The 136,993-nt window shown below is 31.9% G+C and overlaps 4 protein-coding genes across 15 annotated transcripts in view; 1 reads left to right on the top strand and 3 right to left on the bottom strand.

The window, feature by feature from the left end:
- Positions 1 to 15,700: 15,700 nt before the first annotated feature.
- Positions 15,701 to 38,799, bottom strand: LOC127709358 (DNA polymerase beta-like). 2 transcript variants are annotated; one of them, XM_052214847.1, is made up of 13 exons: positions 38,736 to 38,799; positions 36,040 to 36,164; positions 34,582 to 34,656; positions 32,186 to 32,244; positions 25,391 to 25,440; positions 24,871 to 24,922; positions 24,174 to 24,228; positions 20,974 to 21,046; positions 20,434 to 20,504; positions 19,856 to 19,942; positions 19,292 to 19,356; positions 18,848 to 18,987; positions 15,701 to 18,085 (listed from the first exon to the last, which is right to left on the bottom strand). In XM_052214847.1, the coding sequence occupies exons 2-13, from the start codon at positions 36,127 to 36,129 to the stop codon at positions 17,994 to 17,996; spliced, it is 909 nt and encodes a 302-aa protein (XP_052070807.1). In that variant the 5' UTR covers positions 36,130 to 36,164; positions 38,736 to 38,799; the 3' UTR covers positions 15,701 to 17,993. The 2 variants fall into 2 exon arrangements, with proteins under 2 accessions (XP_052070807.1, XP_052070806.1); XM_052214846.1 differs by having other exon boundaries at positions 38,642 to 38,793.
- Positions 38,800 to 39,008: 209 nt separating this feature from the next.
- On the top strand, positions 39,009 to 96,367 carry LOC127709348 (glutamine--fructose-6-phosphate aminotransferase [isomerizing] 2-like). Of its 9 annotated transcripts, none has more exons than XM_052214824.1 (22): positions 48,333 to 48,457; positions 48,993 to 49,100; positions 50,992 to 51,090; positions 53,455 to 53,580; positions 53,913 to 53,971; positions 55,260 to 55,394; positions 59,912 to 59,973; positions 62,262 to 62,341; positions 62,719 to 62,742; positions 64,927 to 64,956; positions 71,101 to 71,203; positions 72,018 to 72,181; positions 72,900 to 73,093; positions 73,712 to 73,832; positions 73,989 to 74,146; positions 75,054 to 75,168; positions 75,562 to 75,689; positions 76,608 to 76,736; positions 77,661 to 77,699; positions 79,851 to 80,012; positions 87,093 to 87,158; positions 92,515 to 96,367. In XM_052214824.1, exons 1-21 carry the CDS (start codon positions 48,427 to 48,429, stop codon positions 87,135 to 87,137), a joined length of 2,112 nt encoding a protein of 703 aa, XP_052070784.1. In that variant the 5' UTR covers positions 48,333 to 48,426; the 3' UTR covers positions 87,138 to 87,158; positions 92,515 to 96,367. The 9 variants fall into 9 exon arrangements, with proteins under 9 accessions (XP_052070786.1, XP_052070781.1, XP_052070782.1 ...); XM_052214823.1 differs by lacking the exons at positions 79,851 to 80,012; positions 87,093 to 87,158 and adding exons at positions 75,865 to 75,899; positions 79,279 to 79,440 and having other exon boundaries at positions 48,334 to 48,457; positions 75,562 to 75,654; positions 92,511 to 96,367; XM_052214825.1 differs by lacking the exon at positions 79,851 to 80,012 and adding an exon at positions 79,279 to 79,440 and having other exon boundaries at positions 48,341 to 48,457.
- A 13,790-nt stretch (positions 96,368 to 110,157) lies between these two features.
- On the bottom strand, positions 110,158 to 113,909 carry LOC127709371 (calcyphosin-like protein). The gene is made up of 2 exons (XM_052214868.1): positions 113,374 to 113,909; positions 110,158 to 111,668 (listed from the first exon to the last, which is right to left on the bottom strand). The coding sequence occupies exons 1-2, from the start codon at positions 113,756 to 113,758 to the stop codon at positions 111,445 to 111,447; spliced, it is 609 nt and encodes a 202-aa protein (XP_052070828.1). The 5' UTR covers positions 113,759 to 113,909; the 3' UTR covers positions 110,158 to 111,444.
- Positions 113,910 to 119,927: 6,018 nt separating this feature from the next.
- Positions 119,928 to 136,993, bottom strand: part of LOC127709366 (calcyphosin-like protein) — a 22,675-nt gene continuing 5,609 nt past the window's right edge. The window contains exons 1-2 of one of the 3 annotated variants that reach the window (XM_052214862.1): positions 135,320 to 135,986; positions 119,928 to 120,469 (exon numbers count right to left, since the gene is read on the bottom strand). In XM_052214862.1, coding sequence (XP_052070822.1) covers positions 120,240 to 120,469; positions 135,320 to 135,680 — 591 coding nt within the window. In that variant the 5' untranslated portion in view covers positions 135,681 to 135,986 and the 3' untranslated portion in view covers positions 119,928 to 120,239. Of the gene's footprint in view, positions 120,470 to 126,394; positions 126,862 to 135,319; positions 135,987 to 136,993 lie in introns of those variants that run through there. The other 2 variants (XM_052214861.1, XM_052214860.1) reach the window with 2 other exon arrangements.

The following is a 136,993-nucleotide window of genomic DNA, read 5'->3' as shown; positions in this document are numbered from 1 at the left end:
AATACTGAACACTTATCAAAGGTGGTACCGGTATATATTAAAAATAGTGAGACGAGATATAACACTAAGTAAGTACACATTGAATAACAAAAATACATTACAAATTGTATCAACAGGTCAAATTAACACGAAAGTACGATTTGAGAGTACTTGCAGTTACTGAAAGCTAGTTAAAAGACAGCCAGTACGATAGGTAAGTTAGGAGTTAACCTGTTAATAAATATGTATAATGTATAAAAAATGTTTGTGAGCGCTAACCCCCACCCACCCCCTAACCTGGAACAGTGGTGTGACAGCACAACACAATATAAAAGCCTATTTCTTTTGTATATGTTTCACTCCAGGTGTAAAATCAGAAATTTGTTGAAAAATATGTTACAGAGTCCGATTTATAATACTCTCAAAACAATTGGCTGTACTTCTTTATTTTTTCTATTGTTGAAGACTAGATGTTGCCTTCTAGATGTCGTTTGGTTTTCTTTGTCGTTGGGTTGTTTTCTAATTGACGTATACTCACATGTCATTTATTAATATGAATATGAATGACATAAGATACTGTAGATCGATTGGATTAACCTCTATTAAGATAAATATTAATATACATGTATATGTAATAAGATGTCGGTGGTAGTCTTGTTGCCTTTTATCAATGTTAGTCCTTTTACTTTGTTTGAGTTGATTCTTTGGGAAAAGATATAACTGACTTTGTTGTTCCTTCTCATACGTCTACTATTACAATTCGTAATGTATAAAGACAATTATAGTTTCTTTTAAAAAACATAAATTCAAAACGATACAGAAGATATAAATAAAGATCAATCTAATAACAATAATGCTGCGTCGGATAGAAATCGACCTTATGCAAAGGAATATCAATACATCTGTTATCTATTTTGGGTTGAACAAAGCTTTTTGGAAAGTCTGTAACTGTTTGAAAATTTAGTTGTTATAAGAACCCTACAAAAAGACAAAATTTCATCTTTTATGTCGTATTTGAAAGTTCTAAAATCAATCAAAGTCTTATTCATGTACATGTATAGTGCAGTAATTTATTATTTATGGATTGACTGTAATATTTTTTTCTGTCTATGAAGAAATAACATCAAAAATGTGGTGCACACTGAATAACCGGCGTAGCGAGTTATTTAAAAGTAGCAACACATTTTTGAGGTTATTTCAAATAGACAGAAAAAATATTACAGTCATTCCTTATAATTTAATTCTAAATTCCATTTTTAAGAAGTAAATCATGAAAAAAAAGTTGATGACGTCAAGGGCAATTGACAAAATTATGTCTATGAGGTGATAGACAAAAAAATTCAGCTAATCAGAAGACGTGTTACATTCAAAATTTTAAATTATTTATTGATATTGGACATCGATTAGCATGTAGAGAAGAAGGCTATAATCGATCGAATGTCGTTTTCGAACTATGTCTGTAAGAGTAATTGTGTGAATGTTGTCTTGTTCTTATGTCGGATTGGGTTAGTAAACCTATCGGGTTATATATATGGCTAAAATATGGTGTATGATTTTGTAAAAGAAGATGATGCGTGTTCTTATTCGCCTTTTCTCAAGAGTCGTCCAATTTAGTGCTTGCAGCATTTTAGTGACTGCGCTGGTGTTATATGGTATCTGTTGCGTGTGTACCTAGCTGCTCTGCGCTGGTCCATCTCAAGTTTGTGTGTTTGTGATTTGGTTATGTGGGTCCTAGACGCAGTTGCTGTATTCTAACGTTGTTCTTATAAGTGAAGTATATGCTTTTTTTACTGTATTTTAATTGACCTTTAGGTTTCTCTGTATGAAGTTTAGCTTTTGTGTGACTGTAGCTGTGATATTATTTACATGTTTGTTCCATTTTAGGTCTGTTTGTACTGTATAATTATAGAAATTATCAATATCGATATTATGAATTATAATATGCCGCAACCGTTTGGAAGATATTTTAATAAATGTTAATGAAGAAAGCAACTGCATGTTTTACTAACGAACGAACACATCGACAGATTAAATAGACAATATTCGTACATTGTAGGAAAATATATTGTATAATTTATTTGTACCTGGGACTATTACACTAACTATACTAGTCCTGGTTTGTACGAGCATTAGAAACAGAGAGATACGCGAGGCTCAATGTAGGAATATTGTTTTTATCCTGCAGTTTAACATTAAAAGTATATATATTTTTTGTTCCAAACAGTTGCACCTTTTAAAATGAAATCCACAAGACTTTCTTTATGGAAAGGAACCAAGGTTAAATCTGATTTCGCATGTTGTAATTCAATGCAATACAACCTCGCCGTAAATGTAACGAAAACCTCAAGCAGTTACTGTTAAAAAACGTAAATGTCAACGCGGACCGCAATAGGGACACCCAAATTGAACTGTGAGGTAACCAGTAATCTGAATGTGACCGTTCTCCCCGCAGCAGAAGTATGATACCAGGAGACTATAAAAACATATACTATGTTCCGGACCATATGCGTTTTTGTACCATACGCGTATGGTCATGACCATATTGGTATATATACATATATATATATGGTCCTACCATACGCATTAGCAAATGTACGATGAACGGTGAAAAGTTACTTTTATTGTAAATTGAACAACATGCACAAGTATGACTCTTTAAGGTTCAACAAATTAAGAGTTTTTTAAATGAAATTTAGACTAATTCTTATGTTAATTTATTGTCACGTATACTTGCTTAATGAAATAAAGTGAATTTTGCTCACAAGATAAATTTATAGTAAAAGCATTTTTACATGATCATAATTTTTTTTTACGAAACATAATATGTCGACTTTGAAATATATAACTTAAACGATATCTAAATGAGCCGTTAAGCAATAACCACCCTCAAACACGGGTTCATCACTTGAAGAACTAAATATATCACTAAATCGCACAAATGGGAATTCAAAAGCTACTATATTGTAGGGGAGATTTCAACCTTGGTCATATAAACTGGCAAATACATTCAGTAATTCCTGGACCGCCAGATAATAAATAAACAACATCAAATTCTTATTGACATAATAAATTACCACTCTCTGGATCAAACAGTAGACAATAGATATAAGAAGATGTGGTATGACTGCCAATGAGACAACTAACCAACAAGAGGTGAAAGAATACTAGATCTTATCTTAACAAATGCACCAAACATTAAAAATAAACTGGAGTTAATGCCACCTATTGGGAACGCAGATCTTGACATCGTATTCACCCAATGTACAATATCACTGAAGAGAAACAAAAAAAAAAAAAAAACAAGAAACAACAAGAAAAATCCATCAATTCAATAAAGCAAACTGGGAAAACATAAAAGAAGACATCCAGCTACTAGAAGAAAAGATCAAAAAAATATATGACAAAAGTAACACCAATGAGCTATGGTTGACATTCAACTGAAAAAGACCTTACAGGGGCGGATCCAGGATTTTGGAAAGGGGGGCGTACTATTAAAGTTCGCCGAACGTAGCGAGGCGAAAAATTTTTTGGACCTTTTTTTTGGCTAAAAAACATAAAATAAGTGTAAAATGCATTTTATAGTTAAAGTGTAGGGGTTGGACATTTTTGGTGCCGTATTCTCTCCATTAACTGTCTGTTATAAAATGATTGGACGGATCCAAAGCTATGTACTAATTAATATATTTGATGTGGGATTTGTCAGTAAAAAATGGACATGGAAAATTCTCGTTTGTTGTATGGTTAGTTAGCATAACCTCACAGATTTCTTGTTGTAAACAAGATATACGGCTATTCAATGAAATTTACAATACGACCGACACGAAGAAAGACAAACAAGCAATTTTTATCCAAATGTTTGGTTGAAATGTTTCAACCAACAAGGGAAGTGAGGGGTTCCAAATCAACCAAAGGTTACGAATGAGTTGGAAATGACAATGAAGTGGTGAATGGCGGTCGACACATGGAGACATATAGGCCACACCCAGCAGGCAGGTTGCAATCGGGCCTTGAAAAAGTATTCAGTATATAAGTTCGGCGAGACAGACATTCCGGTCAGATATGGGATTCACATGTAACCCCCCCAAAAAAAATTACGCCCGTTTTTTATTCATCATGTTCATTTAATGCTAAATAATTTTGTTGAAAATATTTTTTTCTAATAGCAAAAAAGTGGACAAGATTATTGTTTTCAATCCAGATACGGCCAGAATTTTTGTTTAAGGCAAAAATCAGGGTCAGAATTTTTTCTCTGAAATATCTCAGACTGCCCCCTCAAATCAAATGGTCCGTACCTTAGACTTTAAATCTATATCTAGAGCTTACTGACTGGGGATCACTATTCAGCAATGTTATTAATGGGCTGGGGCGTGTGGGGTTAAACATGTTTTCGTAGGTAAATAATATTGCTGTGGAACTTTTTTTTTCATGAGAGTGTAATAGAGTATTACTTTTTGTTGGATGGAATTGTGAAATAGAATCAATACGTTCTTGCTCAATACTTTGTCGCTTTGAAGGCGTCATGCTTGTCATCCTCAGCCTAAGCAATGTGTTACTGTAGTTTGAATTTCAAAATGACTGAGTGACGTTTTTTTCGACGTACTGGTTAACTCCACCGTAGCGAATCACATGACTTTGACATAATCAATAATATATTACAGTAAATACGAGCGAAAAATATCTTTCTAAGCAAAGAATTGTCGCATAAAAATTAAATACACGGGAAATGGCAAAGTTCGCGAAGTCTAGTCTGATTAATAATTTTACAAAAAAAAAAAAAAAAAAAGTGCAAGCAAAAGGGGGGGGGGGGCGTACGCCCTCTACGCCCCCCTCTGGATCCGCCACTGCCTTATAAAAACCATCAGTGCTAATAAACAACAAAAACAAATAACACACAAAATGAAATTGCCTTGGATCACAGACCAACTAAGAAAAAAAATCAACAAAACAAAACGTCTGCATAAAAAATCAAAGAAAATTCACAACTGCAATTTTGATAAAAACATATGAAAAAAACATTGCAGACAGACATGTGCTCGGCTTATTGGCATTACATCGAAAACATGATCCCAGACCTTCCAATTGAAGAAGTTGGTAGAATCACCAAAAAGCACACACCTAAAAACCTATTCCTATATATCAAAAGCATCAGAAATGATATTTCTGGTGTAGCTGCACTTTAAAAGATGGATTGCTCATAACGAACACCAAAGATAAGGCAAACATCCTCTACGAGCAATTCCAAAAAAGCATTCACCACTGAATCATATGCAAACCCAATACAAGTAAAAATTACATCATCATATGCACAAATGAATAAAATTAAAATATCAGAAAAGGGAGGCAACAAATTACTGCATAACATCATCAATAATAAAGCCACAGGCCCTGATGAACTATGTGGAAAGGTATTAAAGGAGATGAAAGATCATCTAAGTCCTATCATCACACTCATCTTCCAAAAGTCGATCAACACACATAAAATACCTACAGACTGTAAACATGCAAACGTCTGTCTTACATTAAAAAAAGGAGACAAACACAATGCCATAAATTACAGGCCCATTTCACTTACATGTATACTTTGCAAAATAATGGAGCATATCATAGCTAGTCAAATAATGGAACACCTTGAAAAAAACCCATTATATTATATGATCTACAACATGGCGTTCGATCTAAACGCTCATGTGAGTCGCAATTAATATCTTTCATGCAGGACTTTGCAAAAGACATCAAAAACAACATACAAACTGATGCCATTGTGGTGGACTTTACCAAAGCTTTTGACAAAGTCCCTCACAAAAGGTTGATGTTTAATTACAATACTGTGGCATAGACAATAATACCTTGGAATGGATTGATGATTTTTTACAACAACGTACACAGACAGTCATACTAGATGGAGAGAATCAGGGTAACATCAGGAGTGTCACAGGGTACTGTCCCTGGCCAAATTTTATTCCTTATTCAAATTAACGATTTCCCAGAATACTTACAACATAGCACTTTAAGGTTATTTGCCGATGACAGCAAACACAAAGATCATCCAAATTAATTACAACAGAACTTAGAATCAGCACAATGGTTAATGTCGTGTCATCCAGACAAATGCTCCATGCTCCGAATTACACACAAAAGAAACCAGTCAACAATGACTACATCCTTCATGGTCACATTCTTCAAACAGAAACAGCTACAAAGTATTTAGACATAACCATCCAATCAGATCTTAAATGGAATAAACATGCTGATAATATAACAGCAAATGCAAATCGACAGCTAAATTTTCTAAAACATAACCTAAAAGTATCTTCCAAACAAATAAAAGAATTATGTCATTAGTTGTGTCCCAAGCTTGAGTACAGGTCTTGTGTCTGGGACTCTCACAACAAAAATCAAATTAATCAAATTGAGATGTTCCAACGAAGAGCTGCCCGCTACACTTGCAACAGATACCACAATATACCAACTCTGTCTCAAATATGCTAAAAAGCCTACAGTGGCCTACACTACAAATGAGACGAAGACATACAAGACTAGTGGTTTTCTATAAAATTATACACCAACATTTAGCAATCTACCATAAAAATCTTCTTATCACATCAGACAGCAAAACAAGACTTAAACATACCAACCACTTTAAATAAATTTTCATTTTATGCCTCGTCCACACGTACACTTAAATCGAATTGAATTCGAATCGAATGCGAATCAAATTCGCTAATCTCGTTCACACACTCTTCTTTTTAGTTCACCTAGCCCAAAAAGGGCCAAGTGAGCTTTTCTCGTCACTTTTCGTCCGTCGTCGTCGTCGTCCGTCGTCGTCTGTTAAGTTTTACAAAAATCTTCTCCTCTGAAACTAATGGGCCAAATTTAACCAAACTTGACCACCATCATAATTAGGGTATCTAGTTTAAATAATGTGTCCGATGACCCGGCCTGCCAATCAAGATGGCCGACATGGCTAAAAATAGAACATAGGGTTAAAATGCAGTTTTCGGCTTATATCTCTGAAACTAAAGCAAATCTGACGGGGTTAAAATGTTCATCAGGTTTAGATCTATCTGCCCTGAAATTTTCAGACGATTCAGGCAACCCGTTGTTGGGTTGCTACCCCTGAATTAGTAATTTTAAGGACATTTTGCAGTTTTTGGTTATTATCTTGAAGACTTTTATAGATAGAGATAAACTGTAAACAGCAATAATGTTCAGCAAAGTTAGATTTACAAATAAGTCAAACATGACAAAAATGGTCGATTGTCCCCTTAATGAGTTATTTCCCTTCATAGTCAATTTTAATAACTTTTTGTATCTTCTCTGATGAAACTACTGAGATAAATTTTACCAAACTTGGCAACAATCATCATTAGGGTATCTAGTTTAAAAAAAGTGTCCAATGACCCCGCCTTCCAACCGACATGGCCGACATGGCTTAAAAAAGAACATAGGTGTAAAATACAGTTTTTGGCTTATATCTCTGAAACTAAAGCATTAAGAGCAAATCTGACAAAGGGTAAAAATGTTCATCAGGTTTAGATCTATCTGCCCATTAAAATTTATGACAAATCAGACAACCCTTTCTTGGGTTGCTGCCCTGAATTGGTAATTTTAAGGAAATTTTGCAGTTTTTGGTTATTTTGAATATTATAGATAGGCCCTAGAGATAAACTGTAAACAGCAATAATGTTCAGCAAAGTAAGATCTACAAATAAGTCAACATGACCGAAATGGTCAATTGACATCTTATTGGAGTTATTGTCCTTAATAGTCATTTTCTGCAACTTTTTGGTAATTTTTGTAAACTTTTTTCAAAAATCTTCTGCTTTTGATTTGACTACTGGGCCAAATTAAACCAAACTTGGCCTCAATCATTATTAGGGTATCTAATACTATTTACTATGATTTTAACCTTCTTAAACATGATTACCAAAACCACAGTAGATACAGGTGAGCGACACAGGCTCTTGAGAGCCTCTAGTTTTAATTCGAATCGAATTAGAAATGCGTTTTCGTTAATGCGAATTATTTACGTCGCTTTAATTCGAATTAAACGGTGGTGTGGACACTTTCTAAATTGTAATTGATAATGCGAATTAAAAGTTAACGTCGTTCGGACAGTAAAGCGAATTTGACGCTCATTGCAATTCGTATTAAAATTTATGTTAGGACGTAAAACGTTTTGAATGCAAATTAAACTAATTCGAATTAGTTAATGCGAATCGAATTCGAATTACGCGTGAACGCAGCATTATTCGCACACAATAGTACAATGGAACCTACTACCAACATCAGCAATCCTTTGTACAACAGTTGACGGCTTCAATGAGCAGATTTCTATATCTGGTCTTTCACAAATATTTTAAACACTGAATGAAATGTACATAGTTTAACCAAGAAATATCCATAAAAAAAAATCACTGTAATATATTTGATTTTTCTCTGTACACTAGTGTAGCGTAATATTTATTTATTTTTAATTGTACATAAGCCACGCAAGCAACGACACGTAATATGTTATTTAGTCAAAGTTTTGACTGAGTGCGGAAATACGAAGACAGATAGAAAGAATAAGTGAACTGTTTTACTCACAGGATGTGGGGCATTGAACCTTTTTTTTCAATTATTATTTTGGTGTTTAAATTTTTTTTTAGTAAATTCAAATTTCATAAATATTTCAAATGATCTTAAGGGCATACGATACAGTAGAGATCCCTAGTTGATTCTGTCTTGAAATTTTGATAGAGGGTCAATTTGAATGTATACTTTTGAAATATGTAAAGAAAAATATACCTTCATGACTTACTTTTTGAGATATTTTGGTTCGAAATTTGTATATTTGAAGGAAAATCCTGATATTTTATAATTAAGGACTTTTAAGGAAAGTAACAATACTTTTAAACCTAATAATTATTTCCTGAATTTATATTACTATTAGTGAAATAAAGAAGTTGACAATATTTTTGAGTCAGAAGCGCAGAAAAAATTCTATTGTTGATTTTTCTTAAAATTTTGGCGGAGCGTTCTTGATAAAATACAAAATCACGTCAACGGTAGCGTTCTTGTTTTGGTCTATCATATCGGGTTTGTTATAACCGACAGTTCTTCTTCATACACATATATATTCCACGGGGTTTAAATTCTAAAAACGCCGTTAAACTCCGCAACTTTTTAATGTACCTATTCAAAGTCAGGAACAGTACAAGCCAATGTTCTCATTTATTATGTTATTATGTTATTTTGTTATTTTGTTAATAGTCTCTGTTAAATTTATCCATACAATGACATTTCTCCATACAATTTATAGCTTGCCAAATGGTGTAGATACTATATATTGATCAAAACAATACGTTGATATTTAATTTACTTTTTGGACTTTGTGTGTAGTTGGATTTCTGTCTCAATGACGTATTATTATCTACTTATCGCACCGCAGGTAAATTATTACGTTGTGATTGGTTTAACGCCGTCACGTGGTGACCCCCTATGGATCCGTAGGGGGTTAGTAAATTTCATAGTGGGTTCATGACGTCACGTCTTCTGTTAATGGTGACGTCATCTATTGATGTTGTTGTATTTCATTGTTTATTTTTCGACAAAACGCTGCAGAAAAAGTCTCGCGTGCGATAAATTCGTTATTCGGTTCACTACTGACCCCCTACGGACCATAGAGGGTGAATAAAATCCACAGGGGATTCGACTTTCGGCCTCACCCCCTATGGATTTTACTAACCCTCTATGGATCCGTAGGGGGTCAGTAGCGAACCATATAACTTATAATACCTTTTTATTCATTTTCTATATGAAATTAAAAAAAAACACATACAAAATTATAAATGTGGATTTTGTTTTTATTTTACACATTTCTAGATAATACTGTTGACTTCATTATTAATGAATAAATATAACAATTCATGTGATATGGCCGCTTTTTTTAGCAGGTACTTTTTTCAAATTAGCGCAACCGGATTTATGACGTCAATGTGACTAGATCTAAAGTGACGTCGCGAAATGATCGTTCTTATTAGAAACATCGCGAAATTACAACGTTCTGATTAACAACGTCGCAAAAACAACACGAAAAGTTTTGAAAACGTTATTATCTGTCCCAGCTACTGTATCGTATGCCCTTTTCAATGTGTTTTTGTTTCTATTCATCTTACAATAACAGTAGATAAAACGTGATGTCTCCCTATTCTTATTTAAACAATAAAATTAAAGGGGCAGCACGTATTTCTTACTGTAATTGTAAGATTGTGTGGATTATGACAAAAAGGATTTCAGTTAGTAATTTGTGCCGATTCTGGTTCGGAGCATGAGCTGTGTGTTCCTGCAAAGGAAGTTAAAATCTATTTGAAAAAAATACCTTTATGGTATAAATACTCATATGGTCCGACCTACGCGTATGGTCGGACCATATGAGTATACTCATCACAGGCGCGTAGGTACAGGAATAAAACTAAAGACTAAGCAAAACGAACCCCACAAAACCAGGGGGTGATCTCAGATGCTTCCGAAGGGTAAGCAGACCCTGTCTCACATGTGGCAACCGTCGTGTTGTTCAGGTAAATACAAGCCCAGTAATTAGGTAAATACAAACCCGGTGATTAGTCTAATTCGTTAGGTCGCATTCGGGGAAAAGGAGGACGGGATTGTGGTTACGACAATTGGAGCACATCCATCGTCATCTGTGAATCAGATATTCTATAACGGTCAACCAACTCGTGATGGCGTCCGTAAATTGTTCGAAGGGATGATTTCAGCTTCACCTCTTGGAACTCTTGGTTTAATAGCTTCCTTGTGAAGAGAAACCCTCTATCAAGGAAATCATGATAGGAAACGCAGGCCTTGGAATGTCGTATCAACTGGCTGGAAGAAATATACTCCGTATGCAGGCCTTGCTGGAATGTTGCTACATAGAAGTGGAAAGCTTACAATTGGGAAGCTGAAATCATTACTTTTGTCGTAAAGTTTTGCTTTCAATCGACATTCATTGTCAATTTCTATATATAAGTCAAGATATGCGGCAGCATTAACTGTATCTATTGAATCCTTTATTTCAAGTTCGATGGGATAGATGCTTTCAACATAAGTCACCAAACTTTGAATTATTTAGTAAGAGGACATCATCTATATAGCGGAAAGTAAAATAAAGGATAATGCTAATTTCTTTTCATTCTTCCTAAGAAGCTCCTGTATGTCATCCTCATATGAATAAAGGAACAAGTTGGCAAGAAGAGGAACACAGTTGGTTCCCATGGAAATGCCGATCGTATGTTACAAAATACGATTTATCTCTCCCTGACAAGATTGTTGGTCATTGTTTTTTTTATGAAACAAAGCCGGACCAACTCTTCCAATTTGTTTTTTTTTTAGTTTGGAATGGGGAATATTTGTAAAATGAAGAAAAGTCAAATGTTATAATACTATTGCAAGATTAAAGAGTCTTAGATTATATGTACTCTTAACAGATCTTTGGAATTTTTTAGTTACCACGTCTGATTCATGCCGCATCTAGATAAGGTAGTTTCACAATAAGTTAGAAGCCCAGCTTTGATAGTTGATAAAATTGATGTTAATAATTAAGAAAGAGATTTTGTGGAGCACTTGGCAGATCCAGCAGTATAACGCTGTTTGTAAGGACACTTATGTAATTTAGGTATCCAATACTGTGAAGGAAGATCCAGTTCTTCATCTTTGGTTGAAATTCCAAGGGAATATAGAACAGACCTATGGTTATCCAGGATTTCCTCCTGGGTAAGTATCGTAGGGGTATATGTTGAGTTTCCAAGTGAATTTTCAATTTACCTACCGGTAACTCGTTTATCAATTTGTTTATATAATGTGATTTACACATAAAAACTATGTTGTTTGGGGCTTTAACCTCGGAGACAACAACATACTTGTCATGGGGGTAGGACAGGTGCTTTGCAACATTTGGGTCTTTATTCATAGACCCTTTCAGTTTTTTAATTCGGATTTGTATTCAACGACCTCACAGCCTTAATCCATTCGGAAAGAGTATCTACGTCTTCGAATTTCTGGCGTTTAACCCATTGCCTGGTATAATCCTCGGTTGAATCCATCAGCATTTCGAAGTTGTGTTTCCAATTGATGGATTAAGGCTCATGATATTTCGGGCCTTTGGATAACACATTTCGCAGAGAAGTGTAATTGACAATGTTTAGGGCACCAATAATAACGTGGCCAGTCGGGTTATTTATGAATGGGGAACAAGCACAGGTGCATTCAGGAGGTTTAGGAATTGCAATATTGAGATTCTGCAACACGTGTTTGTATTCAAAATTTTAGTTGCAACCTCGCCGTAAATATAACAATGCCTTTAAAAATCAATCCAATATCTATGTTGTTAACATACACACTCTTTTGGTGTACAGTACCAGAGACGCATATGTCTCTGACAGTACTCTGCATAAAATTTTAAGCATCTGTATGTTTGTGTAATTCTACTTCAATACTATATCAGACATGAGCAAGTTTAACTTAAAAAATAAAATGCTCTGCTGGGCGCAGCTTGATACGACCACAGAGGTCGAACCCTGAACAGTTGGTGCAAGTATGGACACAACATTCAAGCTTGATACAGCACTGAATTTGGAATGTGATTAAATATTTGACACAGCATAGGTTTCTGACACAGAATGAATGTGGTCTAAGAACTTAAAATTTTTTAATTTACCTATTCAAACCATATCATTATTATTTGCTTTTATATATAAATCAGAAATAACCAATTTAAAATGGAAAATTTGAAAGAAAAAAAAAGGAATAAAAGGAAAAAAAAATCCCTCCCCCAAATTTTTTGAACCCCCTTATGATTCATCACCCCCAAACTCAATCCCAGCCTTCCCTTTGTGGTATGGTACCTTGTAGTACAATTTCATAAAGATCCATACACTTACACACAAGTTATTGTCCTGAAACTAGAAAAATGCTTGTTTTTTTTGCCCCTTTATGGCCCCTAATTCCTAAAATTTTGAGGGAATTACCCCCAAAAACAATCCCAGCCTTCCCTTTGTGGTATGGTACCTTGCTGTACAATTTCAGAGAGATCCATACACTTGAACACAAGTTATTGTCTGGAAACTAGAAAAATGCTTATTTTTGGCCCCTATTTGGCCCCAAATTCCTAAATGTTTTGGGCAATTACCCCCAAACTCAATTCCAGCTTTCCCTTTGTGATATGGAACCTTGTAGTACAATTTCAGATGGAAAATTTGAAAGAAAAAAAAAGGAAAAAAAGGAAAAAAAAATCCCTCCCCCAAATTTTTTGAACCCCCTTATGATTCATCACCCCCAAACTCAATCCCAGCCTTCCCTTTGTGGTATGGTACCTTGTAGTACAATTTCATAAAGATCCATACACTTACACACAAGTTATTGTCCTGAAACTAGAAAAATGCTTGTTTTTTTTGCCCCTTTATGGCCCCTAATTCCTAAAATTTTGAGGGAATTACCCCCAAAAACAATCCCAGCCTTCCCTTTGTGGTATGGTACCTTGCTGTACAATTTCAGAGAGATCCATACACTTGAACACAAGTTATTGTCTGGAAACTAGAAAAATGCTTATTTTTGGCCCCTATTTGGCCCCAAATTCCTAAATGTTTTGGGCAATTACCCCCAAACTCAATTCCAGCTTTCCCTTTGTGATATGGAACCTTGTAGTACAATTTCAGAGAGATCCATACACTTGCACACAAGTTATTGTCCTGAAACTAGAAAAATGCTTGTTTTGCCCCTTTTTTGGCCCCTAATTCCTAAAATTTTGAGGCAATTACCCCCAAAATCAATCCCAGCATTCCCTTTGTGATATGGAACTTTGTGGTACAATGTCAGAGAGATCCATACACTAACACACAAGTTATGTCTGGAAGTTACAAAAATGCTTATTATTGGCCCCTAATTCCTTAACTGTTGGTACCATAACCCCCAAAATCAATCCCAACCTTCCTTTTGTGGTATTGAACATTATGGTAAAATTTCATAGAGATCCATTCACTTAAACTAAAGTTAGAGTGCGAAAACCAATGTGTCTTCGGACGACGACGGCAACGTAATACCAATATACGACCGCAAAATTTTTTTACGGTCGTATAAAAATGTGTCACTAAATTTCTACATTATTTGCATATTTATTAAAAAACTATTTTTATACAAAATCCAATTAGACCATGCTGTGTGATTATTCCTATTTATTGACAATAATTTTTTCGGCCAATTCTAAACACTAGTTGTATAGATATCTATTGTCTATATCAATCAATGCAATACAATGTTTACCTGAGGGGAGCATCTCAGAGATTTTAATAAATCATCATTACACTAAATCTGTTGGATGTGTACTGATAAATACTTTAATGTGAAAGAACATAATTTCTTTTTTAGTTATAATTGACTTTGAACTAGATTTCAGTAAATGTGAGTGCTCTTGGATCAGTGCTTATTTTTTTCTTCATACCAGTTTGTTGAGATAGCCCTTTCAAATTGATTTTTACAGTATGTTCTGCTGTGCTGTTACACTGCTGTGGCTCACAAACATGTTTAACCCGCCACATTATTTATTTGCGTGTCCAAAGTGACCTTTAGTTGCTTCCATCTACATCATTTGGAATCTGGATCTGGTGGATAGCTGTCTCATTGGTAATCATACCACATCTTATTTTTAAATTGGTTTATTTTTACAACTTCTGAAGCAATGAAAAACATGCCTATTAAATACAGGAAGTGTTTAAATTTCTTAAACAGAAATTACATTTAACTTTCATATATCTATGTCCAGACTGGCTTCAGTTGCATGGGTTTAGGTTGTACTCAGAATAAATTTTGACATTTGACAAATGGTTAAACCTTAACTTGGGGGGTCAAATTTTACCATTTAAAAAAACAAGACTGATACCAGGTCTGGACCTGCATCTCTGCATGCAATTTATTTAGGTTGCATGTATACTGAAGCATAACTATTAATTCCTCTTCATTGATGAAAAGAAATACTTAGTACAATGAGGGTTGTAAAATTTCAAACTATGGACAAACAGGAAGCGACTGCATGACAGATGAAATTTCTTACAAGCTATAACTCAACATTATCAAGCTGCAGACTAAATATCAAATCATTCTTTTCCAGTGAGGCCAAGAAAAGTTTGACGAAAATTTTCCTTATACAAATAAGTGTTGTAAAATTTCAAAGTGTCTGCAAACAGGATGTGGCTGCAAGCCAGTTGTAAAAATTGATTTCTCGCTACAACTGATTATTATGATGCAGCAGAACAAATATAAAGTCACTCGTTCCATGGGATCCAAGAAAACTTTGAAGAAAGATTTCTACCCAGTGTCTTTTGGACAGATGGACACGGTTGAGAAATCATTGGAAAAAATTCAGCAATTACTCAATTTACATATTGAGGAATTTTTGTTGTTGCTATATTGCATTTTGAAAAACTTTACACTAGTTCATCTGGAGTAATATAAATGCAAGTTTTAGAACTAATGTTGCACGAACATAATTTAGTCAATGTTGGTACTCACTTCATACAACACTTTTGTTTCTTTGCACTGAATATGCACAATAAGAATCTTTAATGTGACTTTATATATAAAAGGTATATATATGCCTTGGGTGAAAGATATGGCTGTAACTTTTTTAAAAATACTGATATTTATATAGCTGAATACGTAGGAAGAAAATATATATTCAAGATAAATCTATTTTTGAACATTTATTTCATATAAAAAGTCATTACAAACTTTAATAAACATGTATAATATCATGCATTCAACTTTACAAACAATAAACAACATATACAACTGAAAACAGGCTCAGATATTCATTTCATTTTGCTGCCTTTTTTTATTAAAATATACAATGTGCAGTGGAAATTTTTTATGATTGTTAGAGTTGAAATAATATAGCATGCACATCAAGAGTTTAAATGCCTTGCTTGCAAACTTTGTTTTGGTTGTTTGCTCAGACATTGTAATTAAGATGGACACCTAAATTCAATGGGTAGGCGGAGTAACAGCCTGTTTACTATATAAAAAGATTTGATTAGACAATGGATATCATATTGTTTCCAGTCAGGCACTTAAAGGGTATACAGAAAAAAAGAATAGTTAGCTAAATGTGAACCAACTAATTGATAATAATAATTTTTACAGTAATGCAAGATTTGATGGTTTGGTTGTTTTAATTTGATATGATAATGAAAAGTTTTCTGCACACAATTGCTTTATTGTTAATATTGGAAGATGAAACTTGATCATTTATCATCATCAGAGATTAATTGTCTCTGTCATCATGTTTAATATAAATACTTTTAATTTTTTATATTATCAATACAATTTACATGAAAAGATAAAAGAGATATTACTGCATGAGCATTGATTATTTTGTTTAAGTTGTGTGTGTTTTTTTTTAGTTATTTTTGCTTTTTTGTAGAATCATAAAAAATAAATTTTAATTGTTCACTGTTTCCCCTTCATCTTTCTACCCGTTAAAATGTCAAAATAATAGTTTTAATTAAAATATGACATTAAAACTGCTCATGCTTTACGGTTTTAATCCATTTCAAAATTAGTTTACTTTACCTTTCCTGTACCCCCTTTAGCACATGCTTCTTTATATCTGTAAGTGCCTAACTGGACACAATTTTGATATTCATTGACCAATCAAACCTTTGTATATAGTAAACAGACTGTTACTCCCGCCTACCCATTGAATTTAGGTGTCAATCTTAATTAAAATTTCTGAGCAAACATCCAAACAAAGTTTGCAAGCAAGGCATTTTAACTCTTAATTTGCATGCTATATTATTTCAACTTTAATTCATAAAAGGGAATTCTTTATATCTCAATCTTGTTGAAAAATGAATTCAGCAAACAATCCATCAGTGTTGATCACTTACCTATAATATTAACCATGTTACACCAGTTTTCCAGACTGTCACACAGCAATGGTTTTTACACTGGATTTTTGTTTAGGAAAGCAATTACAAAATGGTAAGAAGCATACAATTTAATCCACTGACACAATAAGGTTGTCAACTTTGTCAGAATTTAAATTCAGCAATATTGAGTTTTTATATTCAACTGTGCCACTTATGATGAAGATGGACTTTTGACTCTATTGAAACTGTAAGTGTTATAACTCCAAGAAACCTTGAGTTCAACTCTGGATTAAGGTTTGGTTTAGGTAGTTTATCATTATGTGGACTTCTGATTGTTTGTTGGTCCTTTTGGTCTTTTGTTTGTCTTTCTTTAACTTATGGTTTTAGATTGACCTCTTGGTATCTATCCCCCTTTTTCTAAGTAATGTTTTTTTTTAAGTAGATGCAGAAAATAACAATTGGCAATGATCAAATAAATTATGATAAACAAACATGAACATATTTGCCATAATGTATTCAATAAGAATTCGACATTTACTGCACGGTCCCAGTATATATATATACATATAAGAACGTCAGAAATCAGAAAACATTTATGCAACACAAATTCTGAATCAGTAGTTATTTCTTGCCCCCCCCCACTAAGACAGAAGAGGGGTATAATGGTTTTTTTTCAGTCAGTGAGTCCATTGATTTGTCTGTTTATCATTCCATTTGTTTGTTCTGTATCAGGTTAAAGAATTTGGTTACGGTAGTAAACCATTAAGTCAAAGTCACATCAACTTGAATCTTTAATAGTACACTTTTATTATGATATGAACTTTGAAAAAAAAAGTGCCAAATGAGGTAGCGAGGTGAAAATATGCCTATGATTTATGCCCAAAAATATCAAAATTTTCCAATCAAAAAGGGCATACACCCCCTGAGCCCCAAATAAAATCAGCAACTGACCAGTGCATTGATACATGTTCATTCTGTCAATATAATTTCAACTTAACATAAGAATTGTTAACTTATTTAACTGTGAAGTTTACAAATGCTGCATTTCATTTTATGTTGTGTTGTAAGTATCTACACTGTTATTTTCTGTCACATTGCTAGGTGTCTTCACTTTTATTTCCTGTCACATGTTTTTTTGTATTCATATTCTAAATAGTCAAATATATCTTCTTCTGAAGTTATTGGAAGAGGTTCTCCTGGAGTTCCTGTTAAAAAGTAAAGTTAACAAACATTATCCAATATTAAATCATAAATAATTCTGACCATCTCTATCACAGTAGATTTAGTATTTGATTAGACATTGTGAGCATCTGCACCATATTCTATCTTTTCCAATGGTAACATAAGAAGGTGAAGTGATTTTCAATAAAATTATTCATTCAATTTCAAAGAACATTTAGTCTCTTTGGTGCCTTTCCAGCACCCACATAGAATAATAGATGTAGTTTGATTGACAAGGAGAAAACAAACAAAGGAACATGAAACTGTTCATCTATGTGTGTCCCTTATTCATTGATATTGTGTGTCAATGCTAATACAACTGCCTACCAAATATCACTGATTTACCAATAGTGGCTCCTCTTAATGTTACCTTATCATAAACTTCAACATATAAACTTATGAAAAGTCTGAATCACTGGACAATGACTGAAGGGCAGAGCCAAATAATTTTCAATGGTGTACAAATACTTATACAACTGCCTACCAAATATCCCTGAATCGACATAAACATTACCCTCGCCTCCACAACTTTGACAAATATTCCTTACATATCATACTTTGACTTTTTATTCAGAGGAAGTACACTAATTTTACAACAACTGAAAAACCTTATTTTTTTTCAGAATTATCCTGTGTACTCTTCAATCACAGGTAATTCATGTACCTCTTTATGATGCTTACTTTACGTGTTTTTGCATATAAATAATCAGTTTAATAAGCAGCTAATTTGATTAAAGAAGTCTTACCTGTACTACCTAGTGGCCTAAGTGTATATTCATTCAGTGTAAAACCTTTCTCTAAAGCATGTGCTCTCATGTTCTTGTTGAAAACATCACTGCCAGTGAAATACAACAATGCACAATAATACTGGTCAAAGGGAATCAATCTTAAATAAAAGAAACATATTTTAAGGGATATGGATGTTATTTCCCATTCTTAAATAATTTTCATAATGAAAAAAAACAAAATGGCATAATGAAGAGATATAACTCAGAAATGACCTGTTATAATTTTCATATGCTTACTTATTCATAACATTGTAGTAGAATTAAAAAAAAATCAGATTTGATGAAACTTTCCTTAAGATATTGAGTTGAAGACGTAAATTTGGTTATATTTCAAAATACTTTATTATGGTATTTTTCATCTTTGTAATATTTATCATTATGATCATCACTTCTTTCACTTACCTAATGTCAATTCTCCTGTATTTTGGCTCCTCGCCACCAGTCTTCTTCTTCAGTATGCATACACCCTAAGAATATGAGAGAAATAGTGTATTCAGCACAAAACTTTAATCAGTAACATGAAATGACAGTACAATCCTTAAATACTGTGTATTTAACAACAATTTGATATTATAAACTTACAGCTTTGAGTAGTAAAGGATTATTACACTAATATTTAAAAGCGTTAAAGAGCAAAATATCTTATTGCGTGAAATTTCGATTGATATCCTTCTTCTAGAAATGCTATTCCATTTCTCCTCTAAATAATTTAAATTTTAACAACTGTAATGTAACTCTCTCCACATAATGTTGTATGTTCTATGAAGTATCAACTTTGATTAAAAGTACGTTAAGTAATTTCAGAAGACATTTACTGAAAACCTTGTTGAAAATATTACCAAGTGATACCAAAAAGTACACTTAGTCACTTTCCTTAGTTCTAAAATCAATTAGTGGTTTAAAAGAAAGGATTTTTTTATTTCCAGACCATCGTCAATGGAAATCTGACAATAGATTGGAACTCACCATAAATTTTGCATCCCCGTGTGATAATGTATCTGTTATGAAGCCTATATTTTCAAACAGTTTAACTACATCATGAAGACATTTCGTCTGAAAAAAAAAACAGAAAAATTTTGTTGTCTGCATACAATTTATCACATTTCATGCACTCAATAAACAGTCATTATCTATAACCCAATTACAAAAGTAGTTCAAATACTGATTATTAATTTTTTTGTTGATGTCATATCTCATTATCTGATATATTTAAGTTACATGAAATGGACTTGTTTTTAATTTATTCAAATAGTTTAGAACCATATGAATTTTTTTCATTTTACCATTATGCCTTAAACTCAGCTGCTATCAATGAATTCAAGGATCTTATTCAAGAAAATTTTATACTGATCTCTCGTTGTAATGCAACCAATATCACTCTCCCACAAACATTCAGGGATCCAATCCCTAAGATAATATACTGATCTTGGGTAATAATTTATTTAATTTATCACTCTAAATAACATTAACAGATGTAATTAAACAAGATATTACATTGATCTCATGTAAATTTCAACAAAAATATCCACTTTAGTTGAACCTACCTTTTTCTTAGAAGTTGATGTAAATGATGGATGTGTCAGCAGTATGTCTATATCACCACTGGTCTCAGCACCTAGAAATAGTGAAGAATGACGCATTAACCACTGAGCTATTAACAGTGTGCTTTAACAGGATATCAACCTGCTTAAGGTATCATTATATGTCAGAGTTGTATCGACAAAGAGGACTAAACCAAATCACATGTCTTTCGATTTTGTTGTCCATCTCTCTCTTATTTCAATTAAATTCCAAAATCGTTACTTGTTCTGACTAAAGGACTATTTTATCTATGTCATCAAGTTAATACTGATGTATCTTGCAATATTTATCTTTTTCTATATAAAAAATTACAGCTTGTAATTATGTAACCATCAATTTATTTTATGAAATAAAATTTAACTATGATTTGGACAGTTGTCCATTGTTTGTCATATTTTGACCTCTTGATGTCAAACCTGTATACATGTACTTGTGATGTTGGATTGGCATGTAACTAATATTTACCCCTGATTATATATAAATAGTACTTTATTGTAACTAACCTCTTCTAAAACTTCCACATATTTCAGCATTATATTCTGTGTCTAGTTTGTGAATTTCTCGTAATGCAAGATCCTGAAAATAGTTGTTCCTCATTATTATCTGATTAAAAGCTGTCATTTACAAAACAAACTTAGAAATAAACCCTAATAAAATGCTTCGCTGGGGCGCAGCTTGATACGACCGCAGAGGTCGAACCCTGAACAGTTGGGGCAAGTATGGACACAACATTCAAGCTTGATACAGCACTGAATTTGGATTGTAATTAAATATTTGACACAGCATAGGTTTCTGACACAGAATGAATGTGGTCTAAGAACTTAAAAATTTTTAATTTATCTATTCAAACCATATCATTATTATTTGCTTTTATATATAAATCAGAAATAACCAATTTAAAATGGAAAATTTCAAAGAAAAAAAAGGAAAAAAAAATCCCCCTCCCCCCAAAATTTTTTGAACCCCCTTATGATTCATCACCCTCAAACACAATCCCAGCCTTCCCTTTGTGGTATGGTACCTTGCAGTACATATGATGGACTGTGAAACTAAGATCAGGAGTTTGGGAAATTTTGGTCAGGAGATTAGGACTCAGATCAGGAGGTTTTTAATCGACATAAATTCTGTCGTAAATGTAACCGTGTGCTGTAGAAATTGTCTGTTAAAGTGTGCTTTCTTCAACTTTCCATCCGAATGTATTATGTTTATAGTACCCTTGTACTTATAAATTTTCTCTATCTTTTTAAACTTTCAACTTGTTCAATCTTACATTCTTCTTTTTAAGTATCTTTTTTTCCATTATTCATTGCAATCAGAATAATTGCTTATCTATCTGCAAGTAGATCTTTTATTTTAATCTTTATGCAAGTAGATTTATAATGCATGATAAGTAACACATTCAATCTGGATTCATGGGTCATAGTTAACATATAAATTTCAATTTAAGCCTTGAAAGGAAGTATAGAACCCTCAAATAATTTTCAAATTATTATTTTTTTATTTGTCCTAAGACATTTAAAATCATTTAATTACAATCCTTTTATGATTATTTGTTCAATTTATATTTTATTTATATTCTTTTAAAAATTTACATTATTTAAAGGAAAGTAACTTAAAACAGGATAAATCAAGGGAAGTAACCCAACATTCATTTATAAATATACAAAGTTTTATTACACAACGGCAGTTAGCCTGATGTAAAAATCGTTGATTACCAGTATGTTTGACACCCAAGGTGACAAGTGAAGCCATATAATTATCATGTTAATTGATTTACAGGTAAAATATAACTTCAGGTAATGTCAGTTACACCAGATATGTTGGGCTGAAATTTTTCATTCATGAAATATTTCATACACAGGATTTTTTTGTCTTCAACGGGAGGTCGGGAGGAGACCCCTGAAAACGGGATTATTGTATTCCCTTCGGGAGGTTCACATGTATGATTACTGTACAATTTCAGGGAGATCAATACACTTGAACAAAAGTTATTGTCTGGAAACTAGAAAAATGCTTATTTTTTGGCCCCTTTTTGGCCCAAAATTCCTAAACATTTACGGCAATTACCCCCAAACTCAAACCCAGCTTTCCCTTTGTGATATGGAACCTTGCAGTACAATTTCATAAAGATCCATACACTTGCACACAAGTTATTGTCCTGAAACTAGAAAAATGCTTGTTTTTTGCCCCTTTATGGCCCCTAATTCCTCAAATTTCTAGGGATTTAACCCCAAAATCAATCCCAGCCTTTCCTTTGTGGTATGGTACCTTGCAGTACAATTTCAGAGAGATCCATACACTTGAACAAGTTATTGTCTGGAAACTAGAAAAATGCTTATTGTTGGCCCCTTTTTGGCCCCTTATTCCTGAACGTTGTGGGAAATTACCCCCAAAATCAATTCCAGCTTTCCCTTTGTGATATGGAACCTTGTAGTACAATTTCATAAAGATCCATACACTTACACACAAGTTATTGTCATGAAACTAGAAAAATGCTTGTTTTTTGCCCCTTTTTGGCCCCTAATTCCTAAAATTTGGAGGCAATTACCCCCGAAATCAATTCCAGCATTCCCTTTGAGATATGGAACCTTGTGGAACAATGTCAGAGAGATCCATACACTTGAACACAAGTTATTGTCATGAAACTAGAAAAATGCTTGTTTTTTGCCCCTTTTTGGCCCCTAATTCCTAAAATTTGGAGGCAATTACCCCCAAAATCTATCCCAGCATTCCCTTTGTGATATGGAACCTTGTGGTACAATGTCAGAGAGATCCATACACTAACACACAAGTTATGTCTGGAAGTTACAAAAATGCTTATTTTTGGCCCCTTTTTGGCCCCTAATTCCTTAACTGTTGGTACCATAACCCCCAAAATCAATCTCCACCTTCCTTTTGAGGTATTGAACCTTATGGTAAAATTTCATAGAGATCCATTCACTTAAACTAAAGTTAGAGTGCGAAAACCAATGTGTATTCGGACGACGACGCCGACGTCATACCAATATACGACCACAAAATTTTTTTGCGGTCGTATAAAAATGAAATTATGTTTACTTATTTTATGAGTTGCTTGGCATTAACCTTAAACATATCAACTGGGGTCACTTATGATTTGATTGATTTTTGGTGTTTTAACGCCACTTTTAAGCACTGCTTTGGGCTTTTTCGTGGTGGCCAATTTTTACTGGTGGAGGAAGCCGGAGTGCCCGGAGAAAACCACCGACCTTCGATAGGAAAACTGACAATCCTAGTCAATTAAGATTGGAGTGGAGTGCACCCGCACGAGCGGGGTTCGAACTCACATCCTCAGTGTTGACTGGCTAGTGATTACAGTAGTAACTACTTAGACCACTCGGCCACCGAGGCCCCTAGGGGTCACTTATGAATGTTAAAGACATAGTACAAGGTGGCACAGTTTTGTTTTTTACTTTAACATAGTGTAACTGAAAAAATTAAGTGGCTAACATGTATCTAAATATTTGTTTAATATATTTGTATAACCACTACCCTTTTAGCCCTCAATATATGTCATGAATTGATGACCCAATTAACCATGTTTCAAAAAGGCAATTATCTCCCTTATTGTTCTAGTCATATGGATATTAATATGAATATGGACACTAGCAGTGCTCCAACAACCCCCAACAATTTGGATTAGTCAAAGTAAAAGGATCTAAAGCCTAGTGTGCACTGTTAATACCTGAAGTTCTAACATTTCTTTTCTTGGAATTCTGGTTTCAAAATCTTCAAAATGTCTGAAATGGAATTTATATAGCGGTATATATAAAAATTAATTTTGAATAGATTTTCTCAGATTACTTAATCAGATCATTGGGTGAATGTCATGGAAGAAAAAATAAAATTTGTTTGTCAAATTGATATCAATATCAATCATATACAATTGTCTTGAAATCTCTATGTGGTATGCTCCATGTTTAAATATCCTACGTCTAAAAACTATGACCAGCATACATATACAATGTAACAATAGGTGTGTACACATAAACTTACATTTCATATAGTACAAATGTACAAGAATTAAGTTTCAAAGTATCCTGCTCCAATTAAAGGCAAATAGAAATATTAAAATTAGTTTACCTTTTAACAGTCAGCATTCAAGAAATTTAGATTTCTTTGGAGAGCATAGACAATATAGTTGAGAATTAAAAGATGTAATATTTCAGCATCTACTTGAAATATCAGCAAAAATACAATAAGGTAATTGTTGAAAAAAAAATCTATTATTCTGTCCAAATAAGTATTATTTTTCTCAACAATGAAAAAAATTTTGTATAAATGCCATCAATCACAGCGCTTTGCAGTACTAAGGATAAAATTTTTGCATCTAAAGTCAACAATGGTCTGTCAAGGATTATTTATGAAATAATGCTACTTACTTCAAACCAATCTGCTGATGATGATTTAGTTTATCTATATTTTTTCTTAAGTCTACAATTGAAAATATTCATTACTTGATTATTACCATATCATTATTTTTAAAATTTATTAATATTGTCAGTTTGACAGATTCATTTTTTGCTAACTTTAATAACATTCTGAAACCATTATCAAACATAAATTCCAAAAAGTTGTCTCATCGTCAATCAAACCACATCTTCTTATTTTTATAATTTTTATGATACAGTCTGCCCAATACTCTATTTGATATGCAAATAAAAAAAAAGTTAATTTTTTATTTTAGCAAAATTGTTTCATGTAAGATATGAGTGAGACAGCAATCAAACAACACAAGTTTACCTAAATAATTATAGCTTGATGGCATCATACAACTTACAACGACGACAAGCACACATATTGTATCAAAGCTCTAAACAACCATGAGATAAATTTTGAATAAATTCTACAAATATTTAGGTGTTAATATCATTTGAATAACTTGCCATGTGAGAAAACTACCTGCTATTGAATGTATTCCTTCTTGTACAAACTTCTGAGCTGCTGCTGGGCTGCAAAATAAAAATGAAAATATTCTACATAATATGTCCTTATTACCTCCAAGGTTTCATAAAATTCTGTTGTGTGGTTTCAGAGGAGTTCTGATGACAAACTATTGCGGTAGTATATTTAGGCCAAAATTCTAAGTTCAATGGAGTTTTAACTCCTTGAAAAAAAAATGTAATCACAATTTCCTGTCAATATGCACATCTACATAGTATGTCCTAATTATCTACAAATTATCATGAAATTCTGTTGTGTGGATTCAGAGGAGTTGCAATGACAAACTGTTGCAGTAGTATATTTAGGCCAAAATTCTACTTTCAAAGGGGCATAACTCCTAGAAAAAAAGTTGAATCATAATTTCCTGCCGATATGCACATCTACATAGTATCTTCTTATTATCTACAAAGTTTCATGAAATTCTGTTGTGCAATTTCAGAGGAGTTGTGGTGACAAGAACAGGACTGACAGACTGACGGATGGACAGATGGATCAAAAACTTAATGCTTTTTTCCATCATTGTCCATGGGGTATAATAAATAAATAAGATGATTTCTTACCAGTAGTGTTGCATACCGTAATATGATTATATTTAACAATTATTTTCTTAAAACCAATATTCCAGCTTGATAGCTCAGTCAAATGTGCTGTACAAGGGTATGAACAAAGGGTCTGGAAACAATCATTTTGTCGGTCATAACTGATTTTATTTTCAGTGACTGAAATTAGATAACTAATTTCAGTCAAATTGAATTTTTTTAAATTAAGCCAGATCGGCCATACCCACTCAAAGGGGCAAAAGCATTGTTCATTAGTAATAGTTTTATATGATTCAAGAATTTGATGTTATCACAATGAAGCTCATATTATGTTAAAACTTGACAAACACATACCTGCCAACCCTCCCGTTTTGAGCGGGAGACTCCTGCTCAAATGGCGAAATTTGGGAAATCTCCCGCTTGCCAGTACCCTCCCGTGCGGGAGTATAGAATCTCCCGCTTTTGGATATTTCAACCTTGAATGACAAGCCAAAATTACGTTTTTGTGTCACTGATGAGGGTTGTTTTTACCTGTAAATCACAGACCATGTGAAATTAAATGGCTTCACTTGACAGCTTGGTGTCAAACATAGTACTAATTTACAATCATTAACGACTTTTGCTTCAAGCTTATTGTTATTAAAAACATTTCAAAGAAATTTTCAGGATTACTTCCCTGTTTAAGTCTGTTTTAAGTTACCCTTCTTAAAACAATGTGAATTGATAAAACAATATAAACTAAATACAAATTAAACAAAGAATCATAAAAGGATAGCAATTAAAAGATTTTGTATGCCTTAAGACAAAAAAAATAATTATATTTTAAAAATCACTTAAAAGATCTATACTTCGATTCAATGTTTATATTGAAATTTATAAGGTATGTATTGAACCATATTCAGAGAACTTAATAAGTACATGTTATGACTTACTCCCCCTTGAAGTACAACCGTTTTACAGATGATGTAAAAAAGTTTAAATTTGTCAATATGATGGAGAGTTATCCAAACAAATAGACAGCATGAGTTTAAAAGACAAATTGAACAATAATAATAATCAAAGTACAACATGTATATATGATAAAATAGCATAGCATAAGAATTATCGATAAAAAATAAGCTACAAAAAGCACTGGCTAATAAAATGCTCCGCAGGGCGCAGCTTGATACGACCGCAGAGGTCGAACCCTGAACAGTTGGGGCAAGTATGGACACAACATTCAAGCTTGATACAGCTTTGCATTTCGATTGTGATTAAATATTTGACACAGCAAAGGTTTCTGACACAGAATGAATGTGGTCGAAGAACTTAAAAATTTTAAATTGGACATTCACCTATTATGGTCCAATATCCAAAATCTAAATACATGGTTAGATTCAGCATATCAAAGAACCCCAAGAATTCAATTTTTGATGAAATCAAACAAAGTTAATTTTGGACCCTTTTGACCTCAATGTGGACAAAGTTGATAACGGGGCCCAAAAATCAAAAATCTAAGTACATGGTTAGATTCAGCATATCAAAGAACCCCATATATTCAATTTTTGTTGAAATCAAACTAAGTTTAATTTTGGACCCCGATTTGGACCAACTTGAAAACTGGGCCCATAATCAAAAATCTAAATACATGTTTAGATTCAGCATATCAAAGAACCCTAAGAATTCAATTTTTGTTAAAATCAAACTAAGTTTAATTTTGGACCCTTTGGACCTTAATGTAGACCAATTTGAAAACGGAACCAAAAATTAAGAATCTAAATTCACGGTTAGATTCGGCATATCAAAGAACCCCAATAATTCAATTTTTGATGAAATCAAACAAAGTTTAGTTTTGGACCCTTTTGACCTCAATGTGGACCAATTTAAAAACGGGGCCCAAAATCCAAAAACTAAATACACGGTTAGATTCAGCATATTAAAGAACCCCAAGAATTCAAGAATAAAACCCCATTGAAATTGGTCAAGAAATAAGCAATTTATACTAAGTATCTTCTTTTGCACAATACTGTGCAATTAAATATTTCTTGCTATTGCGCAATACTGTACAATTGACAATTTGTTGCTATTGCGCAATATTGTGCTATTGGATATTTCTTGCTATTGCGCAATACTGTGCAATTGAAGATTTCTTGATATTGCGCAATACTGTGCAATTGAAGATTTCTTGCTATTGTGCAATACTGTGCAATTGAAAATTTCTTGCTATTGCACAATACTTATTATATAATAATTTACACATCCTGTTTGGTGTGTATCTCCTACCATATCATTATTATTTGCTTTTAAATATAAATCAGAAATAACCAACTTAAAATGGAAAATTTTAAAAGAAAAAAAATAGGAAAAAAAAAAAATCCCCCCCCCCAAAATTTTTTGAACCCCCTTATGATTCATCACCCCAAACTCAATCCCAGCCTTCCCTTTGTGGTATGGCACCTTGCAGTACAATTTCAGAGAGATCCATACACTTGAACACAAGTTATTGTCTGGAAACTAGAAAAATGTGTTTTTTGGCCCCTTATTCCTAAACGTTTCGGGCAATTACCCCCAAACTCAATTCCAGCTTTCCCTTTGTCATATGGAACCTTGTAGTACAATTTCAGAAAGATCCATACACTATAACACAAGTTATTGTCATGAAACTAGAAAAATGCTTGTTTTTTGCCCCTTTTTGGCCCCTAATTCCTAATATTTTGAGGCAATTACCCCCAAAATCAATCCAAGCATTCCCTTTGTGATATGGAACCTTGTGGTAAAATGTCAAAGAGATCCATACACTAACACACAAGTTATGTCTGGAAGTTACAAAAATGCTTATTTTTGGCCCCTAATTCCTTAACTGTTGGTACCATAACCCCCAAAATCAATCCCAACCTTCCTTTTGTGGTATTGAACCTTATGGTAAAATTTCATAGAGATCCATTCACTTAAACTAAAGTTAGAGTGCGAAAACCAATGTGTCTTCGGACGACGCAGGACGAAGCCGGACAACGACGACGCCAACGTCATACCAATATACGACCGCAAAAATTTTTGCGGTCGTATAAAAATCAAATCTGGAGCTGTGGACAGTAAACTGGTGCTTTAAGTAATATTTTTGTTCCAAATTTTGTTCCCTTCTATCTTCAAACCAATCTTACCAAAAATATAAAAAGTAAAATTACACAACTACGTATCAGTGCTCATTGTTTAAATATAGAAAGGGGTAGATATAATAAACCCAAAATTCCAAGAGAACAACGTTTTTGCAAATTTTGCACTGAAGTAGAGACTGAAGAACATTTTTTGATATCTTGTGATAAATATAAAGATATAAGGCAAACTTTTATCCAATCTTATGGTTTAGATTTAAAAGATTTGGGTAATGATTATTTTTCAGTTTCTAAACTTTTAAATCCACAAAATATTACTGAAAGTAATTATTTATACAAATTTATTAGAGATGCATTAGAAATAAGAAACAATTCTTAACTAGAGGCTCTAAAGAGCCTGTGTAGCTCACCTTGGTCTATGTGCATATTAAACAAAGGACACAGATGGATTCATGACAAAATTGTGTTTTGGTGATGGTGATGTGTTTGTAGATCTTACTTTACTGAACATTCTTGCTGCTTACAATTATCTCTATCTATAATGAACTTGGCCCAGTAGTTACAGTGCAAAATATTTTGTAAAAATTTACAAAAATTTACAAAATTTATGAAAATTGTAAAAAATTTACTATAAAGGGCAATAACTCCTTAAGGGGTCAATTGACAATTTTGGTCATGTTTGACTTATTTGTAGATCTTACTTTGCTGTACATTATTGCTGTTTACATTTTATCTCTATCTATAATAATATTCAAGATAATAACCAAAAGCTGCAAAATTTTCTTAAAATTACCAATTCAGGGGCAGCAACCCAACAAAGTGTTGCCTGATTGGTCTGAAATATTCAGGGCAGATAGATCTTGACCTAATGAACAATTTTATCCCGTCAGATTTGCTCTAAATGCTTTGGTTTCAGAGATATGAGCCAAAAACTGCATTTTACCCTATGTACTATTTTTTAGCCATGTCGGCCATCTTGGTTCACGGGCGGGGTCATCGGACACATTTTTTAAACTAAATACCCTAATGAGGATTGTGGACAAGTTTGGTTAAATTTGTCTTTGTAGTTTCTGAGGAGAAGATTTTTTACAAAAATTTACGAAAAATGGTTAAAAATTGACTATAAAGGACAATAACTCCTTAAGGGGTCAACTGACCATTTTGGTCAAGTTGATTTATTTGTAGATCTTACTTTGCTGAACATTATTGCTGTTTACAGTTTATCTCTATCTATAATAATATTCAAGATAATAACCAAAAACGGCAAAATTTCCTTAAAATTACCAATTCAGGGGCAGCAACCCAACAACGGGTTGTCCGATTCATCTGAAAATTTCAGGGCAGATAGATCTTGACCTGATAAACAATTTAAACCCATGTCAGATTTGCTCTAAATGCTTTGGTTTCAGAGATATAAGCCAAAATCTACATCTTATTCCTATGTTCTATTTTTAACCATGGCTGCCATCTTGGTTGGTTGGCCGGGTCACCGGACACATTTTTTAAACTAGATACCCCAATAATGATTGTGGCCAAGTTTGGTCAAACAGTAGTTTCAGAGGAGAAGATTTTTGTAAAAGTTAACGACGGACGTCGACGACGGACGACAAAGGACGACGAACGCCAAGTGATGAGAAAAGCTCACTTGGCCCTTTGGGCCAGGTGAGCTAAAAATATGGGTACAACTGTATTATTTTATATATATATATATATATATATATATATATATATATTACATGTGAAACTTTGAAATGTTGTTTTGTATATTATTATATGATTTGTAATGGAGAACACTAATGTAATATTAGTTATCTTAATAAAGAATCTGTTAATAAGAGCACACACATAATGCACAATCTGTGACAACATGATTGCTCTCTTTTAACAGAGGTATGTGGGGTGAAATGTTGTCCTGATGGAATTCAAATGTCAAAGATGATGAAATAGGAAAGAAATAAACAACACACCTTCTGTAGGATACATGTATAACCATATTAAAAGAAACAAAGTATATCTATTAACTCTTATATGTGTTTGGTAGATGAATAAATAAACACGTCATATATTTCACTTGAAAATGTCATTCGCGCAAAATCTCCCCCTCAGCTGTCATAGTTGAGAGGGAGATCTCCCTCTTTGAAGGTTTCAGAGGTTGGCAGGTATGCAAACAAAACAGCTATAAGAACAGGTATGCCAATTAAATCATTCAGTTAGTTCTCTCATTTCAATAATATTATGCATGTAGGGATAATTTTACATATCTTACACATAGACTTTCCAGGTAATCAAAAATAAATTGCTAGTGGATAATAGGAAAAGATTTCCCTTGGTTCTTTTCAATATCTAATCTACTATCTTGTTATTAGCATCTGAGTTATACCACTGGAATTAATTTTCAATCAACATAAAAAAATAAACTGTTGACACAGAGATATGTCTTGCCTGTGAGCATTAAATTCAGAAAAAGACAATCAGATGGACAGCAACATCACTAATTAACATGATTAATTTAAAGTCGCTGGACCATGAACTAGTGAGCAGGGCCTTGAAATAGTAATCAAACTGATATGTACTGATAGTTATGCAACTTTGTATTAAATATCAATGATCTATCACAAGTAGTTCCTATCAAACTAACTTAAGCAGAAAACTTTAAATTGAAAATTGCTTGCTTCTTTGAAATCGCTGAATCATGACCTAGGGGGCAGGGCCTCGAAATAGTCGTCAAACTTATATGTACTGATAGTAATGCAACTTTATATTAGATATCAATGATCTATCACAAGTAGTTCCTTTCAAACTAACTTAAGCAGAAAACTTAACATTGAAAATTGCTAATTAAGTCAATGTCGCTGAACCATGACCTAGGGGGCATGGCCTCGTAATGGTTGTCAAACTGATATGTACTGATAGTAATGCAACTTTGTATTAAATATCAGTGATCTATCACTATCACAAGTAGTTGCTATCAAACTAACTTAAGCAAAAAACTTAACAATTGTTGATGAATATGATGACGTCAATCCCTATGTCTTGCTTTCTGCTACTTTCGTCAATGGCGATACAAAAATTTAACTTTATCCTTCAATCACCTTTCCATGTTTTTCTGAAGGCTTACTTACCCAATACCTGTAACTTTGATCAATTCATTTATTGCAGTATTTGTACTGTTTGCTCTTATCTGAAAGAAAGAAAATAATTTTAAAATACAACTACGTATAAACATTGCCTAAATAGCAAGGTCAGTAGCTATGGTTATTTCTAAAGCAAACTAGTCCGTTTAGTAAATATATTGGAATATACATAAAACCCTGAAAAGACCCAAACAAATTATAAACAATCTGCTAATCTTAGAAGAAAAAAAACAAAATTGCGGCACCCAGTTTTAATGCCATTATTTGATGAGCTTTAAAAAGATTGCTTCACTATTCATTTACACATATTGCTACATAAACTGTTGATTCAAAGATATCATATGTCTTGCCTGTATTTTATTTTGATAGTAAAATGCAAATGCTGATATTAAAATTGGCAATATTTTAGGCTATGCAAAACTTTCAAAGTCAATGAACCATAATCGAAGGGACAGGGCAAAAATAATCTTCATGAAAATGAGACATGCCAATGCTAATACAACTGCATACACTAAAACATTGACTTATCATAAGCGGTTCCTTAATAATATGACCTAATCAAAAACTTTAACATGTAAATCATGCAAAAATTCCAAAGTTAATTGAACATGACAGTGGAAGAAGAGCCATATAATCTCTACAGAAATAAGATGTGCTAATACTAATATAACTACATACCAAATATCATTGACTTACCATTAGTCGTTTATCTTAAACTGACCTAATCAAAAACTTGTAACATTTAAATTACTGGTAAGCAAAATTATCAGTCAACAGACAACTGAGGGTTGGGGTGAAATAAATACCACAGAAATGAGATGTGCCAATGCTAATACAACTGCATACAAAATATTATTGACTTAACAGAATCACAAACACATAACTTTATTATTATTTTTATTTCCTAAAAACTGATCTTATTAATAGTAATAATACCCCTACCCCGCCCCCCCCCCCCCCCCCCCCCCCCCCACCACCAAGCCTTAAAATAAAATGCAGCAGCTTGATACGGCCGCAGAGGTCGAACCCTGAACAGTTGGGGCAAGTATGGACACAACATTCAAGCTTGATACAGCACTGAATTTGGATTGTAATTAAATATTTGACACAGCATAGGTTTCTGACACAGAATGAAAGTGGTCTAAGAACTAAAAAATTTTTAATTTACCTATTCAAACCATATCATTATTATTTGCTTTTATATATCAGAAATAACCAATTTAAAATGGAAAATTTTAAAGAAAAAAAAGGAAAAAAAAATCCCCCCCCAAATTTTTTGAACCCCCTTATGATTCATCACCGCCAAACTCAATCCCAGCATTCCCTTTGTGATATGGAACCTTGCAGTACAATTTCATAAAGATCCATACACTTACACACAAGTTATTGTCCTGAAACTAGAAAAATGCTTGTTTTTTTGCCCTTTTATGGCCCCTAAACGTTTAGGGCAATTACCCCCAAACTCAAACCCAGCTTTCCCTTTGTGATATGGAACCTTGCAGTACAATTTCATAAAGATCCATACACTTACACACAAGTTATTGTCCTGAAACTAGAAAAATGCTTGTTTTTTTGCCCTTTTATGGCCCCTAATTCCTAAAATTTTGAGGGAATTACCCCCAAAATCAATCCCAGCCTTTCCTTTGTGGTATGGTACCTTGCAGTACAATTTCAGAGAGATCTATACACTTGAACACAAGTTATTGTCTGGAAACTAGAAAAATGCTTATTTTTGGCCCCTTTTTGGCCCCTTATTCCTAAACTTTTTGGGCAATTACCCCAAACTCAATTCCAGCTTTCCCTTTGTGATATTGAACCTTGTAGTACAATTTCATAAAGATCCATACACTTACACACAAGTTATTGTCATGAAACAAAAAAAATGCTTGTTTTTTGCCCCTTTTTGGCCCCTAATTCCAAAAATTTGGAGGCAATTACCCCCAAAATCAATCCCAGCATTCCCTTTCTGATATGGAACCTTGTGATACAATTTCAGAGAGATCTATACACTTACACACAAGTTATTGTCATGAAACTAGAAAAAATGCTTGTTTTTTGCCCCTTTTTGGCCCCTAATTCCTAAAATTTGGAGGCAATTACCCCCAAAATCAATCCCAGCATTCCCTTTGTGATATGGAACCTTATGGTAAAATTTCATAAAGATCCATTCACTTAAACTAAAGTTAGAGTGCGAAAACTAATGTGTCTTCGGACGGCAACGACGACGCCAACGTCATACACATATACGACCACAAAAATTTTTTTGCGGTCGTATAAAAAGGATTTGTTTCCCATAAAATTGTTAAACTTTCAATCTGTATCAATTTATATATATAAAATAAGTGTTTTTCAATCTAAAATGAAAAACAAAATATGTCAAGTACCTTCTCTAATTTTTCTAATTTTCCAGTTCCTATAAATTCATCTAACTTTTTAGCAATCTTTGCTCCAACTCCTTCCTGTAAAACAGATGAATATGATAAATAATGTTACAATCAGAAATCATTCAGAAATCAACAATACTTGCATGCTTAGTATGTGCTTCAATTACTTTTTGATTTATGAAGATCTTCTAGGCAAGACTCTATATCTAAATTGGAAATATTGACTGTAACATTTTTTTTCCTTTTCCTATTAAAAAAATCAATAGTCAAGGTTAAATGTTGATAAAGCAGATTTAAAAAAAAATCATCTTCTCTAGGCTACACATGAATAATACTGTCCCAAGTTGTTTAGTCTATAGGATAAGATGCACATTCTATCCAATAATAAATTGAAGGAATAACTGATGTAACAATTTTATGACAGGAATTGGATAAACAAAATTAATGAGGTGAACATGAGAATTTGTCATAACATTGTTCTTCCTTTGAATCCAAAACAGAATATGGGAAAATTAGAAAATTCTGCTTTATTTAGAAAGCCTGTATTTGTTCAACAAATCATCTGTTATAATGAATAATTTCTAAGATTCTTTTTTGCTGTTGCTTAAAGCAATAATTCTAAGCTTTGCTATCTTCTTTATTTACAAATATCCTTTTTTGAGACTGCTTTTCATACTAATTTATAAGACTGTACATGACAACTCTTTACTTTACTGATTGTTTGTTATATACTCCCTAATTTCTCACTGCTCCACTTCATATAAAACAATCTGCATACTCATACAAACTAACTGATTTCTCATTGCTCCACTTTAATCAAAATAATCTGCTATACTCATACATACTCACTGAATTCTCACTTCTCCACTTTATTGAAAGCAAACCGCTATACTCATACATACTCACTGATTTATCACTGCTCCACATTAAATAAAACAATTTGGTATACTCATATACTCACTGAATTCTCACTGCTCCACTTAATTTAAAACAATCTGGCGTACTCATACGTACTCACTGATTTCTCACTGCTCCACTTCATCTAAAACAATTAGGTAAACTAATACATACTCACTAAATTCTCACTGCTCCATTTAATTTAAAACAATCTTGTATACTCAAACATACTCACTGAATTCTCACTTCTCAAATTTATTTAAAGCAGTCTGCTATACTCATACATACTCACTGATTTCTCACTGCTCCACTTTATTTAAAGCATTCTGCTTTACTTATACAGTGGCTTATCTATAAGTTCCTGCTAACGTCTTTATAAGAGTGCTTTGACCACAATTTTTATACCCTTTATTCCCCTTTATCTTCTTCATTTGCATACAGTAAACTCAACAATGTCTGTGCCTCTATTCCACTTTCTCTGCTACATTTGAATCAGTATACTCACTTATTTCTGAGCCTCTGCTCCACTTTCTTTGCAACAAATTCATACTGTATACTCACTAATTTTTGAGCCTCTGTTCCATTCTTTATTTGTGTAGGGTGTTTTGCTATAGCAGCTGCAGCTTTGCGATAGGCATTGTATTTGTGCATCTGTCTGTTCACATTTTTTTCATAGTTAGCAAGCTCTAAAATTATAGTTAAAAATTGTAATATTTGCTATTCAAAAACAAAATAACTGCATTTAAGTAAAGTATATTCTTTTGATAGTTAAGCCATTTCAATTGATATTTTATAGTGTGTCTTTCTATGTTGTGATGTTACACTATTGTTTCAGATAAGGGTGAAGGTTTGGTACCATTAAAACGTTTAAACCCGCTGCAATTGTTTGCACCCGTCCTAAGTCAGGAATCTGATGTTCAGTTGTTGTCGTTTGTTGATGTGGTTCATAAGTGTTTCTCGTTTTTTATATAGATTAGACCGTTGGTTTTCCCGTTTGAATGGTTTTACACTAGTAATTTTTGGGGCCCTTTATAGCTTGCTGTTCAGTGTGAGCCAAGGCTCCGTGTTGAAGACCGTACTTTGACCTATAATGGTTTACTTTTATAAATTTTGACTTGGATGGAGAGTTCTCATTGGCACTCATACCACATCTTCTTATATCTATATAGTGCAAAAGCTTAAAAATTTGGTTGACAGGAACTGATCATTATTAATCAACCTTCTCCCAACCATATCAAGGTCAAATTGAAAGAACTGTTTCCTTCAGGTTGTGACTTTTTCTTTTGAATTGTTTCACATTTTTTTTTAACATGATTCTTTTATAACTACTTAACATATTTTGCCTGTTTGGCTTATTTAGAACATCATATTTTAATGATAATTGGTTGGTTTTATTATCATGAAAGCAATAGACTACTATTATCAGAGTTATTTGAGTTATTTCCTTTTGGAGGGACACACATTTAAAACACTAATAAAGAGCAAATCTATCTGTGTGTAACGAGTATAATATGTAAGATTTTCAAACCTTTTAATTACATATTATAATAATTTGCTAAGCTAAACACTTTTGACATTAATAGGTACATGTATTTTTCAGTTAAAATTGGATTATGTTATCCCTTTAATAAACTTATTCTAAAAGGTTACCAATTCAACACTGTAATTAGCTCTTAAAATATTGTTTTTATTGGTATAAATATCCATTTTCTTATCAGCAGTTTAAAACCATACTAAATATTATTGTTATACACATATGCACATTCACGGTACAAAACAAATATACTAGAATCTGTCGATACCTATATTTCGGCATTGCACAAGGTCATCTTTTTCTCTGGCTGTTAATGGCGTCATAACACTAATCATTGGCATTGGATGTTGGATGTGTACTGATTAATATTTTAGTCTTAGACAAATGATTTTTTTATTAGTTGTTATTGGCTTTGAACTAGCTGTCAGTAACTGAGAGTACTCTCAGATCTGTACTTTGTGTCTTTTTTGTTGTGAGGAATGTATAAATACCCTGCCATGTCCAGTCTATGTTTTTTGTTAGATGTTTTTCTGCTTTGTATCTATCTGATGAGTTAAGCCCTTTTCAACTGATTTTTATGTTGTACTGTTACACCATTGTCCAAGGTTACGGGGAGTGTTGGTGACTTTAAGCATGTTTAACCCCGCCACATTCTTTGTGTGCCTGTCTCAAGTCAGGAGCCTATAGTTTAGTTGTCATTGGTTCATGTTGGTCTGTTTTGTTATAAATTAGGCCATTAGTTTTCTCAATTGAGTTATTTCACATTTTTCATGTCAGGGCCTTTTATAGCCGACTATATGGTATGGGTTTTTCTCATTGTTGAAGGCTGTACAGTTGCCTATAATTGCTTACTTCATTTGAACTTTGGTGTATAGTTATCTCATTGGCAATCATACAAGATTTCCTTATTTTTATAGTGTCATATACAATCCTCAATAATAGATGGATGCATGTCAACACAAAATATCTAGTGAAGCTAAAATTTGTGCATTGAAGACCCATTGGTGGCCTTCGGCTGTTGTCTGCTCTATGGTCGGGTTGTTGTCTCTTTGACACATTCCCCATTTCCATTCTCAATTTTATTGAGTTGTAAATATAGATGGCTTGACTTCTCTTCGTAAATGGTCGGATTTGTCTTTTAGAAAAAAATAATATTTATGAATGGGGAGTGTTTTTTAAACCCCAGCTGGATGTCTGAGTTGACATAATAGACCTTATAGCAATGTATAGACTGTCCAAGTTAACTTCTTGAGGGTTCAAGTGCCTTCATAGACAGTCCGAGTTGTCTTAATAGTCGGTTCAAGTTGTCTTCATAGACGGTCAAAGTTGTTTTTTTATGTAGACGGTCTGAGTGGTCTTGCACTTAATCATAAATTAAGATAGTAAAAAAAAAGACAGCAGGGAGCTTATAAATAGAGTAGGAGTTGGACACTTAAACATTCAGTGTCCTGAGCGATTTACTGATTTGGATGCCCACTGAGTATATATCAGTATTTAAAACTAGTTAGATACAATTTTCTATTGGAATGCCTAAAACATAACCAAATTACATGAATATCATAGCCATAGCCATAGGTCTATCACATGCACTTTTATTTTGTCCATTTATAGTATTGCAAAATTCTTTACCCATTAAGAAATTGCTATATTCTGAATTGGGGTTTTCACTGTCGTCATGTTTCCGTTTACTCATAGTTACTCGGTAGGTTCTTTCCCTACACACCTGTAAACGGAACAAAGAAAATCGTCTAAAAAGTGCCAACGCCGTCTTTTATCAACAGACCCTTATAACCAGGAAAAAATATAGAAGTTTGTTTATTTTTTATCAATTAAACTTTCATGGATCAATAAATCTTAATACATTCTGTCTGTTTTTCCCCGATTACATAATATTTGTGTCAAATAGTTATATAACGAAATTGAAATGAATTGGTAAATACCGTAAGGGATATGATAAACTGGTTACTTTTTATGTATGACTTTTATTCAGGTACCAGATCAACTATTTATATCAGAAAACGTGGCACAGGTAAACAGTGTTGTGTATTGGGCTTGACAGAACAGAACGGTAGTATGTGTGGTAAGTCAATAAATTAACAATTTGTTTTATTATTAAATGATTTAATGTTTTCATTCATTAAAAAAAACTTAACTGTGTTACAGATTAGGCATTGCCAAATTAATTTTTGTCTTGAAATTGTAGTGTTGATAATGCATTTATTGATTTGTATCATCAGACATATAATTATATACTATATATCCTGAATGTATATGTCTCTGGTTTCATCAGACATCTCAATCTTTTCCTTGTTTCATCATAAACATTTAACCAAGTTGGATTTCACTGATTTTTATCATTTTTATTTTTAAATGTGCACAAACATTTGCAACGTTTATTTTAAAATATTATAACCTAATCATATAAAGATATATTTGTTTGTTTTTAAAATATATAGTGTTGTATATATATTGTATTGCAACAATTAAAAATGACAATAGTGGCCACTCATCGTGCTAAGTATTACATACATGCATTTATGTTTCTACAGTATACAATAGGTACATAATATGTATTATACATTATATATTCTATACATAATATATATATATTATACCCATGTATATAATATCTGTACATGTTAAATTTGTTAAATGATATCTATGGATGGAGGATATAATTTCTAAAAATGTTTATGAAAGGTGTCATTTTAAACATGTTAAAAGAAAATTCATTTGCATGCTTTTTTGAACTGAATTGGTACAGTGTGTTGAGTGTTATCTATTGCATCAGAATGGACATATGATTACATATATATCTGCCAATGCACTTTCTTGGGTTTAATTTGTTATTTTGACTCAGCCTTAAGTTCAATATATGATCAAACAGTTTAAACAGTTTTATATGAATTTACAGGTGCTTGTAAACTAGCAAAACTGAGTTTTCTGCAACAGATTTACTCAATGCAGAAAAAGAGTATTAACTTCTTATTTTATTTTAATCCCAAGCATACTGGATGAAAGATTTAATGTTTTAGTTGCTATAGCCTATTTGATCTCAATTAAAGGAGTAATTCAATTACATTATGCTCCCTTTTAGAATATGAATATGCAATGTGATCATAACATATTTGTTATGTTCAATGGTAGAATTAAAGAAAAATGTCCATATCATACATTTGTTAGGTTTAGACAATTTGTGAATAAATTTAACAGAGGCAAAACAAAGATCAGCCATTGACATCAACTTCTTAAGTGGCAGCTAATATTGAAGTTGAGAATGACTGATCCATTCCAATAAGTTTTTCTTGTTTGACATGATCTGCTAAATGACGGCCATTGTTGATTATGATGGATGGCTGTTTAATGTCCAGTGGCAATTATTACATGCATATTTAGGATGAGAACAGGTTAATTTGATATACTATATCTATCAACCCTGCTTTGTACAAGATGGATATGCTAAGCCAAATATTTAATTATCTGCTTCAAACATTTTCATTCGTTTATATTCCTTTCGTGTTCCTTGTTTTTATTTTTCTGTCTAAGAAATGCACAAAATTTGTATATTTTTGTAAAATGAGATGGTGCAAAAAATGTACTTGGCAGACCTGTCTTTCTTTAAATAAGCTACTGAGCCTCCATTCTGTTTCAGAAGAGATCACCATTATTTGTTCTTTGATTACCTCTTGCAGATGATTTTCTGGTTTTATCAAAATTGAATGCTGTAAATTCAGAATTTGATGGAAGCATTATTGATTTTGAATCTTTGAAAACAGACAATAATGCAAGATTAATTAAAGAAACTCCTGCACATGCCATGGTAGATTATTGTTTGCACTATTACATTTTACATTTTATTGCTGTTTTCAATTAATTTCAAAGCTTAGATGTTTTCCTTTCTTAAAGTATATAGAATGTGCAAAAAAGTAATATATTTTTCTCAACCTACCTACCCAAATTTTCTTGGTTTGTAATTGATACATGATTTTTTGTTTGACCTTTGGTGGAAATAAGATGAAATATTAGCTATTTCCTCACAGTTGATTAGTAAGTTAACATGCCAGTTTCTTAATAGAATTTACCCAGTACCCACTCATCATCATCAATTTTTCATCATTGAGCAACTTGAATTATTGATAGGTTTCCCAAACATCTTTGAGAAATTATAATTTCTTCAAAGATTTAAAAGGAATGTGTACTTTTTTGTTGGGTTGCTGTCTCATTGAAATATACCTCACATCTTTTGTTCATATATGGCATTGTAGCATCTGTCTTTGATCAATATCAAACACCAGTTGTATATATTCAATATATTGATGATTATCCAATGAATGAACTTCATAAATTGTGGTCAGCATTTTTTAATGCATACATTTTGTAAACCAATCAGTTTGAATTGTTTTATTGGTATTAAACAGGAAGGGCAAAGGGATGAAAAAGTTTACAATAGTCACAATTATCTTATTATTGTAAATGAACTAGAAAAACAAAAGATTCACATATGACAATGTCATTTATTATTAAAGAAGTACAAAATTAAGAAAATAAAGGTTTATCTATTTTTTTACCTTCACATGTAGGTGAGTTGATAAATGACAGGTCATATTAGGAAATAAATTGAGTTAACATGTTTTCTGTATGTGACATGTACATGTATTGTCGTAAAAGGAAACACCAGCTACATATAGATAAGTGTGAACATTGCAAGTTGAATGTATTCCCTAGCTGAGCCAGAAAGGTATAAAACACACACAAATATTTTGGCATCTAGCAAACAGTGTTTTTTATAATCCCACATTTTTCAAGTTCAGATTTGCCCCCAAAAAAGAAGAAAACATCAACCCGTCCTGACTTTCAAGAGTGAAACTTTAAAATTTCTACCCTTGTATGTCTAGTCAAAGATCAAAGATAGTGGTAAACAAGCATCATCTTCTCTTGAAGAAATACCGTCATGACCATTGCTATCATAGCAACAAGGGTGTTAATTCCAACTCATTAAAAGGTAGTCCAATTAAAGGTGTAGCTACAGTGATGTAATGATAAGTTATATGTTATCTCTCCGTTAAAGGAAGTTTGTTTGTGTGGGCAGTAAACATACATGACAGCACAAATGATGTAGCATAGACATTTTATTAAAGTGATCTGGTGCATATACATGTAGTTATTTGGCCTAACAAATTCAAAAGCTGAAAACACTTAGAAATTTCAACAAGTGAATTGTCTTAAATAATGATAATCATAAGATATTTCAAAGTTTTAAAAAGCTAGTTATTACTTATTTCATGAATCAGTTTGTCTGTGTTACATATGTCTGTTAATGGTAATATCATTTGTTTTGGAATTTTTATCATTTTAAGAGTTATATAGTATAATGTTATATATTTAGCAATCTTTGCATAAACCAAACCAAGAAAAGCTAAAAGTTTCCCCTTGTTTGAAACCAGGATTTTTTTTTAAATACCAATTCTGTAAATTTGGCTGTCACCTGTCTATATAAATAAGAAGATGTGGTATGAGTGACAATGAGACAACTCTCCATCCAAGTCACGATGTATAAAAAGTAATATACTTGTTGTGATAATGGCAAAAAACAGCAATTCATAATTTAAAATAGAATATAGGACTGTTTTATCTGAAAAAAAAATACAAATTTGTTTCTATTGGCCAATTATTCCTGTATTTTAACCTTTGACTTCCATTCAAAATTTAGTTTTTTTATAAAAATTATTTTACAAACTGAACCTTAGTTCACAAGCCATTATTAATCATTTAGAATAGTTTTCTTATTAATTATTTTTCATGCAAAATTATATGTTTGGTCCTTGCTCAACATTAACTTCTTTAAAAAAAAATATTATTGGACATGTTGGATAATGTTGAATTACTATATTCAACAATCTCCTAGGTATAAATGTAAATTTTGATACTGTAGTTTTATTTTTGAGTATTAAGGGTGTTATTAGTCCATTTTATTTGTTAATTCTGATATTTGGGCTCACTTGGATGCATACAACTGCTGAGCTGGCTTTTAAGGACTTGCCTAGTTCAACCCTATTATATTTTGTCCATTTGTATTTTAAACAAGCATTTTTAGGTTATACCATATTTTTATTGTTTGATTGCAATTGCTGTCTCAGTTGAACTTTAACCCTATCTTTTTCTATTCATTCATAATACAATTATTGTATTGAAGTTGGTTAGTTATTATTCTGAGTATTGACGTAACACAATATGTCTTGACTGATTATATAATAAGAATATGTCTACCCATGATCTCCCATCACTTCTTAACAATTCTATTTAAAACAGTTATATTGTATTGTCTGTCTATTGTTCACGTAAGACTGATTTAATACCGATATATTATTATCTTTTTTCATAAAAAGGATAAACCATTGTGAGAAAATTCTGAGAAAAGTTTACCTTTTTCAAGATCTATAATTTAGATAATTGCATTTTTGGGTCAAATTTCTGTAAATTGTCTATTTAAAGTGACTTTATTACATAGCATTCTTAAAGAAAATATTTTAAAGTCAGGTAGCATGTCAGAAGTATATTACATATCATGTAGACAATAACACTAAACAGAAATGTTTTATATAACAAGTATTGTTCTGCTTTAGTAAAGTATTTAAAAATGGTAGAAGTTTACTTTGTGAAGTCCCTTCTCTATTTGTAGACACCATTCTTTGTCATATAACTTACAGTTAAAAAAAAAATTCCTAATAATAACTGAATCTTTTAATATTTATACCCCATAGACATGATAGAATGGATAGTATACTGCTTTCACCTTGCTCATTGTCTGTCCTTCAAATAATTTTGTTTCCATATTTCTCTGCTTCTGAATTGTGGTATAATTTGATAGTTGGCTTGGGTTTGCATATTTCTCTGCTTCTCAATTATGGTATAATTTGATAGTTGGCTTGGAACATTATAATGATCAGCTGTACCATATGCAGGATTTTCAGTTCTGCCTTGCACTCGCTTCCTGTTTTACAATACTTTGAATTTTTAAAATACCTACTGAGCATGGAATTATTTTGTCACATATTTCTTCGTGTACATATACTGTCATCTGTCACGATTTATAAAAAAGACAAAATCTAATAATATGTTGATACAAGTAAAGCATACAGGTATGTTTTAATCTGAGAATATTATGATATTATATTTTATCATGTTTATCATTGTGGTACATTTAAACCTCGAAAAATTCTGAGAATCTTTTTTGAAATAAAGTAAGATTACTTGATTTGGCACCATATGAATAAGATGTTTGATTAAAAAACCTTACAGAATTGTATAGTTTGTATTAATAATAATTTGGCAATTCCATTCATTTTCTAAGAACCTGAGAATGTCAAAGAAAAATACCAGCTTCCTAGAACTAGCTTAACAATTGATTTGGAAGCCTTAGTATTAAAAGTATTTGATTGTTTAGCAGGTCAGGCTTTAAATGACCTAACATTTAATCTAAACATCATGTTTCTTTAGTAAACACAAAATAATTTAAATAGAAGGAAAATACAGAGATATATTTTTAATAAAACATTTTTTTGGTGCAGATTATTAAACAGTCACATTACTTCGATTTTCACAAACTAGGGTGCTACCAGGCATTACTTACAGTGACACATAGAATTAAATGGTAATCCTTTTCCTTTCCTGGTTAAGGAATTTCTTGTACTATTTTGCTACATCATGTTTTCTGTATACTGTTTATGGTGTAATAAGAATAATAAGATTTACAGTGGTTGATAAAAGGCATGATTTCATGTTCAACTTCAACTACTAGTAGTTTTCAATTATTTTGTCTGTAACTGCAAGCATTCTTTGATATAGTATCAATAAATTTTGTATAACATTTTGTTGGTTTTTTTTTTGTAATACTGATACAATTGAATTAAGTGGTGTTTCTAATTGGATTTTTATTTTTGTCTTTAAGTTTATATTTTATCTCTTGTCCCTGATAGTTTAATACTGCCACATGTCTATGTCCCTGTCCCATTGCAGGCATCTCATCAGTGATTGTTGCTGTGAGTTTCATACTGCCACATGTTTATGTCCCTGTCCCATTGCAGGCATCTCATCAGTGATTGTTGCTGTGAGTTTAATACTGCCACATGTTTATGTCCCTGTCCCATTGCAGGAATCTCATCAGTGATTGTTTCTGTTTAACCCTGCCATTGTTTATGTACCTGTTTCATTACATGAATCTCATCAGTGATTGTTTCTGTTTAACCCTGCCATTGTTAATGTGCCTGTCCCATTGCAGGAATCTCATCAGTGATTGTTTCTGTTTAACCCTGCCGTTGTTTATGTCCCTGTCCCATTGCAGGAATCTCATCAGTGATTGTTTCTGTTTAACCCTTCCATTGTTTATGTGCCTGTCCCATTGCAGGAATCTCATCAGTGATTGTTTCTGTTTAACCCTGCTATTGTGTATGTGCCTGTTCCATTGCATGAATCTCATCAGTGATTGTTTCTGTTTAACCCTTCCATTGTTTATGTGCCTGTCCCATTGCAGGAATCTCATCAGTGATTGTTTCTGTTTAACCCTGCCATTGTTTATGTGCCTGTCCCATTGCAGGAATCTCATCAGTGATTGTTTCTGTTTAACCCTGCCATTGTATATGTGCCTGTCCCATTGCAGGAATCTCATCAGTGATTGTTTCTGTTTAACCCTGCCATTGTTTATGTGCCTGTCCCATTGCAGGAATCTCATCAGTGATTGTTTCTGTTTAACCCTGCCATTGTTTATGTGCCTGTCCCATTGCAGGAATCTCATCAGTGATTGTTTCTGTTTAACCCTTGCATTGTTTATGTGCCTGTCCCATTGCAGGAATCTCATCAGTGATTGTTTCTGTTTAACCCTGCCATTGTTTATGTGCCTGTTCCATTGCAGAAATCTCATCAGTGATTGTTTCTGTTTAACCCTGCCATTGTTTATGTGCCTGTCCCATTGCAGAAATCTCATCAGTGATTGTTTCTGTTTAACCCTGCCATTGTTTATGTGCCTGTTCCATTGCAGGAATCTCATCAGTGATTGTTTCTGTTTAACCCTGCCATTGTTTATGTGCCTGTTCCAAGTCAGGAATCTCACCAGTGATTGTTTCTGTTTAACCCTGCCATTGTTTATGTCCCTGTCCCATTGCAGGCATCTCACCATTGTTTGTTTCTGTTTAACCCTGCCATTGTTTATGTGCCTGTTCCATTGCAGGAATCTCATCAGTGATTGTTTCTGTTTAACCCTGTCATTGTTTATGTGCCTGTCCCATTGCAGGAATCTCATCAGTGATTGTTTCTGTTTAACCCTGTCATTGTTTATGTGCCTGTTCCATTGCAGGAATCTCATCAGTGATTGTTTCTGTTTAACCCTGCCATTGTTTATGTGCCTGTTCCATTGCAGGCATCTCATCAGTGATTGTTTCTGTTTAACCCTGCCGTTGTTTATGTCCCTGTCCCATTGCAGGAATCTCATCAGTGATTGTTTCTGTTTAACCCTGCCGTTGTTTATGTGCCTGTTCCATTGCAGGAATCTCATCAGTGATTGTTTCTGTTTAACCCTGCCATTGTTTATGTGCCTGTCCCATTGCAGGAATCTCATCAGTGATTGTTTCTGTTTAACCCTGCCATTGTTTATGTGCCTGTTCCATTGCAGGAATCTGTTTGTTTCTGTCTGTTCATGCTTTTTTATTGAGATTGTGGGATCTTGATGTCTTTTTTGGTTAAATCTAGTTGTCTGATTGCTGTTTCATTGACACTTTCCCTTGTTAGAAAGGCAGGGATACTACCTGTAAATGAAATGTATTAATTGATTTTTGAATTTGAACAGGAATCTTTTTTGGCATCCTAAGCTACAGATTAATTATTTGTCACTACTTTCTCCAAGTTAATGTTTAGAATATACTCTTAAAGAATGCACTGTGAGGGTATGCCACGTGACATTTTCTGATGAGAAGATAAACAGATGTGATAAATTTTCCTTATTGGTCTGACTTATTGTGAAATCCATGATGAAATAGACAAGAAGTAGAATATAAGAATTATACTAGCTAGCAGGAATAGCGTACATTTCAAAAGAAATCTGCAGGTCCCCACAACTTGGATATACATAAATAGAAAATGAAATTAATTTTTTATTCATTCATGTAGAGCCAAATCTAAAAAATCATCTAACTCCCATTTAAAATTATGTACCGGTAATAGACTGCTGTAGACTTGCAATTAATGCAATCATGCAAATATAGCATGCAAATAAAATTGTATACTATTAATATCACTGCCATATATATTCTAACCTATCAGAAGTTGACTGTTATATTTTTGGGTTTTTTCTTGATAATATTTCTGTTTTATTTGATCAAGATCATTCAGTCTCACTTATATGTTTTGTTATCTTTGCTTTTAATCTTTCATGGTACTCAGTGATAATTTGGAATATTCAAACTAATGATTAATTTAAGTATCCCCACTCCCTAGGAGGTGATTGATATAAGGAGATTAGTATTTTATTTGTTTTGCTGGAGGGTATTACTAATTTGAAATATGCAAACACAGAAATTAAAAAGACTAGTTAGATATTAATAATCTAATAGCTTTGTAACTAACACAATTTAAAATAACCGAACAGAGTATATCGAGTATATCAACGATGTACTAGTTTTTGGCTAGCTAGCTCATATGAATTTCTATAGATATGAAATAGACCCAAACTTCTATCATCTGCAGTACAATTAGTTGATCAACTAATTATTCTTAAGCAATGAATGTCAGTTTAATTTCACAAATTTTAAATTCTAATTCTGAAATTGTTTTTTTCAATACATTGCAAACTACCGGGTTCATATCATTAATTTATTTAACACTTCAATCAAGATTGTCTACTGTATTGAATTTAAATACCCAGATTGTATATGGTTCATAACTTCATAGTGGGTATTTGATTACACAACATATGTGTCTATAATTCTTTTTAATTCATTGGCTAAACATATTCAGCGAAATCTATTGTCTAATCAAACCAGGAAGTGCCATAAATAAACATTCATGTACATGTAGCATTACATATACACTTTCTATGAATTTGATAATCCAAGGAATTTCCAGAGTTTATTTCACTCCTTAAGTGAAAACCTTTGCCAATATACAATTTTTTTGAAATTTGATATTTACAGTTTTAATTCTAACAGCAAACAGCTGTAATAAAAACTGCTGAAAAAAGGATAAATTTGGAATTTTGTAAACATTTTGAAGTACTTTTGTAGTTGTTCTTCAAAATTGATTTTGCATTCAGAAGATTTCTTTAAGAATTTGGTTATTGAAATTATTATTTTCGATACAATATAAACTTGAATTGTCTTGGACTTATATTTAAAAAATCTAAAAAAAAAATAAGAGTAATTGCTGAAATGGATACAGATTTGTTCAGCAATACTGCAGGTATGAAAGTGAGAAAAGGGTTAGTTGATGTGAAATATCTTGGACATTCTAAGACAGATATATAATTTATAGGACATTCTAAAACAGAAAGTACTTTTCATTGTCTGTTCTGTAGATATTTTGAAAACCATGAAATCTTTCAGATGATGATTTTTATAATTACTGATGCACTTTCCTAAACAGATGCAGGAATTTGATCATAGTGCTACACACCGGCCTAGACCAAAAGTAATATATGATTTTTCAAAAGTAATCATAATGCAAAAAAAAACAACAAACCAGTCATTTAACATGTTGTTTTTTCTGGTAACAAACCTATAAATGGGTAGGTTTGATCAGTCAGATATTTTATTCTATATTTGTTCAAATTTTGTATTTCAAAAGACAAGTTTTACCCTCTCAAAATGGTTTTCATTTCGTAAATCATATATAATCATTAATTATAAGAATTGACAAGGAATCATAAACTTCTATTTGATCAATGATTTTTTAGTGTAAGAAAATTTATTATTTATTTTGTTGTTTTTCATTGCAGGAATATTTGCTTATTTGAATTTCCTAGTGCCAGCAAAAAGAAAGGAAATTTTAGAGATTTTGATAAATGGTTTGAAAAGATTGGAATACAGAGGCTATGATTCAGCAGGTAACTTTTTTCACCAATTTAAAACTTTTTAATGAATATTTATCTGATCTATTTATATTTCATTAGTTTTGAATATAAGTAAACTGCATGAACTTTGATGTAAACCATGATAAATACAAAAACTAACATATTAAATATTTAATATAAAACTATGTTTAATTTTTTGGGGCCCTTTATAGCTTGCTGTTCAGTGTGAGCCAATGCTCCGTGTTGAAGGCCGTACCTTGACCTATAATGGTTTACTTTTATAAATTGTAACTTGGATGGAGATTTGTCTCATTGGCACTCATACCACATCTTCCTATATCTAATTAATATATACATTTTTTTTGGTAAATATTCATAGAAACGATGCATTACATTTGTGCACAAAAATCATTATGTTTGCGCTCAGGTTTTTTACAGGTAAATACAGGTAAAAATATTTATTTAACTATTTACTAATTTCATAGGCCTAGTAGTTATGTTGGCTTTCGATTTTTCTTTACAACCACACAGATAATCAGCGTTTCAAGTTTTCTAGAATCAGACTCATGCGTATGTTCACAGTTACCATTTAGAATGGCTGTTGAATGTATAACCACACGAATAATCTGCTTCTCAAGTTTTCTAGAATCGGACACATGCATTTGTTCACAGTTACCATTTAGAATGGCTGTGGAATGTTGGTCAGTTTTTATCCTGCCTTTGCAATTCTTTACGGTGCACTAATGATCTTCCCCGAATTGTATCTGACAAACGAAACTTCATGTTTGTGCCTTGATGCAACTTTACAAACTGACTTATATTATTTACTAATTTAAAAGCGATCACTATTGGAAAAATTAGGAAACACAATAATAGATACTCCGAAATATTCTCAATTAAGTTACATGTTTTTTTTTTATATTCAATATGAAAAATATATATAATTTAAATTAACAAATATTGTTAAAGTTAATAATGTATAGTCATGTTTATTATGAAAATTAATAATTTTTAGTCATATTTATTATGAAAATTAATAATTAATAGTCGTATTTATTATGAATTACCTTTATTTTTACCTGTGTTACCTGTAAAATGAATGTGCACAAATGTAATCAAAACCTGCGCGCAAATGTAAAAATTTTCAATAACCAAATGCGAGCAAATGTAATACGCCCCATAGTAAATTCTGATTGAATATTCACTAAATTATTTTAAAAAGTTATCTTTTGATTAGAAGTTAGATAAGATTTTTTTAAGTACTGATATTTTGAAAATGTAGGGAGTCATTAGTCATTAGAGAGAACTGATTGAACAAGAAGCCATTGGTTTTATGTATCTTGATATTCATTATTAGTTTAATGAAATTGATATTTTTGGAAAGAATTTCTAAAAATAATTTTGTGTTGGAAATGTTATATTGATGCAGAAGAAATTATCCTTTTCCCAGAGTAATGATTAAAATATTTATAAATGTCCATTTGTTTCAGCTTAAATAAGATGAGGTATGATTGCCAATGAGACACCCTTCCACCAGAGACCAAATGATGTAGAAGTTATCAACTATTAGTCACCGTACAGCCTTCAATAATGAACAACACCCATATTGATAGCAAGTTATAAAAGACTGGGACATGACAAATGTAAAACAATTCAAATCATAAACAAATATGATATACAGCAACAAACCACTGAATTACAGGCTCCTCACTTCAGACAGGCACATACAAAATGTGATGAGGTTTAACATGTTTTTGGGCACCTAACCCTTTCCCTAACCTGGTACAGTGTTGTAACAGCACAACATAAGAACAAACTATAAAAATCAATTGAAAAGGCTTAACACAAAAACAACTAACAAAGTATAACTCAAATGTTGTGCCACAGTTTGAAATTAAATATTTGTAATATTTTTCTTTTTCAGGGCTTGCATTTGAGGGAAGTGAGATTGATCAAAATGACAACAAAATACAGATGGTCAAGTGTAAAGGTCGTGTGTCCATGTTAGAAGATGAAATTAAAAGTAAGTTTATAAACAAACTTATCTTGTAAATTTATTGTCAGATACACAGACTTTCCCTGGTTGAACTAAATTAATCTAAATATGATACAAAGTAATTCTAATGTTATAAACCTTATGTAATAGAAATATATGTCAACAATAGAATGAAAATTATTATAATATAGTTTTTATACGCCCGTTTACGGGACGTATTATTATGGAATACTGTTGTCCGTCTGTCCGTCCGTCCGTCTGTCCGTCCGTCCGTCGTCAACATGTTGGACAATAACTCAAAAACGCTGTAACCAATTCGCATGAAACTTCAATGAAATGTTTATATCTATTGACGTGAGCTCCCTTTCGTTTTTTGTAAATTTTAGATTTTCAGTTTCCTAGTATTGGGTTTTTTTTCAATTAAAAAAGGGGGATTTTCCAGTTTTCGGACATTAACTCAAAAATAATTTAACCAATATGCATGAAACTTTGGTGAATTGTTTATTTCTATCGACATGAGCTCCCTTTTGTTTTTTATAAATTTTAGACTATAAGTTTACAATTTATGGGGTTTTATTCATTACAAAAAGGGGATTTTCCAGTTTTTGGACAATATCCTTAAAGTGCTTAGAGCAGTTTTCATTAAACTTTGATGACTGATTTATATCTATTAAGATAACCTCCCTTTAGTTTTTTTATAAATTTCTGATATAACATTGAGAAGTTATTGAACTTTATTTGTTTATAGTCTGACAACAGATTTACTAAGTATTGAGCAACAGCACAGTGTATTGCACAAGAAGAAGAAATCTTTATTTGAATATAAATTCAATTCATATAACCAATTTCAAGTTCTTTGACTACATTTATTCAGAAACCTATAATATGTCAAGTATTTAATTACAATCCAAATTCAGACCTGTATGAAGCTTGAATATTGTGTCCATTTTTGCCCCAACTGTTCAGGGTTGGACCTCTGCGGGCGTATCCAGCTGCGCTCAGCGAAGCAGTTTATTGTCATGGTAATACAGTGTATCCCAAAATCTGTCTGACTGACAAAATGTCAGACAAAAAGTCATTCAGTCAGACAGAAATTTTCAGATTTTTGTCTCGCCTTGACGGAGTCAAAAAGCGAGACATATATATGCTGTTTCTGGCGGCGGTGTCGGCGTCAACAATGTATTAGTTTGTGATTAGGTCTAGTTCATGGTGAACCACTAGTGGTAGGTCAATGATATTTGGTATGCAGTTGTATTAGCATTGGCACATCTCATTACCAAGGAGATTATTTGGCCCCACCCCCTCAGTCAAGGTCTATTGACTTTGAAACTTTGCTTAGTTTACATGTATTAGTTTGTGATTAGGTCAGTTTATAGTTTATGGGGAACCACTAGTGGTAGGTCAATGATATTTGGTATGCAGTTGTATAAGCATTGGCATATCTCATTACCATGGAAATTATTTGGCCCCACCCCCTCAGTCAAGGTCTAATGACTTTGAAACTTTGCTTAGTTTACATGTATTAGTTTGTGATTAGGTCAGTTTATGGGGAACCACTAGTGGTAGGTCAATGATATTTGGTATGCAGTTGTATAAGCATTGGCATATCTCATTTCCATGGAGATTATTTGGCCCCGCCACCTCAGTCATGGTCTATTAACTTTAAAACTTTTTCTTAGTTTACATGTATTAGTTTGTGATAAGGTCAGTTTAAGATGAACCACTAATGTTAAGTCAATGATATTCGGTATGCAAATGTATTGGCATTTGCAAGTTTCATTTCCATGGAGATTTCATAACCCCACCCCCTAATTATGGTTGATTGACTTTGAAACTTTTACATAGTTTACAAGTTAATGTTTGTGTTTAGATTTGTTTAAAGGGAACGACTTATGAAAAGTCAATGGTATTTGGTTTGTAGTTGTATTAGCATTGGCACATCTCATTACCATGAAGACTGTTTAGCCCTGTACATTCAGTCATGGTTCATTGACTTTGAATATTTGCATAACTTACATGTTAAAGTATTGTAATTTTAATTTCAACATTTGCATTATCAAAATAACAAATAGGCTAGACATATCTCTGTGTTAACAGTTTATTTAGTTGAAAATATAGTAGAACAACATCAAATTTCTTTTTCGGTCAGACAAATCCTTAAACAGTTTGGCACAGACTGGTAATATGAAGCAACATGTTTGTGTTATTAAATCATATGGCAGGTCTCTTATGAGAAGGACACAAAGATGTTTACAGAAATTGAATTTCTTGTTTCATAGATATTTGTACTGATAACAAGTAACATGTAAATATATTGTTGTGTTCACTTATGACAAATTAAGGTGTAATGAAGAAAATTTAATCAATTTTTTTTTTATTTGCTTCTCACAGGATTAGAAAACGTCAACTATGAAAAAGAATACAAAATCCATGTGGGCATTGCTCATACACGATGGGCCACTCATGGTGAGCCTAGCTCAGTTAACAGCCATCCACAGAGATCTGACCTTGATAACGGTTAGTGTGTCCCAAGAAAAAGAAAAAGAAAATTTTATTTTATGTAAATCTTGCTTGGCCTTTCAATAATAAACATCTAACAAGTTGAAAATGAATGGTGCTTGATATTTTTTTATGTTTCTGTTATGCCCTTCAAAATTTTAGAATTGCTCAACCATTTTCTTTAAGTTATAAAATTTTTGGAATTTTACACAGATTTTAAGTCAATTTCTGCACCAATATTCTGAGTCGTTGTCCTTGAAAACTTAGCATTGTTAACCAGCCACACAGAAACAATGTTGTTACTGTTCTCAAAGTTACATAATAATGTTATATCTGTTTTTTTCTTACAGAGTTTATGGTTGTACATAATGGTATCATCACAAATTACAAAGATATTAAATCATTACTAGTAAGTAAACAGACTGTTACATTCATTTTATTTTAAAAAAATTTAGATTAGCAGTTCCAGTCACCTCCCAGCTCATTTAACATCTTACATCCTATTTGCATTAAATCTTTTAAAATTGATTCATCACCAAGATTAACTTATTTTGTATAATAAAATAATGTATTCAAATATTTATTTAAATTTGATACTTATGTATACAATTATAAATGTAAAATAAGAAGGTGTTTCCACTAAACAGAATTTTTCATTAAATGGACCAATTTGTATTAATTTCTTCAGAACAGACAACATTATTGTTTCAAAAACAAAACATTGTGAAAGTTGGTTCTAATTTTGGTTTTGACAATTAATTATTTTTAATAAGAGTATAAGAGGATGAAGTGTAATATAGGTCCATTGTTTAAAGCATTTATTTTCATTCTATATTCACTCATTAAGTAAGCATTTTCTGTAATTAAATACAATGTAGTACTCCATAGCTTACAAAAGTTACATAAATGATGAAGGTAAATCTAAAGGCACTTCATAGCTTACAAAAGTTACACAAATGATGAAGGTAAATCTAAAGGCACTTCATAGCTTACAAAAGTTACATAAATGATGAAGGTAAATCCAAAGGCACTTCATAGCTTACAAAAGTTACATAAATGATGAAGGTAAATCTAAAGGCACTCCATAGCTTACAAAAGTTACATAAATGATGAAGGTAAATCTAAAGGCACTTCATAGCTTACAAAAGTTACATAAATGATGAAGGTAAATCTAAAGGCACTCCATAGCTTACAAAAGTTACATAAATGATGAAGGTAAATCTAAAGGCACTTCATAGCTTACAAAAGTTACATAAATAATGAAGGTAAATCCAAAGGCACTTCATAGCTTACAAAAGTTACATAAATGATGAAGGTAAATCTAAAGGCACTTCATAGCTTACAAAAGTTACATAAATGATGAAGGTAAATCCAAAGGCACTTCATAGCTTACAAAAGTTACATAAATAATGAAGGTAAATCCAAAGGCACTTCATAGCTTACAAAAGTTACATAAATGATGAAGGTAAATCCAAAGGCACTTCATAGCTTACAAAAGTTACATAAATAATGAAGGTAAATCCAAAGGCACTTCATAGCTTACAAAAGTTACATAAATGATGAAGGTAAATCCAAAGGCACTTCATAGCTTACAAAAGTTACATAAATGATGAAGGTAAATCCAAAGGCATGTCATATTTATCAATTTTGTAAAGTCTTATTTTCTTTTTTTAATCCAGAATAATTGTAAATTTCAGGAAAAGAAAGGTCATAAATTTGAATCAGAAACAGACACAGAGGTCATCGCTAAAATGATAAAGCACATTTATGATAGTCATAAAGACAACAATATATCATTCAGAGAATGTGTGGAATTGACAATCCAACAGTTGGTAAGTAATCATGGAAACACCTTCATGATCATTAAAAAGAAAAAAACTATCATAAAGGGAGTGTGTGGAATTAACAATCCAAGAGTTGGTAAGTAACTATGGAAACACATCCACAATGTATGGTTATTCTTATTATATACTGCAACTCCTACAACTGTTCCAAAGGAAATATTTAGGGTAAAAACCATCATTTTTATTTTTTGCGGTCGTATATTGGTATGACGTTGGCGTCGTCTTCGTCCGAAGACACATTGGTTTTCGCACAATAACTTTAGTTTTAGTCAGTGGATCTCTATGAAATTTAATCATAAGGTTCAATACCACAAAAGGAAGGTTGGGAATGATTTTGGGGGTTATGGTACCAACAGTTACGGAATAAGGGGCCAAAAAGGGGCCAAAAATAAGCATTTTTCTAGTTTCCAGACAATAACTTGTGGAACGGTGTATGGATCTCTCTGAAATTATACCACAAGTTTCCATACCACAAAGGGATGGTTAGGATTTGTTTTGGGGGGTTATGGCTCAAACCGTTTAGGAATTAGGGGCAAAAAAGGGGGAAAAACAAGGGTGTCCTGGTTAATGGACAAATACTTTAGTACAAAACATAATTTTAAAGCAGTGTAAGGGAGGTAATTCAAATATATCATTTGAATTACCTCCCTTACACTGCTTTTAAATTATGTATAAAGTAATGGTTAAAGAACAATTAAGATAATTTTAAAGCAGTGTAAGGGAGGTAATCCAAATACAATGTTTTGATTACCTCCCTTACAGTACTTTTAAATTATGTTTAAAGAATTGCATATTTATAAAGGAAGACCAGTAAAAATATCTGCAAATGTTGCATCTTTTTTTTTTTACAAAAAAATCCATATGAAAGATTTGACACCATATTTTAAATTCTATTATAAAAGAGGGACGAAAGATACCAGAGGGACATTCAAACTCATAGATCGAAAACAAACTGACAACGCCATGAATAGAATAAAATAGATTAAGTTAGCACTATGGTAAATTTAAATGGGTAATTATGGTTGCAAACTCCATTGGGAAATTTGAATTGAGATTAAGACCATATCTTGAGAGAAAGAATTTTTTAGGGGTAAAAAGAAATTGTGGGGGTCAATTTTTTCTCATTTCAGATTTCAGAAATTAAAAAGAAAAATTCTTCAAATATTATTTTTTTTTGCAAAAAAAAAGGGTGTGTGTGTGTGGGGGGGGTTTAATATGCAACAGTATTGTGTATTGCACAAAAGCAAAAAAAAAAGGGGGGGGGGGGTAAATTTTTTATTTTTTTTTGTGGGGGGGAGGGGGTTTCAATTCGCAACAGCAAAGTGTATTGCATAAAAGCAAAAAATTGAATATAAATTCAAATCGTATAACCAATTCTTAGTTCTTTGACTACAGTTATTCTGTGTCAGAAACCTTTTATGTGTCAAATATTTAATTACAATCCAAATTCAGACCTGTATTAAGCGCGAATATTGCGTCCATTTTTGCCCCAACTGTTCAGGGTTGGACCTCTGCGGTTGTATCCAGCTGCTCTCAGGGAAGCAATTTATTTAATTTGGAGCGAACGTCATAAAAATTCTGTGAACCTGTACTTTTAATGACGTAATAAATAAAACTCTACGAACGCATTGTCAACGTCATAAATAAGGCGATATACGGTCAGTGACTGTATATGATAAATGATTATACTGTCAATGCAATTTGACTGTGCAGTATATTTATTTTGGTTGACCTCGATGTATTTAGATATGGATATTTTATTTTGTTGCATCTATCTGCCCTTTTTATACAAGAAAACACAACACTAAATTCAAAATCCTAGCATTTAAATGGCTGATCACGAACTAAAAATATAGTTATAAAAAATTTGAATTTTATACACACCTTGGAAAATCATAGAGTTTTAAATCATCTTGTGCATTACCATACTTTAATGATATCAAAATATGTTAACAGTAAAAACAAAATATTTTTCTCTAATTTCAAATTGTTAATGTTTGAATTTTACATGATATAACCCCTTTTATTAGCTCACCTGGCCCGAAGGGCCAAGTGAGCTTTTCTCATCACTTGGGGTCCGTCGTCTGTCGTCCGTTGTCGTCGTTAACTTTCAACATTTTGAACTTCTTCTAGAGAACCACTGAATGGAATGAAACCAAACATGGCATGAATGTTCCTTGTGAAGTGATGACCAAGTGTTGTTACTTTGTAGCTGATCAATCATCCAAGATGGCCGCCAGCGGGGGACTTAGTTTAACATAGGACCCTATGGGAAATACATACAAATGTCTTCTTTTAGAGAACCACTGAATGGAATGAAACCAAACATGGCATGAATGTTCCTTATGAGGTGCTGACCAAGTGTTGTTACTTTGAAGCCGATCCATAGTCCAAGATGGCTGCCAGCGGGGGACTTAGTTTAACAAAGGACCCTAAGGGAAATACATACAAATGTCTTCTTTTAGAGAACCACTGAATGGAATGAAAGCAAACATGGCATGAATGTTCCTTATGAGGTGCTGACCAAGTGTTGTTACTTTGAAGCCGATCCATTATCCAAGATGGCCGCCAGCGTGGGGAATTAGTTTAACATAGGAGCCTATGGGAAATACATACAAATGTCTTCTTAAAGAGAACCGCTGAATGGAATGAAACCAAACATGGCATGAATGTCTTATGAGATGCTGTCCAAGTGTTGTTACTTTGAAGCCGATCCATCATCCAAGATGGCCGCCAGTGGAGGACTTAGTTTAACATAGGACCCTATTGGAAATACATACAAATGTCTTCTTTTAGAGAACCACTGAATGGAATGAAACCAAACATGGCATGAATGTTCCTTATGAGGTGCTGACCAAGTGTTGTTACTGTGAAGCCGATCCATCATCCAAGATGGCAGCCAGCGGGGGACTTTGTTAAACATAGAACCTATGGGAAATACATACAAATTGCTTCTTTTAGAGAACCACTGAATTGAATGAAACCAAACATGGCATGAATGTTCCTTATGAGGTGCTGACCAAGTGTTGTTACTTTGAAGCCGATCCATAATCCAAAACGGCCGCCAGCGGGGGACTTAGTTTAACATAGGACCTATGGGAAATACATACAAATGTCTTCTTTTAGAGAACCACTGAATTGAATGAAACCAAACATGGCATGAATGTTCCTTATGAGGTGCTGACCAAGTGTTGTTACTTTGAAGCCGATCCATAGTCCAAGATGGCTGCCAGCGGGGGACTTAGTTTAACATAGGACCCTAAGGGAAATACATATAAATGTCTTCTTTTAGAGAACCACTGAATGGAATGAAACCAAACATGGCATGAATGTTCCTTATGAAGTGATGACCGAGTGTTGTTACTTTGAAGCAGATCCATCATCCAAGATGGCCGCCAGCTGGGGACAATGTTTAACAAAGGACCCTATGGACAATACATACAAATGTCTTCTTTTAGAGAACCACATACTGAATAGATTGAAACCAAACATGGCATGAATGTTCCTTATGAGGTGCTGACTAAGTGTTGTTACTTTGAAGCTATACCTTCATCCACGATGGCGGCCAGTTGGGGGGACTTCCTTTAACATAAGACCCTATGGGAAATACATGCAAATGCTTCTTCTAGAGGTGCACTGAATGGAATGAAACCAAACATGGCATAAATGTTTCTGATGAGGTGCTGATGAAGTGTTGCTACTTTGTTGCCGATTTACTGTTCAAGATGGCCACCAGGATTTTTTATTAAATTACAGGACCAATATTAAACCTCACTCATTATTAGGGTATCTGTTATGATTTTAATCTATTTTTACATGATTTCCAAAACCAAAGTAGAATCAGGTGAGCGACACAGGCTCTTGAGAGCCTCTAGTTATACTTCACGTCAAAATGCCAGATTTTGATTGGATAATACGAGGGAGATAATATACTCTATCCCATGGCTCATCGGGAGACAATTTTTTTAATGTCATCCTCTCGTGCAGACCAATCAAAAATCGATAATTTAAAGGACAATGAATTGAATTTACATCATTAAATTAAATACAATGCTCATGGTCTTCGTTTTGGCCTCAGAAGAACTTTTTCGTAGACTATCAAAATAAAAATAAATTGTCTTGCTTCCATTCTGTTGTTTTTTCTAATAACTGTTACGTTGTTATGACTTCATAGTTAAGAAGTTTCAATTTAAATTTTAACAGTAAAAGACACTAGTGATAGAACATTCAATATAATAAATTTAATGACGCATAGCTGAGAGGTTAATACAGCAGATTGGTACCCCTTGAAAAAGCATTGTCAACCTCAGCGTAGCCTCAGTTGACAATGTTTCCTCTGCTCTATCACCCTCTCAGCTATATGTTATTCATATAGTGTAAAATATTTAAAAAAAAATCATCTTTTGAAATCTCTAAAAAAAAGTTGGTTTAATGTATCTTTTTTGTATTCCACGATTTGAAGTTCCGTTTTTTATGTTTTTTGTAACATTTATGTTTTATTTCAGGAAGGAGCATTTGCTCTATGTTTGATGAGTAGACATTTCCCAGGAGAATGTGTAGCTGCAAGGTAAACTATTACACACCTGTCAATCTAATTGTAGTTTTAGTACTTACAACCCTGGTACACTTGTATTTATGTCTTTGTATCTCAGCAGCATGTTAATTATAAGACGCTTAAATGCTCCAGTGATAGAATTTTATATGAACTATTAGTTTTCTAATTAGGGCTGTTTGCCAAGGGTCTACCATATTTCAAAAAGAAGCTATCACAATATTACTTGAATGCTGATTTTGCAAGACTGTGGATTTGAGGTGACATGATATGAGAGTCTAGTCCCTAATTCACACTCCACTGACAGACTATTAGATATTTATTATAGAAGATATGTTTTAATGAAAGAAATTTACAGAAGATTAGATATTTTGATGCCTTTATTTATGATTGAAGGTCATCTAGACTCATGCAAGTAATCAACTCTACCTCTTGGACATGCTTTTTCTGTACATACCAAATCTTTTTTTATATTCAGATTTTAAAATAGTTCCACATAAACACATTTCCATACATAGTTGCTTACTTGTACTTACCTTACAATTGACAAACAAGTTTTTGTTAATAATATTCAGTAACAAATATTTACCTTGCCCTTATACTAAACAATCTCTTAATCACATAAATTAACTAATGTCAAATAAATTACATGCCTTAATAGTTTGTGTCAATATTTACTGGGTATTTTATAACCTACTTTGGCTGCAATGTCAATATCCCAGCTTTCTGTGCTATTGTGATTTACAGGCATGTTAAGATGTGGGGGAGGTTTTATGACTGCTGAAGAACATCTTGTATACCTATCTTTATTGTCTTGGATCACTTTTAAAACCCAACATTAAATACTTATATGTACATAAAGCATTTTGACATCTCTTTCTAAGATAGTAAGTTCAAAAGACAAATATGCACCAGTAGCCCACTTACTAACGTGTTATTAGAAGATATTTTGAAAGTTGTCACCTATTGAATGACCTGGTAGCTTACTTAAGACCTGTAATTGTCAACACCATTTTCATCTGATAAAAGACTCAATATAAAGGCATATATGTAAATAGCAAAGCTTTATTTGATACAAATAATTGCATGTAATTTGCACTTGTAATTAACTATGTTTAGCGATTTTTAATATAATTATTTTGTATGAGGTTTTAAGTCACCATGTGAGCAATTTTTGATTCACAAATTTTTCAAATTATGAAAATCATTTGTGCAACCTGACTAATTGCTTGATTTTATCTGTCTAATTTTCTAACTAGTTTTGTTGCACTGTTGCAAATAGCATTAATTATTAATACTGTAAATTCTGAAATTATTGCATGCATTTATTATTGTGATTTTTGAAGAATTTTGCGAGATTGATTATTTCAATTTCTCTCAATAATTTCTGAATTTACAGAAGTATATTGGTCGAAAAATAGAAATTAGTTTTAATTTGTCTTTTCAACTACACTTACTAATGAATACACTTCTGGCTGTGCTGATTGAGTAGAGTTAAGCACATCTGAACTTGTTAAGACATGAAATTTAATACATGTGTTTGGGTATGCTGAGCTCATAGGATACCCAGAAACTCTGCAGTTACTCATGCTGAGGAACTTCCATTTGGCTGTGTGAGTGTTTAATAATACACAGCCAAGTCTGTTTAGCTGTGAAAGTATTCAGTCTGTCCCATTAGGTCTGTTGACTTTGTCTATTGAAGAAATTCCTTCAACTTACGTGACCCAGTAAAAAACTCCAAAAAAACCCTAGTAATTAAAGACTTTGGTACAGAGAAAATAAATTGTGTAAGTCGAACAGTCTAACATTATATTTGCTTGTTTCTACCCTTTCTGTTTCATTTGAAAATACAGGCCTTTTGTCGTATCAAATGAAATCATTGTACTTCAATGGGTTTTCTTTACTTAAGAATTGAATGCTTCTTTTTGTAACTTCATTGGGGTGTAAAAGCCTTGATGGAAGTATATTTTGTATGAAGCGCAGAAGCGCTTCATTCTAAAAATGTGCGCACGGTCAACACTTTTACAACCCTATGAAGTTACAAAAAGAAGCATTCAATACTTATAATTACATTTTTTAGCTAGGATCATGAAAACATGATTTTTATCAAGTTTTTATTTAATTTACCTGTGCACTTTATTGTGGGATCTCGTATCATCATGAATGATAAATTTCATTGTGTAATGAAGTTGATTCAGGAATAATGCGAGATTGCAGTTAGCCAATCAGAATAACGTATTATAATGAAACATTCATCTAATGTAATTATTGTAGGATTAATCGTATGTCTTCACAAATTTTAGGAGAGGAAGTCCATTGCTTGTTGGTGTTAAAAGCCAGGCCAAACTATTAACTGACCAGATACCTGTGTTATATAGTAAAGGTAAGAATCGTTACAGGTGTCAGACAGGTGTAAAAACCGGCATAATCTGCACAATTGTATCAGTGTTGTACATAACACACACTTTTTTCCATTCTCTTCTTACTTGGTTTGAAGGTTAAAACAAGAGAGTCTGTTAGCTTATCATTATTAATTGTATTATCAATGCAGTTTTTTAGCTGAATTTTCCCAGTTTTCAGTTGCTTGTCTTAAATTTTCCTGATAATGATTTAAATAAGTATTAATAAAATATTTTTTCCTTTTTTTGCAAGTTACTTCCCTTGATGGAAGCTTATTTAAGTTGCATCAGCTGTTTAGGGATTACTAATTAGCATGTTTTAAGCATATTTGATGATTATATTATTACTTTGTGCATGCAGGTCGAACTGTGTTAGAAGAGAAAGGTATTATTGCTTTTTGTGCTGTTACAAGAAAGGTTCTTGAATTAGGCCCTAGCTAATATATGCTGCAACACTAATGTTCATAATGTGTATCCATATCTGTACAGTAGTGAACATATCCTGCACAAAGTCATTATTATAAATTTATATACAATTTCATCAATTCTACTTTAAATAGAAGAAGTTTTGTCTTTTAGTATAAATTAATGTTACGGTTATATGTTGATATGTTTCATAGGAGATGAAAGAAATAATTATTAAGGGGAGTAGACACAGTTTCAGATTGTATTGCCATTTTAAGGAATAGAATATGTTATAGGAAGAAATGAGATCTTGAAAAAACACAATAACAAGTATAAAAGTAAAGAGATCTACTATAATTGTCAAGAAGACCAAAGTACATGGATGTAAGCAACTATTGGTCATTGTACAGCCTTCAACAATGAGCAAAACCCACACTGTATATTAAGCTATAAAAGACCCCTGCATAAAAAATTTTGAAACAAAAGGGAAAACCAAAGGCCTGATCAATAATCAAAAATTAAATATGGCTAACAGCAACCAACAACAACCCCTGAATTACAGGCTCTTGACTTGGGATAGGCATGCTTTCCTAATCAAATTACAAGCTGATATAAATACAAATAAAAGTGTGAAGATATCTTCTTTTTAGTAGCTTGGGACAGGCATATAAAGAATGAAAAAGGGGGGGGGGGATATTAACACTCAATCCTCCCCTAACCTTACTGTCACAGCACAACATAAGAACAAACTGTAAAAATAAGATGAAAAGGCTAGGTGGACTCAGTAGGTCAGCACAAAGTACGAAAAACAACTATTAAAAAGACAAGAGACACACAGTATGAAACACAACTATTAATAAGGCAAGAGACACAAATACAAATCAAAGAGTACTCACAGTTACTGAAAGTTAGTTCAAAGCCAATTTCAAATAGTAAATAACCCATGTCTCCCCAGAAATTTTTATTCATTTAAAAATTACATAACATTTTTTTTGTTACTCAGTTGATAGGAGATTTTGTGCAAATTTCAATTGAACATGAATTATCACCTTTAAAGGTATCTCCCCTGAAACTGTATCGACTCCCCTGAAGTCAAAATATTTTATGAAATATTAGTTTTCATCGACATATAGGAGCATTTGCTCCTTTATGCTGAATATTACTATTATAAATTCTGGAAATTCAAAACTGATACCCTATAAAAATTTATTTACCAGTTTAAAGAAACCTTTTTAATTATGTTCTTCAAGATAAGGTTTATATAGTGATATTTGTTTCTATGTAGATATATAATATTAAAAAATATGTGAAATCAGGGTTCTCCATTGATTGACTATATGGCACTTTGCACAGCTTATATATACATGTATATAATGTAATAATAGGTGTAGTCTGTTTAGACATGATTATGGAACCAGGAACATACAGTATCCAAGCTTTTTTTTTGTTTTTCTTTGTATGCTTGTCCATAAGTTTTGCTGCTTTATTCATGCCATAAACTTTAAGATATTTTTGTGAATGTCTATTCTTTGCATTCTTTTTACAAGCAAACTTTAATTTTATTCTTAAATCTGCAGTGAAAGAAATTTTACTTGTGGGCAAACTTGGGTTTATGTTTCAAAATTTCACCTTATAATATTGTCATTGTGATTTGGATATGTAGAATAACCCCATGTCCTCCCATTTGTTCTTCTGTCATTATGACTTCCAACAGCTGTCCAGATGGTTTTTTTTTGTACAGCTATTGTTAGGTTATCTAGGTAGAAATGATTATTTAATTATGTATTCCAATTAAATTAGACATGGCAAAAACTCCCCTTTCATTTTATAATACTAGCGAAGGTGAAGAAAAACCAACACCATTTTTTATGCTTTTAACCATTTCAGCCTCTGATTATGTTAAGTTGAAAAAAAAATGCATTGACATGAGGGCACATCAGTTTTATCCATGACACTTCAGTTTTTAAGTCAAAATATATGGGCATTAGGATTTAATGATTGCATAGCACCATTATAGAACAGATCATGGAGAACTCTTTTGTACATAGTTACTTTGTTAAGTTTACTTGCATGTACATATAACCAGATTTGGATACATGTTAAAGTTGAGGAGTAATTGTGCATTTGTAAAATGTAAAATAAAAACTTTACTTTGTGCATGTAGGTAGAGATTCTATTAAAGACGAGAATGAAGGTATTCTATCCTATCTCTCTCAGTAAATGCTTTTCTTAAGCATATTACAGTTTGGCATTGCTTATCTTTTGTATTGTAACCACTAGCAGCTTTATTTTGATGCAAAACTGAAACACAGCACAAAATCAAAATATGGAAAGGGAAATAACTCTTCATAAACCTAATTATTACATACATGTGATAGATTCCAAAAATAATCCATGGAAATACATAGTCTGTGGAACTCTATTTATAGATTTGATAGCACCTCACAAATATTATTTTTTGCAGTTATCTTGTTTCTTTTGATTTATCACATGTATGAATTATTCATAGATTTGTTTTTTGTCATCATTTTGTAGGAATAACATTATCATTTGTAAATGTTTCACCAATAACAAAGAATAAATGGAATGTAGAAATCTTAGTAAAATAATAATAATCTTAATATTCTTTTATCAATTAAAGAAACTATGACATGAAGAGTTAAAGGTTTCAAATGGAATAAACAGTTATATTTATTTGTTCTGGGAGGGATAAGGATTTGACATTATCTCAGGAGTTATGGACCTTTGATTTTTTGACATACTATTATGGTTATATGGTGTAGTATACATGAGTGATGGTATGTAGATTTTAGGTTCCACCAGTTCCATAGCTCCTGTTATGGACTGTTATATTATTTACATCCTGTAGAAATCGGTTTATGTATCCTATATATACATACTGGTTAATGGTAGTCCAAACCATGTGATGAAGGTGATATTGTGGATTGTTTTATTTAATTTACATCTGACACATTAGAATACTTATTATACATACTGGTAATAAAACCAGAATTATCTTAGGCACATTTAGGATAAGTTTATTGTAACTGCCATTTAAGATTTTTACTCATTTATAAAAAATGAGATGGATTGCTGGAAAGTTTGGCTCAAAAGGAAAATGACATTTATTCTTGAAATTCTTATTTTGAAAATCCAAAAAACATGGCCTGCCACTATTAGCATAGCTATTTAATTCATCAGACATCTGTAAGTGTTATGATTTTTTTTTAAACCACCTCTGAAACTTATACATTCATTTTGACTGAAGTTGGCCTAAATCATCCTTGGGGTGATTTGAATTCAAGACAGTGTCTTTATATATTGCAACACACATAATAATTCTCTTTATTATGAGTAGGAGGAGTCTCTGTGGCCAAGTGGTCTAAGTAGTTCATCTACTGTATCACTAGCCTGTCAACAATGAAGTTGTTTGTTCAAACCCCACATTTGGTTCGACTCCAATCTTAATTGACTTGGATTGTCAACAGTTTTCCTGCTGAATATTGGTTGTTTTCTCAGAGCACCAATAAAAACTGGCAGTCATGAAAAAGCCAATATTACTGAAAGTGGCATTAAACACCAAATAATCAATCAATCAATATTATGAGTAGAATTATATTGTTTTATGGAAATTTTGATGTATTTCGGAAATTGATAATGAAACCAAGTCTGTAGGGGTTGTCAGGTGAAAAGGTAAAAGCATGTGCAGACTTCTTCTTGCAGAGATCTATTTGAAACTTTGTTTGACATTCTATGTGGGACATCAAGAGTCCAGCTCATATGGAAAATATGGAAACATTGACTACCCAGAGTTTGCTGAAATGGAGGGATGAGAAGAGTAAAGCTTTCTTTTGTGTTACAAGGGGCAGTTTTTGAATAAAAATATCATATTTGTAGAGAAAATTGAATAAGGAATGGTGAATTATTTATCTAATTTTTAATGGAAATTGTAAGATTTTGAGACAAAAATATGCTGCCGTATAGTCTAGGTTTGCAATTTTCATGTTTTCTTTATGGACTGCACTCTGATGTCTCACAGCCCAAGGAAGTTCCCAAGAAGACTGTCTGACGTCAAAGCAATATCAGACTATTATTAATATGACTGGAAATAGTATTTTTTTGTTTTAAAGAATATTTTGAAGTAGTTTTAGCTTTTAAATTTTTTTTAAAATACCTAATTTATCATTAAACATCATGGTACTTATCTCAGAATTCTTTTCATTGTTATAATTCAATACAGACTACCTCATGATTATAATAAGATAGAATTGTTTTAATAAAATTGTTTTGATAAAATTTATTTGATCAACACAGTAGAAACATTACATCACACAAATCTACTTTTACATCAATTTTTGTTTTGAATCTCAATCATGTACCTTATTTATTAATGCAATAAAAATTCTTAGCATATTGTTTGGAATTCTTTAACATTTTGCTCAGTAAATGGAATAAAACAGCAACTCTCTTTGTTGGTAAATGTTTGATTTGACTTTAAAAAAACTGTAATTTCACTGCAGCTGTTATCATTTGTCAATAAATCAGCATGCTTTTTCTTATCAAATTACAAGCTCATATAAATAAAAATAAAAGTGAGTATCCACCTTCTTCTTCAGCCGACTGTGCGACTGTGCGAGGGCTGTATAGCCAGTCAAGGTCGTTAAAAACTTCCATCATCCACCTTCTTTTTATTAGCTCACCTGGTCCCAACATGAACAAAATCATCAGGCGACTCTTCTTTGGAATTATTGATGATTTTTACCAATTTATTGGGTTTTTGCCTATTATCTTGAACCTATAATAGTTCGGGAGAAACTTTAAATAGCAAAAATGATCCACAAGGCAAGATCTATAAATTAGTCGCTATTGCTGAAATCTTTGGTCTTTATAGGAGTTATTGCCCTTGACTGTTTTACAAATTTTTTGCGTTTTTGTCTATTTTCTTGAAAACTATAATGAATAAATCGAAGTTTAAATAACAAAAAAGATCAGCAAAACAAAATTTACAAATAAGTCAACATGGCCAAAATTGTCAGTTGTCTTCTTACAGGTGTTATTGGCCTTAAATGTTGATTTTTGTATTTTTAATTGTGTTTTGGGCAAAAACTATAGAAGATAAAGAGAAACTGTAGACAGAAATAACCAACTGTGCAAGACCCTCATGGGAAGTCAAGGTCGATAAACACACCCATTGTAGCAGTAGACAGAAAAAATTGTCAGCAATACAAAATCAACAAAAAAGAGATTTTAGTCGTGAATTATATTCTAATCTGCAATGTTGGAGTGTGCATTGTTGAAGATGTCCATACATCTAGGTGAGCAACACATGCTCTTTAGAGCCTCTAGTTTGTGTTTAGAGGACATTTTTTATCAGGTTAAAAGATTCTGATATATTTTTTTTATGAAGTTTATGGAGTAATCTTTGTTAAATAAGATTATCATAAAAAAATTTAATCTAACACATGTTCTTGATTAAACCTATGGTCTGCTTCCCAGCTATTGTAAAGATATGTCACTTCCTTGTTCTGTCAAAGGGATACTTAGTTAATCAGTAAGACATTTTTTATCAATATTATGTAATAAAACTTTAGTTTTTCTTTGATAATTTTAATGTGAATTGATAAAATAAAATTATCACTACTTTTATGATACTTCAATATACTACTTCAAAAAGAATGGTATAGGTTTGTTGTTTGTTCAATTTAGTTTCTTATACTCCCACACCAAGAATGGATGTAAACGACAATCCCTGTGTCCATCTGTAACTTTCATTACATAGTACTCAGCTTCTGTTTTAAGGAATGATAACCTATTCTGTCACTGTATGTTTGAAGATACATGTACTTTGAATTTTTGTTTTATCGACTGAGCATTTAATTTTTTGTTAAGTCTAATAACAATTGGTGGTATACTTTGCACAACGTTGCATTGTATTTATTTGAATACGCAATAAAATGCAGACTATAGTCAAAATATGGAGACATTGTGCATTATTCACATGTTTATTTCAAATTAAGAATAAAGAATTTGAGTTTATCATTTGTCCTTTTCTCAATTTTCTGTTTGCTTTTACTTGTTTTATTTGATCACATTATTACTTTAGCTAAATCACATTTCCTTCTTAAATTAGATGACAATTTGATTTATAACTGTCAGATTGAAATCCTGAACTCCAGAGGCAAGGGGACTAAAAAGTTCTTATTAGCTATTACATAAATATTTTATATAGTAGTTTATTTGAGTCGGAAAATTATGTGTAAATAATTTTGTTGGGAAATAAAATATATTCTGCTATAAAAACTTTAGTACAAAACATATTCCACATTTAGGCTCAATGAAACAAACTGAATGTAGGGAACAAATTTTGTCTAAACATATGTATTAAAAATCAGACAAAATGTAACATTTTTGAAATTGTTTAGAAAACCTGTTTTAAGTAATCGATTTAATATGAAACAGAAGTTGTAACATGCCGGTGATGTATAATGCTTTATTAGGCGGAACGTTCGTTTTTGTCATTGAAAATTTTAATAAATATCATTTCAGTCTTCAATCTTTCTGCAAGTACTTGTGAATGGCTAGTCATAGAATAATCATGTAAAAATATGACATAAAGTGTATATCATCCATTTAACCAATATGTCTTTGCTTGAAATCTTGAACTATATACCAGAAGGTGTAACATATCTCTATACTAAAATACTATAAGCTTTTAATAGTTGAATTAGAACATTGTTTTTCTATAATAAACATTTTTCTGTAATATTTGTTCCTTTTCCATTCATAAATTGTCTGATTTAAATTATTTTGTGTTGTGATACATTTAACAGAAACCAATAGTTATATATTAATAATACTTCAGTATTGCAGCCCCTCTCAGGCCTCTGCATGTATCATGTTGCATGTCTGATTTGTTTTTCAAATTATCTTCTTGTGATTTTTTTTATCATCTTTAATTTTTTTATAATAATGAACAGGGGTGGGTTGGGGTGGGGGTGCTTCTGAAGCTACATTATATAAATAACACATAGCTGAGAGGGTGATAGAGCAGATTGTTACCCCGAGAAAACATTGTCAACTGAGGCGAAGCCAAGATTGAAAATGTCTTTTCGAGGGGTAACAATCTGCTCTATCACCATCTCAGATATGTGTTATTTAATTTATTATACTGAATGTTCTATTTATACTGTCTATTAAATTTCAAATTCAAAGTAATAAACTATGTCGTCTTGTACATAACAATCATCCGTATTTATTAAAGCGCACACTTGAGCAAGCGTCTCCGTGAAGGGTAATAGAGTATTTGCCATGGGATAGAGTAAATTGTCTCCCTCGTATTACCCAATCAAAATCTGGCATTTTGACATGAAGTATAATAAATATGGTTATTGCATAGACTGTTTACAAGTCCCTCTCCTAACGTTGCCTTGTTGGAGGGCCCCCTTTTACAAAATACTGGATCTCCATCTGATGACCTTAACTTTGTTTTATGACTGAATAACTTTAAGAAAACTTTCTGATGAGGGGAATTTTGAAAACCCACCTTTATTTCAAACTTAAGTAACTTACGGTATGTTTTAAACTAAAGTCGGTAATTTAGGTATTCTTTGTTTATCAATGATGTTTGATCAGTATATCCTAATTGTTTTGTAAAAAACTGATTTCTGGATGAGCATTGTAAGTTTAGTTGTTAAAGTGCCAATTATAACATATCACTTAATTCTTTTGAGGGTATGACATCTATTCCCTGCTGAAGCATCCTCTTGTATATGTGGATATCTAAAATTACATTTTTTATTTGCTTTGAAAAAAATTATCCTTCAATAAAAATAAATGTCCCTTAAGACAGTTCATATTTAAGAAATAGCATCAACATTGAAATACTTACTCCAATGGACTAGCAGATACCTTTGAAGGATAAAAAGTAAATAGAAAAAAATATCTTAATTTTAACAACAAATAGATACATGTAATACTTTTCATTAATTGGCTTGTTACAATCATAATTAGCTGTGCAAGCTTCCGTTAATTATTCTTCGTGTGATTATTCAGGAAAATAATCAGAATATTATAAAGAAATTAATGTTGCACATATTAACCATGATCAAACGTTTTCACATGTTAATTTTTCCATCTTTTTATGTTCTTAAAAAAAATTTTATAAACTGCTTTGTTTTAATTTATTACCCTTCACAAATAATGCATACAAATTTAGAAATTTTAATTTCTTTACTGAACCACAATATTCTTAACCAGAGATTAAGTATCCAATAAATGTATCGAACTGCATGATATATTTATTAAAATAAAAGTATATTTTGCATTGATATTTTTGCAGACCACAGAGGTTTTATCAACCCACAGAGATGTGATAGTACAACAGAATTCCATACAGTCGGGGAACAAAGTGAAGTGGAGTATTTCTTTGCTTCTGATGCTAGGTATCTACTATGACATTTACCACACAACACCTTTTATACATGCTACAAAAATGTATAAATTAATTACATCCAAAACATTTGATTCTGCTTGGGTTAAACATGTAAAGTAATGAAAGATATTGAAGCATGAATCAACAATACAGTGGTTTAACAAATCTTAAGCTTCGTACAGGGAATAACAGACTCGCCTCAGGTTGAAGAACTCCCTTGCCTCTCTATTTTGATTGTTTTTAGCTTGCCTGTTGAAATGAAAAGCTTATGACCTTACTAAAATTGCCCTTATTATGAGACCTTCATTTTGTATGCCTGTGCTGAAGCTGTGTATTTGTATAGACAGTATATCTGAGCAGAAACTGTTGTTCTTTTTTACAAGATATCCTGGAAAAATTTACCATGATTTTCACCAGTAATGCCAGGTTAAGATTGCGTGTTTGGATTTTTAGGTCATCCTGTTTAAAATCTAGAACCAAATTTCCCTTAAAATAGTGCTTTCACATATTTGATATGCAGCTTTATCTTTTAACCTATTTTAATCAGTTTTTGTCTTAATTCTGCCACAAATGTAAATTCAACAATATATAGTTTCTGAGATATAAAGCGCTGTTTACAGTATATGACTGTGTCTAGTACATTACTTTGTCAACCATAATGCTGTCAACATATGATTCTGTGAATGTCTATGGTGAAGTTTACATTTCAGTGGCAGTAGAATTATCCTACTTTTATGTCTGTTTAGTAAGTTAAGAATGATTGCATTGCTTAATAACGGTTCTATAATTTGACTAAATAAGAATATGTCTATGTTGTTTTATAGTGCAATAATAGAACACACAAATCAAGTGATCTTCCTGGAGGATGATGACGTTGCAGCAATTAAAAATGGAACTTTATCTATCCATCGAATCAAACGCACCCTTGATGAATCTACTGTTAGAGATGTCATCACACTTAAATTGGAATTACAAGAAATTATGAAAGGTAAATCTAGTCCCCTTCAGACTAAAAGATTAAAAGTAAATGCTAAAGATTTCATAAAAGGAGGAACAATTCCCAGTCTCAATATTGTCTGGATTTTTGTTTAGCATATAGGTGAAACAGATAAAAAAAAATATTAAGTTCAGAAACAGAAAATGGCTTGGAAAACTAGGTCTCCTCCTTACTTTATTCTCTAACATCACCACTAGCATAAACTGCTCCTTTAGCTGAATTTGGGATGTTTAATATATAAGCTTGCACTTCCAGTTAATGTTTGGAAATTTTTTGCACATTTTGCATATTCCAGTTCCTTTTTTCACATCTATAAAGATCTTAAATTTTCATGGTTCTTCATTAATTAAAATATATGTGTAGTATTGGAAGCTTTTCACCCAGCTTAGCTGTGATTTATTGCTGGTAAATTTTAGAAGTAAAAATACCATTAGAGGACTCAAATCCATGAAAGTAATGACAACACCACAGGCATAGTTTCCTATAGTGAATTAGAATGAATACATAATCTAGTATTTCGTTTCAAAATATATAGATAACAGTATTGCACTCCAGTACTTTGAGTTAATCAAATAATAAGTATCAAAATTATGTAATGAGGTTCACAAAATGATGTACTCTAAACTCAATTTGCGACAGTAAAGTTAACATATGAAACACTTATATGCAATAAAGTTATGTTGGAAATAAAGGTAAATGATTCTTTTAGGGAGCTATGGAACTTTCATGGAAAAAGAGATTTTTGAGCAGCCAGAATCTGTGATCAATACAATGAGAGGGAGAGTAAACTTTGAGAAAAATCAAGTGATTCTTGGTGGAATAAAGGACTATATGAGTGAAATCAGAAGATGTAGACGCTTATTATTCATAGCCTGTGGAACAAGTTACCATAGTGCTGTGGCTGTAAGTTGAATGGATATAAAATCAAAGCACACATACATGCAAAAAATACACAGTTACCATAGTTTGTTGCTATAAGTAAAACGAATAAAGATTAAAAAATATGCACATATACAGACATATTAAAGTTTTTGTTTAAATCTTTTAGAACTATTTACCTTAGTGGTGTTTTTGTCAGTTAAGAAAGATAAGAAAAAACTGAAGGCCTTGCACATACAAAAATGATTTCCATTGATAGCTAAGGGACAAAATATGATAATCATATGATAATGAATTTTAACAGACAAAAAAAAACAAGACTTGAAAACATCAAATCTGCCAAAAATAAGAATAGCAATAATGTTGCTGTTACTTTGATGAATTAGTATTTTCCATTCTGACATCAGTTGTCCTTGATTTAACACCAGGTGTCTATTTTTATTACTGAATATGGTTGGACCTTATCCCAAATAAGCAGCTGGAAAAAAAATTGTAGAATGAAGAAAAAAACACTTATGATTAGGTTTTTCTAATTGTTGAAGGCCGTATGGTGACATATAATTGAGTAAATCCATGTTATTTGTACTCTGGTGGATAGTTGTCTCATTGGCATATGATTGATTTTCTTTAATTGTTATTCAGACACGACAGTTATTGGAAGAGTTAACAGAACTACCTGTGATGGTAGAATTAGCCAGTGATTTCCTCGATAGACAGACACCTGTCTTTAGAGATGATGTATGCTTCTTTATCAGCCAATCAGGTAAGGTTTAAATATTATATTGACAGGTATATGTTGTTGTTATGTGTTATACTTCAGAACCCTCAGTTACTAGAACACACACCTATTACTCTAACAGATTTGTTTATTCCATTGTATTTTGATAAACAAAGGTCAATTGTATATTTATATTTACAGGAGAAACAGCTGACACATTGATGGCTCTTAGATACTGTAAACAGAGAGGTGCCCTAATTGTGGGTATTACTAACACTGTAGGCAGTACCATCAGTAGAGATTCACATTGTGGTGTACACATAAATGCTGGTCCGGAGATTGGTGTTGCAAGTACAAAGGTAAAATGTGGTCTCTTCTGATTTGATTCTTTCTTTTGGTAAAAAGTATTCCATAAGTAGAATTATTATGCCCCGCCTAAGACTGTAGGGGGTAATTTTAATATCCAGTCTGTGTGCATGTATCTGTGTGACCCGTATCAGAAAAAGTTTTGTTTTAAGCTATTTTACTATCAGCTAAAAATTAAGTACACATTATCATTATGGTGTAAACTTTTAAAATATATGCAAAATAAGTGTAAGTATAAAAATAATAACAAGCAGTATGGTTGCCAATGAGACAAATCTCCGACAGAGACCAAATGACGTTGAAGTTTTCAACTATAGGTCACTGTATGGCCTTCAACAATGAGCAAACCCATACCACATTGCAAGCTATAAAAGGCCCTGAAATAAGTGTAAAACAATTCAAATGAGAAAACTGACAGACTAATTTATGTACAAAACAATTAAACAAAAAACAAATATAATATACAGCTGAAATACAGGCTCCTGACTTAGGACAGGCACATACAGAATGTGGATGGTTAAACATGTTAGCGTGCCCCAAACCATCCACCTACCTTGATCAGTGGTGCAACTGCATAACAAAAGAACAAAATTAAGCTAAACAAATAAATAAACAAAAAACAAATATGATAAACAGCAACAAATGACCAATGAATTATCAAGACCCAGATTTCCATGTTAACTGAATTTTCATTATAGAATTAAAATTGTTTGTAATTGTAGTTCTATTATTATTGTGTTATATTTAACAAAATTTGGAATAAATTCCTCTAATTCTGTTGTTTTATAAGAGTTGATTGATATCTTTTTTATCTTGATTTGCATATTCAAAATTGATTTATAAGATTTGAACTTCAGTTAACTACTAATGCCTATAATTAATAATTTTTTTTATTTGTAGGCCTATACTAGTCAATTTATTTCACTCGTAATGTTTGGTTTAGTTATGTGTGAGGACAGAATCTCTATGCAAGAAAGACGAACAGAAATTATACAGGGGTTGAAAAAGCTACCAGGTTCGTAGTCTGATAATTCAAAAGTTCCTATATAAGTTGGAATGTTTTTATTCACATTTGCATAGATTTGATAATCCATAAAAGAAACACAGTTTAAGTTAATATAAAATTAGACATACAAGATTTGAAAACTATATTAACAGTAAGTTTAAACAAAGGTTTTTATATAAGTGAAAATATTATATTGATATATACCATCAGCTTTTAAATGACAATCTCCATTTTTTTCCACTAACAGAGGTAAATTGAGATATAAACTGTTACCATGGAAAGTCTGAACCTTTTAAAAATTTGAATGCAATAGTACTAGTTATATAGAAATATATTTTATAAGATACTGTATCACTTTTCTATTGTCACTCTCACAGAAACAGTTACAATATATATTTTCAGAAATGATTAATGACGTTCTCGAGATGAATGAGAAAGTAAACGACTTAGCCAAAGAATTATATAAACAGAAGAGTTTGTTAGTGATGGGTAGAGGTTATAATTTTGCTACATGTTTAGAAGGTGCCTTAGTAAGTATAACATCTGTTGTTAGTGATGGGTAGAGGTTATAATTTTGCTTCATGTTTAGAAGGTGCCTTAGTAAGTATAACATCTGTTGTTAGTGATGGGTAGAGGTTATAATTTTGCTACATGTTTAGAAGGTGCCTTAGTAAGTATAATATTTGTTGTTAGTGATGGGTAGAGGTTATAACTTTACTACATGTTTAGAAGGTGCCTTAGTAAGTATAACATCTGTTGTTTTATAATGAATAGAGTTTAAAAACTTGCTACATGTTTAGAAAGTGCTCTAGAAAGTATCAATCTGTGTTACTTGTTAAAAAGGTTCCTTAGTAGGTATCACATCTAATGTAACTGATTCATGGAGGTTTCAACTTGGCTGCATGTTTAGAAGGTGTCTGGTTAGTATCACCTCTTATGTAAGTGATCCATGGAGGTTATAACTTGGCTACATGTTTAGAAGGTGTCAGTTAGTATCACATCTTATGTAAGTGATCCATGGAGGTTATAACTTGGCTACATGTTTAGAAGGTGTCAGTTAGTATCACATCTTATGTAAGTGATCCATGGAGGTTATAACTTGGCTACATGTTTAGAAGGTGTCTGGTTAGTATCACATCTTATGTAAGTGATCCATGGAGGTTATAACTTGGCTACATGTTTAGAAGGTGCCAGGTGAGTACCAAATCTAGGAGTCTGGTTCCTACCTTGTCATCTGGCCAGGGTTTTAGTTTTCAGTAGCCATGTAAATATCTAAACATATTTTCTGCGCATAGATTTTATTGAAATATACATGTACAAAGATACTGTGTGATTTATTTTGGTTATTTTTTTTTAATTGGACAACAAGAATCTCTATTTGAATAAACAACTCAACATTTATTTATGATCTGCCTGTCAAACTTAACATTATTATGTATTTCTTCCAGAAAATTAAAGAGTTGACATACATGCATTCAGAGGGAATACTAGCTGGAGAATTAAAACATGGACCATTAGCTTTAGTTGACAAAGCTATGCCAGTTCTTATGGTCATAACCAGGGACAAAGTATACCAGGTTTGTTAAGATTAACTGTCTTATGGTTATAACCAGGGACAAAGTATACCAGGTTTGTTAAGATTAACTGTCTTATGGTCATAACCAGGGACAAAGTATACCAGGTTTGTTAAGATTAACTGTCTTATGGATATAACCAGGGACAAAGTATACCAGGTTTGTTAAGATTAACTGTCTTATGGTCATAACCAGGGACAAAGTATACCAGGTTTGTTAAGATTAACTGTCTTATGGTTATAACTAGGGACAAAGTATACCAGGTTTGTTAAGATTAACTATTGTAGAAATGATATCAAGGAAAAGAATGGATATGGTTTAGTAATTCATCACACAAAATCCCTCATTCACCTGAGAAAACCTATTACAAAAAGGAACAGTGCTTCTCTTGCTTTTCTTCATCGAAAAGTCACAGTTAGGCCTTCAAAAGTAAACACAAGCTCAAGCTTCACTACAAGATCCTTCTTGTTTAAAATATTGTTTTATGAAAAAGTAGTCTTTTACAGTTGTTATTTTAGAAAACTTGTCCCCAATGATTGGGTGCCATGGGTCTTCTTCATACTATGTAGATGCTCATATCGACAGGAGTTATGCCCCTTTGAACTTAGAATTTCGGGCTTAATATACTACTGCAACAGAATTTTGGGCTTAATATACTACTGCAACAGTTTGTTATCGCAACTCCTCTGAAACCACATAAGAGAATTTCCTGAATCTTTATAGATAATAAGGAAAAAATATGTAGATGTGCATATCCACAAGAAATTTTTATCATTTGACTTTTGTAGTAGTTATAAATCTTTGAACTTGGGAATCTGTTGAAATTTTGTTTGCCAGGTGACAATGTGGGGCAATGTGGTATGTGTGCATGCTCATAAAGGTTCTTTAATTTTTAATAAATACATTTGAACATGTTTTTTTCTACAGAAATGTGTAAATGCTCTACAGCAAGTGAAATCCAGACATGTAAGTTCATAATAGATAATTCACAACTATAATATAATTTTATTATAGAAAATTCAAAGTACATGGTACAACAGTTTAAAGCATGAGAAAATATGATTAGGAAAATTACGATTTAAAACAACTGAAAAAAACATTACTATAAAATGAACTTGTTATGATTAACAACTTTCTTTTGATTCATGTTATGTTCTATTGATTGGAACAGTGTATCAATGGATCAATACATTGTCTAAGAGTAAGAAAAGTACATTCACTCTATATATGGCAATTTAAATGGTTTTGTGGATAGATTAAATGTTTTAAAGATATGAATCATGTAAAATAACTTCCAAAAAATTGCTGATTAACACACTCTGCATTTGAATGATAATGATTTTAAAGTTACAAAAGTTTGTATGATGTATAAAATTACTTTTAATAAACATATAACATTGTTAGAGCACTGTTATTATATCCAGTTTTCCTACACTTTCCTAAAGCTAATTGTTAACAGCATGTTGACTGCCTGCAAATTATTAATTTGCTTTCATTGAAAAATTTGGATGCATTATTGTATTGTGATATAAAAGATTATGCTCTATTTTTTCCATGGATAAATACTTGTTAGATAGAAATTAATTATAATTACGTTAAGATATAAGTAATTTAACTATTTTCAACAGTAGAAGAAATGAATATCATAACTTCATGGTATAATATATACAATGTTGATTAAAGGCCAAAGGTTCAATGATTTAAAATCGAATTTGATGTTGCAGTGAATTATTCACATTTTCATACTCTTGGATGCCATAATGAATACTGTTGTCAGCATCATCATAATTTCAATATAAATAAAAATAAGTTCCTTGACATTTTGGATGCATTCTTTTTTTTACATTTGACATAAAAATTGAGTTACTTTTTTACAATTTAGATGAAGAAATTTTTTATGAATCTTAAAATTTACCCAAACAACACCAATTATTTGCTCAAGTGTCTCACTTGCTGTGAAAAAAATATTTATTTGGGAAGTCATTATGAAAATTCTAGATTCCAAAAATAATTATTGTTTAGAATTATTTATATAGTAAATTCCTAATTGCTGTTTGGAAAGTCCTTTTTCAATAAGATTTTATTTTATTTTAGAATTTCCTTACAAACATGTACAAGGATGTCATTTAATTTATCACTTATTGCAGTGTCACAATAATAAGTAAGGGTAAAAACGTCTAAATTTTGCAACGAAGATTATGTGTTACGGAAGAAATGAGTTCTTCCAATGTACACTAGATTGAAGTTGAGAAAATGCTGCCCTGGGTAAGACTGAATTGTCCCTCATTGATTATATCCTCAATCTTCAGTATGTAAAAAACATTTATAGTTTATATTTAAGATGAAACTCATAAGCCATCACTATCTTTTCTTTGCATGATTATATATAGTACCAATGCAATATTTGAGTTATTTCAGAATATTTTATGCATATGTTTATTTCAAAATTTGAGCAGTCAATGGATAGCTTTTATAAAACATTATGCATTTTATAGCTTTGAACTTTGTGTTAACCAAATGTTAACCTTGACATTTCACATTGTAGGGTGAACCAATCCTCATTCTTAACAAGGATGATGTTGAAACTCAAGCAATGGGCAAATCTTGTATATCTGTACCACATACCATCGATTGTTTACAGGGAATCCTCTGTGTAATTCCTATGCAGTTATTATCCTTACATATCGCTCAGTTAAAAAAACTAGATGTAAGAATTTATGTCATTCTTCATACAGAACTAATATGTCTGTGCATGCTTAGCTTCCTTTATAATCATCACTTTCAGGTACATTGTACTTAGTATCACATTATAAGGATGCTGATAGACTTCATAATAGTATTGTCTTTCTCAAGGAAAGAAGAATCTCGAAATATAAATTTCTCTCAATCCCATTTTGATCGATCAAGACAAATCATGTTAAAAGAATTACAAAAGTGTACTCTTCTATATACATTGGAAAATTGAAGAAATATTTGTTCCTCCAATTTTATTAGAAAAATTTAGGAAAGAAGTAATTTTCATTACATGAAGTAGTCTGTCAGCATCTTTTATGTGAGTCTGAACTTGGCTTTCTATTATAGCACCCTGATTAGGCTAGATTGTATTGTATATTTTAGGGTCGTCCCATTTTACTATGTTCTAAGGGTGATGAGGAGACCATGCAGCAAGCTTATCGTTATATTGAGGTTCCCAACACTGTGGACTGTCTCCAAGGGTTATTAACTGTCGTCCCACTACAGCTTTTATCTTTCCATATAGCTGTGTTAAAGGGAAATAACGTAAGGATTACACTCTATTGTAGTACAAAAGTATGACCATGCAAATGTAGGGTAAAAGTTATACTGTCACAGAAGCTGTTTTGGATCAAAAAGTCTGAAAATGAGCAAATTTGTTCATTTTCTATCAAAATAATTTGAAAAGATCAAAAGTTTGAGTTAACATTAAAGCTCTGATGGAAAAATAGTTGTTTATCAAACATTTGCATGATTGTACCCATCCTTGGATAGTAAAAGGTAGGTTGATTATTGCTCACTGATGGAAGCAGGAAGTAGTAATCGATTACTGGGGATTCATTTTTATTCCCGGGATACCATTTTTCCTGGGTAAAGGTAATCCACAAATTTAAATGTTCAATGAAGTACAATTCTTTAGGCTTGTATGCAGACTTTGGCAAATTCACGTTCCTCCCTCAACGAAAATTGGTATCAAAGAAAATAAATGAATCTACAGTATACAGAATTCTCCTTGTCTATATTTGCAAACTTTACTTTTGTAGCTTCCTTAATGGATTTAACATTTGTTCAGAGGTTTCCCAGTAATTCAAATATCATTTCATGAAACAAAATTCCCTTTTATGTATTTTTAAAGTCCAGTATCCTACAGATACCTGTTTTTTTTTTCTTTAAAAAAATGCCTTTATTTGTTGTTTAATCAAAAAATGATACAGTTTTATTAAAGTTTTGCAAAAATGTAGTTTACATCTTGTTTTTTCTTCTTTAAAAATACAATAAAAAGTATAGGTCACCCAGTCAAGCTACAGGTTCTACAAAATTCTCATATTTCGTTTATATTGAAAAAGCATTAAAAATTAAAAGATGGAATGTTTAAATAAAATTGGAGAAGATAGCTATTATTAGATCCTCTCAGAAACAAAAAAAAAGAAATTGGTCAGCATACTTGTTTTCTTGTTACGTAACAAAATAAATGAGTTTTAAAACTAAATTATCAGATTTACCTCCCCTTGTAAATCAAAGTTTAAAAAAAAAAAAATTTAAATCCAAATATTTCCAAATTAAAAAAAAAATTATAGACATAAGATAAAATCATAGATGATTCCCACAAATTCTGCATCTATGAGTCCAGCCCCTCCCAACTGATGTTTACAGTTTGTTCTAATGTTTCTCAGATTAATGGAGGGTTTAGCGCCAACAAACATTTTTAACCCAGCCACATTCTTTATGCAACTGTTGCAAGCCAGGAGCCTGCAGTCCATTTTGTTGCTGTCTGACATAATTGTTTTTGTTTGATGCCATTACCTTAAAACAGGTTGTTGGCTTTTCCTTTTAAATTATTTCACATTTTGATGTTCTGGGGTCTTGAAAAGTCAACTATATGGTATAGGTTTTGCTCATTGTTGAAGGTTATTCTGTGTCCTGTTGTTGTTAACATTCTTTTTCTTTGATTTTTGGTAGATATTTGTCTCATCCTTATTTTTGTACGCCCGTTTACGGGACTTATTATGGTATTTCGTTGTCCATCCGTCGGTCGTCAACATGTCGGACAATAACTAAAAAACGCTTCAACCAATTAGCATGAAACTTTGGTGAATTGTTTATATCTATTGACGTGAGCTCCCTTTTGATTTTTAAAAATTTTAGATTTTTTGTTTCCGAGTTATGGGGTTTTATTCATTAAAAGAATCATAAGGAGTTCCACAGAACCCTGTGTCTCACCTGTGATTGCTGCTGTCAGTGTTAAAGTGTAATGTTAATTTAAAAAGTGAATCGATTTATCAGTAAAATACAGAATTTAAAAAAATATTCAACTAGATGCTATTTTTTGGTCTTGTAGGTACAAGTTTCAAAACAATCCGTGAAGGTTTACAAATTTATCATGTAGATTTTATTTTTAACCCAGACTGTCTTCAAATGTAAAAAATGAAGTCCATCTATCAGAAAAATACTAAAAATGAAAAAAAAGATATTTTCAAAGGTTTGCTTCAGACATTATCTTTAAATTGTTAAAAAGCTACTGCAAAAGTTTCATAAAACTCTATGAAGGTTTGACAAAGTAATTGATGTGTAACAAACTTTAACCCCAGTCTGTATCTACTTGTTAACTGTAAAAAAACTAAGTCCATTTATCAGTTAAATACGGAAAAATTAAAATAGATATTTCCAAAATTTTGCCCTGGATACTGTATTTTGGTCATAAGCTTCTGTCCCAATTTAATAAAATTCCATGAGGGTTTGACAAAGTTATTGATGACTGAAAAACTTTAACCTCAGACAAAATCTGAAGTTACATGTAAAAAAAACTAAGTCCATTTATTAGTAAAATACTGAAAAATGAAAATAAATATTTTCAAAGTTTTGCCCTGGATACTGTATTTTGGTCATTAAGAAGCTTCTGTCCCAATTTCATAAAATCCCATGTATGTTTGACAAAGTTATTGATGTCCAAAAAAACTTTAACCACAGACTGAACCTAAATGTTGATGCCGCCAATTGTTTATATCTATTGACGTAAGCTCCCTTACAATTTTTATACGACCGCAAAAAATTTTGTGGTCGTATATTGGTATGACGTTGGCGTCGTCGTCGTCGTCGTCGTCGTCCGGCGTCGTCGTCCGAAGACACATTGGTTTTCGCACTCTAACTTTAGTTTAAGTGAATGGATCTTTTTGAAATTTGACCATAAGGTTAAATACCACAAAAGGAAGGTTGGGATTGATTTTGGGGGTTATGGTACCAACAGTTAAGGAATTAGGGGCCAAAAAGGGGCCAAAAATAAGCATTTTCTAGTTTCCAGACAATAACTGTGGAACGGTGTATGGATCTCTCTGAAATTATACTACAAGTTTCCATACCACAAAGGGATGGTTAGGATTTGCTTTGGGGGGTTATGGCTCAAACCGTTTAGGAATTAGGGGCAAAAAAGGGGGAAAAACAAGGTTGTCCTGGTTAATGGACAAATACTTTAGTACAAAACATAATTTAAAGCAGTGTAAGGGAGATAAATCAAATACATCATTGAAATTATCTCCCTTACACTGCTTTTAAATTATGTATAAAGTATTGGTTAATGAACAATAAAGATAATTTAAAACAGTGTAAGGGAGGTAATCCAAATACAACCTTTTGGTTACTTCCCTTACACTGCTTTTAAATTATGTTTAAAGAAATACATATTTATAAAGGAAGACCAGTAAAAATATCTGCAAATGTTGCATCTTTTTTTTTTACAAAAAAATCCATATGAAAGATTTGACACTATATTTTTAATTCTATTATAAAATAGATTAAGTTAGCACTATGGTAAATTTAAATGGGTAATTATGGTTGCCAACTCCATTGGAAATTTGAATTGAGATTATGACCATATCTTGAGGGAAAGAATTTTTTTGGGGAAAAAAGGGGGGGGGGGGGATAAAAAGAAATTGTGGGGGGTCAATTTTTTCTCATTTCAGATTTCAGAAATTAAAAAGAATCATTCTTCAATTATTATTTTTTTTTCAAATTTCAAATATTGAAAAATTTCAAGAAGTAATCTTTAATTGCACAGTATGGCGCATTAGATTTGTAAAATCTTTGATCACATTTATTTATTTGTTATGCCGAATCTAACAGTGTATTTAGATTTTTAATTTTGGGTCCAGTTTTCAAATTGGTCTACATTAAGGTCCAAAGGGTCCAAAATTAAACTTTGTTTGATTTTAGCAAAAATTGAATATATGAGGTTCTTTGATATGCTGAATCTAAACATGTATTTAGATTTTTGATTTTTGGCCCAGTTTTCAAGTTGGTCCAAATTGGGGTCCAAAATTAAACTTTGTTTGATTTCAACAAAAATTGAATATATGGGGTTCTTTGATATGCTGAATCTAACCATGTATTTAGATTTTTTATTTGTGGACCCCGTTATCAAATTGGTTCATATTGAGGTCAAAAGGGTCCAAAATTAAACTTTGTTTGATTTCATCTAAAATTGAATTATTGGGGTTCTTTGATATTCCAAATCTAACCGTGTATTTAGATTTTTAATTTTGGGTCCTGTTTTTTAAATTGGTCTACATTAAGGTCCAAAGGGTCCAAAATTAAACTTAGTTTGATTTTAACAAAAATTGAATTCTTGGGGTTCTTTGATATGCTGAATCTAAACATGTGTTTAGATTTTTGATTATGGGCCCAGTTTTCAAGTTGGTCCAAGATAGGGTCCAGTATTTAAACTTTGTTTGATTTCAACAAAAATTGAATATAAGGGGTTCTTTGATATGCTGAATCTAAACATGTATTTAGATTTTTGATTATGGGCCCAGTTTTCAAGTTGGTCCAAATTGGGGTCCAAAATTAAACTTTGTTTGATTTCAACAAAAATTGAATATATGAGGTTCTTTGATATGCTGAATCTAACCATGTATTTAGATTTTTTATTTGTGGGCCCCGCTATCAAATTGGTTCATATTGAGGTCAAAAGGGTCTAAAATTAAACTTTGTTTGATTTCATCAAAAATTGAATTATTGGGGTTCTTTGATATGCCAAATCTAACCGTGTTTTTAGATTTTTAATTTGGGTCCCATTTTTTAAAATTGGTCTTCATTGAGGTCCAAAGGGTCCAAAATTAAACTTAGTTTGATTTTAACAAAACTTGAATTCTTAGGGTTCTTTGATATGCTAAATCTAAACATGTGTTTAGATTTTTGATTATGGGCCCAGTTTTCAAGTTTGTCCAAGTTGGGGTCCAAAATTAAACTTTTTTTGATTTCAACAAAAATTGAATATATGGGGTTCTTTGATATGCTGAATCTAACCATGAATTTAGATTTTTTATTTGTGGGCTCCGCTATCAAATTGGTTCATATTGAGGTCAAAAGGGTCCAAAATTAAACTTTGTTTGATTTCATCAAAAATTGAATTATTGGGGTTCTTTGATATTCCAAATCTAACCGTGTATTTAGATTTTTAATTTTAAGTCCCGTTTTTTAAATTGGTCTACATTAAGGTCCAAAGGGTCCAAAATTAAACTTAGTTTGATTTTAGCAAAAATTGAATTATTGGGGTTCTTTGATATGCTGAATCTAAACATGTGTTTAGATTTTTTATTATGGGCCCAGTTTTCAAGTTTGTCCAAGTTGGGGTCCAAAATTAAACTTTGTTTGATTTCAACAAAAATTGAAAATATGGGGTTCTTTGATATGCTGAATCTAACCATGTATTTTGATTTTGGACATTGGACCATAATAGGTAAATTAAAAAAATTCAAGTTCTTAGACCACATTCTTTCTGTGTCAGAAACCTATGCTGTGTCAAATATTTAATAACAATCCAAATTCAGAGCTGTATCAAGCTTGAATGTTGTGTCCATACTTGCCCCAACTGTTCAGGGTTTGACCTCTGCAGTCGTATCAAGCTGCGCCCCAGCGAAGCATTTTATAATAAATTATAGATTTTACATTGCCAAGTTATGGGATTTTATTCAGAAAAAAGGGGGGATTTTCCAGTTATCGGACAAAAGTGTTCATGAAGCTTTGGTGACTGGTTCATATCTATTAAAATAACCTCCCTTTAGTTTTTTTTATAAATTTCTGATATGACATTGAGGAGTTATGGGACTTTATTCTTTGAAAATAAGAGGGGCGTATCATGTGCTCATGGCGCAGCTCTTTATTGTATAAGTTGAAGTGATTCATTTAACCTATAAAACATTAAAAAAACATTTTTTTTTTTATTTAATCATTTAAAATAAATTCCCATCTCGTCTTAGTTATTTTTCACCTGGAATATACATAATGGCAAGATTGGAAAACACTCCAGATTAGGTAGGTACGGAAATTAATATTTACTTGTAAACATGTTTCTGCAGTATTTTCATTATGTTTATTATCAATGCGTTGTAAAAGAAATACCAGATGAATACCAAAGATTGGAAGGTAAAAAAGTAGATTTGAAAGTTACATATTCTCTGTGGCTAAAGAATTATTTTCCTTTGCTGAAAAAGTAAGTTTTGTGTTATATTTGCCAGAGCACACAGTCTTTTAGTAGTACATACAAGTAAGAATATTATTAGCCAATAAAACATGTTTTTCTCAGAGTTAATAAAAAAAAATTTGTGAACTAATATTTCTTAAAATAAAACTAAAACATTTTACACAAAGCCTCATTACTTTATAGTGGTCCAAAAAAATCCTTTACAAATGGTGGTTTGAAATTTCCATCTTTAAGAACAATATATATTCTGCATGAGGTGGTTAATACTTGCAGTTTGGTGGATGGTTTAGAAAATGAAACACTATCGACGGTATTTATAAGAGCACGAGGTGGTGATGTAGTTTAACAGACATGTAATGGGTTCAAAAAATGGTGCTATTCAATCCAGATCTGGTCAGGGATTTAAAAATAAATATTCATGTGAAATTTAGTAGCTATTACTGTGGATTAGTATTTAACAAATTTCAACAAGAAAAAATTGATTCTCTTTATTGATCAATGAAGAAATTTGATCTTCCCAAACATCATATCCCAGAAATCAATTCCCTTTTTATAAGCAGGAAGCAATTTGCTTTTAATATCTCTTGTGTTACATTAAGTAGTGAATGTATGTGTTCTAATAATTGCTATAAGCATTAATAAAACATATTTACTAATCATTTTATTCAAAATCATTAGCTGCACAGTACAGATGATACACATTTATTTGGAGTTTATATATTATATTTGATAAGTTTTGAAGTAATCAGCTGATAAGTGGCTGTCAATATGTTTAATTATTGTATGAATTGATATTTTAAAATCAGACTTAATTTTGATTCAAGTTTCTTTTTAAAAGAAAACTGTAAATATGAGAATTTTTGTTAAGAATAAAAGGAGATGTGAGGTATACGACAACAAGACAGCAACCTAACAACACAAAAAAGACACCTAGAGGTCAACATGTTAGAATGAACCTAAACTGAAATGATGTTATAGTTTAAAAATTAGAATGTTTTGATGGAAGGTAGGTTTTAAATATTTTTTATTGGTTAACTGAAAGATGAATAAAGTCATTGCAAGAAATAAAAGAAATTATACTTAAAACTGGAAGAAAGAAAAGAAATTATACTTAAAAACTGGTTGACATAGTACAATTTTACTCTTGTTAGGTCGATTGTCCTCGTAATTTAGCAAAGAGCGTAACAGTGGAATGAATCTCTCAAGGTTACAGGTAGGTCACTTCCTGTAGTATAGTTACCGTGGTGATGTAATGCTTTGTTGTGGTTTGCATTATGATCTTTCTCTTCTTTCTTACATCTGCAAGGAATATTAGTTGTATTATTCAGTCATAATTTCTCTTTTTCTGTATTTTGCGCAAATATTCTTTTTCAAATGATAAAAGGTGTTTGTTTTTTTTTTAAACTTTATACTTTATGAAATTGACATTAAGCTTAATTGGTGAAATATGTAGAAATTTAAAACCTTTTCCTGAATGAAATTTTATGCAATAATATTGCTGGGTATATGTATTTTAGGAAGTTATCAATTCAAAATCTTAGTAACTCTTAATTAGCCTGTGAAAATTTTGTTTTTGGCAAATTTATTTTTTCTGAAATTGAACAGAAGCTAGATAAGCTAAAAATTTGGTTACTTGGAAACTGAATATAAAAATGGTATAACATATTGAAATGCTATAAAAATCTCATACAGCCCATGCATTTAATTATTACAGAAAAAAAACCAATTTCATATACTGTAAACAAATATCCAACTTGACATTTCAATGTAAAAGAAATCTATTTTTGAAAATCTTGAGTCTCCTTATTATATATCTAAATCATTTACAAAAATCCTATTACCATACTCAACAGTAATACTATAATTGTGAAACTGCATGTACAATGTAATACTAAATTTAAAGCTACTTTATTATATTCTGTTAGTTTTTAAAAAGATTGAAAAGCAAATAACATGCTTGTGTTGTTTGATAGTATAATGTGTAGATGAATGGACATACATATGTAAACATTTAGTGTAGGGCATGTGACTTGAATTATTTTAATGTATGCTTCAGGCATAAATTCTTCTTTAAGATAGACTTATATCTTCTAATTTAAATTTCAAATCTATTCACTACTTTTGTTGGCTTTGATTTAGAGCTAGACATATCTTTCTTTTGTTGAAGATCGTATGTTGACCTCTGTATCTCTCTCTAGATTTTGTGTTGTTGGGGTGCTGTCTCATTAAAGTGTACCTCACATCTCCTTTTATTCATACAACTCACTGAGGTTACAGTTTTAACAGCAGTAAGGGCAAGTGTCCTTTTTATTTCAGCTCATAGCAAGCACTTGCTTTCTTTTTTATTACTAAATTTATAGCTAGATGCAACACATTCCAATACTTATATTTTTTCAATTTTTGATATAAATTTTATGTCTTATGACATTAATAAAGTAGTTATCCCTAGTTCATACTTAAGAGTTAGTACTCGAACAAATGTTTCATTTAAAGGTGAAAAAAGCTTTCTACAAGTGATATATTATTCAATCATACCAAATCTCCTTATTCTTGAATTAAAAAAATTCTGTTCCTATCAGCAAGAATGATAAACTTTCTGCAATAGGAGAGACTAAGTCATTAAAAAAAGTATTTTTACCTGTTCCAGGAATTTCAAAATTTTATGGAAAGAGTTGTATTATTTGCAATCATACCACATCTTGCTATTTTTATATCTATCACCTTCTTAGCTATGTGTTCTTAAATTTATTATATTTATGATACTGTTTGTTCTGATGACGTACAGTACATAACAATCATCCATATTGAATAAAACACACAAATGATCAAGGGTCTCCATGAAGGTTAATAGAATATAAGCTATGAGATGGAGTTGTATGTCTCACTCGTTTTAACCAATCAAAATCTGGCATTTTAACTTGAAGTATAATAATCTCTATTGTTTTATATTGTAATGTTGATCACATATTTTTTTAATTAAAATAAGAAATGATACCACAGTATATTTGTTAATCTCTACCAGAGACCAAAAGACGTAAAAATTAACAACTATACGTCAGCGTAATGCCTTCAACTATGAGCAAAACCCGTACGGCACAGTATAGCATATTGTTACCCCTAGAGAAAACATTATCAACCTTGGCTTCCACTCTGTTGACAATGTTTTCTCTGGGTAATAATCTGCTCTATCACCCTCTCAGCTATGTGTACCTTAACTTATGTTTTTATGGTTGTTCAAATTGCACAAGTTCATAGATTTACATCAGAGGAGATTACAAAGTGAAAGATGCTCAAAAGAAAAGAAACTATTATCAAAGCAAGAGGGATTGGAAAAACTTCTGTTATTGGCGCAACAAATGTACCAAATCAATAGAAAAATCAAAACAGTCCTATTTCAAGCAAGCAATAGAAAATAACAAAAAACCTAAAGAAATTTGGGCTTTACTTAAAGATTTAAAACCCAAAGCACAAATTGAAATTACATCTACCATGAATTTTGACAATAAAGAATATGATAATATGCAAGATATAGTAAATCATTTCAACACATACTTTACAACAATAGGTGATGAATATGTTACAAATAACATGCAATTTCAAGCAAATAAATTAAATGATTATGTTCAAGATAAAATACCCGCTGGTGATAAATTTAAGATTCCGTTTATTAAACTAGATGAAACTAAGAGATTACTTTCTAAACTAGAAACATCCAAAGCGACTGGACTTGATGAAGTTAGTCCGTTTTTCATTAAATTGTCATCGGAAGCTTTAGCCCCAAGTATAACATATTTAATCAACTTAAGTATACTAGAAGGTGTTTTCCCAGAAAATCTTAAATTAGCTAAAGTAAATCCAATATTTAAAAATGGTGATAAAAACATGCCAGAAAACTACAGACCTATATCAATACTTCCTACTTTATCAAAAATATTTGAAAAACATGTAGCAAACCATTTTTATCTATATCTGTCAAAATATAAAGTATTACATGAGGCAAAATCTGGATTCCGATCTAACCACTCATTGTCAGACAGCCCTTACCAAATTAATTGACACCTGGCTTAAATGTATTGATGAAGGCAATGTTGTAGGAACAATCTTTCTAGATTTGAAAAAAGCATTTGATTTGGTTAATCACGTCATTCTCTGCCATAAATTACATTTATACAAAGTCTCTGATCATTCAATAAAATGGTTTTGAGTCGTACCTGTCTAACAGAAAACAAAAAGTGTGCTCTGGTAATACAGCCTCAGATTCTAAATGTATCAAATATGGTTTTTTCCCAAGGGTCCATTTTAGGTCCCCTTCTGTTTGTTTTATTCATAAATTGCATGACTTTAGAAGCCACTCATACAGCCATTGATATGTATGCTGATGATACAACTCTTCATACATATGGAACAAATAAGGAAGAGATAGAAAGAAAATTAAATTATGATGCCAACACCATAAATAATTGGTGTTTAAACAATAGAATGGTTATAAATCCTTTAAAAACTACTTCTATGTTGATTGGAACAAATAAGAAATGGACTTTGCTAGGAAATTATATGAATATATCAATACAAGATAGCCCAATTACATCTGTTGAAATACAGAAACTTTTGGGTGTATATACTGACAAAAATTTGGACTGGAAATTTCGAATTGACTATGTATGTAAAAACTTAAGTTCTCGTATCGCACTGCTATCTAGAATTAAGAAATTTTTGGATAATATTAGTAGAAAGCTGTTTTATAATGCTTATATACTGCGCATATTTGATTTTTGTTGCTCAGTATGGGGAAATTGTTATTAAGATGGATATAAAAAAATTCTTAAAATGCAGAAAAGAGCTGCAAGGATTATACTTGATGCACCAATAATTACACCTAGTATAAATTTATTTAAAGAGCTAAAATGGTTAAATTTCAAATCCAGAATTTCATATCATAAACTTATTCTTGTTCATAAAATTCTCAACGATAAGGCACCTGATTACTTAAAGGAACTCTGTTGTCCAATTGATAACCTACATCATAGAAATCTAAGGTCATCTGCAAATAATAATTTAGCTGTTGTGCACCACAAATTCAATGAAGAAATCTTTCGTATATAGCTCCTCAATACTTTGCAATAAACTACCAAATCATTTAATGAAATAAAATGTTGTGAAAATCTGGGCACTTTTAAACAAAAATGTATAGATTTCTTGACTGTAAATGATTTATAACAACTCACTCATATATTTTAATGATTTTGTATTTTATGTACCGTGGTATATATATGAATTTAATTTTCTCTTGTTCTATAGACAATGTATAGTTAGCATGAATATTGCATCTACATAATATGTTCCAAATTGTAAGCTTTGTAATATTTGTACTGTTTGTTCTTAGTGAGGGCCTCAAGGTAGATTAGTGAATGCTAATTGAGTCACCCTCCTTAAATAAAGTCATTACTTACTTACTTACTTACAACAGTGCACTAGGGGATACAATTATGATAACTATTTTCACATTTGTTACCATAGGACTTTCTAATTTATAAGAATAATTATTTTACCAGTGAGAGAGATTGTACACTGCTACTTTAGAATTTTACCAATTTTTGTTAGACCTAAACCTTTAAATTTTAAAATGCTACTTTATTAGCTTTAATGTGACCTTTGTTATACTGTCAGGTTACCTGTTGGGGTGCATTTGTTGGCTGTTTTAACTGTTTACTTGTTTGCAATGGTTTGTACTGGTAGTTGCTAAATGCAAGTTTTAGTGGTGTCCTCGTTCTTTGCAGAAAGCATTTTTATGCCCCCGCCGTAGTGAAGGGGGCATTAAGTTTTACCCTTGTCTGTACGTCCGTCCATCCGTCTGTACGTCCCAAAATTGGTTTCCCTTCTCTAACTTTAGTTTGCCTCAACCAAATTTTATGAAACTTATACACAATGCTTATTACCACAAAACACAGATCAAGTTTTGAAAATTGATGGCGTCACTTTTACCGTTCTAGAGTTATGCCCCTTTACAAATGGAAAAATTGCTAAATTTTTCGTTTCCTTTCTCTAACTTTAGTTTGCCTCAACCAAATGTTATGAAACTTATACACAATGCTTATTGCCACAAAACACAAATCAAGCTTGAATTTTGGTGGCGTCACTTTTACCGTTCTAGAGTTATGCCACTTCAAAATGGAAAAATTGCTGAATTTTTCATTTCCGTTCTCTTTCTTTAGTTTGCCTCAACCAAATATTATGAAACTTATACACAATGCTTATTACTACAAAACTCAGATCAAGTACAAATTTGGGTAATGTCGCTTTTATCGTTCTTGAGTTTATCCCTTTATAATGTTTTATGCAAGCGGGGTCATCATCTGTGTCCATGCATATGTGTCCCATGGACACATTCCACATTTATTATTTTTGAATTGCTGTCCATATTTACATTTGACGGTTTCCTTAACAATAAAAGGTTTCTGATGCAACATTAAGCTGATATAATATTGAATCCTTCAACTTACAAAGTTGTTTTAACTATGATTTTGTTCTCGTTTTGTTTTTATCAATAATCCTGATATTTTATATTATAGGTAGACTCTCCTAGGAGTTTATTGAAGATCCATTCCACTCCAAACAGTTAATGGACTACTACTTAAAACATATGTGGGAACTGTGTTATTGGATGATATAGGTGGACAAATTATTAGTAGTTGTCAATCATTAGACTTAATTATTTTTTAGAAGTTTTTGTGGGAGGCATGATATAATAAATATTATATAAATTTTGTTGACTCTCTTTATCTTGAACATATATCTGAAGTGCCATATAAGTGTTTACTATTTACCATAAATTGTAATAAAGATGAATTAGATGTGTATGTTTGTACTTACATTAATCAAAAATTAGGTGGATAAAAATGTTAAAATGGTTGCATAAATTTCTAGAAGTTATTGACTGAGTATTCCTGACATGAACAAAATGGCCAAAATTGTGAATGATATGCAAGTCAAAATATTTCATTTATCAAATCTTATAGTGACTGTGTTGTAGATGGTCACATTCTTAATTCCTGCCAAATTTTATATATAAATTCATGGAAATATAGATTTTACTATTCAATCGAGTTTGAAACGATTTTTATCCTATTGAGACAGTTAAATTTAATTTAAAATGTGAGGCTTGTTGAAATTAAATCCTTAATTCCCAGTGTAAAGAAGTGATGATATATATCTATACGATGAATTGCTGAGTCTTTAATTTGAGCAAAATAAAATTCTCTATCTATACCTTTTAAAAATGTCTTTATACCCTTAGAATTAAATTTAAAAAATAAAACGTAAAGAACTGATAAGAAGTATGTCTTTTTTAAGTTTAATATAATAATGGTATATTATACTGTTTATATGAGCTTGGTATGTTGGTTTTTAAATTTCACAAAATTTGAATTGAAACAAATGAAATTTGACCCCAAGTAGGGCTTTTGTTTTGTAGATCCCCATGTTTTTATAAAGCTTGTAAGGCTTTTTAAAGTGAACATTCCTAAAAGGGGTTGATCAAAGGAATACTTCCTGTACTGCAAATTTGGTTATTTGATTCATCAGTAAAATTTGATAGTTTTTTATTTCAATTTATAGGATATAAAAAGGGAGATAATTCAGTATTTTTTAACAGTAATTAATTCCATATCATTTTATAATACATATTGGTTAACATTGATTAATAGAACCTGACATACCTTAATTAACAAGGCGCTGATTCAAATGTTTTTAATTTAATTGATTAATAAAAGTTCAATATAATGAGAGTCAAGAAATAGCAGTACACAGTATTTATTTATTGTATTTAATTTTTTAATAACTATATTGAATAGTACCGATAATGTGCTGGATGCATTAAAGATCTCAAACAAGTTTTTAGAACTAGGCATTTTAAGAGAAATTGTTGCTTTGCTGTAATTGTAGAAGAGTTTATTAGTCAAGCATAAATTGTGCTTTGGAGAGGGAAACTGTTTAGAGATACAGGATGATTACTACATTTTTTTCTAAATTTTTTTACTGGATATTTTCTATAATCAAAATTAATTACTGTAAATTCAGAAATTATTACATGCATTTATTATTGCGATTTTGTCATTTTAAACTAAAATGAGATTTTAATTTTTGCAATATTGAGAAAAATCCTGTTTAATTCATATTCAAATTTCAAAATGCGAGTTTAAATTATTGCGATTATAACCCTGTCGCATTTTTCGCAATAATAAAAACATCGCAATAATTTCTGAATTTACAGTAGTTGTTACTATTTTGAGTTACATATTTCAGTTAGTACCTTTTTTAAGTTGCATATTTCAGTTAGTACCCTTTTTTTAAGTTGCATATTTCAGTAAGTACTTTTTTTTTAGCAACATATTTCAGTTACTTCCTTTTTTTCATTACAGACAAAATAAAATCAAAATCTATGAAACTGAAACCATGCACGAAGACAACTTCAATTACAAGTATTGTGGTTAAAACAAGTGCATTGATTGTTGATGTAAATATCTATTAATTGTTGTATTAATCTAAAATGTAAAGGCAGCTTCCTGTTTACATTTTGTTTTATGTTTCATTATATTTATACAATACATCAAATAAATGGTTGTCTTTGAATGTTTACCCCACTATTTTCCTAAGTAGTTTTGGGAATTCACTTCAAAAGTATCTTATGAGTTATACTTTTAATAACCAAACTTTTGGCACCAAGATCTAGTCTTAAAATAAATTGTCAGTTGTCAAAGTTAGTCAGGATTTTTAGATGTCCTTTTTAGACTTTCTTACCCTCAGTTTTATTAAAAATTTTAATATAAAGTCATGCTACTTTGCATTCAAACTTTTGTAAATTGCAACATGGGAAATATTTTGAGAAGCTATGCTCAATACAAAAAGAAAACAGGAGGATTCACAGACTTAAAGACCAGTTATAAATAGGTAAACCAAGGTTTCAAAATGTTGTATTTTTTGCAGACAATATTATAATTTTTAAGAGAAGTCATTTTGTTATGTTATTTTGATTTAGAGTTTTGTTTTTCTACAACTTATATTTTGTTTGTTAAGTTTTATCATGAGACATCGATGTTTTTTTTGTTATGCAATATAAATGACATTCTTGCTGTCGTTCTGTTTCCTCATCGACAGGGGGGCAACTTGATATTGTTATATTATACATAGTTAATTTCATTGTTGTGACTTATACATTCAAAATCTGTATCCAGTAAATTCAACATTGGAGAAGAATTTCATTATCTGTTACCCAGCACTTTTTGGTATAAAATTTTAAAAAGTATAAAATGTATTAAAACAAATCTTTCATTTGATAAATTTTAAGCAAATTGTGCTTATAAAAGATTGAATGTTATCAAGTTACACGAGAAAGCTTGAAATTAGAATTGTGTCCACTTCACAGCTTGATAATGAAATGTCCTCAAATGTTAATCACTTTCCAAACATTCAGATGCTCTGTATATTATTTTTAAACCATAACACATTGTAATCTTGGTTGATGATATTGCTGCTTGACTTTTAAATTTATATATGTAATAAAAAGTATACATTATTTCAATATACATGTTTTGAAAATCTCAGATTGTTTTAAAACTGGTTAATGTTTAACATACTGTTTTGAATTATAAATATGATTAATACATATATAAACTCTATTATTGTTTAGTTAGTCTCATTGCAAACTAAAACAATGATTATTAACTAAACAGGCAATATTTTTTTTATTATTATTATTATATAGTATAAGAATAGCAATTTTGACAACCTAAAGCTTTTTTTTTTCAAATCTTTGATTCTTAATGTTTATTGAATACTGTCTAAAAATGATATTAATTAAGATTGGAAAGAATCTCATATAAGGATTGAATCTCCTATTTTGGAAATAACAGAAGACAGCTTATGGATGTAGATAATAAATAAAGGCAAAAATATCAAAGAACATCATCATTTTTTAGAATTTTTAATTTGGCATATTTTGAATACTTTCGACAATCATGTTTGTATTTCCTATGTAATTTACCTTTACATTTCAGTAAGGTAGAATCAGATGGTCAGGTGTAATACCTCTGAAATTAATCTTGCTGCAACTATCCATCCTTTTAAAGTACTAAAATTTTAACAGTTTTTGTGTTTGTATACAAATTGTTTCTTAAACCATACCAGTTTTTACTATGTTCAATATTTGTGGCGAGATGGCAATCAGATTCCCAAATTATCATGTCTAGGCATTGAAATATTGTTCTGAAAATAGAAATAATGTATTGTTCTGGCTATATAAGGAAACTAAAAACATACTTATGTATCATAGTGCTTCTCTGTGACTTAACTTTAATTCTGAATCATTCTTGCATATATATATTTTCGAGGACCACCAGTATACTGAGGGAATAAATTATATAGAAAAGTTTTTTAGTTATTGTTGCTTTTTATTTTTATTTTTGTTATTCATGTGTATATCACCATCCATAGTCACCTGCCTGTCAATACATGTGCCTAACTGTACCCCATGGGGCCTCTGGACTAACTGAACATCAGGGTCAGTTTTTGTTCTGCGCCTGTAATGTAGGCTTCCCTTGCTACTTTTGTTCTCAATGTTTGACTGAGATACATACAGGCATTCCAATTAAAGGTCAGTCAGTTCCGAATCTGTAATATTCGGCAGGTAAGAATAGGTCAGGTGACATTTTTTTATTGCTTGAACGGGACCAACTTCACCTTTCACGACTTCAAGGCCTTGTGTGAAGATTAATCGGTTATGTTTTGATGAACAGTTTAGGTTAATGAATCCCTTTGTGGTGAAAGCTTCCACAAGGTATTTTACACAGAACATGTTAAACTTGTACCTTACCTTTCAAGCCCTTTGTATGGGCCAGTGTCACAAGGAAGGAATGATATTAGTTGCGTAGCAAATAAGTTGGCTGTGTGCTCATATATTTTCAATTTATCAGGAGTTCCTCATGCAGAGAATTATTGTTAAAAAGTGTTACCGAATTGTCAATACAGAATAATATTGCGTCTTCAACCTTAGTGTGCAATATGGGACACATTCAGATTACACGTGGTTCAAATTTTAATCCACTGGAAATTAAGCAACCAACAATCAATCAATCAACTTTTAATGATTTGAATATATGACGTGATGTTTCGTGCCTTAAACTATCATAATAATATAACTAATATTCAGTCAACCAATCAAAAAAAAATATCTTTAGAATTGTCAGTTCATGCTAATGGAGGCAATTCAGATATCTGTTCCGTGTCTCAGATTTCACAGCCTAATCATCCTGATTTGGATAGTTCATACTATACAGGTTACCGTAGTTGATCATCCTTTGAGACAAAGGTGGCGAAAATATAGATATCAAGGTAGAAGATAATACTTCAGAACAATGTACTTTTAACTCGCTCGTGGTTCCCGATACATTACCAAACAAGTAAAAAATAAAATTCAATCTAAAAGTACAATCAGGATGTTCAAGGCTAGTGATTAAATGAATTTCGGGGTGCGAACTGATCATTTTTAGTTTGTCATACTTTTCAGATGATAATGCTTTGGAGTGGTTGTCGTCTTCAAATGCATATTCTCAGTCAAGATTAAAAAGTAGTGACTTGTTAAATCATTATTGAGAGATTAGGATAGTCAGATGACACAGAAGAAAGTTTAGTTAAGAAGGTCTCATGTGCTTGATCATTCACATCTTTTTATAGAAATACCACAAAAGACATAACAATATACGTCATACATCAAAATCGACTTGCACATATACAGTATGCGTAGGATGTGACGTAGAAATATGATTTATACGTAAGGCAAATCAGAGTTCTCTTTCTTTCAAAAAAATCGCTTACGGTTGCACTTTATATATACAGCTAATTTACAAACCACTCATCTTTTTGGGAGCTGTTTAATATTCATATTCATAGATATTTTGTTTTATTTACCTACTGGTTTCCAGAAATGATCTCCATATTTCATCTCATAAAAACACTACTTGGGAAATTTACCAGTATAAATGGAGTTGGATAGTCAAATAGAATTCTCAGGAAGAGTTAAAGTAGCAGCAGGGGTAGTACATAATTTTAAACTCTTAGAAGTTCGAGTCATATAAATGTTGAAAATATATGACAACCCTATGTTTTGATCTTTGCCAAAATATAGTCTATTCCAGGATATATTTTTTTACGAAAGTTTATAGTAAAAGTGGCATAGTTTTAGCCGTAAAAGGGAAATTGCATTGTCTATATTAACAGAAGTGCAACATTAACATTGCTAGAATAACGTATAATATTTCAAAATTAGACAGCAAGAATTCTCTATCTGGGGATGGGGATAAAGATGGTGATAAAACCGAGCCACATATCTCTCATGGAGGTTTTTTTTTATCAATGGCAAATTTTATTTCTATATATAATTATTGTGAATGAGGCTAAGTCAAGGCATTTAGCGCATGTTTCAGAGATGATATACCATTTAGAAACGAAAAGTTAAAAATAATGAACGTTTCATACTGTCTACTATTGGGCCAAATGTATTTGTTGATAAGTTCTTTGATATTATGCACGATGACATAGAAAATATATGTGATGCCAATGTGACACAATTCTAAAGGGAAAAAAATGTTAGCTCAGATCAACTAGAAAAACACAAAGAGTTGATAGATTCGTATTCCTTGTCTATTACAAGAAGAAAGTTTTCAAATGATTATAAAACTAAAAGTAAGTATAGAGTAAAAGCCTTTGAATTAGGCGATCAGTCTCATACACAGAACAGTTTTACATAAAGGAACACCTTTAGTTGGTTGTTTCGTCCTCTCAAGGAACTCAAAATTCATGATGTACAGAAATTTTAGGTCAAGCCCAGTTAGGGAATATTTACAAAATCTGTTAAAAAGTGGATTCAGAGAGTTTATATCCTTTAGTTCATGAAAGATTTCATCTGATTCTTTAAAAAGACGCTCCAGATGGAAGATTCAGAGGGGGGCATTCAAAACTCCTAAGCCGAATAGAAACCAACAACGCCTTGCAAAAAGAAAAACGAAGGAGGACGTAAAAACAAACAAGTCCTCAAAACACAACACTGAAAACATAAATGTAAGCAACAAGAACCTCCTTAAAAAAATAGGGGTGTTAGAAAAAAGTTAAAAAAAAGGCTCATTAGAAGAATTTGATAAAATATGTCCCCTAATTTCATACTGTTCCAGGGTTTTACAACATTTTCTTTCTTGTTTCAAAAGGGACGGAGGGATGCGCCCAATTTTAACCTAAAATCTTTAATTCACACTCACTTTAAGATGGCAATATTAATCTTCATGATTCAAGCTCTACAGAAAAGTTTCTTAAAGTTGCATATCTCCAAATTCCAGTGTTTCCTTCTCAAAGAAAATTTCATATGGTTTTGTGTTAACGGGATTCAATCTAAGTTCGAAGCAACTGCCTCCAGAGATTTCACAAGGATCATGATAGCAAACGTCTTCTTGTCAAACCTGCGACGAATGCGATACATAGAAATAAAAAAAAAAAATCAAAGATACCAGGCTTATGATTTGGTACGTCAGACGTTCGTTTCGTCTACATAAGACTTATCGGTGACGCTTTAATAAGAACAGTTTGCAAAGAAAAATCAAAAGCGAAATTGAAGAGCATTAATAACTGAAAATATCGAAAGGTTGTGCCTATGTGTAAATCTATACCAAAAATATCATTAAAACTCATTTTTACAAATAAACTTCTCAATTTAGCTGCAAAACCATTCTAAGAATTCTATAAACTACATTTATATGCATTTAAGCCATAGCTATTTCCTCTGAATTCACTAAATGTCACCAAATGTTTCAAAGCATAATGACTGGTAAGATTCAAGCAGTGTTTAGTTCATTTCGCTCAATCATCTGTAGAGAAAGAATTTTAAGTATTTTACTGACATTTCTAAATAACAATCATAAATTCAGATGATGCCATTTTGTTATACATACTATGAGTTTATTTTCATTTCCTTCGTATTATGGGATTCGTGTTGCACAGTCTTTGTTTTTCTATGTTGTGTTTTGTGTACTGTTGTTTGTCTTTTCGTCGTTTCGTTTTTTGCCATGGCATTGTCAGTTTGTTATAGACTTGTAAATTTGGATATATTTTTGGTATATTTCACCTCTCTCTTATACATTTGATGTTTCCCAAGGGTATGGATGTTGATGTATCTTATAAATCTCGGTCAAGGTAAATCCTGAAAAGCACACTGAACGTAGAAAACAATTATTACGATTCAGTAAAGGCGCGTAGAGAAGTGTCACTTTTTTTGTAGTAGAAAGTCATCAAAGATAGCAGGCTTCTAATTTAGTACGCCATCATTGGTACTCAAATCAAAATAGGTGGAAAGTCAAATCAATAACAAAGTTAAAAGTCTTTGAATAAAACCGAAAAAGTTTTGCCAAATCTGGCTTAGGCCATCTATGCCTGGAGGACCCTAGTGTACTAACTTACAGCAATTTAACAGAAAATTACTTCATTAGTCAAACCAACTATTTGGGATACCTTTGAGGACGAAAAATCCACCACCAGTGGTATCAACCAAGTAGTTGTAAAAAGTCATCAGATATACCAGTCTTATAAAAAGTAAAATAACTAAAATACCGAGCTCCAAAGAATATTAAACTAGAGGCTCTAAAGAGCCTGTGTCGCTCACCTTGGTCTATGGGCATATCGAACAAAGGACACTCTCCAATATTGTAGACAAGAATAGACTTCGTGACAAAAATCTCTATTTTGTTAATCTTGTATTACTGATCTTTTAGCCTACTTAGTTTCATTGGCTTATCAACAGATCTTGCCTTGCTGATAATTTTTGTGATTTTAAGTGTTTATTTATCTATTATAATTCAAATAATATAAGGCATAACAGAAAAAAAACCTGTTTCTCTCTAAATATCATAGTTTTCATGATAATAGGCAAATATAAAAAAAGATTGGTAAAATTTGTCATTTATCTGCGACAAATCCTATAAGAATTTGTCTAACAGTTTTGACGTATATGGACAATTGGAAGTGCTCATTATTCTGAACATATTTGCTCCTTTCAGATTTTCTCTGTTTATAACGGTTAAAAAAATAATAGACAAAACATTTTACCCCTTTGTTCTATTTTTAGCCATGTCAGCCATGTTGGTTGGTAGGCGTGTCAACTGACACATTTTTTAACTAGATACCTTAATGATGATTGTGGCCAAATTTGGTTAAATTTTGTCTCAGTAGTTTCAGAGGAGAAGATTTTTGTAAAAGATAACAAAAATTTACCAAAAAATTTTTAAATTGACTATGAAGGGCAATAACTCTTTAAGGGGTCAATTGACCTTTTTGGTCATGTTTACTTATTTGTAGATCTTACTTTGTTGAACAATTTTGCTGTTTACAGTTTATCTTTATCTACTATAATATCAAGATGATAACCAAAAAGCTGCAAAATTCCCTTCAAATCAACAGGTTGCCTGAAGCATCTGAAAAATTCAGGCCAGATATATCTTGACCTGATGAACATTTTCATTTCAGTCAGATTTGCTCTAAATGCTTTAGTATACGAGAAATAAGCCAAAAACTGCATTTTACCCCATGTTCTATTTTTAGCCATGGCGGCCATCTTGTTTGATGGGCTAAATTATCGGATACATTTTTTAAACTAGATACCCTAAGGATGATATAGGTCAAGTTTTGTTTAATTTGGCCCAGTAGTTTCAGAGGAGAAGATTTTTGTAAAAGTTTACAAAAATTTACGAAAAATTGTGAAAAATTGACTTTAAAGGGCAATATCTCTTTATGGGGTCAATTGACAATTTTGATTGTGTTGACTTATTTGTAGATCTTACTTTGCTGAACAATTTTGTATTTTACAGTTTATTTCTATCTATTATAATATTCAAGATAATAACAAAAAACTGCAAATTTTCCTTAATATTACCTATTCAGGGGCAGCAACCCAACAACGGGTTGTCTGATGCGTCTGAAATTTTCGGGGCAGATAGATCTTCACCTGATGAACATTTTAACTTGTGTCAGATTTGCTCTAAATGCTTTAGTTTCAGAGATATAAGCCAAAAACTTCATTTTACCCCATGTTCTATTTCTAGCCATGGTGACCATTGGTTGATGGGCGGGGTCATCGGATACATTTTTAAACTAAATACCCTAAGGATGATTTAGGCCAAGTTTGGTTTTATTTGGCCCAGTTGTTTCAGAGGAGAAGATTTTTGTAAAAGTTAAAGGACGACGACGACGACGACGGACGACGGACGCCAAGTGATGAGAAAAGCTAAAGGTGAGCTAAAAAGGAAAGTCCTTTCTCAAATAGCAAAATCAAACGCTCAAACACATCACACGAATGGAAAACAGCTGTCATATTCCGAAATTGGTACAGACATTTCCTTATGTAGAAAATTGTGGATTAAACCTGGTTTTATAGCTAGATTAACCTCTCGCTTGTATGACAGTCACATAGAATTCCATTTTATTGACAACAATATGTGTGCAAAACAAACAGACATAATAGGTAAAAATGTCAAAAATTGGGGTACAGCAGTCAACATTGTGTTATAATCTTATTCACTATAAAACAAACAACAATGTCAGCAATGAAAAACAAAATTGCATATAAACACTCTAAAGACAAAGCACACAATCAATAATTTAGCACACAAGGTGCGTGTTGTTTTTTTTTTTTTTGTAGCAGCTGATGCTTGTTCTGCTGGTAATTTGTTTCACAGTTTGATGGTGACTTTTGATGAAATGTTATTATTAACAGTAGTAAAAATCCTCCGATGATGAGTGTAGCTCCTCCTGGGATAAGGTATGGATGAGATGATATAGTTACATTTTGAAAGTTAATTCTAAAGCGTATTGCCTAATTTCGTCTTACTTTGTAGTTAAACCACACGATGTGGAAGCATTGATTTGTCACAACGACCGTTATATATTACACACTACGAATCTTGAAGCATTATTAGATACGAGGTTAAGCCGAGTCACATCTAAAAAATAAAATGATGACATTTATCTTAATTTTACCTTCACCAAAACAAAAACCCTTTTGTACATTTAGACCTAATACTGACAGATTCATTCACCTATCTTTATGAGTAAGCGGCGACAGTAGAAAACAGTTGTTATGAAATCGTAAATTCATATCTATTATACAAACCAGGATAATCAAATATTAGGGTATCGCATGAATCCAAAACGGAGCGAGAACAGATGCGTCTGCAGAGTAAGTGTATTATGTTATGTATGCATTAACCTTTATTACCAAAGATTGGAAGATTTAAGACCTGAAAACAGGTTTCAAGTGATTTGTGACCCAGACACGTTGTAAAGGTCAACTGATCGGTCGTGGTGACGATTTCAGTCGTTCTTCCTCATAATTCTGCAAGAGACTTTGTGTTAGGAGCACATATAATCAAATGTAAACGTGAATTAAATTCCTTTGAATTGATTTTTGTAAAGCCGGAATTATCAAGAACTCTTTCTGACAACTGGTTATTAGATATAATGACTAGGTCAGTTAATGACTAACCTGAGCATCTGTGTTTTGTAAAGCGAACATAGAGAGTTAGATAGAGTAGAGAGTTCAGCTTCTTTGCCACCTGTATCTAAAGCAAAATTAATCATTGATGAGACATATGGTTAAAATAATTAGCATCTAAAAACTAGAAACGATTAACGGTTACATGCTTTACATTCACTGTCTTAAAGAAAATCCCTAAGTAAATCAGTTAGTTATGTGGGCAATGATTCTGAGTGGATCAATCTGTTTTGGCATACACTTTGTGGAAAACATTTGACCATCTTGATCGATACGATATGTCTGTGTCTCAACTCAATAGCGATTTTTTTTTCTCAGTCTTAGATCTTAAGACACCAGCGGCTCTTAAGAAAAAATCTTAAGAGTAAAAGTACTCGTAAGTCATACACATTTTAGTATAACTGACGATACATTTTAATCGTAAGATTTTTTTTGTGTAAAGAGTCGTAGAACAGTCGTGTAATCTATATTTTTACCGATTGTGACATGTTGACTGAGGATTCGCATGGCGTCTGCTGTATGCATAGCAGGAGTCGCTAATACCCTGTCGACACAACCGGTTTTGCTCCTTTGTAGTACATACGATTCCGTCAGTTTTTGTTTGTTACTTTGATTTGTCCTCTTAATCGATTCTTGAGATTTTAACATCAGTAAACTTCTGTTGCGATAATTTAAGCCATAGATTGTCTTGATCTAATGTCTAACTACTCTTAGTAAAGATGCATGTTATAGAACAACCTCTGTCTGGTAGGCGTTGTGACACGACGAACAAACGTGTGAATGTTATGTCTTCAACATTTGACACAGCTTCTTCTATCTGATTAGAATTGAAAGTCTTCTTTCAAAGAAAATACGGAATCCCAAACTGCCATAACTTAACCAAGCAAGATAAGTATTGCATTGCAACCTTCTCCATTTATTCTGGTCAAAATTCTTTGTAGAAAGGAAATCAGTATAATGTAATTGAACAATCTTTGCGAAGAGATAGTCACTGCTTTCGCTCTCAAAGTGTATGGTCTGTGGTTGGTAAAAAAAGAAGTGAATACCAACTTCTGATGATAAGCAATCCCTATTATTCTATTTTCAATTCCTAACCAACAAAAAAGGTCATAGAATCACCTGATGATAGTGTTTCAATAACAATAGGGATGACCTCAATTCCAGAACACAAATACGAACTTCCACATAAATGGCATTCTGCATCTAAGAAACTTTTTATGGACACCATCCTGACATGAACCGTTTAGGAATTTCGTGTGTTTCAGATGACCATAGATATGCTCTTTGTCGCAACCATAATCCATCCTCTTTTCTTCGTTAATGACTCATCACTTCATGTGGCTTGTCATAAACAACAAACACTACGGATGTAGTCTGTTTGATGATATTCTTCAGAAACATACACTTTGGTTAAGAATCAAGTATTGTTTGTTCCATGGCATTAGGAAAAATCAATCTGAGGTGTAAATCTATAACCAAATGAATTTGATTCCCTAGAGCAGAACATAGCATATTCTACAAAAGTGACAAAAAGATAAAAATTTACTGGCTGTGTAAATGCGCTACACGGTGTTTTGTAGATAGGCCAATATGCATTGCCTCGAAGGTAAACGCCCGGCCAGTTGAAGGACTTGGCACAGCAACTTCTACAATAACAGTGGGGGCGATACGAAGCTTGACATAATATGGTAAAGGCTCTTGTATTCATATTGAAAATTACCCAATACAAAATGAACACATTAAAATCACTAGATAAAACGGTGTACAATGTTACCAACCACCAAACATTTTTTTTCATCACCCTTCATTATTTCTAATGACAGAACGTGATTTTTGTTTGTCTGTTGCCATATGGTTTTCTTGTATTGAAATCAATATTACTTTTATCCTTTTTGAAATATTCCTTTCTAATATTGTAAATTTCTTATCTTCCAATCATGATGTAACAATATAATATATTGAACTGGTAATATTATATTTTTGTATGGATGAGACAAACATCTTTCTTACGTTAGTATGTAATACTAATCGATATTTATAAAATATTAAAACCCAGATATAAAACAAAATAGATTGTAGTAACATTTTGGATTTTTTTCCTTATAAAAGAAATCTTTTTCCGATACTTCAAATTCAATAAATGCCTAAAAATCAGTCAATCAATAAGTCAAAATTTGAAAAATGATTTACAAACATTATTACTCCATTCCAGAACACAAATACGAACTTCCACATAAATGGCATTCTGCATCTAAGAAACTTTTTATGGACACCATCCTGACATGAACCGTTTAGGAATTTCGTGTGTTTCAGATGACCATAGATATGCTCTTTGTCGCAACCATAATCCATCCTCTTTTCTTCGTTAATGACTCATCACTTCATGTGGCTTGTCATAAACAACAAACACTACGGATGTAGTCTGTTTGATGATATTCTTTAGAAACATACACTTTGGTTAAGAATCAAGTATTGTTTGTTCCATGGCATTAGGAAAAATCAATCTGAGGTGTAAATCTATAACCAAATGAATTTGATTCCCTAGAGCAGAACATAGCATATTCTACAAAAGTGACAAAATGATAAAAATTTACTGGCTGTGTAAATGCGCTACACGGTGTTTTGTAGATAGGCCAATATGCATTGCCTCGAAGGTAAACGCCCGGCCAGTTGAAGGACTTGGCACAGCAACTTCTACAATAACAGTGGGGACGATACGAAGCTTGACATAATATGGTAAAGGCTCTTGTATTCATATTGAAAATTACCCAATACAAAATGAACACATTAAAATCACTAGATAAAACGGTGTACAATGTTACCAACCACCAAACATTTTTTTTTCATCACCCTTTATTATTTCTAATGACAGAACGTGATTTTTGTTTGTCTGTTGTCATATGGTTTTCTTGTATTGAAATCAATATTACTTTTATCCTTTTTGAAATATTCCTTTCTAATATTGTAAATTTCTTATCTTCCAATCATGATGTAACAATATAATATATTGAACTGGTAATATTATATTTTTGTATGGATGAGACAAACATCTTTCTTACGTTAGTATGTAATACTAATCGATATTCATAAAATATTAAAACCCAGATATAAAAAAAAATAGATTGTAGTAACATTTTGGATTTTTTTCCTTATAAAAGAAATCTTTTTCCGATACTTCAAATTCAATAAATGCCTAAAAATCAGTCAATCAATAAGTCAAAATTTGAAAAATGATTTACAAACATTATTACTCCATTTGTTCCACCAAATGTTAGCTTTAATGTTAACACTTCTTTGAATCTAAAATAAAACTAAATATTTATATTTCAACACCAGACGACTTGAAGATTTCTTGTGTGTGCCCTGTATATATTCATTATAGAATACGACTTGCGAATCATCTCTTAAATATATAATGGAACTTTCATAATCAATTCACATCGAAAATAAAAGTTCACACGTTTTAGTCAAAAACAGATATAGCAAAGTATTTTGAAGCGAATTAGAAAAATGTCAAACTACTTTACAAAAGTATTGTGGTATGTTAGAGGCAACAGTTGTTTACCGATGTTCAAATGTCATAAATTCATTAAGAAGATACTAGCGGAAACCCATTTGAAATTAAATAAAAGAAATGGAACTTTTTATTAGAGAAGATAAAAAAAAAAGGTCAAGTTGGTTTTTAAATTGTTTACATCTGTTTCTAGGGGCTTCAAAAGTTTAATGAATGTGCATAATTTAGGATATCATGCATCTTATATATGTGTTTTTACTCAAATTATGTTATGGAGCTTCGAGATATTTGTAAACTTTTAAATTATAGACAAATTTTCACAAAACAGTTGATTGTGGTAGACGCAAAATACATGTGGATCTTTTTTGTGCATAAGCATAAATTCCGCCGAAAACATCCGAAGAAAGATAATATATTGATCTTTTTAAAGCATTAATTTGCATCTCCGCCCCCGGCGACAGCTTTTTGGGACACAATCCCAAAAATGGGCAATAATTTCATCGAAAAGAGAAAGTCGAGTATACCTTTTTATGCTCAGGCGTGTTTGAGTTGACTATTCTGTCTTGCAAACGTATACAAGAAAAATATTTGATACATCATCTCGCTTCAGATTCTATTATTTTTATTTATTTAGGCTATAGGTTGAAATAATAACTATCAAAATTTACAGTACTAAAAATTGAAATATATATGGGTCAAATGAAATACCTTTATAATGAGGCATAACAACAGAGTAGGTGTGTTCGAATAAAAAATGTTTACTAAAAGTACCTGACGACAGACTTAACAAGTGGATCTTAAAAATGCATAACTTCAAAAATATTTCATTTTGTGTGTGTGTGTTATCTAGGGTAATTAGTCTGCCCTTCCACGAAATATTTAATTAGAATTTTTTAAAATATTTTTGAACTTTCGAAAAAAAAACCTGACAACCGACCAGACAATAGTTTGAAGTTGACAAAATGCATAAAAGTACATTAAATGATGCTCAATAGCCAGTTGATACATTTGTCTTTTAAAATACAACTGGCATATAAGGATCGTAAAGATGCTATGTGGATAAATTGATCGGTTATCAAGAGCAAAATTTAAAACGCGTCATCACTAGTCTACAACGGCTTCCATTTTTACGATGGCGTAATGGGGAGATAATTTTGACGAAGTAGAATCCTGACCGGATACAAATAAAGGAAAACACAAAAATTGAGGGAATCGCATAAAATCGAAAATGAGCGTGAATTGGTGCGTCAACAGGATAAGCGTCACCTGCTGTGCATGCATCAACCGCTATGCGAATCGTCACTCAGTCAAAATGTCACAATAAATAAATGGTCTTAATCGGTATAGATAAGGGTCAGGAGACTATTCTGGTATCTATAGACCTGAGAAAACATGTCGCTAGTGATTTGAGACACAGACACATCGTATAGGTCACCCAATTCGCAATTGGCGACTATAAAACTTAATATAGAGTGTCAATTCTAGTCGTTCTTCCGCATAACCCTGTTTGAGAATATTTTTTGTCAGGAGCAAACCACTGTTAATAAAATCCCGTATAGTGTAACAAATGCACCAGTGTTACATATTAATTGAGACATGTAAACGTCATAAGATTGGACAAAGGGTATGTTTCTGTTGAGAAATGGAAAGTTGATAATTGGAAAGTCAAAATCATCACGTTTTTCATAGATCCTAGTTTGGAGTCCTCCATATGTGTCAATATCGTGTAAAAGATTAAGATATGAATCAGAACTTCTAGTTTCGGTAGTATATCTAATCTCAATTTCACTGGAATATATGAGATGCAATCACTTATTTAAATGTTGTTTATTGAGTAGTGTATCTGAAGGTGTAATTAAAGAATTTTATAGGATACCTTGTCTTTTTGTACTTGAGACGGTTCCTTAGTTTTGTTTTAAATGGATACAGAAACAAGTTGACCAGTGAGTTGCACCATAGTACTCATTTGAAAACCGACTGTTAGTTGAAATATCAATCCATCAAACTCAACAAATATGCTGTGGATAAAAAGTATATTTGTTGTTGGAATCAATAAGGTTCTTCAGAAAATTAAAATTTTCATGACCTAATACACGAAATTTGTATCCCCAATTCCCATTTTTGTAGAACAAGGCACTGTTTATTAGAAAGTGTATTCCATCTTCCAATTGGGCAATTGGAATAGTAGTGTAGAACATAGACAGTTTTATTATTATTGCAAAATTGTAAAGACTGTGACTGTGCATTTTGGAGTAGATCTTTAAAATATTGAGAATCCACACCTGACCGACACCACTGGGTGAATAAACCTCATCACAATTTTCTAAAGGTCATTTTTTTTTACTGTAGAAAGATTTTGGCCGAACATCATGACGATCAGGCTATACGACGTTCTTTATTTGGATTTTTGTGAAGTTTATGTATCAGGTATAAGATAGGACATTTTCATTTACCTTTTTTATGTTAATATCAAAGGAAAGAAGAACGTATATAATTTTCTAAAATCTTTTCTTTCGGAAATGATATAGAGGTATATGTGGGATTTCCAGATTTGCTGCTAATGCCAAGTTCCTTAATTAAACATTCCAAATAATAGTCTCTGCATATGCAAACGATATCATTTGAGACTTTGTCTTCTATCACAAAAACATATTTGTCGTAAAGACAGGATGAAGCATCGACAACCTCGATCTTCCTGAAAGGACAAGTAACATAACCCGTGTGTTCATGCTGCATCGTAGTTTGTTTATGAATGCGCTTCTGAATACATGACCAAACAGCTCTGATCCATTCAGATAATGTATCAATTTTGGGTTCATCTGGCTCACGCTTAACTTATTTTCATAGTCTTCAATTGCACTGACCTGAAGTTCTTCATCTAGTGATGGAATGGGGAATTCAATATATTTCGAATCATAAGTCAAGTCACAAACTAAGTATGAAATCTATGAAAAAGCAAATTTTCTTCTTATTTTTAAGTGCATTCATTTTGAAAAAAAAACTAAAGGGAAAAAATGTTTAAAAATAATACTGTATAACATTAACAGACAATATCTTTATTACGTCACTTTTAAAAATTGCTATATATTGTATGTCGGGTAGATATTGACAGCTTTAGTCATGATTTTGTATTTTATTTTATTTGTTTTCTTAATAAAAGTAACTAGTTCATTAATATAGAAAAACAAGGAGATGTGGTATGGAATGCCAATGAGATAACTATCCACCAGAGACAAATAACATAGATGAAGCAATTATAAGTCATCGTACGGCGTTCAACAATGAGCAAAACCCGTACCATATAGTAAGCTATTAAAGAGCTCGATAGGACAAAATATAAAACAATTCAAACGAGAAAACTAACGGCATGATTACTAGTATTGTACAAAACGATTAACGAAAAACTAATATGATTGACAGGAACCAAAGACAACCACATAATACCGGTAACAGCCTCCTGATTTAACACGGGCACATTTAAAATGAAGAGGATTTAAACATGTTTGTGATCGCTCAACCCTCCCCAACCTGGGACAGTGGTCGTTGTAACAGCACAGTATAAGAACACACTATAAAAATTAGTTAAAAGGGCTTAACATGTTACTTTAATTATTCCTCCCTTAGTTTATTTATTTTGTATTTACATTGTATCATAGATCAAATTTATTTGTTCAGTGTATGTTCACTGGTGTTACCGGTAATATGTCTTTTGATTGAGTTAAGCCATTTTAATTGATATTTTATAGTGTGTCTTTCTATGTTGTGATGTTACACTATTGTTTCAGATAAGGGTGAAGGTTTGGTACCATTTAAACGTTTAAACCCGCTGCAATTGTTTGTACCTGTCCTAAGTCAGGAATCTGATGTTCAGTATAGTTGTCGTTTGTTGATGTAGTTCATAAGTGTTTCTCGTTTTTTATATAGATTAGACCGTTGGATTTCCCGTTTGAATGGTTTTACACTTGTAATTTTTGATACCCTTTATAGCTTGCTGTTCGGTGTGAGCCAAGGCTCCGTGTTGAAGGCCGTACTTTGACCTATAATGGTTTACTTTTATAAATTTTGACTTGGATGGAGAGTTGTCTCATTGGCACTCATATCACATCTTCTTATATCTATTAACTCATCAAATCGACAGTATCCATCGTTACAGACTCTAGATGACAAACTTCGATTTTCAAATTCAAAGGATCGGACAAAATGTCTAAAACTTCCTTCCATAGTAATCCAGGACAACATCATAACTGTATTTCTATCAAAATGTTTTATATTGAAATATATTTAGATTATTAAAGTTAAAAAGAATAATGCATTTGTTCTATGATTTGTTTAAAATTACAGATTGCCTGGATAATTAAAACAAAATTATTGATTTTGATTGTTACAAAGCATATATCTAACGATAAGCTTATCCTTGAGGCAGACCAAAACATTGTTTCATTGTCATGATGAAAAATGCATCATCTGGAACACGAGCACTAACTCCGGCGTAGTAATTCAAAAATTCTTCTTTTGTAATTTTCCCATCTTCGTCATCCGGTGTATCATAATTCTCAATAAAACTCTCAAGTTTGTCTTCCTCTTCATGACTCCACTCGCCAGTTCTTGTTTTCGAACTGGAAGAATACAACACTGAAATAAACAGACCATTTTATAAAAAAGAACCCATCTAAGAAAATTATACTACTGCTTTGGGCCGTGTGCGTGTTTTGGGTCATATGTGCACATATAGTCTTCCTTACATTTCCCAATATATCTAATTCAGAATCACATACTTAGGCAATTATTGTCATTTTATCAAATATTTGCTCAAAGAAAGGGATTCGTGTACAAAATGTAATGAATGTTAGCGGAGTACATCACTTCGAGCATAAGTAAAATTGGCGATTATCATTCTGAGATGCTGTAGAATCTAAGGTGAATGGAATCACGGCTTTGAAACACTTAACCTTTAATTGGGTTTAAACTATAATGTGTGTTTTTTTCTATTGTTTTGTTTGTAAGTCTTGACTAACCAAACCAAATTCTGTTAAAATGTACCATATTTCTTTTGAATACTATCTGGTAAAATTTATTTCTGCATTGTCTATGTTACCTTTAAATTACAGTAGGCATATAAAACACAACTTTCTGCTGCAGTGCATTTTCCCAACCAAATCCGCGCTCTTGGACAATGTTACGATCTCGTATAACAACATGACCATATCGATCATAATCTGAACCTCGATTATTATTAATGTCAACAGTATTTTTCTATTTTCAGAATATGTTTATATACCACAGTATTTCCAAACAAAGTTCCTGTAACGTTGTCTTTGAATGCAATAGAGATTTGTTTGTAATCTTCTTTATGGTTTACTTGCAAACAGTTTTTTTTTTTATCTATTTTGACAGTACTAAGGTTTATAAACTTGAAAGGCCATTACATGTATATCAAGCACAAATATGGTCTAGCCTTTATACACACATCCGTAATGTACTGTACAATTAGTCGATATATCAGCTTTTAAATGCAAACAATTTAGTATATAGATTAACAATAATTTGATCAGATATTGTTTGATTTGTATTTTTTTTCTATTCTCGCAGGACGTTCAGAATTAGCAAATCGAAACCCAATGTGAATATAAACAAATGAATTGTTTAATTGTGAAATAATTTTTATTAGAGGCTTGTTCGACAAATTAAAAGTTGGTTCAAGAGAAATAGAATTTCCTTTAAGCAAAACCATATACACTTTATATGTCGAAACATTTCACAGTTAATCTAAATGGCTTTACAGTTCGTAAAGGCAAGTGGTCATGTTCTTTTTTCCAAAGGAATTTCTCAATTAAGCAATCTGACATACGTGCCCTTTGGAGATATGTTCTTCCGTTTGCAGTTCATTGAACCAATATAGGGTTACTTTTCCCTTTTATCTCCCGATTAATTGTATAAATATTTAATGAAATTGCCTTATCATCAAAATAGACCACAAGATAACTGATCAATATCTATTTATTCCCAAGTTAAAATCATCAACAATTTTTACGATCATCACTCAAAAGGCAAAACTATCTTACAGAATTCTGTCGGAACGATATTTGGGAACTCATAGATGAAAGAACATGAAAGAAAGCGAAAAAAAATGAAAATAACATAATATGCAATAAACAAATGTTTATTATTCCAATAATACAAAATATCCTTTTTGAAATTTCAAACCTAACATGAATACATTTAAAAAGCATGAAACTATCCTCATATAGACACTAAATTCGTAACAGGTATGAGCCAACCACTGTACAAAAATATCCACATCAAAATAACTAAATGATCAAATATTTCAACGTTTTACCTTTTAAATCATCAGTTTTTATCGCTCCATCTCCGTTCACGTCAAGTTTACAAAAAACTTCATCTATAATTTTGATTCTTGCTTGAGGTAATGGTGGTCTTAAACGATGTAGAAACTCAGCAAAATCTATCTGTCTGTTTTCATCAGCATCAAATGACAAGAACAAAAGTTTCAAATCACTTTGTGTAATTTCCATTCCATAGTTCTCTAAACCGAGGCGCAATTCTTCATAACAGATCCTTTTTGAAAAGTCCAGGTCCATCTTTCGGAAGAGGACAGCAAGTTCTTTAATTCCTCCATGTCCTCTATTTAAGCACTGTGTTCTCATTAATTCAAATAATTCTATAGATCTTTGGGAAAGTTCTACACGCCAGTTCTTGTACATTGTTAGATTCACATCCGTCAATTAACTAAACAATAGGTCAGATCGATGCTTTCTAAATAAAATAACTTAGATGTGAGGTATTTTATATGAATGTGCAGTCTTTTCTACAATATGACATGCTTTTTTTAAAATGATCATTTCAAAAAATGTCTCATTTATTATTTATGTTTTTTTTTAAACACGAATAAACATTTGTAACTATAGATACTTGTAACAAAGGTAGTGATGCTGATAAATTGATTTTCTGGAATAATCGTCCATTTACACTGTTACTTGGAGTAATGTTAGGCAATAATTGGTACAGCTATACGAATATCATAACATATAATTATCTTTTAAGGTAGATTTCTGCAAAGAACGTTTTTAAGTTTATTAAAATGAATCGATCTTTTGTTAAAGTAGAAATAGTAGAACACGATAATTTCAAAAGAATACAATGGTTTGATTTTTCTTAATACGGGGTTAATCTTATATTGGTCTCCTTTCTCTCAAAAATCTTCCTTCTTTACTGCAAAAGACAATGAATGGTCCTTTATTTCCTATTTAATTCAGGTCTTTTCTATGCAGTCGCTGTAATTGGCTTTGTATCGTTTGCTTGAAGAAATAACCATTAGATGGTCGTGCAATATTAATATAAAGATTACAATATAATTATGTACAAAATGTTATACGATATTTGTTTTGTTTTTTTTAAATTTTCAACAATTTATCTTAAAGTTAATGAATAAGTGTATATAAGTTATAATTGATAATATTGAAGCATCCTGATCTTAATCAATGCTAGAGAAAAAGTCATATGTTGAGTCGTTAAAAACATATCTAATATTAGTAATTTATGTATTTGTAAAGATTGCCGTCATAATGCTTTATTTGAATTTCCTATCAAACTGCCAAAAATAATTAAGTTTTATCGATAAACAGAAATAGCAGTGTTTCATAAATGATGTGAAGAATCTGTCTTCTTCCTAATCAGACTATTTCAGAAAAATCGAGCCAGTAATCAGTCACTCTAACTCGTAGTTGCTGATAAAAATATATTACAGACAGAGAGACACCAAACGAAAGACGGCCAGAATTTGTAAAAAAAAAAAAACAATTTTACCGTATAAATTGAAATGGGGTGATAATTACAGTTTGTTATTTTTATTGCCGAGTTTTTGGTTAGTTCATGTAATTAATAATATACATCTGCTTTGTTTATGTTCAGTAGAAAATACCATATGTATGATTAAGTTGTTAAAGTTGTTTAGTAAAAAGTGTAAATTATAGAACAGTTCTATTCAAAACACACACAGACAATTCCGTTGTAAATTGATTTCTTTTCATTTCCTCAATGCCATATTTATAATTTTTGTATTGATTATTACAACCCTTGAGCTATTGATACGGAAAAAGGCACCCCAATGAACTTACCTTTTATGTACTATAGATGCGTGTTTTATCTTCAGATGGTTTATTCCATTCGGTTGCTGTCTTATTGACGAATACCCACATCTCATCTTGTTTATTGACGTATACCCACATCTCATCTTGTTTATTAACCATATCAACACATATAATATATACTTGTACGTGTTCGATATTTAAGTTATCATAAATCATTCACGCACTTCGATATTTTCAGTATTTCCCTAGATCAATCATGAACACCGATATTAACATTGATTGTTCGACTTATCAAAGCTCCTTCAATCCCCCATGTACACCGATCTTAACATTACATACGACTTACCCAATCTCCTTGAATCCCTCATGTACACCGATCTTAACATTGTTCGACTTGCCAAATCTCCTTGAATCACTCATGTACACCGATCTTAACATTGTTCGACTTACCAAATCTCTTTATGTCCATCATGTGCACCAATCTTGAAATTGTTCGACTTACCAAATTTCCTTATTTCCATCATGTGCACCGATCTTCATAGTGTTTGACTTATCAAATCTCCTTGAATCTCTCATGGACTAACCAAATCTCCTTATTTCCATCATGTGCACCGTTCTTCATAGTTTATCTACATCCCTAATGTGCACCGTTCTTTACAGTTTATCTACATCCCTCATGTGCACCGTTCTTTACAGTTTATCTACATCCCTCATGTGCACCGTTCTTTACAGTTTATCTACATCCCTCACGTGCACCGTTCTTTACAGTTTATCTACATCCCTCATGTGCACCGTTCTTCACAGTTTATCTACATCTCTCATGTGCACCGTTCTTTACAGTTTATCTACATCTCTCATGTGCACCGTTCTTTACAGTTTATCTACATCTCTCATGTGCACCGTTCTTCACAGTTTATCTACATCTCTCATGTGCACCGTTCTTTACAGTTTATGTACATCTCTCATGTGCACCGTTCTTTACGGTTTATCTACATCCCTCATGTGCACCGTTCTTCACAGTTTATCTACATTCTTCAGGTGCACCGTTCTTCACAGTTTATCTACATCCCTCATGTACACCGTTCATCCCTCATATGCATCGTTAATCCCTCATGTACACCGTTCATCCATCATGTGCACCGTTCTTCACAGTTTATCGACATCCCTCATGTACACCGTTCTTTACAGTTTATCTACATCCCTTATGTGCGCACCGTTCTTCACAGTTTATCTACATCCCTCATGTACACCGTTCAACTCTCATGTACACCGTTCTTTACAGTTTATCTACATCCCTCATGTGCACCGTTCTTCACAGTTTATCTACATCTCTCATGTACACTATCATTCACCTAACGAATCTTATTGATTGACATAAAAATTGGTACTAAACAATAAGGAAATACCGACAAAGCAATGTGTATCCTTAATACGAAGATAGACACCATGGCCAAGACGGAACAAAGACTAAAGACAAACGACGGTCCGAAAAGCACAAAATAGAAAACTATAAAGGTTGAGGAACACTAACCCAACAGAAATGATACACATCAGCAGGTGTTTACCCTATAAACGCACACAGTTTGGACTTTCACTTTTGACTTTCATAATTAACAGTTTACAGCCTGACCTATACATAACAGAAGATATTTACCCTGTAGACACACACCGTTTGAAGTTCATTGAATCTTGACTATCTTACTTTTATTTTTGTTTACAGTCTGACCTGTACATAGCAGAAGATATTTACCATATAGACGTTAACCGGTTGGAGTTCATAGAGTTTTAACTGTTTACTCTTATGTTTGACTGTTTACAGTCTGACCTGTACATAGCAGAAGATATTTACCATATAGACGTTAACCGGTTGGAGTTCATGGAGTTTTAACTGTTTACTCTTATGTTTGACTGTTTACAGCCTGACCAATACATAGCAAAATATGTTTACTCTGTAGTCGCATACCGGTCAGAATTCATTGAATTGTAAACCGTTTTAATGATATGTTTGACAGTTTACAGCCTGACCTTTACATAGTAGAATATGTTTACCCTGTAGTCGCACACCGGTTGGAGTTCATTGAATGTTAACCGTTTTAATGATATGTTTGACAGTTTACAGCCTGACCTATACATTGTACAATGTTTTCTCTGTAGTCGCACACCGGTTGAAGGTCATTGAATGTTAACCGTTTAATGTTATGCTAGACAGTTTACAGCCTGACATATACATAGTAGAATGTTTAATCTGTAGTCGCACACCCGGTTGGAGTTCATTGAATGTTAACCGTTTTAATGTTGTTTGACAGTTTACAGTCTGACCTATACATAACAGAATATGTTTACCCTGTAGACGCACACCGGTTGGAGTTCATTGAATGTTAACCATTTTAATGTTGTTTGACATTTGCAGTCTGACCTATACATAGTAGAATGTTTACTCGGTAGTCGCACACCGGTTGGAGTTCATTGAATGTTGACCGTTTTAATGATATGTTTGACAGTTTACAGCCTGACCTATACATAGTAGAATGTTTACTCGGTAGTCGCACACCGGTTGGAGTTCATTGAGTGTTAACCGTTTAAATGTTGTTTGACAGTTTACAGTCTGACCTAAACATAACAGAATATGTTTACCCTGTAATCGCACACCGGTTGGAGTTCATTGAATGTTAACCGTTTTAATGATATGTATGACAGTTTACAGCCTGACCTATACATAGTACAATGTTTACTCGGTAGTCGCACACCGGTTGGAGTTCACTGAATGTTAACCGTTTTAATGTTGTTTGACAGTTTACAGTCTGACCTAAACATAACAGAATATGTTTACCCTGTAGACGCACACCGGTTGGAGTTCATTGAATGTTAACCGTTTTAATGTTGTTTGACAGTTTACAGTCTGACCTAAACATAGTAGAATATGTTTACCCTGTAGTCGCACACCGGTTGGAGTTCATTAAATGTTAACCGTTTTAATGATATGTTTGACAGTTTACAGCCTGATCTAAAGTAAAATGTTTACTCTGTAGTCGCACACCGGTCGGAGTTCATTGAATGTTAACAGTTTTAATGCTTTGTTTGACAGTTCACTGTCTTACCTATACATATCAGGTAGACGCACACTGATTGGAGTTAGTGGAATCATGACTGTTTTACTTGTATGTTTGACTGTTTACATCCTGACCTATACATGGTAGAATATATAAAAATAAGGAGATGTGGTATGATTGCCAATGAGACAACTATCCACCAAAGTTCAAATGAAGTGGATGTAAGCAATTATAAGCAACAGTACGGCCTTCAACAATGTAAAAAACCTTAACCGTATAGTCGGCTATTAAAGGCCCCGACATGAAAAATATGAAACAATTCAATTGAGAAAACTAACGGCCTAATTTATAACAAAACAATCTACGAAAACAAATATGACAGACTTGAACCAACGACAATGTTTGCTCTGTTGGAGTTCATTGAATGGTTTTAATTTTATGTTTGACTGTTTACAGTCTGACCTATGCATAGCAGAAGACGCTATCCTGTAGACGAGGGATTTTATCTGATCTACACAGCTATGAAAGACAGCTTTCAAAATCTTTTGTTGTCCTGATGTAAAAAGTTTTTTTTTAATCAGATAAGCAGGAAGAGGAAGACTTAAAACATCTGACACTCCAATTTCTCTTTGCCGAAAAAAAAAGAAAATGCCTACCTACCTACCCACTGTCTCTACATTCGGGTAGGAGTTGGGCAAACCAAAATATTTTTAAGTGTGGCCTTATTTTATGAATTGGAAAAGATGTAATGCAGAAATAAACCTTTCGAAACTTTCCCTTTCCCTTTCCCAACAAAAAATACGGTCTGTTTCCACCATGTCTTGTACCTATACCACATTATTGCGACTTAAATTTTCAACTATAAAAACGTATTTTAGGAATTCAATATTGACGATTTAAAGTCTAAACATCCTCTCTTAACTTTAAGACGAATTGAATGAATTAGTCAAACTTTGTTTCATAAAAAATAATAGCCATCAAATATCTTGTTTTCAGAGTGGATAAAGTATAACTAAACAAAAAAAAATACAACTTCGATTAAAAAAGAACAATTCTCTGAAACTGACATCATCAAGATGTTTGGATTTTTTTATTAAATTGAAAATATATTTGTTACGTTTGAAGAACCAATTTTTCCATAGATATCCGACATTCCCATGGGAACCAACTGTGCTTTTTTTGTCGACTTGTTCCTTTAATCATATGAGACATACTTGAAAGCCGTATGGTGACCTGTAGTTGCTTATTTTTGCGTCATTTGGTCACTGGTGGAGAGTTGTCTCATTGGCAATCATGCCATGCATATCTTCTAATATGTATATTTGTTCAGGAGATTTTCAGGAAAGACGAAAAGAAAAGCTTTATCCGTTCATTCAGGTTGTCCTTTCTCTGAATAATTCAGTTTGGTGACAATGGTGAACACGTATATCCCATCGAACTTGAATGAGCCTTATCACCGAATCTGTGCCAACCATGAACAACACTATGTGTGCCGGGTGCCAACCATGAACAACACTGTGTACCAGGCTATGAAGCACGGTATGCTTACCTGTCTGCAGCACCTGAGATTATCTACGATTTTTGAAGGGGTCGTATTGCTTAGTCTTTTCTACTACCCTTTGATATCTTCTGCCTGTTTTATACACGAGGCATGGTTGTCACCATATCTGTCAATATGTTTTTACAAAGTTTAGTCAGGCATTTAATATCAGTCTTTAAATATAAAGTAGATATTCAAGAAATCATTTTATAGAACAGGCATTTACAAAGTATACAGATATTGTCTTTCTACAATAAAATCAAAACAAAATAAACGAAGGAAAAGTTTTCAAAATGTCACTAAATATTTCTTCTAACTAACCAGACTATTTGTTCAACAAGATAGTATTCACAATCTTGCGATTAGCAACATTTCTTTCGTTATTTTCAGCTTCAACCATTTCCTTTCTTATGGTTATAACCTATCCGACACAGTCTTGACAGTTTGCCAAACCAGCTAAAAAATTTCCTGACTATACCGTGGCGAAAAACAATGGCGATGACAGTTAACGTTGAGGGAGACCGTAACATGACCTCATCATCATAACAAAATACGAATCGTCATCAATTGTAGCACTCACGCCTGCGTAATAGTCCAGAAATTCCTCGCGTGTCACAACTCCATCCGGGTCATCAGGAGAATCGATACTATCCAAGAAACTTCGAAGCGTTTGGTCTAATGTCCACTCTCCTGACAAGTATTTGGGATGATTCTTGGCATTGGCTGTGTAGAATACTAAAAAAGAATGAAAAGGGAGTTACTACCTTAATAAGATAAGAATGTCTCCCAGTGCTTGTGGTGTATGTGTAATAAAAAATTTGTTCCGGCGTGATATTTGTTCCGCCGGAACTTATTTCATAGGAAATATGTTCCGCCGGAATTTATATCACAGAAAATATATATATATGGATTTATGTCAAAAGACAAAAAAGTGAAGACAGAAAGAAAACAAAAATACAGAAAAAATAAATATATAAAAATAAATAAATGAATATTTACAAAAAAGGGGGGGGGGAGACTTTTACTTAGATGATGATGTGTGTGCGTTCATTGTTTGCTATCTAGACAATTAGAAATCTTTCCGAACTTTAAACAAACTCGAAGACATTTTTGAAAATGATTTGGTTTTGCTCTAGAGAAAGAAGACAACTACCCGAGGTTAGTAGTTCTATGTTAATTTTAAAATCATTTGGAAGCCAGCGCAGACTTTCAAACATTTTATTTTGTATGTCTGAAAATAATATACATTTAAAAAAGAAATGATAGGAATCTTCACGATTAACACCACAGCGGCAAGAAGGGTCAGAAATAATATTGACCCTAAATAGATCATAGTTTAAAGATGATGCAAAACATCGAAGTTGGGTTAGAATAATATTCAGTTTTCGAATTCCAAACTCATATTGCTTCGGTACAAATATGTTACTCTGAGGGTAAAGTTTTTTTAGTTCAGTTTTAAATTTATTCATTGATTCCGCATCACGAGTTGAATCATCAAGATTATTCCAAAGACGTATGGTTGATGGAATAAATGAATCATTAGTCAATGCTAGTCTGCAGAATGGAATAATGATGTCATTTCCATTGCGTAGAGGATAGACCGCCATACTTTGGATTTTTGGGGGAATTAAATTTGTCAAATATTCTGGAACATTATTTTTTTGAATATTATAAAACATTTGAATTTTTCTTCTCTCTCTTCTTTCAGCTAATGTTTCCCATCCAACTTCTTCATACATAACCCTTGAACTTGTAAATATAGGTAACCCCGTAACTATTCTAGCAGCTTGGAGCTGTAATTGCTCCAGTTTATTGATATAACCTACCCCAATATTATCCCAAACTTCACTGGCATACTCAAATAAAGGTCTTATAAAAACTAAATAGAGTTTTTCTAATTTTTTTCTGCTCAGTTTATATTTCAACTTCCTTAGCATATTTATATGTTTAGATGTGCTTAAGATAATATTATCAACGTGGACATTCCATTTAGCATCATTGCTAAATGTAACCCCTAAATGTTTAGGAATATTTGTAATAGGTATATTTCTATCATTGAATATAAAGTTCATTTCTGGGATTTCAACATTAGAAAATAACATAATTTCTGTTTTATCTGGATTAAAAGACATTAACCATTTTTTGGACCATTCGTTCAGCTTTTCCAGATCATGGTTTATCACAGTTTCTATCTGCAATGTATCACGCATGTGAAATAAGTTCCATTAGAAGATAATGGTTGCTTCTGTTGAGTCAGGAAAGGGCCAATCAGATCTATCCCTATCTTCCCCCAAAACTCGCTTACCAACAGGGACAGATGTGAGCTTTAGAATTGCGGTTTTAGCCTTCTTGTTTTGTATTTGGCAAACTCCACATTGTTGAACATATTTTTTAATATCAAACACAATGCCTTCCCAATAGTATCTTTCTTTTATCTTGTTCACAGCTTTATTTATACCTTTGTGCGCACTATGGTCATGGCACATTTTCAAAATACTCTTGAGTTTGTCTTTTGTCACTACAAGTATTTTAATTAATTGATTAGTCACTTTGTCCTTTTCAACATAGTACAAATGTTAATCTTTAACTATAAAATTTTTCTGGGTAATTTTTTTTATTCTTCTCTTTTCTGCCTCATTAGTGTCATTTGGGTATTATTTTTATTTATCGAGAATGTAATTAAAAAATTTGCTATACTCCACAGGATCCATATTGGATGTTTACACTTTTTATTTATTACATTATCAATATAAAACATGTTTTTATAATGTACTTGAAAGATAACTCACTGATGACAATGCTCAGTATTAAAGATAACTTGTATAATCAGTGGAACACATTTCACAAACCCGGAACTTATTTCACCAGGTAAGGAACAAATCTCACAAACCCGGAACTTATTTCACCAGGTAAGGAACAAATTTCACAAACCCGGAACTTATTTTTCCAGGTAAGGAACACATTTCACAATCCCAGAACTTATTTCACCAGGATAGGAACACATTTCACAAACCCAGAACTTATTTCACGCTGTAAATTGTGGAACTTATTTTATAGAGATGAAACAAATTACATAAAAATTATCTGTGAAAAAAGTTCTCCCAGAATATATTTCCTGTGATATTTATTCCACTTCAACTTTTTTTACAGGAACAAATTTTGGCTCACATATGCCCGGGGTTATATTTTACTGTTATGTTTTTTTTTTTCTTGTCAGAGAGACCTATAGTTGCTTATATTATCGTCCTTCTGTGTCTGGTGAATAGTCTCATTGGGAATCATATCACAGCGCCATATCAATACAAAATACTGAATACTACAATACAGGAAGCCAGTGTACTTATATAGAGGGTATGTATAAGACTAAATTTCGTCTAAAATACTCAAGATGAAATGTCATCTGAAATGTGTTCCATTTAACAATCATACCACATTTTCTTGTTTTTATAAGGAACTTAATAATGTATTTATGTTGAGTCATAGATCAAAATTATTCGTTCAGTGTATATTTACTTGATTTTGTTTAAATATAAAAAAGATGTGGTATGATTGCCAATGAGACAACTTTCCACAAGAGACCAAATGACCAGAAATTAACAACAAATGTCTTTTTGATTGAGTTAAGCCATTTCAATTGATATTTTATAATGTGTCTTTTTATGCTGTAATGTTACACTACTGTCTCAGGTTAATGTGAAGGTTGGCGCCTGTTAAAACGTTTAAACCCGCTGCATTTTTATGCTTTATGCACCTGTTCTAAGTCAGTAGTTTGTTGATGTGGTTCATAAGTATTTCTCGTTCCTCGTTTTTTTTTTTTTTATAGATTAGACAGTTGGTTTTCCTGTTTGAATTGTTTTACACTAGTCATTGTGGGGCCCTTTATACCTTGCTGTTCGGTGTAAGCGAAAGGTTCCGTGTTGAAGGCCATACTTTGACCTATAATTGTTTACTTTTTATACATTGTGACTTGGATGCAGAGTTGTCTCATTGGCACTCATACCACTTCTTCTTATTTATATTATGTTTGCTTTTTTGCATCAACACTATATGTTTCTCATTAGGTCTATATAGTGAACATGTATTTCACAACCCAACCTTTACACAGTATGGTACCGTTTATTACCACAACAGCCATTCAATTGACAGTACCATTAACTCAAGTACAAATGAAGGACTCTTTACCAAGATTGGCTCTTTTATATCTAATTATGTTGTAAAAAATTATGTTAGAGTACTTGAGCAATCGCTGTCAACGGATCAGTTCATTCTTTCCAATACCTTTTGTTTACCCTGTTATAATATTAATACTTTAACTAAGCGTACGACAATTAATTCTTGATTCTTTTCCTACGTAGTAAAAAAGTTATCTATTTTTTTGTCTAATGAGAAAATTCAATTATAATAATATTAAATCACACTATAATAGAATATAAACAAACAGTAACAAACAAATACAAATGTTCCTTTTAAAATCAATGTCAAAAATAGGATTATTCCATGATGATAAACCATGTTGCTATGCAGATACAGTCTCAACATCAATTGAACTGCGTTTTTATTGTTAAATATACTTCCGTTTTTTTTTTATCAGTTAGAATGTTGGTCTTTTCAATTAAAATTGTAATATATGTGCACGTTAGATTTTGTGTACATATTTTAGACCCTGTGACCTGTATTACTAAAGACTACTTGTTAGAGATTAAACATTTGCTTAAAAAATTCAAGACTATTCGCAAACTGGGAAGAAGCTGATAAAAATTTATCTTTATATTTGGTTCGTAGCATACATGAACCTTTAAGTTGTATCATTCTAGTAATACTTTTGATTTCAATTCACAACTATACCTTGCATAGTTGTCGATTCAAACATTAAATCAGATATATTCAGCCGACTGTTCAAGACAGCGTAAGAAAATAAATGCGGACAAGACTGTACATTTTCCGTAATCATGTGATTTTATATATTCCAAAAATTTTAGTATTAACTATGATTTGTAAAAACTAACTACTTATAAATATGAATTCACTGGGTAATTTCCCTTGTTATTCAGTGTCTAATTAATTAACAGGGATACTCGGCCAACTGCTGTAGGTCGAGTAATTTGTCACAACAGCAAAGAATAGTGCAATAAACAGATAAAGATATTTTTCAGATTAAAAAAAAGAACAAAAAAAGAACAAAAGGATCATAAAAACCTGTCACTAATTGACCTGGGCAGTTGATGTACAAAAACAGACAACCAACAACACTGAAACTAAAGCTTATGCGTTCAGAAATACGCGATAAAGAAGGAACTAATGACTATGAATTTCGAAATATCCGGTAAAGAAGAATCTAAACCTTATGAATTCCGAAATATCCGGTAAAGAAGAATCTAAACCTTATGAATTCCGAAATATCCGGTAAAGAAGAATCTAAACCTTATGAATTTCGAAATATCCGGTAAAGAAGAATCTAAACCTTATGAATTCCGAAATATCCGGTAAAGAAGAATCTAAAGCTTATGTATTCCGAAATTTTCGATAAATAACCAAATGCTGCTAGACTTTCAGGAATAATGTATTTAATATACTACAGTTATATATTTCAACCTTAACGAATTATTGTGGTTAAATTCTAATAGCGATTGATAAGATATTAAATTGGTTATGTATTGATTTTACTTGCATGTCCTATCTTTATCAATGCTGTTGGAAGAAAGGATGTGTTATGAACATTTAAACTTTTTACAGTTTATACATTAGTATTAAAGTTTTCGAGATAATTGGCAAAATCATAAAAATTAGTAAAAAAAAAAATCGTCTGTAAAGGCAACATATCCTATAAGAAATCGGAAAATTTGGCCATGTAATTATTTGTAGATCTTGTGTTGCTTTATAGAGATTCTCTCTATCTACTTTTATAGTTAACTGACAAAACTGCAAAAATAATTCAAATTCAAAGGAAATGTAGATGGATATAGTCCCAGGATACAATAAATTCAGGTAAAGTTTGGTAACATTCGGTCCTGTAGTTTCAGAGGAGAGATTAAAAAAAAAATTCGACGACGAACGGACGAATCGACGGACAACGGGAGTCTGAAGATGCCGACAACTTCTGCCAAGTAATTACAAAAACTCAACTGGTGTCAGAATAGACAAGGTGAGCAAAGAACACCCTTTGTATTGTACCCCAGTTTCTCCATTTCTGTTGTGTTTTAACAATACGAGAAAACCATCTTCTTACAAGGGATCAAGGTTAGAAAAGATACTAGATAACTTATCATCTTCTGATGAATAAAAGAATAATTACATTCGCAGCAATTCGTCATATTTACCTGATAACTATACTGCTTGTCAATTATGATTCATTATACGAATGTAAACAGCAGTAGCAGCGAGATACAGGATACAGTCAATTAATCATCACACGTGAAGACAAAGAAATATATTTTGTAACCGATACCATGGAAATTAATTTATGTTTCCTTTGATACCTTGTGTATTCAATTAATTTTCTTAACTCTACGATTCTTCCTTCCTTTTTATGTTTTTTCTTTACTTTTGAGAGAGAGAGAGAGAGAGAGAGTAAACGTTGCCTTAAAATTAAAATAATACCAACTATAAAAAAAAATTACTACACCACAAAATTTGCACTTTTTTATCGTCTCTGTAACAAACCTTTGAGGTCATCCATTTTTATAACACCATCTTTGTTTACATCCACTTGTTCAAATGCCTTGTTGACTGTTGATTCTCTCGACTTTTTCAGAGGTGGACGGAGTCGTCTGAAAAATTCGTCAAAGTCTATTGTGTCATTATCGTCCTTATCGAAACATTGGAATAACATTTCTAAGTCTTTATCCGATAAATCAGTCAGTCCAAACGCTACAACGCCTTGTTTAAACTCGCTCCTAGTTAGTCTTTTGGAAAAATCCTTATCCATATGTCTGAATATAACGGATAAAAGTTTTATTCCTCCACACCCTTTCTGCAGACAGCTTTCCCTCATTCCTTCTATTAGTTCTTGCCCTCTCTCGGCCATTTCTCTTTTGTAGATCGTATACACTCTATTTTAAGATTGTTATGCAACGGTATATACAATGAATTGGCTTACAAGATGTTCGATGTATGATGCTTCAAGCATGTTACCAGCTAATCAATAGTCATTTATTATATTCATTACTAGTTTAGATAGTGACCAGTAGCATTGATTTGACAGTGATTTAGTTACAGGTAAATTAATGTTTTAATAAAGGATAAAATAGAAAGCGGGAAATTATGTACCGTTTTTCTATGAATAATTGTTAGATATAAGAATTAATCGACATTCTTGTCAAGTTCCCTTGGAGATGTGAGCAATACTAATACTTCATTCAAACAAAAAGGTGTGAATTCTATTAATTGGTACTTACTTGATATTTTCATAGCAACACCTGTATAGCAAGCCGTTCTCGTCAAAACTATGTTTAAACCATTTTTTCGAAAAAAATACACACTGAGAATTAAAACAAAAAATCGTAAGGGTTCCGCGGAACCCAGTGTCTCGCCTACTTTTTCTGTTAATCGCAGGCTCAACAAAAATGAGGAGGTAAATCAATAAAAATATTCCTCTTGATACTATCTTTTGATTGTAAGAAGCTTCTGTCCAAGTTTGGTAAAAATCCAGGATAGTTTATGAATCTAATAAATGTTTAAAAACTTTAACTGCAGACTGAATGTAATGTTAACTGGAAGAAAACAAAATTTCCTTCTAGATACTAGCATTTGATCATAAACAAGCTTCTGTCCAAGTTTGGTACAAATCCAAAATAGTATAAGAAAGTTATTAAAATTTTAAAAACTTTAACCACAGACTGAATGTGTTGTTTCCTGGCAGAAAATCTAAGTCCATTTAAAAGTAACATACGGAAAAAATGGATTTATTTTTTTTTACAAAATTTCCTTCTAGATACTAGCTTTTGATCATAAACAAGCTTCTGTCCAAGTTTGGTACAAATCCAAAATAGTATAAGAAAGTTATTAAAATTTTAAAAACTTTAACCACAGAGTGAATGTGTTGTTTCCTGGCAGAAAATCATATATGATTATGATCATAAACAAGCTTCTGTCCAAGTTTGGTAGAAACCCAGGATAGTTTAAGAAAGTTATTAAAATTTTAAAAACTTTAACCACAGAGTGAATGTAATATTTCCCGGCAGAAAAAACTAAGTCCATTTATAAGTAAAATACGGAAAAAATGGAATTTTATTTTTACAAAATTTACTTCTGGATACTATCTTATGATCATAAACAAGCTTCTGTCCAAGTTTGGTAGAAATCCAGGATAGTTTAAGAAAGTTATTAAAATTTCAAAAACTTTAACCACAGAGTGAATATTTGTGGACGCCGTCGCCGCCGCCGCCGCCGCCGACGACGACGACGGAATGTAGGATCGCTATGTCTCGCTTTTTCGACTAAAGTCAAAGGCTCGACAAAAATCACACTGAGATTTAAGAACTTAAAATAACACACTGAGAAATCGAAATTACACACTGAGAATTTAAAATTACACACTGAGATTTAAAAAAAAATGAAAAACACGCACTGAGATTTTAAAAAGACACACTGAGATGAAATAAATTGAAAGACACACACTGAGAATTGTTAATTAAACAATGAGATTTCAAAAATACACACTGAGATTAATATGCAAATTACTAATGAATCTGATTCATGAGATGAATAATTGCAACAGATTAATATCTTGGTCTCCCGAACTCTTGTCATTATAATGAAATGTGGTTCCTACAACCAACATTCGTAATAAATTTCAAGACTTAACAACTTTATTTGCTAACTCATATTCATAAGTTTGTTGCCTATAATTCAGATTATTACTAACAATATATCGGAATTTTTTGCTTAAAACTGTTTAAGCATGGTCCCTTTTCAAAAGTCTTTCAACTGTTACCCTGACTTCGCAATGTAATCTTTTATATTTTTGTTACGTTTATATGCTATAATAGGCACTTGGGGAAAAAATCACTGCATTGTTTGTATTTTTGCAGATTGTTCCAATGTTTTCTTATAATTTTAATAAAGTTTTTCACCATTTGGTTATATTTTGTAATGAGAGTAAGTGGATATTTTTCTTGTTCTATTGGGCTTTAATAACGTAGTTTTTCTATTAGTTGTATTTTTAATGTTTTTATTTAAACATTTAGTGCTAAATTGAAGGACTAACGAGTTCTGTCCCCTAGTTGTTTTAAGCTTGTAATAGATTCAGATTAAGTATGCTAATTAGATATGTGCGCATAAAAAGTGCGCACAAATCTCAGTGTGTAATTTTAAATTCTCAGTGTGTAATTTCATATTCTCAGTGTGTGTTTTTCAGTTTATTTCATCTCACTCAGTGTGTCTTTTTGAAATCTCATTGTGTAATTTTCAATTCTCAGTGTGTGTTTTTCATTTTTTGTAATCTCAGTGCGTTTAAACTTTTTATGAAATCTCAGTGTGTAATTTTAAATTCTCAGTGTGTGTTTTTAGATTTTTCAATCTCAGTGTGTTATTTTTTAATTCTCAGTGTCTAAATTTTTCGAAAAATGATTTAATAAAATTGAGAATGGAAATGGGGAATGTGTCAAAGAGACAACAAACATAGTTTTGACGAGAACGGCTTGTCATACACCTGTTACAGTCATTGAAAAAAAAATATTTCGTCGTTCTAGCAATTAAGTTGAATGGTTTACAAAAGTTTACTTTAGAAATTTTTTTTCTGATGACTTTATTTTCAAACTTTGGGTTGAAGTACCATTAACATAAATTACATCCATTTCCATTTGTTTTGTACAGCATGAAATTAGATTCTAGAATATTAATTAATATATTGCTATGTATATAGATCGGTTTCCAAAACAAAAACATAAACAATTTACAAAAACTAATAACACAAGGTTAAAATGACTTGTTTACAGCTAAGGAAATACCAAATCCATCAGCTCACACACACGGGCTTTTGTCTCTGAAACAATTTACCTGTATACTTTTATTCCTACCCTTTCGGAGCATCAGCTTCACCATTGAATGTCGAAGAATCATAAAAAACATCATGTATAAAACAAAACCTGATAAACAACATTCCATAAAACACTATACCGAAACTAAAGAATGAGCAACACGAACTCCGGCAAAACTAAACACACAGCAGAGGTTTGTGCGCACGCACAACAGGTTTAACCCCTACTCACTTAGTGCCTGTATTAAGTTAGGCTACCTGGACAAAGTGATTTTCGTTGTTTGCATATAAAAATAAGGAGATGAGGTAAGATTGCTAATGATAGAATTATATTCCAGAAACCAAAAGAACGAGGATGTGAATAAGAGCACTACATGGACTTCAACAATGATCAAAATCCATACCGTAAAGTAAGTTATATATGGCCCTAAATGACAAATGTGAAACAATTAGAAACAGAAAACCAATATGAGGAGTTATGATAAAAACAACAAATAAAAAACAAATTAAGTAGACAACAACAAACGACAATCATTGAATTACATAATCTCAGCTTAAAAAGGCACACAAAAAATATCGCGGGGTTAAACATGTTTGCGAGCGCCAAACTCTCCTTTAACCTGGGACAGTGATGTGACAACATAATAACAAACTGTTAAAATCAGTTGTAAAAGACTTGACTCATCATATCTACAATAGGCAAGAACAAAAAAACAAAAAAACAAAAACAAAAAAACAAGGTACTCGATGGAACTGAAAAATTGTTCAAAGTCAATTCCAATTAAAGTAATAAAACATATTTTCCAAGACTAGAATTAGTTCACATCAAATGGATTTAGTGTGAAGACGTCATAAAATGTCTGAGAAAAGCATGGACTTGTGCAATAAACTCATAATAGATACCAGGCTTAAATTTTGTACACCAGACGCGCGTTTCGTCTTCACCACTCACCACTGACGCTCTAACCAAAAAAAAGTTAAAAGGCTAAATAGAGTACGAAGTTGAAGAGATTAAGGTCTAAAAATTCTCAAAGGTTTTGCCAAATAAGCTAAAGTAATCTATTCCTGGTGGTAGAAAATCCTTAGTATTCGAACAAATCAAAGTTTTGTAAACACTTAATTTATAAATATGACCATATCATTGATAATTCATGTCAACCGATCCTCAAAATAACTTAGGCTTTCAAACACTTCTTATTCTTTTTAACACTTTCGAAATATTCGATATTGTTTTTAACAAAATTAAATACCGACATTGTCACAAGCAAAGGCAGGATTTGGCACGATGGAAAAATCCCACTGGACCCAACATGTCAAAAAACAATACTGCTACGGCTACTGATATTATAGAAAATGTAGCATTCACTGATAAATGCTTACACTCCCATTAACAAAATTAGTACTGAAAATTTCATGAACAAAATAAAGTATTGATACTTTCACACACAAAACACTGTAGTAAATTCAATTGTCACTGACAAACTAAAAAAACTAGAGCTATCATCTAATTACAATACTGACATAACTATTGACAAAGTAGGCCCGACCCGAACAATAATTGCAAATTAAAAAAAAAATCGCACCTGCGCTTTCTCAATAATATTTGTAGTGCACTACTTTTGTGACAAATTATAGAAAAATTATAGAAAAATTCATCAGCTCTATATCAAAGTATGAACAATTTTATGTTGAGGGGGGTCTTGAATTAGTTTGACAGCTTCAGACATACTAATTTTTTACCTTTTTTCAAATGGACCAAATCACTTACTTTCCTTAACATTCATGACCTAATTTTTGCACAGTGATGAAATTTCATCCCCTTCTTGCTATTTGAGGTAACAAACATGAAGAAATGAAGAAATAAATTGGGAAGGTGTATGAAAAATAATTGCAAGTACTATACTGTCTAAACTAGGGACTAATTTTTTAACGAAAATCAAAGGCCGATAAGTGTGTCATCGAGCCAGTACAATAATGTCACTTATAATTTACAGCATTTGTTACAGACACAATACAGTATCGAAAATTTCACTCAACAACACAATACTGATAATGTCACTAAGAGAATACAAAACAGAAATTGTAACAATAAGAATATAGTACTAATATGTACCCTCCCCTCAAAAAAAAATCCGTTAAATTTGATACTTCTTTCAATACAAAATACAGTAACCGTAAGGCAAAACTGGTAAAATTCAATGCGCTTCCAGTAACACTGTGACTGATAATCAAAACATTTGACACTATAATCAATAATTGTTTTCTCTGTTAGATCACAAGATTTCTAAGATGACAACGTAATCATTGTGAAAATATTAAAATTATCAGTTGATACAATAATGGCTCCGTATAACGGTTGTCAATTCACTTCAGATTTAAACTGTTGTATAGTACATGTTCATGCATAATTTTATTCATGAAAAAAAAGTTATAAGATATACGTCAATTACACATCAACCCAACGACCCCCCCCCCCCCCCTCCCCCAAATCAAAAACAAAACAAAACAAAACAAAACAAAACAAAACAAAACAAAACAAAACAAAACAAAATAAAAACAAAAACAAAATACTAAAAAGAAAGGAATTCGTATGTCAACACTAAATGAGTGTTTTTAAATTATGTCGAGTTCTAAGTCAGTCTATTGAAAGTTCGAACCGGAAATACCGTTTCTTATGAGGAGTAGCGATATTTACTAATATGAAATTGTTAATATGCAGACACTTCATGAGAAAATAAATCGCTAAATTGTTTGAAAAGTTATTACTTCAAAGTGCATAAAAGGAGCGTGTTTAAACATTTTTTTTTGCAATAAGTAGTGACACAAAACTTGAATTTTGAGATCATGTAAAATAAGTTTGGACAATAATACCTAAACTGTATAATTTTGAAAAAACCCTATTATTAAGTTTATATTTTTTTCATAAAAATAAGATACATACATTTTTGACACACATAGATAGATGTATTTAAGAGCTTTGCAAAATGTATAAAATTTAAAAATATTGTTCAATGGTTGAAATGAATAAGCACCAAAAATGTATTCGTGGTGATCCCTGGAATGTTAAATATTTGACAGAACTTTTCGTTCGTCCATCTGGATTTCAAAGTGTGTTAAACAGAAACTAAACAAGTCAATTGATACGATCTTGGTATTCAGAAATGTTTAATCATCCTAAGCCGTTAATTGTGATATAGAATATTCCAAGTTCTATTTTGATATGAAGATCACATATCATCATACATACGTACTCCTTAAAAGTTTGCAAATGTAGATGTGACTGTCACCGATTAGCCGCCGAGAAATGGAGATGGGGATATCACTGTAAATTTTGTCTTGTAGCTACTTCAGTAATATTTAAAAAGATCTACTCCCATTTTTTTGTCATAGAAGTGAAAAATCTTATGAATATGAAGACAAAAAATTCTTCAATATTAGAAAAACTATGTTTTGTTAAGATCGTTCCTCCTGTTTAGAAACTGGACACACGCATCACATATTCTCGGCATTATAAAGTAAAAGTCGAACCTTTAATGTAACTGTTATCTACCACGAACATATAGCATATCGCATAAATGTTTTAACACTTATAGTTATATCTTCAATTTAGTTTATTCAACAACTTGTTTTATAAGTATGCAATATGTTACATGTGTATAATTTTATTTATTTTAAACAAATTTTACATAGTCTATAAAAAGGTTTTCTTTGACATCTGTTTATCAAGATGTTACTTAAAAAGGCATTCCTGCATTTCAGTTTACACCTATGAGTACTATCAACATAGTATGTAGGGCAAAGAAATACGTTGGTGAAATTATTGATTGATTCCATATGGTATTAGATAAACATAGTTTTAGGGAGAACAAATGTTAGAAGATATATAAACCATTATCTCTAAAGAAAAGTTAGTATCAGTAGCAATTCTTACAAAATTCTTCCAAGAATGAAAAACCATCTGTAAATAAGATCAAATAAACTCATCATAGATACCAGGATTACAATTTAGTATTACAAACGAGGAATTCTAGTCGTAAGATTGTTTTACGATTTAAAAAAAAACAACCAAAATCACAAACAACCAACATCGTAAAAAAAAAGACAAATCGTTATGCTTAACCGTGATGCGTAAGAGAATATGCAAATATTCAAAATGATCACCAATGTGGCCGTAACACATGAATCCATTTGATAGAAAACAAAATGATCACCAATGTGGCCGTAACACATGAATCCATTTGATAGACAATAAAATTATCACCAATGTACATGTGGCCGTAACACATGAATCCATTTGATAGACAATAAAATTATCACCAATGTACATGTGGCCGTAACACATGCATCCATTTGATAGACAATAAAATGATCACCAATGTGGCCGTAACACGTGAATCCATTTGATAGACAATAAAATTATCACCAATGTGGCCGTAACACGTGAATCCATTTGATAGACAATAAAATGATCTCCAGTGTGGCCGTAACACATGAATCCATTTGATGGACAATAAGCGATGTTTAAGATTTGTGTTTTAATGTTTTATTGCTTAGCAAAGCACTTAGTACTATTTATCCCAGTCGACACCTATTGGGCAATCAATACAACAATAGAATGACACAGCAGAGATAGCAGTATACTCCACTTCTGCCATGCAATTCTCTTGTTTGGGTGGCAGTTTAATAGCCTTCTGTTTAAATATGAAAAATAACCCTAATTGGTAAGATATTTTTTTCGAGTATTCATCTAAAATATTTACTAGACGAACATTATTAACCAAAAGCAAAATTCTGCTGGAAGTAAGGCAATACATGTATTCAGATATAAAATAAATCGTTTAGGTAAGAGGCGTCTTTCGAAGTTTATCCTACCTCTTTGAGGTCTCGTTGCAGTAATAGTAGTTTTCATAAATTGTTTATTTGCTCGCCTTTATTCATGATTAATTTGTCTACCACGTATACATTCCCTGATAAAAACCGTTTGGTTCGAAATATTGGACTAGTCTTTGCCTGATATGTATACACCAAATTAGAAACGTCTGAAGACAGTCCAAAACCGTAATTTTGACAGAGTTTAGAAAAAATTGAGTATTTATCACAAACATGTATAAGAACAGCGCTAGCCAAAATCAAAATTAAGTTGGAAGTAAAGCTGTACATTGTCTTTTGGATACACATTAGTTTATTTTGGTTAGCGACGTCCTTCAATGCAAAATTTTACAAAAACATGCATGTACAATTCGCAATTTATCTCAAAATGCCTTCAACAGCAACATGTAGCGACGGATAACATTATGACGATATAGAAATATGTAAAATTGTTAAAAAGTATATAATATAGAATTCGTAATAGTAAATTTCTAGTAGGGTTTGACACCTTAAGATTTTTACCCTTGCAGTGAAACAAATGAAGAGCCGGGGAAATTGGCCCTACCTTTAAATTAAGTGAGTTATGCTTTTTATGTTTTGCTGACTCTATTACATTGTACTTTATTGTCTTTTCTAAGTTAATAAATATCATTTGATTGAAGTTTAAACCTTTAAACTATGGAAAGCATGTAAAAACTATGGAAAACATATAACAACTATGAAAACATATAAAAACAAACCTTTCAGATCCTCAATATCAAGAACGCCGTCATTGTTTGTATCAAGTTTGTCAAATGCTTCATTGATTACTGCAATTCTTTTATTATTCATTGGTGACCTTAATGCCTTCATAAACTCTAGAAAGTCAATTTTACCGTTTTTATCTTGATCAATTGAATCAAACAATGTTTTCAGGTACTTATCTGCCATTCTCAATCCAAACTTTTCCAAACCAATTCGTAGTTCATCAAGAACTAAAGACCGAGAACAATCTAAATCCATGGTACGAAAAACCACACCAAGACCTCGAATTCCTCCAAATCCATGACGTAAACATTGTTCCTTTAGAATTTGTGTGAGTATAGCAGATTTGTCCGCCATGCTAATTACATTCTATCAATTCTACTGCCAATGTTTTAAAATAAATATTTCTTTATGTTTATATACTTATACCAGTCAAATTTCCTTCTGAAACGTTTGGTATAAACAGAAAAGATCACTTCAAATTATAATCATGTGATATCCCAAGTGTTCCTTAATGAGTGCAAGTTGTATATTTCAGACAAAAACCTGAACTAATGCGTCTTAACGAATACGTATCTATTTGTTCGTTTCAAAGAAATAAAATTTGAATATGATGCTCTTGATGTTCTAGATGCATGTTAAACAATAATTAGCATCCTGTTTTAATTATTCACAAAAGTTACATGCCACTTGAGATAAAACAGAATTATGCAGTTCAAACCTTCCCTAATAACTAGTTCAACAATATTGACAAAAGAATATTAATTATGCATATCCTTTTATTAATGTTTCTTGGAGTCGGAGATGAGACATAATGAAGTCATCTTTAAAGTGCGTTTTCTTGTAAAATGTAGCAACTGATTGCCAAAGTTTAGAGCAATTACACCGCAGGGTTAACGTTACAGTATCATTTATCTCGTTTAAAATGTATTTACTTTAAAAATAAAGTTCAAGAATTTATCATATCTTTCAACAGTTTAATGAATGCTCATATAGCATCCTAATTTTAGCAGAAGAAAAAACCCACAGAAAAAAATTAGGTAAACTCATTTCATAGCAATATAAATGAATTGATTTATACACATATATATATTAAGCTTAAGACATAACTGGAAGGAAACCAAAACATAAATTCAGAGTATCTAATAAATGTAAAAATTTGTGTTTATTCAGTTTTTAGTCAATAATTGATCTGAAGGTAGACATTCTGAACAGTGTAACAGTTTTTCTTGCATATTTTCACTGATGGATCTTTTGTAGACGAAACGCACGTCTGGCGTACACAATTTTAATTCTGGTATTTATATTATGAGTTTATTGATACATTTCAAGACCGCAAGATGATAGAAAAAATGAAACTGGTGTACGATCTTGATTTGATAGCGCACAATTATATTAATTTTTTTTTACATGAACTCTAAATAGACAATGGAAACATCACAGAAGAACTGTCACTTCGAAATGATATTTTTGGTCAACAATAGGTAAACCAGAACAAATTTATACATCATTTTAAAACTAATATATAATTCTTTATTCCACAAATTTAATACACCGTGAAAGTATCTTACATTTCTTGCAGAAAAACAGTGGAAGACATCGTTTGTACATCTTGCAAATTTGATGGAAGCTTCCGTATTACTCGTATAGATTTGTTTGAAAGGAAAGCG

The sequence above is a fragment of the Mytilus californianus genome, unplaced genomic scaffold (genome assembly GCF_021869535.1).
Source record: "Mytilus californianus isolate M0D057914Y unplaced genomic scaffold, xbMytCali1.0.p SCAF_7, whole genome shotgun sequence".
Lineage (NCBI taxonomy): Eukaryota > Metazoa > Mollusca > Bivalvia > Mytilida > Mytilidae > Mytilus > Mytilus californianus.
The sequence above is the reverse complement of the archived record's forward strand: the minus strand, read 5'-3'. Positions and strand labels throughout refer to the sequence as shown.

Coding starts and splice junctions, on each gene's coding strand:
- LOC127709358 (XM_052214846.1), bottom strand. CDS start 38,705: ATGAGTAAACGGAAACATGACGACAGTGAAAACCCCAATTCAGAATAT. Junction 36,165..38,641: donor ATATAGCAATTTCTTAATGG/GTAAAGAATTTT, acceptor CTATAATTTTAG/AGCTTGCTAACTATGAAAAA. Junction 18,086..18,847: donor TAGGCCACTAGGTAGTACAG/GTAAGACTTCTT, acceptor ACTTTTTAACAG/GAACTCCAGGAGAACCTCTT.
- LOC127709348 (XM_052214821.1), top strand. CDS start 48,427: ATGGATACAGATTTGTTCAGCAATACTGCAG. Junction 53,972..55,259: donor AAGATATTAAATCATTACTA/GTAAGTAAACAG, acceptor TGTAAATTTCAG/GAAAAGAAAGGTCATAAATT. Junction 64,957..71,100: donor TATTAAAGACGAGAATGAAG/GTATTCTATCCT, acceptor ATATTTTTGCAG/ACCACAGAGGTTTTATCAAC.
- LOC127709371 (XM_052214868.1), bottom strand. CDS start 113,758: ATGTACAAGAACTGGCGTGTAGAACTTTCCCAAAGATCTATAGAATTA. Junction 111,669..113,373: donor AAAAACTGATGATTTAAAAG/GTAAAACGTTGA, acceptor TGTTTATTTCAG/TGTTGTATTCTTCCAGTTCG.